Source organism: Paramisgurnus dabryanus, chromosome 13 (genome assembly GCF_030506205.2).
Source record: "Paramisgurnus dabryanus chromosome 13, PD_genome_1.1, whole genome shotgun sequence".
In the NCBI taxonomy this organism is placed as follows: Eukaryota; Metazoa; Chordata; class Actinopteri; order Cypriniformes; family Cobitidae; genus Paramisgurnus; species Paramisgurnus dabryanus.
In genome coordinates, this window is record NC_133349.1 from 11,482,113 (window position 1) to 11,611,206 (window position 129,094).

Below are 129,094 nucleotides of genomic sequence, written 5' to 3' on the forward strand. Positions count from 1 at the left end.
TAACCTCCTAAGACCATTTTTTTGTTGTTTGCACTATTATACTTAATTCTGTGTAACTGGAAACTGTTATTCACAAACATGGACAATTACACTGCTTCATGTTCAGAGAAAATTTTTTGGTTATTATATTTATTGGCGTCTTCTAACCCCAACATAGCTAGATGAAATCTGAAAAAAGACAAACCAAAGTTCGGGTTTTAGGAGGATAATCTTGATATGAATAACCTTCTAACCAAAATACATTTGAATTTGGTTATATTTCGGGGTGTTTTTATTAGGTGTTTGGTTTCATTTATTTATTTATTTATTTTTGGGCTATGGTTACACGTCTATAAAATTTTCACTGACAGCCCACTGACAATTTTTTAATGCAAATTTACTTGCTGGGATTAGATCAACCAATGGCGTGCCCTCGGAGCAGGATTTTCCATCTGACCAATGGAAGACGAGCAATAGAAACAACGTGACAGAAACAGTATTTTAGTTTTTCCAGTCCAATCAAATTTAGCCCACAATAGTCTCCATCCATTGGAACGCACACCACCTGTTTTTTTTTAAACATTTAACACAAATGCTTTGATAATATGAATAATGCCTAGTCACTAATTGGTCCCTGAGCAATCAATCCAATCTAGGCATGACCCCTACCTTCATCTGAAAGCAATCCAGGCATCACATTAGACATGCATTACTCACCGGCAAGGCACTTCACAGGCAATGAGAGACTTCACAGTGTTCACCATTTGGTGTTTGCTGGTTTATGAGCTCTTCAGTTTGACCAAACACGCTTTCCCCAAAGGCAAACATTTAAATACAGACAGACATCCTGGAGTAGTGTACATATAAGGCAAATAAACACAAAGCTTTCATGCTTTTTCTAATTTGATGTATTGTATAATATATATGACTATAACACAGCCGCATATGTTTAGCACCATGTAAACAATCTTCCACACAGTACATTTTTTTGCACTATCAAGAATGATGCAAGCATGGAGCACAGGCTCACAAACACCTGGTCTCACTGGATGTCCAGATGTGCATTAAGTAATTGTGTGTGGGCTTGACAAAGTTAACATATGTTTATAGTACAATCTTTTAACCAAGGCCAAATACTCATATAGTTTCTATAGCTTCAGCCCTTCAGCCTGTTCTGTCTCACTGTCTTATCAATGTACTTTGTGTGCTTTATCCGTTCTAGCGGATAGGTTGTTCCAGCAGTCTAGATAATGAAAAAGTATCCAAAAACAGATTGATGTAGTTCATCTAACTGATAAAACTACACAAGGCATTTAAGTAATACATCTGTTTTTAAACATAAACATTGCAAGTACTTCAAGGTTTGGGTAAGGCTTTCAGGTAAACCAAAATTCAAAGTTCTAACTTGCCTCTCTAACCCTATTTATACATTAAATTAGTTATATTTATAGTGTTGTTATTTATATACATTTATTTATAACTTACTAATTTATTTATACATAAATAATTTATACATTATAACTTTTATTTTACACCACTGTCTAGATGGAATTTAATTATAGATGAAATCTAAATGAAGACAGCTTTAGTCTTGTGCCTAAGGAACTGCTGTTTGCAATAATGCTTCATTTCCTCTCATTTTTAAATCAAACTTCGATCTGTTTCAGTTTGGCAATGTTGTTTGCAGGCCTTCAGGAAATTCTTTGTTTAGTTTGTCTGGAAACTATTCAAATATAGAGAAATGGATAGGGATGTTTTAGATTAACCAAATGCTTACACTAGACACAAATGTGTTGAATATGAACATGTCAATTAAAGACTTATCAGTTATAGGTATATTTAACAGAGAACATCTGGTTTTGGTTTGTATTTGGTATGTTGACAAAAATCTATTTCTCTGTCAAGACGAGGAAGGGGATTGTTAATTCCAGAAGCTAACAGGTGAGTGAATAACTGTCTATTTTTCACCTACTTTTAGTAACTTCCTCTATTCATTTCTTCACAGCTTTCCCTATCTATACTTTTTACTCATTCTAAAAAAAGTTTTTAAGCTTTGCGTCGTTTAAGAAATATCTGCGTCCACCGAACCACTGAAACTGACTCGGTAGTATACATGCGAGACCAGTATGTGGCGCTGTAATCCTGGCTGCCACAGAGATACACTAAAAGTGTATGTAGTTGTGCATAATTATTTTGTTGCCATTATAGCATTATAGCAAACGAGCAGAAGATTTTTTTTCGTAAAGCTTATAGGCTCACTACCTTCTGCAGCACAAAAACAAGCATGTAGTCCGACACTGTTCTTGTTGAAGATATGTGACGAAGTGGTGTCTGAATAGGGTCTATATGGGGTGATGACAACATTGGATCACGAAACGCATGGATTGGCTGTACACACTAAACCACAAGGGTATCATGTTAAGATTTATCCACTCCGGGATGGGTTTAAAAATACAGGTTTCAGGCTCCCAAAAAATTCACATATTCCCATTCCCCAGATTATTGTCATTTAATACTTTTTTTAAATAGATTATGTAGCAATCTAGATGATTCTAAGCAGATACATGCATCACATACTGTACATGTGATGAGGTAGCCAGGTCCTCTTCTTTAGAAGACGTGATGTAATCCCTCAAAGATGAATTGCTTTTTCAAACTTTTCCTGAGAAAACGGACCGACCCCTCAAATTATAAATCATTATTAAAAACTAACTTAAAGGAATAGTCAATTTTCTTTAAAAAAATCCAGATAATTTACTCACCACCATGTCATCCAAAATGTTGATGTCTTTCTTTGTTCAGTCGAGAAGAAATTTTGTTCTTTTTGGAAAACATTTTAATGGACTTTAATAGAGCCCAACACTTAATACTTAACTCAACACTTAACATTTTTTTTCAACGGAGTTTCAAAGGACTATAAACGATCCCAAACGACGCATAAGGGTCTTATTTAGTGAAACGATTGTCATTTTTGACAAGAAAAATACAAAATATTTTAAACCACAACTTCTCGTCTAGGTCCGGTCGTGATGCCCCAGCGTGACCCCACGCAATAAGTCATGACGTCAAAAGGTCACAGAGGACGACCGCGAAACTACGCCCCAGTTTTTACAAGTGTTGAGAAAGAGGACCCTTCCGACTTTGTTGTATGTGGAATGATACTAATTAATGTCTTTGTGTCAGTTTATTGTTTACAATGGTCCGCAAATGTGCGTTTCATATATGTAACACGTGACCTCTCTACGTCACTACGCATTTACGTTAGGTCACGCTGAGTATCACAGGACCGGACCTAGACGAGAAGTTATGGTTTAAAAGTGCATATTTTTTATTTTTCTTGTCAAAAATGACAATCGTTTTGCTAGATAAGACCCTTATGCCTGGTTTGGGATAGTTTAGAGTCCTTAGAAACTCCGTTGAAAAAACTGTTAAGTGTTAAGTATTAATTGTTGGTGTCTATTAAAGTCCATTAAAATGAGAAAAATCCTGCAATGTTTTCCTCAAAAAACATAATTTCTTCTCGACTGAACAAAGAAAGACATCAACATTTTGGATGACATGGTGGTGAGTAAATTATCTGGATTTTTCTTTTAAGAAAATGGAATATTCCTTTAACTTAAATCAGGTTAAGGAGATAATTTTGAACACAGATTTTTTTCTGCTTACTTAGTAACTGATTTTTGTTCATTTTTAACCAATATAATGTTACAGATTGCAGCTTTAACATTAGCATCACTAAAACCCTCGCTCTGGCAATGAGTTGAGGGAAATCATGAATTTGCTGTCTGTCTGGGTAAGAATACTCATTTCAACGTACTACGATTTGGGGCATACTAATTCTAAATTCCAATACTATTCAAGAAGACAAATAACCTAGTATGCAAATTGCGATGGAGGGAAAAGACAGTGGTCTTGTCTCCAACCTTTTGTGAGCAAGGGTAGCACAATGGATAAAACAATCTGGAGGGCTACTTTTTGAAATAGTACTCAAAACTTTTTTGTTTTACTTGTTGATTTTATTTGATTTGTTGATATGTTTTAGTATTGTTTTAAAATGTTAACTTACTTAAACCAAGCTAAGCTAATATAAACAATAATAAATTAATAAATATTACCATTGATACTATTAATAGAATGTGCTTTGGCGGGCACCTCACAGACACTGTGCGGGCTACCGTTGGAGACCCCTGGACTAAGGTAAAAAAAAAACGGTTTACATTGTTTAATTTATGAAGGAATTTATAAAAAAATTAATCAAATCACGTCTACCGTTAATATATTTTCCTAATTACAAAATACAATACAACATTAACAATAAACAGGTAAGTGTTACGTTGCTAAAATCAAATTTTTCGCCAATACCTGATTAACGCTGTCAATCCATGGCCGTAGCTACCATTGAGGACACCGAGGTCATGTCCTCGGTAGTTTTTTCTTGAAGTTTCGTTTCATTTTGATGTGAAAATAGCCGACGAGACAATCCTTGCATCTACGGATCATCACGTGCAGTGATGGAAATAACGGCGTTATATATAAACGTCGTTTCCTTACAGCGTTACTGACATTAAAATGCTGCGCATTAGTATAATTAATCTCACTGAAGCGAGTAAACTCTCATCATTAGACAGGCAATGTTTTTTCTCTTGCGTGTGTTGAGGGGTGGGAAACACAGAACTGATTGGGCTGTGTATGTTAGAGGGGGTGGGACAACCACATAATCAATGATGATTGGCTGAATTTCCATCGTTAGCCAACCAGAAGCAGGATTAGCTCATACACTATATACATGCACAGTCCGAGCAGTGTCGTGTTGCCAACTTGTTGATGACTTTGTCGCTAGATTTAGCAACTTAAAAAAGCGAAAAAGGACAAATCTAGCGATCTTTTCTGTCGTGGTTGGAGACTGACGCGAGAAGATGTATCATTCTCTACACTCAACGAGCAGCAGGTGCTGCTAGACAATCACAAGCAGCCCGGTCCTCACGTGCAGTCCGCCAGAGTCCCTCACACCCGCAACGACAGAGCGATGGAAGTACAACAAGCTCAAAGGTAGCGGTCGCAAACACAAAGTATAATAAGCACTGCTTCTATACAAGAATAATATGCAAGAAAGGCAAGAATGTTTGTGTAACATGCAACGTAAGAAAGAGTCTCTCCACGTCTGTAATTCTAATCTAATAAAGCAAATGAAAATGAAAAGGCTGTAACAAACTTAACTATCATTTGGAAAGCCAGCAAAAGATGAGCAGAGAAGAAGGGGAGATGAGAAAGTTAAAGGTTATGCAGCAAATAGCCTACAATATGGGATGCAATACGGCTACCAGTGAGATTAAAACCTACACTACTGCTCAAAAGTTTAAGGTCACTTAACTAAAATGTTAACTATGGTCTTAAAATCATTAAATCTGAAGGCTCATGGTTAAATGCTTGAAATTACATTTGTAGACAAAATATAGCTGTGCCAAACAGATTAATTTTTGTTATTAGAAACCAAAAAATATATTTTTTTAAATAGATGACTTACGCTGAATATTGAAGAAAAAGCAGCCACTAAGAGCCCTTATTATATATAAACTCCTTCTATACTCTTAAAAATTCATCCTAAATTGAAAATTTAAGAAGCTTCTTGAAAAAATGACACAGTTTTGCAGTTTCTAGGCAAAGGGTGACTTGCACTTCAGATGATGAAATGTAACCATTGATTTATTTTTGATGCTTTTAGTCACCAACAAAATTCTCACAGACACAGTTACATTTGTGCTATGTCGTAGTTTGGACATGTTTATTATTATTCTGTAATATGGAAAAAATGTAAATAATAAAAAAATGTCCTCGGTATTTGAAAAATCCTGGCTACGGCCTTGTGTCAATCCATGACAGTTGGCAATCGAAATGTAATCTGCCATCTCCTGCTCAAATCTTGGTCCGATAAACCTTTCTGAACCCTTGAACTGTGAATTTCAACGCACTGGAGATGCAGGGAATTTGAGGGGAAACTTTTCTTATCGCTCTCGCGGTACTTTGATGTCATACACTGATCGATATGCGCAGCACCGCATGAAGTCGATGGCGCAGTCTTCGTCAGACGGTCTCACGGGAACGCGCACAGTCAGTTAAACGATGTAATCAACGTTAAACAATACAACATGATTAATCATTAATATAGTCCTAAACTATCCTGACCTGTGACGTCAGGTACACCAGATTTCTATAAAAAAATCACGGGAAAAACGGTACAAATATTTTGCAATTTGTAAATTTCTTGTCCAAAGAAAATCATTAGAAATCCTAATTACAAATCCCTACAAATGTTTTGCTTATAAAAATGTTTTTTTTTTACTGAAATGTTCTTTACTATTTATTTATTTATTTATTGGTTTCTCTTTCTTTGTTACTTTTGGGAAGTAATCAGAAATAGTTTTTATATAATAAACTTTAAATTATTAATACACGTATCTAATTTTTATTCTTGCAGTTATTTATAATACATCTTTACAACACAAACAAACAGACACCCACTCGACCGCCCCACCTCACACTCACCACGACCAAAAACCCCGTCAGTATTGGACCTGATTTTTTGGAAACATATCCGCAACTACGGAAAGCAAATCTGCTCGCATCACTAAACCATCACATTATACGTACATGAACAAATGAGCATAATAAAGTGTGGTAAAAATACCAAACCACACAAAATTATAGCGCAGTGCAGAAGAATGTAGACAATCTACATTCCAGTCAAATTTTCAGATCTCACTTTATAGTTACCACAGCTCATCATGAACTCAAAAGCTAAAACTTAAACGTTCGTAGCCTATATAGATTGCATTGCAAATGCATTAAAAGCAAACTATTTCCAACAACACAAAAAGATGCTTGCATGTGAAAGTGATACTGTACAGCAATGCATCTACATGCAAAAACGATTAACTTGTCACCTAAATCATCTTTGCCAAAGAAATGAATGTGTACTTACATCTGCCGGAGCGCGAGACAAGAAATCCCCTGCACGAGCGCCTCTATGAATTGATAGCTGACCACTCCTCATTCAACTCATTTCACCCCATCCCCCTGCCTTATTTTCACTTTCCCCTCACGAACTTATTCTTTCTTGAATAGAAATATCTCAAATCAAGTTGCTTTTGTACATTAAACGTTTCTGGAAGTTTATCCTTGTTCAACTGAGATATCATATCACGTTCTTATTATTTAATATATAGTTCATTTGATATAAAGAGGAATGAAAGACACATTAAACGTTCAGGTCTGATAGCCAATTTGCACATTTAGTCAGAACAAAACTGTCCTCTAACCAAGATAATAGGTTTGGATGTTTTAGGTTAACTTCTTTTAGTGGTGTGTGTAACCAAATCTTACATGCAATGATGTCAATCAAGTTTTGCGTGCACATTCTTTTCATACTGTATTCTTACATGTTATTGTTTTTATATAATTAAGTTATTTTTTTTCAAACTTTGTAACTTGTTGCACATTGTTACATTATGAATTTGTTGCTTTTATACAACTTACAATGCATTACAAGATTTTTAATCAGTATGTGTGTTCCCTTGGGATCAATGGCTTTTTGCTCCAACACAATGCTATGTCAAATGAGAATTTTTATTGGTTATATGTTCATTAAATGTGCTGTTCGCAATGAAAAACAATCTGTTAAAACACTTCAAAATCGCCGTTGGCATAATCCTCCCCGCAAATGTTGTCTTGTATATGTTATATTGCATGCCTGCAGTCTAAATATTTCTGTAAAGCACAGATGTACATGATTAACAGAAAATCTGGTAAGAGAATAATAAATGAATGCTTGTCACCAGAACACATGGTAAAAAGATGAAAACAGTCTTTTTTTCCACACTACCAATCATTGAGCAATATATCTGGGAAATAAATTTCTTGGGTACTGCAGTACATCACCTTCACCTAGAGATATGACTGGTTCCCATGAACTCCCCAGCCCAGTAATCCTAGTGTGGCAGCCTGTCAGAGTCATATGTGAATTATATCTAAAAGATGCATTATGACATAAATCTACAATGCACAGTTTAATGCGCTCACACATCTCATACCCAAGCAAAATCCAAATTCACCTAATCTGCATTTAGGCAGAAAAACATGGTGTAAACCCACGCAGACAGAGGGAAAACGTGCTAGTTCTATGCAGAACAGTCCAAGCCGGGACTCGAACCAAAAATCTTGTTGCTGCGAGACAACAGTGCTACCCACTGTGTCGCCCCCAAAACAGAAAAACAATATCATTAATCTTTAATCAATTAATGGCATGTTTTACTGACTCTCCATAAGGTTAGAAAACAATCTGGTAACAATCAGTGTTCAGTGTTTCTGCTGGCAAAGAAACACATCTGGGGCAAGTCAACATTAACTTAAATACTCTGAGAGACTTTATGACAGCTTTGCAATACCTTCAAAAGCACAAGAGAAAAACATAGGGGAAAAAACAGGTGTGCTTTTTAAAATTAATGCAATTCACAAATGAATGAAAACTTGCATTTGATATTTATGCTGCGTATTTTACCATAACCTTGTAAACTCTAAAACTCATTTCATCATCTATTACCAATCTACAGTACATCTTCTATGTTGATTCAACGCTTTTCAGATAGCAAGCAGTTAATCTCACACTTCCTTAAAGTTCAAGAGAAATTCTAAGGAATCATAAGTTCCCCCAAACATCTTTAAACTTGCAGGGTGCCTGTTTCCCTAATGTTTTTAAAAATGAAAAATCCTGTTTCCTCTGGCTTCTGCTCATGGATTTTTTTCTCTGTCCAAATGTAACAAGCAGCAGTCAAGCTTCAGTCACAGCTACAGTACATGAAAGGAATGTATTTTAATCCTATAGACTTACTGGCAGGATAAAATTTAGATGTGTGTGAAACATCTCAGATCTAAACAGAACTGAGAAACTATTTTAGATCAACCATAAAAGGTCACATTTTTATTGGCTAAAGCCCCTATGAGAATATTGTTCGTCATTGCGCAAACTATGGACAATGCAATTGTGCCTTACAGCTTTCTCAGCTTTACCATGTTATTTCTGCTAAAAACAACAGTGTTTTACTTTGGATTTATCGTTTTTAAAAATGCATTGTGCTCCTGCATTCAGTTAATATCACATTAGTCCAGATGGTTACTATTTCCCAATATTCCAAAGAAAATTCTAGGGAACTTTAGCTCCTAAGAAGTCTTTGTATTTCTTTTTTGTTGCTGTTGTTAAAATAAACAGGCTCCTATTTTCACTGGCATCTGTTGATGGTTTTTTCTTTCATTCCACTGAAATTAGAAAAAAAATTAATACACTATAGGCTGATAAAGCCATCTGACAAAAGCATTAATGTGGATGCACTAACACTCTTATGAGGACTGTTACACTATTTGCAAAAGCAAAACTTAAGGAACTGAAAAAAACACCCATGTTACTGAAAGATCCTTAAACGTGCTGTGCCAGCTTCGAGAACAAACCCACCATGTTCCTTTTCTCAACTTTTCCAAATATAAACACCTGCATAACTTTTTCTGCGGTTACTAGGTTGCCAGTGATGTGTTTACATCTGTAGTGGACATATGTGCATGTATCCCCATTCTCCAGCTGGTACAAGTTTATGTCAAATGAATGTATACTGGGTGTGCAACTGGCCTTTCTTTAACCACAAAATTACTTTTACTACAATTGTATTACAAGCCATAAGAAAAACAGCCAGATACTCAGCTTAACATTTCTACAAGAAGATGCATTAACATAAACCACATATCTAATAAGTCTATATTATCTATTTAATGTTTTTTGTGGATTAGTTGACAGAGGCCATAATGCTGTGTAAAGACAATTAAGAGGTTATGTCTGTTACAAGATTGTTTTATTTGTCCTGTTTTTTAAGACTGTTGTTGTTGTTTGTGGTATAAAAAGCCTCCAGACAAACTTCCTCAGAGAGCTTTGTGCACTCATTTGCCCTTTCGTTTAATTTAAGTTCAGTTGAATGTGGTTTAAATGAAGACACTTTGATGTTCGATACAGTTATATAATGTAAATGGCTGGGCCAGCAAGCTCTTACAGGAATTCTTTGCAGAGTTGTGTTATCTCACATGGCTTTAAGCAACATCCTAAAACTTGACTTGCAGACGATTTATATTTCTCACTTAGAAAACAAAGTTCCTGCTGTAACTGAGTTACTGATCCTGAAAATCTGTTTCTGCTTTATCAAAAAATGCCAAATGTAATTATAATGAAAATTAGACAGGCACATTTAATATCCTGCTTCATCGTTCCTACTGTGGTCCTATGCATATCATTTTTAAATAGCTTCATGTGTTTTTAGTGTCTGCCATAATCTGTCATAATCTATCACAGTTATTTTTCTCTTTGCAAGAAAAGTCTGGCACGGTTGCCTCATGAGACTAAGTACATGAAGGGTCAGAACTAATACAATTTGAACTGAATAACATATATAGTAAACTTTTTCTTTAACTTTTTGTTCCCTTGTTGTTTAATAGTATTTGTGAACAATATTTATTTGAATTTCAGCGAAACCCACTTTAACTCTCAAGGTTCTTTATACACTATAAATCCTTGTTTGTCTTTTTGGCACCGATGCATAATTTATCGTTTTTGTTCCAAGCCAATGTAATGACCTCATTCTCTAAATAGGATATCGTCTGATAAGAAAACTAGAGTTAATCGTGTTCTCTGGAAATATGCTTCACTCCTTATTGCACCCTGGCTTGGAATGTGCTGTTATTTACTGTAATGTTACAACACTTTGTGGCAATCTTTCATCAGTTTTCCTCGTCTTAAAAGAGATAGTAAGGACTTTCCTCTTAGATGTTGTCCTTAGTGTCATTGCTTTGAAGATGAATTGAGAGAGCTGCATGTCTGTTTATGCTGTAAGTGTTGCAATGTGTATTGGTCTTTAAAAACCATTCCTCTAAAGATAACAGAGATCACAGTTAAGATATGAGTGCTTTCTTGTGTCTCCTCACATAGTGTTACATGAAAACACACAAAAATAGCTTATTTGACAGAAAACTTCATCAAATACAACTCAAAACCAAAATGTTAACATGTCACATATCTTTGGAAAGCTGAAATTCTTGTGATTTGAATGATGTAAACCATTTTAAGATACAATCAACACAGCATGTACAATTTGTGTCCATTTAAGGCATTTTTTAGCCTTTTTTTCAGGAATGCAAAGGGTTAAAAGACTAAACTGCTACCCATCCAAAAGTTTTCGAGCCTCTATTTGTTTTTGTGGGTGTGTCGCAGGAAGACTTGGAAATAGCCACCCACTGTTATTATTTGGTAGCAGTGTTGCATGTGTAAAACATGGGTGCCACCCACGCCCTGAAAAGTGAAGCCAAAACATTTTGATATGTTTTCTAATAGTTTTGGTTTAAAGAGTAACTAAACCCCTGGTCAGAGCCTGACTCCACCCACTGGCAATATTTAAAAAATGCAAGAAAATTGGGCAGAGCCCAACAGAATTAGGCACTGTCCCAAATGGCACACTCCGGACTTGTGGACCCCCTCAGAGTACACACTTTCATGACATCATGTAGTGCAGACCTTAGGGACCCTTTAGGTGAGTCCAAGAGGGTGCACTTGAGTTGTATTTTGGGACAGACTCGAGCGTCACGCCGGAAATAGTTCACTGAAGTTGCCCATCAGTGTGTGAACTCCTCCCTTTCGTCGTCTGATTGGTCTGATCGGTCTTTTGCAAAGACTTCTGGGTTGGTAAAGTGCACGAAGCCTGCTGCATTGCGGGCTCCGCCGAAGACCGCATCATGGGTGCAAAGAGGGCGCTGATGAGCACACTTCGAAGTGTACAAATGACAGATGGGACACCCTAAGGACTCATAGACTAAGCGAGCGCAATTTAAGACCACGAGACCAAAAGTCCACATGAAGTGCGCCATACTGGGGACGAACTGAGCTCGTACCAAGTGTGTGGTGAGATTGTAACAGGGGCGTGGTAAGCTTGAACCTGCTTACGTAGGGTCGTACTGCTTACATCACGCAGTACCGCAACATCCAACAGGAAAATTCAACTGCAGTAGCCACCGTTCAACCTGAAGAGGGCACCACTCAGACGTTTTTACACCATATATTGTAGCATTGAAACACTTTATATTCAAATGTCCAAAAAGTTACTCAAATCAATGAACAGCACTAATAAAGCCCCATTCTTACAGATCATTAACTAAAAAAAGTTGATTTAGGGTTTAGTTACTCTTTAATTGGTTATTAGATGGTATTAAAAAGTGACGACCAACCTGGGTCTTTATGCCAAACTGGGAAATTGGCGGGGCTTTTCACTGTGCCTCCACCATTTTACGATCACCACTGTCCAGACTCTGGCTCCAAATTACGTCATTGGTGTAAGATATCGCAAGCCATTATTGAGATATTTTGGCTTCATTTTTTACAATGGAAGTCTGGAAATGCATTGTTCATTGTTTTTACAGTCTATAATGTAAAAGGTTTCAATGACCCCATCTGTGCATGTGTGGAATTGCACGTTGTAATTATTTTAATAGGTGTGGATTCTCCAGCAGTGATTTTTCACATTACTATGACGCCATAGTGATACACTTTTCAAAACGAGTCATATTCTGACACCTAAAAATTTACGTTTTTCAACTTGAATTTTCTTAAGTGTAAAAACTGGTTAAAAAAAGTTATTAAAAGTTTTTTTAAACTTTTAAAAATGACTTTAATTGGTAACACCTAAAAAAATCTTTTACAACTTAAAATATTCCCTTACTGTAAATTTTTTTAGGCGTTACCAATTGTTTTTATTAATCTGTCCTTCACTTTTTCCAGTGTGGGTGATCTATTGGCGTGCCATCAGAGGCTCAAGCCAATTCTACAGAAAATGATGTGTTTGGCTATATTTAACATTTTGTATCTGGGTTAGAAGTCAGCTGTCATTTTTTTCACATTATTTATGCAGAGAGAACCTGGTGCAGTCTGCCGAAAGGAACGAGAGAAACTATGCTTAAACAAATGTCTCTGCCATTAGTGAAGTTGTTTCTTATCATTGGCCATCTTTAGCTTTCAGACTTTTCTTACACATCTGAGGCGTTCTGACAAAGAACAGTTGGGATGAATCACTGAAGCAAGCAGCAGTGCAGCACACTAAAATCTTGAAAAAGAAACATCTGGCAACCACAATACTGGTTTTGTTTTACAATAAAACATTAAAACAGCAAATCCGGCCACTAATAAATCTTAGTAATACAAAGGAATACCAATGATCCGCTTTCCACTCGAGTGGAAATGAATAATTTGCAACATTTAGAGATCAACGTTTCATTTGTTTTGTAGCAAGTAGAAATGTAAATGTTGCCCTAATGAGAAGTCTCTTAATGAGAAACCCTATGAGAATATTGGGTCTCAAGTTTAAACATGTTTTTCTGTATATATTTCTCTCTTTTTTTTCAGATGATCGGATCACAGCCATTTTATCTCTCTTCAGATGACTATAAAACCTCTTGCACTGCATCCCTTCAATGTTGGAGTTTTTTGGCTCTCTCTCTATCATGCATGGCCTGTGCCTTAGGCAGTCTCTGTTTAATTTCAGTCTGGTTTTCCTTGTGGATAATATACTGACAGTTAGGTCTGAGTTTGTCTTTCCCCTTAGGTTCTCACTGTAAAAATTCCTTGTTGCACTTAAATGTTTAAGTTTAAACAACTTGAATCAATTAGTCATTTAAACGTTTTTGACTAGTTAGAAGTTGCTATAAAGCTGTAAGAACTTGAGCGCATAAGTTAAAAACCACTTGTTAATTCAAGTATATTTTAAACTTAAAAATGTAAATGCAACATTTTACAATGTATTTAAGTTACGGCATGCATATACTGATCCTGATATATATTGTAATATTAAAGGGGTCATATCATTGATTAATATTTTGGAGGTCATTGTAGTTTAAAAACATACTGCAACTTTAAAGAGCACCTATTTCATGCTAAAACGTTATTTTGTGTATTTGTTATATAACAATGTGTTTATGTGGTTTATGTAAAAAAACACATTATTTTCCACATACCATACATTTTTGTAGCTCCAGATTTCACTTTCTTCCTGAAAGGCATGGATTTGAAAAGCTCTGTGTCCCTGATTGGCCAGCTAATCTGTACGTTGTGATTGGCCTGAATACCATATCTATCCCAGCGTTGCAAACAATTGTCCGAATTATACAAAATATTTAGATAAAGTGCAACACAAAGAAGTTTAAAAGCCTGGCAAAAAAATGTGAAGAAAAACGATTAAAATTTGTAGCATTTACCCAGACTTTTTGAAAAGAAAAATAAGTCCTATAAAAGTCCTAAGCTGTCACTGGGGCAGTACCCTTAATAAAGATTCTAATACCGGTATGTACCATTTAGGCATACAGATATGTATACATTTGGTAAATTTTAGGTACAAACATGCACTCTTTAGTGACAATATGTACCTCCGAGGTGCTAACATGAACTCTTTAGGTAAAGGTGTACTTTCTAAATGGTTTCCGGTCCAATGACAGATTTCTCAGACAGTGTAGAATACGCCTACACCCAAACTACACCTCCGTCTGGTGAGCATGGCTGTGGTGATTTTGAAGTTAGTTACTGTAATCATTCAATGCGGAAATGAGTTTCCTTTGTTTACACTCTAACCCAAGGCATAAACACTGAAGAGTTTTAATGGAAACTTCCCATTTAGTGAACAGCAGAATAATGGTTCAAAGTATTAAATCCTTAGTGTTAGTGACCTTTTGTGACCAAGGCTTTAGTGATCTAGCATGATCCAAAAACCATACTGTATAGTAGTGTTTTCTGAATTCCCAAATTGAACACTCAGTTTGTTAAAATAACAAGAGCATCTGTATTCAACAAGATTCTTGAATAATCCCTAAAGCAGCTAATCGGCTTGGCTTTGTATTTAGTTTTTTGGAAATACAGTATTTATTTATTGCCTAATCTCTATTTCTATCTCTGTTGTTCTTTCTCTCCTTTACATACACTGAGACAGTTTATATCATCAGCTTTGCAGCAGCATAAGGAAACACTTGATGAGTTTCACCCAGCCTTTAGCACTATTCGGACGGGATTAGTTTTCCAAACAACGTTTGAGTTTCAACGTGTCCCCCAGGACGTCTGTGATTTTATGTACCGATTCGGACGGGATTCAAATTCTCAGGCTATTCCAGAGATGGGAGTGTCTGGTTCATGCATTTGGCCGTTGTGAAGAGCACGTGCTCTGGATACGCGTGTTTGTAATGTTTAATATTTTGCTTTAAATGTAAAATTATGACAGAACATGTAATTTATTAATTAAATGTTAACAAAAATAAAATATACAAATCCTACTAAAGTAACGTTAGCCTACGTGTTTTATATAACTGTCTGCTTATAATAAACACAAAGAAATGAAGAAATAATGATTAATAACAATTTATTATCTTTATTAATTAACATTACCATTCCGGAGTTGAACAACATTAAACGGAGTTTAATGTAAAGTTAATGATATTACAGTGGCCAGTCTTAACAGTGTTTGATATTCAGCTCGTCTTGATTTAATTATTTTATTTTGCCGAATGCGAAAATCTGAATAAATGGGACTCAGGAAATACAATATACGCGCATTAGTAAGACCTTACGGCAGATCAAGTTGGCCAAAACACGAAATGAACCGCGTTTTCAAAAGATATTGCGGGCAAACACAGACATTTGCATCCGGACGGGATTACATTTCTCAGAGGACCTCTGAGTTCGGCGAAAAACAGTAGGTAAATTGCTCTGGAATTCTTACGGAGGTCGTCAGAGAAAAACACAGACATGGCCGATTCGGACGGGATTAAAAACACAGAGGACCTCTGAGAAGCACGATTTTCTCAGAGGTCCCCCTGTAATACTAATCCCGTCCGAATAGGGCTTTTGAGTGTTGTAGTAAAGAAGCTTGCAGACGACTCTGGGCCGGATCCGCTCCGGATCTGTGCCGAAGTCAACAGCTCTCGCGCTGATCCGGTGCGGATCCGGCCCAGAGTCGTCTGCTGTCTGGGATTGGTGTTAAAATGTTTCCTGCATTCTGCAGTACAACACCAACCTTCAATCCTGTCAATTGACAAATGAAGAAAAGGCATGTAATTATAACAACATTTTTGAAAATGTGAGGATTTTTATTACAAATGTTCAATGTATTATGCATGTATAAGCAATAGATTAAAACAGTACAAGCACCTTCTCTTTGAAGAGAATATACTTCAGGTAATTGCTGCATTCCCAACTGACTTAAATAGAACAAAAGTAAAACACTGACATACACCATTAGTCCTTTGTACCCTTTACAAACAAATACGAAGCTGGTAATTTGTCTCATCATCTGGGTGAGAAGAATAATTAAATCATTATGAAACAAATAAATGTACATTATTTTATGTACTCTGCACTCTTTTCAACACTTTAGTCAGGCCACCCACAGATTGTGTGTTGAATCGATCCAAGCTGTTAAGCATATGGAACAGTTCCCTCATCTGTGCCTTGTTGGGTCACTCGGTCTTTATACCCTTTGAGTTACGGAGTTAATGTGATGTAAACAAATTACATTGCATTTTATGTTCTTGTTTGAAACAAGACAAAAACAAAAATGACACCATAGACAAAAGTTCCAAGAGGAACTTGTATTTTTTGGAACTTTAAACTTATTGCAGTCAAATATTTATTTTAGCTCATGGGATCATAGGAGATTTTCAGAAGTGTTTCATAGGTGTAAACTTAATCTCAGATGTTTCTCTTTAAACTCCTTAAGTGAATTTAAAAAAAAAACAAATGTGACAATGATAAAATACATTATGAGAATAGGAAGTTTTAAAATGCAGATTGTATATAAGTAAAATAATGCAGATTTCAGTAAAATTGATAAGAAATGTTTGATTTTTCTTTTGATTGCAGACTTGAGAAATCTGAACTCAGTTTAACAACTTGGTTTAACACTCTAATGAAGACATTTTTAAGACTTATGGATCCTTTTCTCAAGAGACTAGAGCAAATTTTGGCATTTGGCTCTCCATTTAATCTTAATCTAAAATAATTGAGATATGAACGAGATCTCATCTGTGATCTTTCCTTCTTTTTGGCTGACCTGACTTGACTTGACGTTATGTCATTTGTCTTAAAGTAAACAAGTGTTGCAATGCGAGAGATACAATTAAAAAAAAATTATAAACCTGGTAACAATCAACACAATGAGCCGAGAAATCATGATTGAGAACATAAATCACATACTTGATCTTCCGTAACATGTTTATAATCTTAAGAGGGATCCAGCTTATTGGCTGTATTTAGTGCTGTATAAACTTTGATGTCTTTATGGGCTTGTATTCTATCTGAAACTGAACGTCTGGGGATGTGGGTTTTCTTTTTTCACTAAAATGCTACTTAAAACATAATAATCATGTGATGTTATGTGTATTTTTTAAACACAAAAAAAGTATTGTAATGCACAACAATGTTCTATGTTACATAATATAATAGGCATTGGTCTTAGGTCAAGACTAGTTTTATGTGTTTGAAAAGAATTGTAAAATTTTGATCATTGTATTTCTTTAATAATCACTTCTTCCAAGGTCAGATGAAGCGATAGGAAATGCTTTCAATAGATTATGGAGTCCAGACAGACTTCATATTTTCAACACTAGAGGTCAGTGTTAACAAATTCACCCATTTAACATTTAAATGTCATTTTAATATATGGTTCTTATCTAAAAGAATGTTTAATACGTCAGGAAAATATTTGAAGTAGATGATAATTGGTACTGATTTAAATCTACTTTATGTAGCTTAATACAAACTGAGAATGCAAATACAATATCAAGCAAATATAACATAAACTTAACATAAAATAAAACAACATAAATTGACAAACTAAACATTAAATGCTAGCTAGATATTTGCAATTGCATGTAACTTTATCCAAATGTATTGTGTTAGATCGATTATTTGGAAATCAAAATAAACAATACATAGCATTTGGTTTTATCCACTTTTCAATGACCATGTTTGTATGTTTGAAATACAGTATAGCACACATATATAATGCTTTCATTCATAAATGGTTATGTCACATATACAACAAACGCAATTTCGTCTAACATCTTATGTGCAATTCACGCCCAGGGCAATTTTATTTACGATTTCGAGAATGCTTTCAACGCATTTTCAACACAGCGAAACCAGCGGATTTTCCCACATCACGTTCAGCTACTCGAAATGCGTGTTCGACTACATACGTTGCAGCGCAGACCGAAAACCGTACATCAAAGTACCGCGAGAGTAATTTAAAAACACATCTTTCAAATCGCTCTCGCGGTATTTTGATAGTAAGTCTGCGCATCTCGAACACACAGCAGCAGCTCTTACTGAATGACGTATAATGACGGCAACACGACACGCCCACCATATCCGGAAGTACAGCGGGCTTGCGGGGTTGTTTTGATGTCATCATCACAAGTTGTAGCGTTGGAAGTTAGCGCTTCATTTAGCATCATTAAGTTTGAAAACCTCTTGTAATCGACATAATTCGGTGTTGCTTGACTTCATTTCGGAGATAGACTTCAATAAGTTCACGTAACTAGAAGAACTCAAGATAGTAACTGTTAAGGCGATGAGGAGACTATAATGAAGAATAGACGTAGCATATGCCCCCCTTAATCTAATATCATTGATCAACCTGTAAATAAAAATCATGGACTGTACAGCTCTTGAACTCGATGCTATAACATTTGCCAAATCTGCAGTACAGCACGATCAGAAGGGGAAATACAATGAAGCTGTTTTTTACTATAAGGTAAGCTATAGGTTGGTTTTCTTTATGAAATTAAAACTAAGATTTTTTTATATTTAGCTTGAGATTCAAAACAGACATATTTACTGTAAATGTCAACCCCTTTGTATTTAGCATTACATAAAAAATCAAGTAAGATTTTTATCATCTTCTATAAGCATATTTGGAATAAGCTCAAATTTGTATTATATAGGAGGCTGCACAGGCTCTCATCTATGCAGGCATGGCTGGATCCAAACTGGAAAACATTCAGGACAAAGTGAACGAGTACATGGACAGAGTACAGACCTTACTCAATGCCGGTCAGTTCATCATCAAAAAATCTATTTTTATCTATTGATACACAGTGTATCCGGTTTGTCGTCTACTTGATGAACCTGTTACTTTGATTTGCTAGGGTTGAATATTGTCTGCATTCTTTTTCACTGTGGTCAACAAAAGTGAAACGTTGACTGTGTTGTGTAGAAGGAGGAAGAGGGAAATCATGCTCATTTTTTCCAAGGCCCAGCCTAGACCTAGTTTGAAAGAAGTGTGACATATACAGAATTTAAGAATTTTGGATAAATATTGCTAAAGAGCACATATTTCATTGCTAAAAACAAAGTTTTTTGTGTGTTCACGTGGTTTATGGTTAAAAAAAACTTATTTTTTCCACATACCGTACATTTTTGTAGCTCCAGATTTCACTCTTTTCCTGAAACGCATGGATTTGAGAAGCGCTGTGTCCAGCTGATTGGCCAGCTAATCTGGCCAGCTAATCTGTACGTTGTGATTGGCCTGAATACCTCTGACGTCAGCCGGAAATGTGACGCTCCTGTTTAAATGATTCGGTCACAATGCAATGCTAACAGGAGTTAACTTACAGGCTGAGTCCAAATGGGAGGAATTATGATAATGTTAGTCTTGTCTACATCACCAATCCCAGGAAGTAAACTGTTGCCTACAATCCGTGTGTTTGTTGTAGTCGATGAAAAGAGATTTACATTGGAAACTCACATCATGTTTACTTTGGGTTTGTACCTTTTGCATATCGTTAACATGTAATAATACACACTTACACACCAAAGGAAATTTAAAAAGTAAATCAGACAATAGGTGCTCTTTAAACAAGAGATAATCATGTTTCCTATACCTTCTCACAATTAGATTTTGATCTTCTGTATGCTGCTGTGTGAAATAATCTGATATACATTATACGGGTTGATCTATATAATTGTATGAGTTTCTTTATTCTGTTGAACACAAAAGAAGATATTTTGATAAATTATGGTGACCCCACAGTTGATGATACCCATTGACTTCCATAGTACTATGGAAGTAAGTGGGTGCTGTCAACTGTGTGCTTTCCATCATTTATCAAAATATCTAAAACGAATTCAGTTTTAGAGTAACATAAGGGTGAGTAAATGATGACAGTGAAGTTTTGATGAACTATCCCTTTAACCAAGTTAATTCCATTTTGTACAATATTCCCCATATTTTGATGTTTTGATCAACAACCCTGTTCCTAGAGATCTACTTTCCTGAAGAGTTCACCTGCACCCTCATTCAAACACACCTGAACCTGCTAATCAAGCTTTTCACCGCTATTAAAATTAGAGGCAGGTGTACTAAAGCAGGGTTGGATCTAAAGTATGCAGGAGGCTAGATCAGAGGGTAGATCTCCAAGAACAGGGTTGGTGCTGTCATTAAATGCTAATTTTGTTCAGATATCCCCTCCAGACTCTACTTTTGGCCACTACTGTAGGTTACATCCACTGACCTGGGTGATAATAATAATTAATGTCTGGGCTTTGTGTAGTCTGGGGGACCTTCTTCAGACCAGACTTAAAGGATTAGTCCATTTTCTTAAAAAAAAATCCAGATAATTTACCCACCACCATGTCATCCAAAATGTTGTTGTCTTTCTTTGTTCAGTCGAGAAGCAATTATGTTTTTTTGAGGAAAACATATCAGGATTTTCTCATTTTAATGGACTTTAATGGACCCCAACACTTAACACTTAAAGGTGCTCTAAGCGAATTGAAGCGTTTTAGACCATAAAACATTTTTTGTTACATACCGGAAACATCTCCTCACTATCTGCTTGCTGCCTGTCCGCTGATCAAACTGTAAAAAAACGCGATCTCTGTAGACAGCCCAGGCTTCACAAACGGCAATATCAACAAATGGCCAAACCTAGCATCACAAAACAAAACAAAGTATTCCAGCCAATAAACGACAAGAAGGATTTGGGGGTGGGGGTTGGGCGCGTTCATGAAAGCACGGAAGGGAGGGGGAGGAGTTAGCTACGCTCTGTCTGTTTGAAAACAGTTCAAACATCAACAGGAAGTGACGTCGCACATTATTCGCTTAGAGCGCCTTTAACTCAACAGCTTTTTAAACGGAGTTTTAAAGGACTCTAAATGATCCCAAACGAGGCATAAGGGTTTTATCTAGCGAAACGATTGTCATTTTTGACAAGAAAAATTAAAAATATGATCTTTTAAACCACAACTTCTTGTCTATCTCTGGTCCTGTGATGTGCCAGCTCGTGCTGGCGCATCACAGGACCAGAGATAGACAAGAAGTTGTGGCAATACGTCATCACGTCAAGAGGTCACGGATGACGAATGCGAAACTACGCCCCAGTGTTTACAAGTGTGGAGAAAGAGGACCGTTCCGACGTTGTTGTATGTCGAATGATACAATTTAATGTCTTTGTGTCAGTTTATGGTTTAAAATGGTCTACAAATGTGCGTTTCATATATGTAACACGTGACCTTTCTACGTCACTACGCAATTACGTGAGGTCGCACTGGCGCTTCACAGGACAGGAGATAGACGAGACGTTGTGGTTTAAAAGTGCATATTTTTTATTTTTCTTGTCAAAAATGACAATCGTTTTGCTAGATAAGACCCTTGCCTCGTTTGGGATCATTTAGTGTCCTTTGAAACTCCTTTGAAAAAAACTGCTAAGTGTTGAGTTAAGTATTAAGTGTTGGATTCCATTAAAGTCCATTAAAATGATCAAAGAAAAACATCAACATTTTGGATGACATGGTGGTGAGTAAATAATCTGGATTTTTTTAAAGAAAATTGAATAATCCTTTAAAGCATGGGTCTTCAACAGGGGGTCCGGGGCCCCTTGGGGGTCTGTGGTGGTATTACTGGGGGTCCCCCAAATATTATTTTAATTTATTTTATTTTTTTGAAAAATGAAATTAGGCATTAATCAAAAATGCATTAATAACTAATAACACAAATGATAAAAAAACTTGATTGAAATGAATATTCCCATATATAATATAATACTTTACTAAAATAAAGGTGCCCTGATATGTAGTTATTTAAAATGTAATGTTAAATGCAAATTTAAAAGTATATTAACAGTATGTGAATATCTATACAAAAAAGATAATTTTATATATTTGTAATGTAACCATCAAAACAAAAAATATAAATCCAGTTTTAATTTGATACATTTATTGGGGGTCCTTGGTCTCCTCTCTATCCAATAAGGGGTCCTTAGACTGAAAAAGGTTGAAGACCTCTGCTTTAAAGGGATAGTTCGGCAAAAAATGATATTAAACCCATGATTTACTCACCCCCAAGCTGTCCGAGTTGCATATGTCCATCGTATTTCGACCTTCAAGTTCAAAAAAGTGCGTCCATCCTTCACAAATTAAATCCAAACAGCTCCAGGATGATAAACAAAGGTCTTCTGAGGGTAATCCGCGCGGTGTTGTTGTAGAAATATCCATATTTAAAACTTTATTAACGTAAATAACTAGCTTGCGGTAGCGCCGCCATCTTAGACTCCTCTGTATTCAGGAGAGAGTATTAGCGTAGTGTACGCACTTTTACTTAGTGACGTATGACAAATTCGGAGGGTGGGGGCACAGAGCAGCAGCAGAGTAGCCTCCGGAGGCTGCGTAAGCTCTCATCCTGAATGCGGACAAGAATAAGATGGCGGCGCTACCGGAAGGTAGTTATTTTAGTTTATAAAGTTTTAAATATGGATATTTCTACAACAACACCGTGCGGATCACCCTCAGCAGACCTTTGTTTATCATCCTGGAGCCGTTTGGATTTATTTTGTGAAGGATGGACGCACTTTTTTTGGACTTGTGGGTCGTGGACCCCGTAACGTTACATTTAATCAACTGAAAGATCTAAAACATTTTCTAAAATATCCGAAAACGTGTTTGTCTGAAAAACGATGGACATATGCAACTCGGAGAGCTTGGGGGGTGAGTAAATCGTGGGTTTAATATCATTTTTGGCCGAACTATCCCTTTAAAAAAACACCCACATTTCTGTATAGACCTGTTCAGAGATTTTGGTACACCAAGACCATCCCTTAACAAAATTCTCTGTCACAAATAGTGTAGCATTAATATTTTAATTATATAAACAGCTTATTTGAACCCTCAGCCCACTGATTGACCTCTCTATGATCAGTTAAAGCACAAAGCAGTGAACCCCTGAAGAGCAAGCATCAGCTGGATCTGGAGAGGGCATACTTTCTGGTCACCCAGGCATTTGAAGAGGATGAAAAAGAAAACGCTGATGAAGCTATTGAGCTTTACACTCAAGCTGTGGAGTTGTGCATTCAAACTGTGAGTATATACATGAAGGGATTCTGATTTCATATTGCAATAGGTGGTGGCGTTCAGTTGGGTTGGCCGGTCTAGTTTCATATCTCTTACTGACAGTTATGTGTGCTCCTATGGTAATCTGAAACAGACCCACAAGTTACTCTGTAATATTTAGACTCTTCCTCTCTCCCATACAGTCCAATGAGACATCAGATCAGGTGTTGCAGGGAAAATTGAAGCAGCTTGCACGGCAGGCACTGGACAGGTGCTTTACTGTTTAAGTTAAATGAATATATTGGTTAAATACAACATAATGTTTAGCTCTGCCGCGGAAATATTTCACCCACCATGCCTGTTTTGCCATTTCAGGGCAGAGGGACTGAAAGAGTCCCTTAATAAACCTGTGAACCATGACAAGTCTGTCCCATCCGTAACCAAAGCCTCAGCTCAGGTGAGGCAGTTCTTCCCGTTAGGCCCAGACTTTTCGCTCCACGACAGATCTCAGCCGGTTCGAGCGGTGCAGTCCTGCGAGCCGCAGGGTCAACGCTACACAGCAGAGGAGATAGAGGTGCTCAGGTAGGCTTAAAGCATAAATATGAGCAAAGAATTGCCACTTTGATGCTACGGCTATGACAGAAATAAAGCATACCAAGTGTTGCTAACTATTTTCAATGTAAAGTAGCTGAAGCTTGCTTTGAAAGTCGCTAAATGTCGCTAGATTACATCATTAGCATAACAGTGACGTCATCACGTCGTATTTGCATTCTTACTACAGTGCAAAAAATGACTTCGTGAGAAGTGAGAACACGTGAACTAGCTGAAACTGACAAGGAGATCAGTGATTACATAACGGCTACCGTAGTGCAACACACATTTGGAAAAGCGAGGCGCTAGAGAGCACTATTCGTTTGAATGCAAAATACAATTTCACCACTAGATGGGGGTAAATCCTACTTATTGTCCCTTTAAAGAGGACAGACCTTTATTATGTTTTTGTCTTTCAATAGGAAATTAGTCAGTTTAGAAAAAAATCTGCTTACACTTTGCACAATTGTTCTTTATGTGTTGAATGCATTAAGTTATAAATTTGATCTGATTCGTTTCTGCCCCTCTGTCTGTTTTCTCTTGTGTTTTGTTTTTTAGGAAAACCTCCAAAATAAATGGAATTGAATATGTTCCATTTATGAGCGTTGACCTAAGGGAACGTTTTGCCTTTCCTGTTCCATTCTCGTGAGTGTTCAGTTTTTTTGGGACTTATTTATGAATCACAGCTGTCTCACAGCTGTATTTTGCATTGGCCTGATTGAGAACTGCAGTCCTGTGACACTCGTAAAAAAAATCACGCAGTCAAAGACCTGCATGTCATGGATGTGTTTACCCGCAGGGACAAATGTGGGAAACTGGCTCTGTCACCGAAGCAGAAAGCCATATTCTCACGCTGGGTTCGACCCGATGACATCAGCAACAACCCCATCATGATCTACACTGTGTCCAGCTTCAGCATCAAACAGGTTACAGGCATTTTCATACTTTACACATTTTTAACTTTACTAATGATAGTTCTGTCTACAATCGTGATCTAGAAACTCATCAAAGGTGTATGTTTGCAGACGGTTGTGTCAGACTGCTCTTTTGTGGCTTCCTTGGCCATCAGCGCTGCATATGAGAGACGCTACAACAAAAAGTTAATCACAAGGTATGGTGGGTGTGTCCGGCTGAGATGTGCGTGTGAGTTTGACTAAAGCTTTACTCAGAAGCCGGGTATGACTTATGCAGCCACCACCTTGATTTCACACAGGATGAGATCAGTGACTCATGGGATTGTTGTTGGTTATAGATACATATATAATGTGGCAGGTGTCCAGGGGCAGAAATGTGATAAGTTCAGATCTCTAGATATAGCCTTTTTTTATTGTTAGTCTGTGACACTTTTGTTATGGCGTTTTAATCAAGTCCAAGTAAAGAGCTCAGATGCAAAACCCTCTAAGTGCGTTTCACATGTTTTCTTGTAAATTAGCAATATTTAATCAGACTCTTAATAGATTTTTGCCAACAAAACTGTATTTCTGAATGGCCTGAAGCTGGGATTAAGTGGATTTGAAGATAAATTATTTATATATAAAATCATTATAAAATTTTTGATGGAAATATCATTTAACGGCTTTTGCATCTAAGCACTTCAACTGTTTATGTGGCAAAACATTTCCAATTATTCAATTCAGTAATCCAAAATACTCTAAGCAATAGTTATAGTGATGTGTGTCTTAGCAAACATCACAAATTATTTATATTATAAATCTTAATTGTATTTTAATTAGGGCAGCAAAAGATTAATCGTGATTAATTGCATACAAAATAAAAGTGTTTTGTGTGTGCACTGTGTATAATAATTTATATATATATATAATACACCTTAATGTTTGTATTTAAGAAACATTTAAATGTGTATATATGCACATGCACATACACACACACACGTATATTATGAAAACGCAAACTTTTATTTTGTATGTGATTAATCTCAATTAATCTTTTGACAGTCCTAATTATAATTATTTAATATAATATGCATTATAGTAGTGATTTTCAATTTGGCAATTAGACATGTTGGCCAGACTTTTGCACATTAATGAATGCTTGATTTTTTTTTTAGCATCATTTACCCACAAAACAGGAAAGGAGAGCCTGAGTATAACCCCTGCGGAAAGTACATGGTAAAGCTACATATCAATGGAGTACCGAGAAAGGTATTTTCCTCTCTAAGCCCCGCCTCTTCTTATTACGATTATGATTTTATTATAGTTTGCAGATAAATTGGTTCAGATGTGTTTTTTATCAGGTGATCATCGATGACTTCCTTCCTGTGGACCACAATGGTGAGCTACTTTGCTCCTACTCCAGTAACAGAAATGAGCTCTGGGTGTCGCTCATCGAGAAGGCCTACATGAAGGTCATGGGAGGATACGATTTCCCAGGCTCTAACTCTGTGGGTGTCACTATTTTATCTTTCTATTTGAGGCTGTTCTGTGATCTGGATTTATGGTGTCCTATGTTTTTGTATTTGTAGAATATTGATTTGCACGCACTTACCGGCTGGATCCCAGAACGTATCGCTATGCACTCAGACAATCAGGCCTTTAACAAAGACGACACTTTCCGCATGCTATACCAGAGGTGAGCACGCATTTATAGTACACGTGAAGTGGTGTTGTCACATTACCAAATTTTGACTTTGATAGTTTACCCGTGTAAAGTATGTCAATACTGATCAATTCCATGGCAAAAAAACTAAACAACTGGAAAAGTAATTCACGAATATTTGGAACTTAAAATGCTTTGTTTTTATTAAAAACCTGAAAACACATTTTTTTTTATTATTTGGATATTAATGTTGTGTGTGCTTGTAATGTATTGTTGAAGGTTTCACAGAGGAGATGTTCTAATCACCACGGCAACAGGGGTCATGACTGAGGAGGAGGGTGAGAGATGGGGTTTGGTGCCCACTCATGCTTATGCTGTCTTGGACATCAGGGAACACAAGGTGAACTTCATGACTACATTGTCAACCTGTTGCTTAGCGATACCTGTAGTTACCGAGGGGCAACCTCCTGATCTCTCTGATGAAGCCAATACGGAAGTGACTTAAACTGCAATTCATCGAACTGGCCGCTTGAGGGGAGTCAATTCCTATACACCCCCATGTTAAAATGCCCAAATTTACAGTAGGAAATAATATGTCTACAGCCTGGCACAAAGGGCCCTATTTTAACGATCTGAAACGCAAGTGCGAAGCGCAATGCGCAAGGGACTTTGTGGGCGGATCTTGGGCGCTGTTGCTATTTTCCCGGCGGGAGAAATAACTCTTGCGCCAGGCGCAAATCAATAAGGGGTTGGTCTGAAGTAGGTTCATTATTCATAGGTGTGGTTTGGGCGTAACGTCAAATAAACCAATCAGAACGCTATCCAACATTCCCTTTAAATGCAAGGGCGCAAGTTCCATGGCGGGTTGCTATTATTATGACGGATTTACCAGGCGCACGCCAGGAGCGGTTCACAGCCGAGGACGTTCGACAGACGTTCTTGTAAGAGTAGTCAAAAACAGAGAAGTTGTTTTGTATAGGGATAGGAGAAACCCGCCCAAATCAGCGTCGGTTAAACAGGCGTGAGAGGAAATAGCCACAGTCTCATCAGCTGGCATCCCCATCGTTGCACCAAGCGCTACAATGATGTCAGGAGACGGGGGAATCCAAAGCTTGCCAGCATAAATCGGGCACGCCGTGTAACGGGAGGTGGATCTGCCTCTACACAGGACCTGACGCCAGTAGAGGACATCGCTGCCTCCACCCTCACCGCTGAAAGGGTTTGGGGGCTTTGGAATTGGACCCAAGAAACGCAAGCAATGTCCAACCCCAAAGAACACTTACAAATCAAGTTCATATACATTAAGGTTTCTTTTGAAAACATTTTAATTATTATTTACATAAAATAAACGTAATACAGCCACACAACAAATTTATGAAAATATTTTAATCGTTATTTGCATGAGAATTTTTTAACGCAGCCACACAATAAATAAAAACTATCACCACAATGCTCACCACTATGATTCCCCTTATCTCATGTGTTAATATTTTTTATTGTAACAATTTATGATTTGCAAAAATAACTGTTGAATCTGTGTAGATTAGATAAGCAAATTGTGTGCGCGTTGTGCACGCTATACATTATGGTCAAGCATGCTCCCTTAAAATAGCATAATGAACCACGCGCAACGCGTCACTGACTTTAGACTGGTTTTTTTTTGGTCAGTGGCGCAATTGTTTTTTGAAACTGCAAAATAGCATCAGGGATGGTTTGCGCCGGAACACGCCTCCTTTTTTGCACTGAACCGCCCAGGGAGCGCAAGTTCATTCCCAAGTTTACCAACGTGCGTCTGTGGAGGGAAAAACCCGCTGTGCACCCGTGCAAAATACAAATGATACATGCGTCACTGACAAAGTCAATTGCGCTGGGTGAAAGATAGGGCCCAAAGTGTTTTCGGTCTGTATAGCTAATTTTGCCCTTCATGACAACTGTGAGGGGGTGATTTTTTTGGGTAAATCACCCATTTAAATTATATTATGCCTTAAAATTCTGCATAATTAAGTGCGTGGTCAGTTGAGTGACAGGTGAACACCCACTGCTGTCACTAGAATCGAGCTAGGCGGACATGGTTTCAGTTATCTGATGTTATTATTTTCGGTTATCTGCGAGTGATGCACGGCCAAGATGGCAACGGCAGGCACAGACTACTTTAAGATCAAAAACAATCTTCAGAACCAATGGGTGACATCACAGACATTACGTCCATATTTTTTTTACAGTCTATGGTATTTACTTGATGAATAAATATAATAATTCATAAGATTCACCACACAGGAATAGATCAAATAGGTTATGATTGTTTGAAATTTAGTACCTGGACCTCTTCCACTATGTGGTATGACTAGGCTTGGCACGATTGGGCTCGCTTTACTTTGGCTTGGTTTGCGTTTGCAGTGCAGTTTAGTACTGCTTCCAAGTGGGTGGGATTATAGACTTCTAGATCGTTATAGTGGCACCACCTCTGCTGCTGTGACATCATCAAAAAAAGTGTCACAAAAACACACAACACAGGAGCAATGAAGCATATTGTTCTTGATCCTCAGCATGTGAATGTTTTTCACTGCTAAAATTCACTGCTTGGTTTGCTCGATGGCACACACGGGTAAGCTAATCTTGCATTTAGCAGTGATGCTGGTCGTGATAATCCTCTCTGACCAATCAATGATCTGCAGTTTTTCCTCAATAACATTATAGTATCTGCACGGCTCACTTGGAACCTCAATCGACTTGGTGGTACTACAAAAAGTACTAGGTACACAGTGGAAAGTCTTGTGCTTGTTTATGACAATGCAACATTATCTCTTTGTTTGCTCAGGGTAAACGCTTCCTCCAGCTGAAGAACCCATGGAGTCATCTCAGGTGGAAAGGCCGATATAGCGAACGCGACAAAAAGAACTGGACACCAGATCTTCTCAAATACCTCAATTTCGACCCCAAAACGGCACAGAAGTTTGATAACGGTAATGGTGAACATAAACTGTATTTAAATGAAGTGTTTCTGATGCTCAACAGATTAGTGTTAAATAAGCAGTGCAAAGGCTCTGGGTTCAATTCCCAGTAAACATACATACTCATAAATAATATGTAGCTTGAGTGCACTGTAGTCGTTTTGAATAAAAGCATCTGCCAAATGCTTAAATGTACTGTTTATGTAAAGTGTAGTGTCTGTATTCATGTGTTTTTCTTAAAGGTGTATTTTGGATCATCTGGGAAGATCTGTGCCAGTATTATGATGTCATCTACCTGAGCTGGAATCCTAGTCTATTTAAAGAATCATCATGTATACACAGGTTTGTCTCATTTATTATTTCATCTTCGTAATTTGTTATTACAACCTCATGGTCACTTATCAGACAAAATAAAATTGATGTTGGTTGTGGTTTGGTATTGTAGTAGCTGGGATGGAAAACAGGGCCCGGTGAAGGATGTCTACAGCTTGGCCAATAACCCTCAGTATAAACTGGAGGTGAATTGTCCACAAGGGGGCGCTGCTGTATGGGTACTACTCACCAGACACATTACTGACAAGGTAAAGTGACAGAACAGAATGTGAATCCTTTAATGAAGTACAATCAGATTGAGGGTACTAGTTTCCTATAAGGCAAAAAATATATATGTAAGTATTCTTCAGATGCGATGTGAATATCAATGCTTTGCAATTTATTTAATTTTAAATATGTATTTCAAAATATACAAAAATGGCCAAAAGATATACAGTACTGTACAAAAGTCTTAGGCCACCACCACCACCAGACTTGTTGTTTTAGAAGTTTTAATGTCCATCTATATTTATTTTTCAAACTATGTTATTAAGGTACAAATAGAAAATACAGGAAATATGTACAAAAAAATAAAACATTTAATTTTCAGGACTAAATGTCTTCTTTAGGTATCGTCTGTGTTTAGTGTGACCTCTTTTGGCACTAAACACATCTTTAATGTTTTTGAGCAGAATGAAGTAAAAAGACGAATTTCTTTAAAATGAGAAATTAGGAGATCCTGTAATTTTCTGCTATTGCTCAAGTGGATGGGGGGTTTACCCTAAATACTTGACACTTCAGTTTACACTTTTATACTGTTTTTAATACTATATACACATTTCCTGTATTTACTGGATGTATTCTATTAAAAAGACTGACAAAAAATTATAAATGATCACTATAACATTGCTAAAAAAACAAATCTAATTGTAGCATGGTGGCCTAAGACTTTTACACAGTACTGGACATAAAATAAAATATACTTTGAAATATATTTACAAAAATGTATTTTCACCAATATATTTTTTGGTTATTTGTGTATATTTTGAAATTAAATATATATCGAAGCATTTATATTCACTTCGCATTGAAAGAAAAACTTTGTATGTTACAAACCTGTAAACATATTAGGTTTGAAAAGATTAAAATTAAATATATTTTTAATTGCAAAAATATACTTATAATTTTATATTTTATACATACATACACATTTTATACTTTGAATATTTATATTTTATACATTTATATTTTAGCCAAGAAAGATATATTTTTTGCTGTATGGATCGTAAAATTAGAAATGTATTTTTGGCCCCTGAAATACATTTTGAAATATACATTAATATATTTAGTTTTAAAAAGTGCTGGGCTAAGATTAATCGCATACAAAATAAAAGTGTTTTTTTTTTTGCATAATATATGAGTGTGTTCTGTGTGTAATTATTATGTATATATAAATACACACACATATATATACATTTCTGAAATGAATAAATATGTGTGTTATATTATGCAAAAAATAACTTTTATTTTGTATGCGATTAATCGCAATTAATCTTAGTCCAGCACTATTTAAAACTAAATATATTTTCAAATAAAAAAAAATTATTAAGCTTTACCTTCTTTCTACAAAATGTATTTAGCATATATTTTGTCCAAATAATTTTTTTTTTGCTGTATTGGTTGTAAGCAACACAGATGGTTTAGTCAAAATAATGTATCTGTTCTTGTTTTCTCCTTCGTACTCAAGGATGACTTTGCTCAAAACCGAGAGTTTATTACCTTAGTAGTTTACAAGTCCAGTGGAAAGAAAGTTTATTATCCAGGTAAATAACCACATGATGATGTATCTTTACATTAAAGTGTTACATCTGATGCTTTTGTAATTCATTATTTACGTATTTTAATATATTTTCAGTGGATCCTCCTCCTTTCATCGATGGCATCCGAATCAACAGTCCTCACTATCTTACCAAGATAAAACTCACGGGTCCTGGTACTCACACCTTTACTCTTGTGGTGTCTCAATATGAGAAGCAGAACACCATCAACTACACACTGAGGGTAACACAAAGTCTTTTGTATCGATTTTATTTGTATAATTAAGCTGTGAACCTTGAATCATATTAACTGTTTTTCACGACTGAACCCATTCTAGGTCTACTCGGTGTGCAAGTTTAATTTCTCAAAAATTCCCACACCTTTCACCCAAACCAAAAGAGTGAGTTCACACCTGTATTTTTACATTTATAGTCTGGTTATAATTGTTTATGTTTTCAGGTGAATTAATGTCTCTCTCTCTTTACTGTGTTGTAGATTAATGGCCAGTGGAAGGGACCCACTGCAGGTGGTTGTGGGAACTATAAAGATAGCTACAAAAACAACCCCATATACCAGTTTAACATGGAGAAAGCAGGCCCCCTGCTCATCGAACTCCGTGGCTCCAGGTAGGACTGGTTGTTATTTTACATCACGCCACCAGAGGGTGGTGGAGAATTGGATTTAAAGACTTTTATTAAGTTTTTTTTTCACTCTAAAATGGCTAGGTTGTTTCAAACCATGGTTGGGTCAAATATGGACAAACCAACGTTTGGGTTTGCTTTGTGTGATATTGACTACTTACCTACTGAAAGCTGGTACTTGGGTGGTATATATTCTGCTTTATGAACTACATCTGTGCCATTGTTTGGTTGCCAAGTTCGCTCCTTGCTCTAGGCTGGGGGTGGTCATAATGTAATGGCTTATCCGTGAATATTATGTATACGCATACAGTGTATAATGTAATTTAAAATGTGAATATGTTGAGTCTTTAAAGTAGTGGGATTTCACAAGACGTAGGATTCCCCCTGATAACAGGAGTAATGTGGGCAGGAGCGTCCTGTGCCAACTACACATATAAGGATCTCTTCCCCATCCAGTGTGATGTCTGTGAATATAAATGAGTTTGTCTTCTTCTCTGCAGGCAGTATAGTGTGGGCTTTGAGGTGGTGACAGTATCTGCTGTTGGGGATTCAGGGTCTTCCAGTTCTCAAAAGAAAGGCAGCGGTGACTACAGGTAAAACAATACAGAATCTAATGTTGAATTCATATTAAGTGCTAAAAAGAAATAGTGTCTGAACCCTATTTCCACTTTGTGAAGAACAATCAGATTGACAGTTCAGAATGAAATACTAGTACTGCTTACTACACGCTCGGATAAGGGTATAAAAACTGTCACTAGGGTGATACACTTTCACCACACCGTCTGTCATTACCAAAGGTTACCATCCTTCTAGTGACAGCTTCTTGAAAATATGCTAATTTTCCAACTCCCCTAGAGATAAACATTTGATTTTTACCGTTTTGGAATCCATTCAGCCGATCTCCAGGTCTGGCAGTACCACCTTTAGCATAGCTTAGCACAATCTATTGAATCTGATTGGACCATTAGCATCACGCTAAAAAAAATAACCAAAGAGTTTTGATATTTTTCCTATTTAAAACTTGACTCTTCTGTAGTTATATCGTGTACTAAGGCCGACTGAAAATTTTAAATTGCAATTTTCTAGGCAGATATGGCTAGAAACTATACTCTCATTTCGGCGTAATAATCAAGGACTTTGCTGCTGTAACATGGCTGCAGCAGGCGCAATGATATTACGCAGTGCCTAAAAATAGTCCACTTGGTAACTTTCAATAGCAGGGGACTATTTTCAGGCGCTGCGTAATATTATTGCGCCTCCTGCAGCCACGTTACAGCAGCAAAGTCCTTGATTATTACGCCAGAATGAGAGTATAGTTCCTAGCCATATCTGTCTAGAAAATCGCAACTTTTAATTTTCTGTCAGTCTTAGTACACAATGTAACTACAGAAGAGTCAAGTTTTAAATAGGAAAAATATCCAAACTCTTTGGTTATTTTTTAGCGCGATGCTAATGGTCTAATCAGATTCAATGGATTATGGTAAGCTATGCGAAAAGTGGTACCGCCAGACCCGGATAACAGCTGAATGGATTCCAAAACGTTTTTTGTCAGTTTGCACACTGCCAGTGCATACCACAGTAGTATGCTACTGTAACAGCTATTATCTTACTATACTAGTACACTAGCAGCCAGCTGGCTTGTGTATATCAGAGATTTACAAGAAAAAAAAAATTTCTTTGTTCGTAGATGTGGTTTCTGTTACATGGAAGTCGAACAGTTCCCCGCCGGCATTTACAATGTTATCCCCACCACCTTCCTGCCCAAACAAGAAGGCCCGTTCTTCCTGGACTTCAACAGTACCAGTCCACTGCGGGTATCTCAGCTGCAGTAAAGACACATTGCGGTGGAAAGTCATCGACACACCCTCGCTGAAAATGCTTATGACGGCATTCATTATTTCCCACGGCAAGGGCATGCTTGTTTAACAAACAAATAAGCACCACCCACAGATGGTACCTGACATAGTGCCATATTCATCATGTTTGATGTGATCAGTGGCGTATGGCTGCTGACTCTTCTGCTATGTGGTGCTCGGACTGAGGGAGTGTGTTCAATCAGTTAATAAAACACACTCCTGAAAGAGCCACGATCCCAAATTGCAATCAAAATGGTGTGTTTGCACCTGACCTGAAAGACCGGTTATTCACTCAGGAGACTGCAATAAAACATGAACTCTGTGTTAGATTAGATTTTTGTGTTCTTCTCATACTAAGGGCTTTTCCTCGGGTCTGATCAGCGATGTCCACATAGAAAGACTTTTAGTTGTGAGGCTTCTTTCAGTTTAGACAATATGCCAAATTATTTTTGCTATTTAAACGTTTCCCTCATCAATATGTGATTGTCCGAATGTAAGCTTGTCACTATATCTACCAGCACAGAACTGTATGTTTACAGGTTATCAAAGAATTGAATGTTTTGGTCACAAATGTGAAACGATTGTTGAAGTTCCTTTTAGGGATTGTGCAAAGCCTGAAGTTCCTCTTTTTCGCATGTTATTGTGCTCAAATGTATTTATTTGCGGAGATTCAAATTTAAGTGTATGCTTTAACAGACATTACAGTATCACAGATATTTAACCATTTTAAGTTTAACAGAAACACAATTAAGAACTTTCTAGCATGATATAACGAACGTATGGGTAGCAAACAATTCCCAAGACATTAGATTTGTCGTAATGTGTTATAAAAGATCATGACTTGAGTGTAAGAATTAATTTTCACTGAATATAAATTTACATCAAAATATATTTCGGAATCCAAAGACACTGTTGTTTTTTGTTTTATCACCATACAAATTAAAAATGGTCATCTAAGAATTTGAAGTACCTTAGTTTATACCAGAAAGAAAAGTACAGAAATACACTTACAAAGGGACTTCACGCCACTGCGCCCAACTTTGCAACACCTTCGGGCAATTATTTTAGTCATGCAAGACTAAAGTTTTGAAGTTATCTACTTGAATGGGGAAAGACGGATATCTATAAAATCTTGTGCTAAAGTACCAATTAAACAACAAGTTGCCAAACAACAATTAAACCGGACATCAACTGTATCGTAATTTTTGTTACTTAAAGGGACACTCCACTTTTTTGAAAATAGGCTTATTTTCCAGCTCCCCTAGAGTTGATTTTAACTGTTTTGAAATCCATTCAGCCCATCTGCTGCTCTCTCTGTACCACTTTTAGCATAGCTTAGCATGATCCATTGAATCTGATTAGACCATTAGCATCGCGCAAAAAAATAACCAAAGAGTTTCAATATTTTTCCTATTTAAAACTCGACTCTTCTGTAGTTACATCGTGTACTAAGACAGATGGTAAATTAAAAGTTGTGATTTTCTAGGCCGATATGGCTAGGAACTATACTCGCATTCTGGCGTAATAATCAAGGACTTTGCTGCCGTAACATGGCTGCACCTGGCGTAATTATATTATGTAGCGCCTGAAAATAGTCCCCTTGGTTACTTTCAATAGCAGAGGACTATTTTCGGGCACTGCGTAATATCATTGCGCCTGCTGCAGCCATGTTACGGCAGCAAAGTCCTTGATTATTACGCCAGAATGCAAGTATAGTTCCTAGCCATATCGGCCTAGAAAATCACAACTTTTAATTTTCTGTCGCTCTTAGTACACGATGTAACTACAGAAGAAATAAATAGGACAAATATCAAAACGCTTTGGTTATTTTTAGCGCGATGCTAATGGTCCAATCAGATTCAAGGGATTGTGCTAAGCTATTCTAAAAGTGCTAGCGCTAGACCCGTAGATGGGCTGAATGGATTCCAAAACCGTAAGAATCAAATGTTTAACTCTAGAGGAGCTGGAAAATGAGCATATTTTCAAAAAAAGTGGAGTGTCCCTTTAAAGTTATCACAAAAGTTTATGACGCTTACACATTTGTACAACAAGTGAACACAACTTTTATGATGTTACTTACAACAGTGATTATTCTACTTAATTGTGTAACAATACATATTTTATTTATTTTTGAAAACAACTTTCCCAGCTTTGTAAACAACAAAAAGACTAAACTGGTACTGGTATGAGGTTTCTTTTATATCCTTAGCGACAGACTAAAGAACAGAACATTCAGGAGAGACAGTACAAGACCATCTGAAAAGACAAAGAAAAACGACACAAGGTCATACAAAAACACCAATTTATCTTCTACCTAGACCTGTGAAATCCAGCAGCTACTGTACCCTAACAGCTTGATAACACATACAACACTTATCATCCTGATCTGTACAGGAAATCTTAACTATAAACCCTCAATCCCCTTTATAACAGTGCAGGTACAGTAAATCTTGTCAGCCGGAAGACAGAGTGAGTCTGCATATATTGCTTCAATTCATTAGATATGGACTAGGTCTTTTACATACAAGAAGAGAAACAGGGTAGCATGCACAATGTCCAGCCTTGTAAGAGACTTTGAGGTGGTGACCCATGATGCGGCTTGTTGGCTTCTTTTCCTGCTGCAGCAAAGAAGCAAATGTTTCTTGCATTATTTTCATCTTTTAGATATGTGGGTGCATGTGACGATCTCCAGGCTACAGCGACCTATACATGCACAAGTGTCCTAGCTACACATTAACTCGAACAGTAAGATTATACACACAAATGGTTCTGTATAATTACCGTCCCGTGAAACTGTTATACATTACAGACGAAAGTGCACAGATCTACAGTATATTAAAACATAAAGCTCTCCAGTAAGAAGACAAGTGCTAACTACAGGAATGTCTGTAGACAAAATCATCACTTTTTAAAAGTTATATTGTAGACTATGAAATGTGAGATGTTGTAATAGTGTTCACAATAAATAATAACATTTGCATGATCTTCTGACTCGTTTTCAAAGCGTATACTTTTAAGAGTGCTTTAAGTCAGTTCTCCAAAAGATTGATTTTTCTCTTCGGCACATCGTGTCACAGTCTTTCCTAATACTCGTGAGATCGAGTAAAAGTTGGCAGGACATTCTGGACAGTGAGAGAAAAAGGACCGAAGTGACGCTGCCAAAGAAGCTGATGGGTGGCATAAGCACGCACGATATGAAGATGGATACATCGGTGTCCGCTACTGCTGTCAAACCCCGTCGAGCACGACTGTGGTTGGGGAGGAATGCTGGGTAAGACTGAGAGGGTCAGCGTTTTTTTTGCTTTCTGTTCGGCTAAGTTTTAGTGTCAGCAGGCGAAAACGACTATTTAGACCAAAGGTCGTTTTGGTGCTGCTGTTGTTGTTGACACTGTTGTCCAGCACAGCTTCAGCGCCCTCAGCTCGGTCACCTGTACAAAAAACAAGCAGAGGAGGAATAAATTAAATAGCAGATTATAGAAAATAAATCTGTTTTATTAGTGACCAAACACGATTTGTCAATTGATCATATCTATTAAAAAATAATCCCATATATCAACATGTGCTAAGGAAAAAATACATTTGGGTGATTCTCACGAAATCCAGATTTAGAAGGTGTCCAGCTTCAGAATTTTTAAAAAGCCCCTGAAGCCAATTTTTTTTTGCACATATAAGATTAAGGTCTGAACTTACCATAATCATTAATTTTAGAGGATTTAAAAAATATTTCCTATAGAATTATTGAAATTTTTTAGATTATCATTATCAAAAATGATCATTACCGCAACATGATATTACATTAAATATATGCATTTACAAACTCATGTTTCGGTAATGAGAACTAAAAAGTTGTCTAGGTACTATGACAAACAAAATTTTAACTTTTATCTTAAGAGAAAAAATAAGAACTGCTTACCTGATAGCCATCTTATGTGTAACAGTCAATTATGTCCCTTACAACATTTTTTTTTTTGAAAATGTTAGTTCATTGAGGGCTTAAACAATGATTGAAAATTGTTGCGGAGGATGAGAAATTTGTCTTGGACACATTTATATTCCTTATTATTGTCTCTACATTTACCAATGATCATCAAATACCACATGCTTCTTATGTAAATGTTTATAGTATAACATGCACTGAAGCTTTTATTTTTTTATTATAAATATTTCCATGTCAAAGAACCCAAATCCAGTCATGGACACGTTGCAGTAATGAACATTTTCCCCTTAAATGTGAAAAAACCCCAAAATTGGTTTGTATGATGTCATTTGAAATCATGTGCAAAATAGTACATGAAGAGATCTTTGTAACTGTATGCTTCTTATTTTGATAGCATTTACTTTTATCAAAATGTTTCATGACACCTCATAAGTCTAATTTCGCAAAATCACCAATTTCCTCTCTTGCAAACCATCGAAGATTAATGATCCCAACCTCTCAAAAGGGCACAGGTGCAAGCAAGCAAGAGACCATAAAACCGAAAAATTGTCTCACAGGAGAAACTAGGGCATGCCTGAATACAAACTTGCATATGCCGCATTTGGGTATCATCCATCACTGCAAATGCTTCTCACCTCTCTCCAGATCGCATTCGGGGGAGGAGGCCCCGCTGCATTCGCTGCGAGGGCCCAGGATGGGAGACATCAGACTGAAGTCAGACAGTGAGACGGTGCCGGGCAGATCGAGGCTGCAGGGACGAGAGGAGGGGGCGGGGGACGAGGAGGACGGAGAGACAGATGACGAGGAAGACGAGGAAGAGAAGGGACAGGGCAAATCCAGAGGGCTGATCATCCCTAAGCTGAAGCTGCCGGTGGACTGAGTCTCAGAGTCTTCCTCAGACATAGCCCTGGAGCTGCAGTTTTCATCCTCATAGGACCCAGATGCCACTGTGGGAAGTCAGAGAAATATCAGTCAAGGAGACACGAGAACAAGGATATAAAATGTACACTTTTAAATACATATAAAGAAGAAATATACGTTATAACTACCAGTTTTAGACACACCTCATCATCAATACAGTAAAAATAATGTGAAAACTATCAAATAGTATACATGAGACTAAATGCGTTATAACATTTGTGAAGTAAATTGTATATGAATATTTGTTTGTTATGTTGAGTTAATGTTTAGCTCCAATAAGTCTTTCTACTGCATGTAAAGCATTCCTGTGGCTGCCCTTTGAATAACACTAGGCACATAAATGCTGATCCTATCATTTTCTCTACTTTACTGCTTTAGTCATATCTTAAAAATCACATGCATCCATCCTTTCCAGGGTCAGTGATCACCACATGAAGAAAGATCACGTGCCATCAAATAGAACCACAATACTGACCGATTTCCTGAACCTGCATTTTCCATTGGTTGATCAAACAAATAGTACCACTGCCTACTGTTTTTCGAATAATTAGATTTTTTGTTCATACTACTCGACTTGCCTACTAATTTTAGCCTACTATATAGTATGAAAGTAGGTGATTTCGGATGCAACGTGAGAAAATTACTTTGCGGTTTAGTTTTATTAAAGGCACAATATGTAATTTTCGCAGCTAGGGGGCGCTAGACAACAACATTAGTGTAGCTTGATAACGCTGTGAAAGAATGTTGAACGATGGGAGTTGTAGTCTGCACCTTCACTGACGATAGGAATCGAGCAAACGTTACTCACAAATAAAGGTCCATAGATGAGGTAATGAATAGGGGTGTCACGATTCTCCAAATCCTTGTTTCGATAAAATTTTTGATTCTTCTAAGGTCACGGTTCAGTTTATTTTTGAAGGAAGCGGTTACTATTCCATTTTTAGACTAGACTTTTATGAAATATAATATCTAACCTTGAACCCGGAGATGCCCTGACATGTTAGTCGTGCTTCCAGTGGAAAAATATAGTACACGCACATACCTGATAAAAGGAAACTTCCTGTCAGCTGAACAATCCTGTCAGTGTTTTGCATCTTAAAAACACGCTTTTATTACCGTCAGACGATATTGTGAGACTATACCCCAATATGTGCGGTTTAAATGCTGTTTTCATAACTCTTAAGCAACTGAAATAAGGTGTTGTGAAACTTAAACGGATCTCAGTTCACAGACGCCACGTTTTTTTGTTTCCCATGTAAAGAGCAGCTTGCGTGGTGTCTCCTGAATCTGCATGCTATCTTTTTACTGGCTGTAGCTGGCGAAGTTAACGATTTTTTCCGCTTGGCAAGCCGACTGGACGTGACACGGGGCCGTGGCAGCATCGACGATTCCATTTTTTTATTTGAAGTTCGAGTTTGTGACTTAATTTCGATCAAATAAAAATCGAAATCGTGACACCCTTAGTAATGAAATAAAGTTTTATAACTGTTAAATTTTTACATTTGCCTTGACACATTGTGGCTTGACAGAAACAACAACAGTTTGGTGTGCTAGATGCTACAGCTACCAGATCGACTGTCGTTTGACATCAATTTAGCACGAAAAGTACTGCTTTTGACTCGCTCTTGCAATACTGTGATGTCATATGCCGATTGGTCTGTGCAATGCCACCTGAAGTCAAACACATCTATGATTTCTATGGCTGGCAAAAGCAGAAACTGAGGGTAACCTGGACATCAAGCCATTGACAACCGACCCTATGAAGCAAAACGCTGCTTAAAACTGAATTCAAACACTGTTGAAAACATCTGGGACACATGTGAACAAAATATAATACTCCTGAGCTAGTGATTTTTTGATATTTTAATGCAAAAATCTTACATATTGTGCCTACAGGCTGAAAGGGAAAAGTATAAGCCTATTTTAACCTTGTACTGCACATTTAAAATTACAAACCTCACCTTCAAAAATGTGGCAATTAAAGTTAAACTGCCTGGAAAAGCAATAAAAACTGTATGTCCGATTTGATCAAAAACATAAAATCTTTAACAGAAGTGATAACAAACTTAAGAGCTTAAGATAAGAAGATAAGAACCAAATGAGTGTCAGACATCATTAACAACTATGTAGAAACCTCCATTAGAAAAACATCAATTGCACCGCATCTCTGCAGTACAGTAGAGCGGAGAGACATTAAAATCAGTCTTCTCTCACTACTGCAGTAGATACATTTAATGTGCCGGTTAAGGAACATTCACACTAGGGACGATAATGATAACTATAAAGATAACTCCATTAGCCTTCACATCAGCCGATGATAAAAATAATGTTGTTAATTCTATACTCGTCCTGCAGTGTTACAGACATTAAGATTACAGACAAACACGTCATTGTCTGAGAAAAAACATGCTCTATAGAACAGTTTGTCCCTTTAGGGCTACTGTAGTAACAAAGCGGCACGAAATTGTGACTTTTTTTATGTAAGGGTACCCATGGTATGTATAGATAAAAACTGCTCATTGTAGGAACATGTACAATATGGGTTTTTAGCGGCATATAGTGGTGAGATTGAGAATTGCAACAAACCTCAATTTCGAAACACAATGAGAAGCTACGGTAGCTGCTACAGGACAAACATGTCATCTGTGGTAACAAAGTGGCGCGAAATTGTGACTTTCATGTAAGGGAACCCATGGTATGTGTAGATAAAAACCGAGTGTGCCGCACAAGCCCTGAAAAGTGATGCCAAAACGTCTTGATCGCCCCCCAGTGACTGGTCCTAGTATAGGTCATAAACCCTGCATTCCCTATGTTATTCAATGGGACTTGAGACCAACTAAACAATTTAATTACACTTCAATTACCTTTTTTTCGAAGCTAGTTTCTGTCATTTACTGTAGTTTTTATCATGTTGGTGTAAATTCAGGGGTTTGTTTTTAAAATAAGTTTGTTTTTAGTTAGTTATTTACTGCTATAAAAATGGTGATGTCACGTCATGATTGACAGCTGTGATATGCACATTCTGTGAGAGCAAGGGCGGGGCCTTGATTTTCGTGGTTTTATTTCCTGCTCACTACTTCGCAGGACTGGTCCCGAAATCGCTACTGCGCAGACTAAAGACCCAAGATTCTTGGGCCAAGATGTCAGCTCCGTATCGGGACACTGCCGGCTTCACTTTTCACCAATGGAAGAGAGCAAACGGGCGTTGTCCATCTTCTTTTTTTACAGTCTATGATAAAAACAGCTAATTTTAAAGGTACAGTATGGGTTTTTAGCGGCATATAGTGGTGAGATTGAGAATTGCATCCAACCTCAATTTCGAAACACAATGAGAAGCTACGTTAGCTGTTACAGGACAAACATGTCATCGTCTGAGACAACGTAGGGACGAAACTCGCTTAATAACGTGATGGGGCTTCCATGTAAGGAGACGCAATGTATGTAGATAAAAACTGCTTATTCTAAGGTAATAAAAACAATACAGTTCATTATGTAAGGTCTTTACACACCACTGATAATATAGTTATGTATATTATATTGTATTATTGTCAAGAGATCCTTATAAAAATTACAAAATACACCTTTAAGGGAGGTGTCAACTTTTGGAGACGTTTTATTTATGCATGCAAGTCGATATCAGTTTCAAAGCATGGCCAAACAATATTCAGGAATCCGATCAGGAATCGAGAGTGATCCCAATGATATCGTTTTTTTGTATCTTTATTTCTATAGTTCTTGAGTTCACTATTCTTTGAAGTTGAGAATGATTTAAAAAAATAAAAATAAAATAGGAATCATTATCGACCATAATGCCCCTACACAGAGACTTAATTCAATTCTACACAGACGGGTCAGTCTAAGAAAATAAGATGTGTTCTGCTTGAAAACACCCAACTTGATTATTCGATATATTCAATCTATTTTATTTCACCTCCAAATCCAATTCTGCTGAGGTCAGGAAAAGTCAAAAGCCTTTTTAGTGAACAAAGGCAGTTTGGTAATACACCTAAATGGGTTCTTATAAATCAAAGACGACAGATAATTTATAAGAAAATACACCTAGTACAGAAAAACAAAAATGTGCCATGCCTCAATCACAATGTTAATCGAAATATATTCTATTCATTACGTGTTACATAATAAAATAACGTTTAGTATCTACCACCGAAAGCAGCATTTAAAAGGTACTGTAGATTTAAATGGTAAATCATAATTTTTTTTTGCAATGGCCACTAGTATATTTCCCATCAGCTCTTAACCTCCTGCGTGATGGATTTGAAACACTCTACATTAATGGTCTCTCATGCATGAAACACAAACAATGCTTAGGAAGCACACAAGGGGCTTGTCTAGATCTCGAATGACTGCCATTGAGTCTGACACTGCTATTTTGCCAGGTAGGCAGCTCAACAAAATTTTGCGTGCAGTCAATATGTGACCCTGGACCATAAAACCAGTCATAAGTCGCACAGGTATTTTTGTAGCAATAGCCAACAATACATAAATTATTGATTTCTTTTATGCCAAAATCATTAGGATATTATGTGAAGAAGATCATGTTTCATGAAGATATTTTGTACATTTCCTAATGTAAATATATAAAACTTAATTTTTAGAAAATTTTTGGACAATTTAAAGGTTATTTTCTCAATATTTAGATTTTTCTTGGACACCAGATACCAGATTTTCAAATAGTTGTATCTATAGCAAAATTTGGCTATTTAACAAACCATACATCAACGAAAAACTTATTTATTCCTAAATATGTATATTTAGAAATCTCAATTTCAAAAAAAAATTATGACCCTTATGACTAGTTTTTTGTTCCAGACTCACATGTGTTACAAAGCTCTGCTTGATGACTCACTTGATATTCCGTCAGACTCCATTTTAAAGCCGGAGAGATCTTCAGCGATGACACCATCGCCCTCTGAACCAACGCCTCTTTCCCGTGGGCCCATGCCTGATGAACGTCTGCGCTCGTGGATCTCATCGGAGATCATCTCCAGGTTCCTCAGGGCTGATTTATAATCCCCTTTGGCTTGCGTGAGCTTGGCCTGCAGGTCATCCACGTTCTTCTTTAGTTGCTAAAGAGAGGACAGAAAATATGAAGCTGACATGAAACAAATTATGAAAAAATAACTGTGTAGTTACTATCATTTATCAAAATATCTTCTTTTGAAGAAGAAAGAAACTCATACAGGTTTAGAACAACATGAGGGTGAGTAAATTATTTTTTAGTGAACTATAAAGGGACACTCCTCTAGCTGCCTTAGAGTTAAACATTTGATTTTTACCATTTTGGAATCCATTCAACTGATATCCGGGTCTGGCTGTACCACTTTTATCATAGCTTAGCATAATCCATTAAATCTGATTAGACCATTAGCATCGCTGTAAAAGATAACCAAAGAGTTTCGATATTTTTCAGATTAAAAACTTGACTCTTCTGATATTACGCACTGCTCGAAAATAGTCCCCTTGGTAACTTTCAATAGCAGGGGACTATTTTCAGGTGCTGCGCAATATCACTACGCCTGCTGTAGCAATGTTACAGCAGCAAAGTCCTTGATTATTATGCCAGAATGAGAGTATAGTTCCTAGCCATATCGGCCTAGAAAATCACAACTTTTAATTTTCCGTCAGTCTTAGTACATGATGTAACTACAGAAGAGTCAAGTTTTAAATTGGAAAAATATCGAGACTATTTGGTTAATTTTAGCGCGATGCTAATGGTCTAATCAGATTCAATGGATTATGCTAAGCTATGCTAAAAGTGCTAACGCCAGATCAGAAGATCAGCTGAATGGATTCCAAAACGGTAAAAATCTAAGGTTTAACTTTAGGGTAGCTGGAAAATGAGCATATTATTTTTAAAGTGGCGTGTCCCTTTAAGGTACGTACAAAGATAAAGTGCTGTACCAATTAAAATGATTCTCTCAATCCGTTTGAATCTTTGTTTAGTTCTAAAATCCTAAAGAGATGCATTTACTTGTGATGTATAATTGTCTAGGTCAGGGGTCTCCAACCGTTTTGTGAGCAAGGGCTACCACAACGGATAAAACAATCTGGAGGGCTACTTTTTTGATATAGTCTACTCAAAACGTTTTTATTTTACTTTTTGATATGTTTTATCATTTTTTTTTAAATGTTAACATAAAAAGCCAAGCTAATATAAAAATATGTAATAATAAGTAAATATTAAAATGTATAGAATGTGCTCTCACAGACTCCATGCGGGCAACCTAGTGCTGCGGGCACGGTGTTGGAGACCACTGGTCTGGTTATTACATTTTTATACATTAACATTATTCATATAGCAGACACTTTTATTCAAAGTGATTTACAAATGCGAGAGCATTTTTTCTAAGTCGCCAACAACAAGCATAGTCTTCAATATTAAAAAGTGTATTAAAAGAAAAGATTTTAAATGAACTTTTCCATGCATTAGTTCCATGCAAATTAATCTTTATAAAAGATTAACAATATAAAAAATGTAATTAATTTGTATAAATGCTTCTCTACAGCAGAATTACATATGTTTAGCATGATCAGTGTGCAACAATACCTCAAGCTGCAGGTAATATTTTGCCTTCATTTCAAAGTAGGGCCTGGGGAAAAAGAGGAAGAGCGATTAGACTTTCTCTAAAAACCTTAAAATAGCACTGTTTGTGTTACTATGGCAAGGGTTCTCCGTATGCTGACACATTGGGCAAATCCTGAGTGAGAGGATTAGAGGGATACAGACAGAAAAATGCGTACCTCTGTAGACATAATATGAGAAACACATCCTCCCCTTAAATACCCATCTGATTCGCTTTGCACCTTTTTCTGACAAAAAAAATGCTTACCTAAACAGGAAGAGTCGTTTTTTGGAGTCAGCCAATAATTATTCTCTCACAATAAAATCTGACTTCCAAAAATTGTTTACAAGTCATCCATTTAGATTTGAACTGTGATTTATTGTATGCAATATGTATCTGCCATTCTTCCTCACATTTGCACAGAAGAAACCATTGCCATCATATTAATATTGGCCACATATAGATTCTTACTGGAATGTGGTGCACAGACGCCACTGAAACAATTGCATACTCATTCATTGCATACTTAGACTTGTTGATGGTGCGTTTAAACTTCTTCTCCAGCTGTTTCATACGGCCCATGGCGGCATTGTACTTGGCCGCCGTCTCTTTGTGCTGCAGCTCACTGCGTGATTTGATCTGCTCTGCTTCCATCACCTGCTCATTTAAAAAGGATTTTGAGTATTGTGTAAAATACAAAATTTTATCATCCAGTCAGAGCAGATCTTTGTGCCACTTACTCGCTGTGTGGCGTGGTTGAGCATCTCCTGCCAGGCCGAGTCGAACTGCCGCTTGTCGTCCTCCAGGAGCCTCTGTTCTGCCAGGGCGATAGTCTCCTTGGCCGCACGCAGCACCTCGGTGGCCCTCTGGAAGTCCTGCGTGGACCTTTGTGCTTCCAATTGAGCCTGAAGAGTACGCAGAAAGCAAATCTGTAAGCAATCAGTCGCCATGGTCGACAGCCAATTCTCCAACACTATTAAACATTCAGAAAGACAATGTTGGCAGATTTTGATCGCCCCCACTCTGTACCAGCTGGATGAAGATCATAAGTCTTATCTTGCCTCCTTCCATCAAACTTACTGTGCATAATAAGAGGAGCCTTTAGTGAATCATTGTTATATTCAATGATGCAATATATAAGCAATTCACACTTACAGTGCCATAGTAAAAAACAAAGTTGAATAGATTTCAGATTTAGCAAACAGTTTATAAGATGGGGAAACTTTAAATGTGCTCTACATGTGTGATGACATATTTAACTATATAGTCATAATCCTTTCTTATTCTTTCACCTGAAAACTTTGCATCTATTTTGGCGGAAGCAAATACCTTTATAGGTAAAGAGCGTACAAAACTATGCTAATGCAGGACTGTCAGTCAATGGCCGTGGGTGGGGCTTTATCAATGTGACATCACATTAACAAGAGAATCAAAACAGGATGTCTAATGAGAGTGCTTTGGTTTAAAGAGGATTAAAAAAGAAAAAGTGGATTTTTTTCACTGTAGCGTGGTTGTGTTCACACACTGCCAACACACATTTATGTCCAAAATTATGTGGATTTTGCATAACAGGTGCCATTTAAAGCAACTTACTGCCAGTGACTGCCTGCCAGAGTACGAACTCAAAACTTTAGTGAAAATTAAGCATTATTAAAGAAACTCATCGTCCCAATGAACCCATATATTTTGCATAGCAAGTCAGGAATATTAATGCTGCGTTTACACCAGCTGCAGTAGAGGCGGCAAGCACGGGTGATTTACATGTTAAGTCAATGCAAAGACGCGATTAGGCATCCTGTGATGCGGAATGTGCAGCGCGGATGAAAATCTGAACTTCTGCGGATTTCCACGCCACGTTAACCAATCAGGACCTTGCTGTAGTAGCGACGTGATTACAGCAAGCGAGCGGAGTCTCAGCGGAGTCGCAGAAGCCCCTCCCTTGACGCGGATTTCCGCGTGAATTTCTCGAATGACTCGAATTTTACGCACAAATGAAGGGAGTGAACTTAAATGTTCAAGCGTTCAACTATGCGCAAATAGCGCGTTTTTGTCGCCTCTAACGCGGCTGGTGTAAACGCAGCATAAGTTATATACAGCCTGTGGAAAAGGTAAAAATCGGTCAGGTCACTTTTCATCTCACTTTGTGCAAAGAAAAACTAGTTTACTTACATCTTACCATATTTTATGCATGTAGCGTATTTTATGCTTCAGCAGGACTAACAACAACAAAAACAAAAACAACTAATATTACTGCATTACTTCTTGGTTTGTTAGGCCAAAAATCCTGTTTCAGGTTCTGCTGTTATCACTTGGCTGTACAAAAAGTGATCCAGTATTAGCAAAGCATATAGGTGACCATGGAGAACAAAACCAGTCATACGTCACACGGGTATGTTTGAAGCAACATCCAAAAATACATATGTATGGCTCAAAATGATCTATTTATATGCCAAAAATCATAAGGTTATTAAGTAAAGATCATGTTCCATAAAAAAATATACATTTCCTGTAATGTATTTATTAAAAATGCATTTATCATTAGTAATGCATGTTGCTAAAGACTTCATTTGGACTACTTTAAAGGCGAATTTCTCAATAGTTTGATTTTTTTGCACCCTCAGGTTCCAGATTTTCAGTTGTATCTCAGGCAAATATTGTCCTATCCCAGAGGTTCCCAACATTTTCAACTTTAAAGCCCCTAGTTGCTCTTTTTCCAAATAAAATTAACTAGAACTTGGAAGGACTAGACAGATGTATATTCGCTACTAAAATGCCCCCCAAAATAATAAACATCTAGATTTTGCTTGTTTTAGCTTATTTTAATGCTTGTTTTGTCTAATTTTTAATAATTTCAAGTAGGGCTGCACGATTTGGGTAATTTTTCCCATTGCGGTTATTGATGCTAAAATTGCGATGTGCGATTGCGATTATACTAAATGGTATCATGAGTCAACTTGATGGGTTTTAAAGAAAATCCACACACAGTTTAGCTAAAATTTGTATTTGTAAAATTAGAAATGTTTTCGTATTGCCACGTGATGTAGCAACTGCTCAGTGTCAGTAATCCTAAATCCAAAATACCGCCATACAACAGACATAGAGTTTTTTTTAGCTACCAGATCACTGTCAACCTCCCCTGCATCCATCTTCGCTCTAGTATAAGTGACGAAGCACACCACACACGTGCACTGCCGTTTTTGTTCATTTTTCTTTCTTTTTTTTAAACAGCAAGGAAAATCATCAAACTGTTATCAGAAAGTTTGTGTTAACAAGTCCACACATTTATTTATTTAATATAATTGCAACATTTTGCTGTCATATAATTGCACAGGCTTACATCGCGATTGCGATTGCGATGCGATTAATTGTGCAGCACTAATTTCAAGTCATCTTGAGGCCCCCTTGGAAATCTGCTGGGGCCCCCTGTGGGCCCTGCTGTGAAACACTGTCCTACACTCTAAAAACAAACGGTGCTATATAGCACCAAAAGTGGTTCTTTGCTCGTAATCATAGAAGAACCGTTTTTAGTGCCATATAGCACCGGTGAAGCACCTGTGTAGAACCACATAGTGCTATGTAGAACCATATGTGGTGCTATAGTGGTGCTATTTGGCCCCCATATGGTTCTTCACTGGTGCTTCCACGGTTCTTCTATGATTACGAGCAAAGAACCACTTTTGGTGCTAAATAGCACCGTTTTTTTTAGAGTGTATCCTATATTTATTCTGCTTTCAGATGATGTATAAATCTCAATTTCAAAAACTTGATCCTATGACTCGTTTTGTGGTCCAGGGTCACATACGTCTTGTGACAGAATAACTTTAACTGCATTATAAAACCTATTACTCTATCATCTATCAGCCAGTGAATGATACACCCTTTTCTACTATAAAACCAGACCCAGGCAGACTCTGAACATTTACAGGTATCAACACTTTAAATGGCAGTCACATGGATGTGTAGGGATAATCCTGCACTTGCACTTCGTCTCTTTTCCTACAGTCTAACACATAAGCTATTTTTAGCTCAGGCTTCAAAGTTGATGTGATGCGGCATTGCTGAGGAAAGCTGACAGCAGGGGATCAGTGCAGATCCACAACGCAAAGGACACAGGGTGATGGGAGAGGTGTATCACAACAATACAAGATGATCAGTAAAGATCAATATTTGCACAAACACTAGGAATTATTGTCAACCCAAAGACAAAGAAGTAAGAGATAATGTGCAGCCAGCTGGTAATTTTATACTTGTTTTCTCACCCTATAAGACTTTATTTGATACTTTTTAAACATTATTTCACTGATAGGTGCCTAGCAAATTAAATTGACTGATACCAGCAGCACAGTCAGATATAGACAACAACAAAATGCTATTATTGACCAATCAGAATTAGGTTATTCAGAAAACAGCAGAGAAGAGCTGGATCTCAGAGAGAAGAGAGATAAAACACAACATCATTTTTTATATTTTACAGTAAAGTCTTCTGTGAGCAATACTTACTTTAAAACATTCAGTAGTACACTAAATATACAAAACTTTGTAAGGTTCATAGGAAGTTCATGGGAGGAGATGAGCTGAGCTCTGAGGGCAAAAATCATTTCCTGAGGAGTCACGTGTAGTCACTCCAGTTCAGAAGTCCTTCACACAGCTAAACTGAGCTGATTATTACATAAATTGAGATTAAACAAAAACTTAAAACCCAGAAAAAGAGCCGTTTGTATACAGACAAAAACTGTGTCTACAGTCCATTTTTACTTTTTTCACTACATCTTTTGATCCTTCTAATCTAATTCTGCCAAAAACTGCAGTGGAGGCTGTTAAAAATGTTTAGTGACCTAGTTGAGATGCTGTTTTGATGTTACGTTTCCAGACTCTGGGATAGAAATAATGACGTGACATGGAAAACAAGATAATTGTAATGCATTCTGTATCTCAGACTTAACCTTGAGATTATCTTTTTAAAGACAATGCTTCTGTGCACACATCCTGTCAATTAGGACATCCTGCTTATCTCTAAGATTTATTATTTTATTAAGAACAAAAAAATTAACTAGCCCTAGACTAAATCAAATCTATAAAAATCCAAGTTGCTTTCCTGCATTTTCAAATCATTCGTAGCTTTATGATAAATATAGCCATAATAAAATTTTCACTGGTTAAAGATTAGTGACTTAAGATAGGGGCATCAGAGGTGTTATGACTCATAAAAAGCTTTGGTGAAAGTCCCAAACTGTAATATAAAACAGAGCAATTTGTACAAATAGCTACCAAAAAGTAGACATTCCCAAACCAGCACATCTAAAGGGATAAAGCCAGATTCCCATTAAAAGAGATCAAGAGGGGTTCTGCTAACAGAGTCTTTATCAGTTATCTGTTGTTTATTTAATTTCCTCTCAGCACTTCTGAGGATGGGCACATGGGTAAGATGACAAGCAATGAGAGATTGACATGCAGGTTATTTATGAGATAAAGGAATTTGGAGACGTCTGTTGCAAGTCAATCAGATATGCTTCCCTCCAGATCCACAGCCAAACACTGAGGAACATTATCTGTGAGATTTTGTCGTAGTGAATCATTACTCACAATGCTTGAGTGCCAAAATAGCGTAATCACGCAGACAAAACCATTTATCCCACTCAGACCCAGAAGAATACTACAGAGATTATTTTTCATATTTTCGGTGTTGAGTTTCAGAAAAAAATAACAGAATTGATCAATATATGGGGACATTCGATGCAAAAACTGCTAAATGCCACCTCTGTCAAATATGGGATATTAAAGTGCACCTATGTAATTGCTAAAAACAATGTTATTTTGCTTATTTTGTATAATACAATGTGTATCACATTATTTACAACATTTACAGAATTCACTCTCTTCCTAAAATGCACAGATTTTGTACAAAACACATCGATTTGAAAAGCTCTGTGTCCCTGATAGGCCAGCTAATCTGTACGTTGTGATTGGTCTGAATGCCCCTGACGTCAGCCGAAAATGTGACACTCCTTACCATGTTTGAAAGATTCGGTCACAATGCAATGCTGACAGGAGTTAATTTACAGGCTGTAAGTCCGAAGCGGAGGAATTATGATAATGTCGGTCTTGTCTACATCACCAATCCCAGGAAGTAAACTGTTGCCTACAATCCGTGTGTTTGTTGTAGTCCAAGAAAAGAGATTCACGTTGAAGACGATAACTCGCATCATCGTTTACTTTGAGGTTTGTACCTTTTGCATATCGTTAACATGTACTAATACACACTTACACACCAAAATAAAAAGGATGTAAAATCCTGAATCGGATCATAGGGGCTCTTTAATGCTCTTTGCATGTATTATATGTTTAAATGCGCTTAATCCCAGACTAAGGCCAATTAGAAATCCCACTTTGTTGGATAAAAAAATGCTAATTTACAAGAAAACATGTCAAATGCACTAAGAGGGTTTTGCATCTGAGCTCTTCATATGATAAACGTATGTTAAACACTATGCTTAAGCCAAAATATTCAACACAATGAGTAAAAAAAAAACGTGTAGAGCTCTCTTCAGTCTTAACAGGCCTCATTTACTCAAGTAGGCTTACTATGGTAAGTGGGTGGTCTGATGAAAGTCCCTGCATAGATGCATTAAAATTCATTATCATGATGTTTTGCAACAGCCAGAAAAGCATATTTTATTTGCCACAGTTCTTACGAAATACCACCAAAATAGTAGACCAAAAACATTATCTGGAACATAGAGGGAAACAAAGTTTTAAACTCAAGTGACCCTGCCTTTGAAAACCAAGCTAATTTCTTATTCTACTTTCTAAATAAAATCCTCCTACATAATGTAAAGACCATTATGTGAAAGTATATTCTTCATTCCTAAAAAAAAAATCAAATAATACACAATTCTGACTGTTATAGTTTCCTGCATTTATAACACCTCATCACTGATTCTATCCAAACCCAAGCTGACAACCACTGCAGAAGCACTACAATCCATTTGTTATCATTTTAAAAAGCTTTTGTATAAATGTGTCATTTCAAACACATCAGTATGTGTATAAGGTCATTTGGACTTTTGAGTACTGAAGATCTTTTTATTGTGCTTTAAAGAAGAAATTGATCTTGATATGGCCTCTTTAAAATGAGAAAATGAGAAGTCTTTATACTGAGATAAACTTTGCAATGTTTATATGCCACCACAATAACTGATCTCTGATAACCGTCTGACAAAGCCACATGCACATCTATATATAGCACAAAGTCTTAGAATAAAATAGATGGTTTGTCTTTGCAGAAGTGAGATCAAACCGAAAGCCAACTTTAGAAGGCAAATTTGAACTTAATACGTTTACATTTGAATTAGAGGGGATTTTTATTACACTATGGCAAAAGAGCAGCTATACAAAGGGGGAAATAAAAAGTCACAGCCACACATACAGACTGTGCAGAGATAAAACAAACTGCAGAGATGGAAAGCGGTTAACTTACAGCATCACTGCAGTCAAGTGTTTACTGCAGAGAGACGGCACAGAGAAAACCAAGATACCGAAATGGTGTGAAAGATATTTATCATTTACTCACCCTAATGTTGTTTAAACCTATATGAGTTTCTTTATTTTGTTGAACACAAAGGAATATATTTTGAAAAATAATGGTAAGCACACAATTGACAGAACCCACTGACTTCCATAGTAGGAAAACAAATACTATGGAAGTCAATGGGTACTGCCACCTGTGTGCTTACCATCTATGATAAAAATATCTTTTTCACTTCGTATTTTTCCTACTTAAAACCTTAGACAACCCAGAAGACTGTTTCTGAAGTCAGGGTTTGTCCCTAAGGAAAAGAAAATTCTTTTAAAAACCCCTGTGCTGTGTCAGTGATTTAAATAGGCCACTTTCGATTCTTTCTTCATGGAGTAGAAAACTTCTCTGCCCCATTTTCACAGTAGGTCAACACTCCCATTGTAGCTGATTCAGTCAATTAAAGTTCACCAAGTGTTGTATAAAACCAGGAACTTTGCTGCCAAAAGGAAGCCAAAGCAACAGAGACATTTTACACCCTTTTTATACAACCACCAAACGCAGCTGCAATACTCCAACTGAAGAAAACAGATAATCCCTTTTCAAAATAACACCAACTTTTAAGAAAAGGGAACTGAGATTTGAACATTCAAAATTTCAATATATAATTTTTAGGCCTTGCTGAATAGAACCAACCACCTGTGACAGATCTACAGTTAATGCTACAATACAGTCCATGACATACCAGATATCAGGCAGATTTCACAGTAAACACTAAAGAGGAAATATAAATTGAAGAAGTGAATTGATAACTATAGGGGAAACTAGTGTTGTGTGATATGCCACATAGTGAGATTGCCGATACATGATAGTGTCGGGGAGGGGGGGCGATAGTTTACTCATTTATTTATTTGTTTATTTTTTACTCATTTATGACAAGCAACAAGCAATTGGTGGACTAATAAACAGAAGCTGTTTCACCATAATGGGTCGTATACACCAAATGCGGATTCAACAATTTGCGCAAGTAGATTACATACAGAGTCAATGCAAAGATCTGAATATACGCAAACTCACACCGGGCGATCCGAAAACATGCGCTATTCGCCTACACGAATCTTCGCGCAATGAAAATATTCAACTAAAGAGTAAAATTCACTTGACACAAAGTTAAATCCTGCTAGTAATCTAGAGCAAGGAACGAGATCCTTCGCATTTGGTGTGTACGAAGCATCGCGTTCCTCGCTCTAGATTACTTGCAGGATTTAACTGTGTGTCATGCTAATTTTTCGCTTATACGTTTGGCAAATACACCAAACGCGAATTCAACGTTTTGCGCAAGTAGGTCAATGAAAAGAAGCGAATATACTAGTGATGCACCGATGTATCGGCCGCGGATATTTATCGGCCGATTTTTGATGAATTTGAAACCATCGGCATATCGGCAATAGCACGAGAAAGGGCGATACCGATTTTTTATTAATTAACTGCATAAAGAAATCCATTATATGTAAAAAATGATTTAATGTCGTTAATAAAATACACGCTGAATAGCAAAAACCACCTTTGAAGGTTGTCATGTTGTCTTATTATATTTGTTTTAGCTTAATTTGTGCCTCTCTTATTATGTTGGTCAGTTGAATGTTAATTAGATCCAATCCATGTGCAGTAAAAAATAATTTGATGCAGAAATAAACTAGCTAATAGACCAACTGTATACAAGTGTTTAATATCGGTATCGGCATCGGCCAGAAGTTGTCTGTTTAAATCGGTATCGGCCCAAAAAAAATCCTATCGGTGCATCCCTAGAATATACGCAAACTTGCGATGCGGGCGATGCGAATACACACGCTATTCACCTCACATGGGTCTTCGCGCAATGAAAATATTTAACTGTAGAGTAAAATTCGCTTGACACAGTTATATCCTGTGAGTCATCTACAGCAAGGAACAAGATCCTTCGCATTTGGTGTGTACACTGAGTTCCTCACTCTAGATTACTCGCAGGATTAACTTTGTGTGTCATGCTAATTTTTTGCTTGAGTTGAATATTTTTTTAAACTTGGAAAAAGACGCGTTTGAGGATATAGCACGCGTTTTCGCCCAATACGTGTCTTTCGCTTTGGCCCAAGTGTGTTCAGATCTATTCGCGTCTTTGCATTAACTTTGTATGTAATCTACTTGCTGCAATTGTTGATTTCGTGTTTGGTATGTACGCCCCATTAAACATCATGCCACTAATCCGTTCACGTCATTGATGCCCAAGCGCTCTAAATTTTCTTGAAAGCCAGGGCTTACCACTGGTTTATAACCCCTGCGTGCATAACAACCTCTCTAGTGCAAGTAAATGCCAGAGCCGCACGCATTACAAGCTCGGGTGTACGAGCTTCGATAGTATTGCCTATTGGCACAAATCTAGGGGAAACGTTCCTTGTTTTGATTTTGTTGGCTCACCTGTCGCGCTACCCGCCGGGCCTCCCAATATGGTTTTGATTCCTCCACCGCTTTGCCGATCTTCTTCAGCAGCTCATCCAGTTTTATTGTAGCTTCAACCAGCACGGAGCGAAACTTCTGCCTGGCATCCTAGGGATGAACCAAATGTGAATGATCAGTATGGATATGTTTAGATTGTTAGTTAAAACATCTCACTGCATACTGCTTCAAATCAACTTAATCCCGGCCTCAGGCAATTCAGAATAAACGGTTTTCTGGCAGAATCCATTAAGAGTCTGATTTGAAATGTTCATTTCCAAGAAAATGTCAGACACACTTAGCGGGTTTTGCCTCTGAGCTCTTCGGTTTTAGTTTACAACAAACATGAAGGATTTTATGTAACAACATTAAGCACATTAAAAAGGAGTAAAATCAGTTAAGCTTTAATCAGATTTGCAGGAAGACATGTAAGGAACTTTTGAACAACAAGCGAATGTTTTTCTGTGTTATAAAGAAGCTTTTTGTACAATAAATTAGATTCTTTATCTCTATTAGTAAAACTTTCTAAGGAAAAGTAACAAGATTAAGCCCCTTTCGTCAAAACACATATTATTACAACAGACATCCCAATGTAAAAAATACATACGATTAACAGTTCTCAAGTCTCTCTTAAAGGGCAATAGGGACAATGACGCAAAAGCAGTGCTAATTTGTCAAATAGTCTACGCGGCATGAGGTTTTCAAAACAAGCATCTGTGTATAAGGGTCAAGGAAGTCAACACATTTACACACCCAAATAACACATTGTGCCCTGTTTCAATGTCAAACAGTAATGTTTGATGTTTTTTGTACACACAGTAGGAGCTTGTTTTGTCATTGACCCATATGGTCCAAGCTGGTGAGATTGAGTAGAGGAGGGCGCTTATTTGCATATTCATAAATCCACGAATATACTTAATAAGGACAGACTGTAGAATTACATTCAAGCTTTTTTAAAGCAGGGGGACTTTAACAGAGGATTACATTTGGACATATGTGTACTATTAAAACTAAGACTATGTATATCTATTAAACCACACATATAAACTAAAAAGCTCCTGTATATCTAGCACAAGTCTCCCACTTTACTCCTTTCATTTGCAAAAATGAAGAAAGGTAGATGTTCACTCTATCTGTTTCCCTGTGTTGACGCAAATACCCAAGACAAAAGTCAACATGACACCCTTCATTACCATTCTTTATCCTTGATAGTTGCCTGTTCTAACATAGACTAGATAAGATATATTCACTGATGTACACTATGTGTTTGCAGTGTAGTACTCTGCAATATTTAAATATGAAGGACACAGTTAGTCCTGTTTAAGACCTGTGAACAATAAAGCTTCAGCATAAGGAAATAAACAGTAACACAATAATTGAATTACTGTGATTGCTGTAGAAATCACCAAATAGGAGAGAAATTCTGTTTTGACTCTTGTTTTTGACCCATGGACTACAGAATAGCTAATTCATCTTATTAAGTTATTACATTAGGAGGGCAGGCCCAAACAATGAACTAAGGAATAGCAAAAATAATGTATGAATGCATAAAGGTTACACACAATATTCTTTGTCCCGGGTTTGAGACAACACAAACCAAACAGTTTGGTATGATATTTTACAACCAGATTCAATTAACTAGCAAATTGATCTTTTGCATAATAATAATAAAATAATAATACTCCATTTACATTTATGCATTTGGCAAAAAGTCTGAAAATGTCATTTATATAGAAAACTGAAAACTAAAGAATATATCGAGGGCAAACTTTTGGATGTCAGATACATTCATACCTCAAGCTCAGTTTCACATCGATTGATGTCATCTGTGGACTGGTTAAGTTTTTCAAGCTCTCTCTATAAAGGAAGGTCAGGGGATTTGTTAGGAAATATTTAACAAAATACATTTATATTTAAACAGTATTTATGCATATTGCACCTATCTTTGCTCCCCCTGCTGGTGAACTGAAATGAATTAAATTTGGGTTTTTGAAATATTCATTTTTGTCTTTCCAATTTTATCTCTTCAATATGAGATAATGATAAACAAATAAAGTGAAAAACGAAAGCACTTTTTGCATGTATTATTAATTTCCAAACGGATACTGATGGACGTAATTCACACGAAATCAATAATAAACATGTTGCTGCGAATTAATCAATAACACAGGAGTCATTATCCAACACCATATGCAAAACGTAATGAAACAAATCAAATTAAGTAAAAAACACAAAGTCTAAATTATATTATTGTCTCTAAAATTAACCTTCATTTCATGCCATTTGTTTTTATATTAAAATCAAAGACAAATGCACACGTATCAATGGCAAATTGTACCTGGATTCTTGGATCCACTTCCTCTTCCTCGGGTGATTCAAATTCCTCGTCCGAATTGTTCTCCTTATCCATGCTGTCCATTTAATTTTGTTGTATTTTGATGCAGAAAATGCTGAACAAAGAGATTCCTCCTGAAGACCTATGGTTTCTTTACGTCTACAGGCTCCCAGAAGCGTCGTTTAGAGACGAATCATTCATGAATGGCAAATAACATTCCTTCACATTAAATTGATTTTTGACTAAGAATATAAATGAAGAGATTTTCGCGTCTCAGCTGTGTATGCTGAGCGAATGCCGCACACACGCACCGTTGTGCCGTTTGGGAGAAGTGAACAGTCTGTCGGTCCCGCCCCCTTGCTGAGACTTTAGTAAGTAGGTGTGTTCGACTTCATGCGGAGCTGCGTACAACGTATGACATTAAAATATCGCGAGAACAAGTTAAAAGCGGGTTTTTTAACGTTGTGCTCGCGATACTTGCGACAAACGGTATGCGCACCGCAGTATGAAGTCAAGCGCACAATTTCTTGTCGCCAAAGAATGATAAAAGAACCCCGTAAAAGCTGATAAGGGTACAGATCAACGTATTTTAAAGAAAATGTTCCAAAAACATACATTATCTGCATCATATCTGTTTTAAAATATTCTCAAGGCTGCCTGGCCAAAAAAAAATGCACATTTTACATCAAGGTGATGTTATCTTTAACTCTTTGCAAAACATTTCTAAAGAAATACAAAGGATGGGAGGATGGATGGACGGCCAGGCAGACAGACCCTACGAATTGACCGAAAGGTTCATCCATTTCACACAATCATTGAGTTACTCGATTGCTTGACCTTGCGCAGCATGTTTCTCTGCGGTTGTTTACTAATGTCTGATTGAAGATGGCGATGCACATGATCTGAGGGGGTAAATGTGTTTTACAAGATCATATGCATAAGGACATTCTTGTTTTTAAACAAAATGGTCTTAAAAAACATTTTCCGAACCGCGTCCTTTGGTTTACGAACATGGAGTTCATTTTCAAGTGTGAAGCAGGGCAGTAATGCTTTACCCGTATTCAAACAGGCTCAATGGCGCTCAACGTTAGCACCTAACATTAACTATAAAGGTAAGAATTTGTGATATTAAAGCTCTTTACGAGTAATATCAGCAATGCTTTAACTTAATTTTGCTTATAGATCCATCAACGTCTGCGGTCTAAAAGTGGTTGATGCTGTAATGAAACAACATCCTCTTTTTTATTTTTAACTAGACACAATGACACAGTTTCTAACACTGAAAGGTGGTGTTTTCTTTATATTACTCTAAATTGTTTTGTGTTTGAGCAAGTTTGTTTAGAACTGTTTTGCTTAGTTTACCGTTTATTCATATTTAAATGGTCAGTATGTGCAGATACATTATTGACATCTAGATGGCTCCAAAACCTAAAGCTCTTCAAAATACGAGCCGAGTCAAATCTTTTTTTTTTTTTTGGTCATGTCTACATATATTTTATTACTTAAATCAATTACCTGGAACCATTTACTATTTGTTATTTTTTACCCATTCATCGTTTACAGTGATGGATTATGCTAACAAATAAATAATAGATTTAGTATGTATATGATTAGTGGATTTAACTGTTACTATCATGCATTTTAAAATCTAATCTAACATCTAATGAGAATAAAGGAGGTATAATGTCTCTACTTTAGTTTCGTTTTACAAAAACATAATCATGTGTAAACTTACTTACTAAATACGCATATGAGTTCTTCACAAGCATGTAAAAATACTAATTAAAATAAGTTAAGGTGATTTTTTTTTACATTTTCAATAAAATAAAATAAACAAATGCTTGTGGAGTAAATGTGCTAAAAACTTAATACAAGAAACATTAGTCACAAGACAAGGCAAGAGAGTTGAACAGAGGAGCAAAAGTTCTTGTCACCTTTATGTGAGTGTTTTGTGATATGACTAAGTGTGACTTGTCATGTTTTAGCAATGTGAGAAAATTAACAAATGTGGTCCAAATTTGGCGTTTCAGGCTGGTAAGGGGGGCTGGTGTTAATTTGTTGTCAATTTGATGTCTTGCTAGAATCTTCCCAGCAGTATTATAATAACAATATGATAAGAGTTTGCTTCACATTAATAATAAATAAACAAGATATATTTGAGGTGTACTTTGATATACATGATTCTCTAGTAATGACTCACTCTGCCCAAATGTCATGGGTTTGATCCCTAGGGAACACACATTCTGATATAATGTAGCCTATATATAACTTGAATGCAAGTCCCTTTGGATAAAAGTGTCTGAGAAATGCAGAAATGTAAATGTAATGTTCTTATTTTACACTGCAGGCCAGGGAAAGTCCCTCTGTTTTGATATTTTTCACAGTATATAGTATGTGTTGTTAGTACACTCTAAACATGGGTTATTTTCGATTCGACCAAGCGTTAGGTCTGTAAGAGACAAACCCAGGCTTTGGCTTAATTATAATATTTGACCCAACAACGGATTAAAGCAAACCGACTGGGTTCGTTCCGACCCAATGCTATGTTAAAAATAACCCAGCAATTATTTATTTATTTAATTAATTGTATCAGCTCCTCCAAGATCTAAAATGGTGGTCGTGTAAGTTATTTGCCCTAAGAAAACATTTATCATAATATCATATCCTTATGATTTGTGAAGGCAGACATTGTGGCTTTTTACACCGGGTTCCCACGGGTCCCTGAAATCCTTGAAAGTTTGTGAATATGGGGGAAATAATTCAAGGCCCTGGGAAGTTTTTGAAAATAAACATACATTGATACAGGTCATTGAAAGTACTTAAATCTAATTTATTCAAGAAGTTTTATGGGAAAAAATCCATATTATTGCCTGTGTAGTGTTGGATAATATCATAAAATGTCTAGCCATTTAGGCACACTTGCTAAACTGTTTGCTTTAAATGCTTATATCTTCTGTATGCAAATGTTGATTCATACCAAAATGCTTTTTCGCATTGTTGTGTTTGACACAAGAAGACGTCTCGGGTTGCGTATGTAACTGTTGTTCCCTGAAAAGGGAACGAGACGCTGCGTCTCCCTTGCCATACTTCCTGCGTCCCTGTAACGCTGTCTTTGGCAATATTTCAGATAGCAATATACTTTCTTTGTTGTTAAGCCTCACCATTGGTTGAATTTGTTATACACATTCAGACACACTTACCCCTGGAAAGTGTCACCGAATGACACAGCACGAGTTCCCTCAAAAGGGAACTGCAACAATGTATCTTAAAAGGTAACACGATGTAACCTTTCTCTCACTTGAAATGTGTCCCCACATTTAGTCCTTGAATTTGAGGCTATTGGACCTGGAAAGTCCTTGAAAGGTCCTTGAATTTTAAGTTAACTAAGGTGTGGGAACCCTGTTTACATGAATAAATGTCATGATTCAGAATAACTCCCATTATTTCACGGCAGCAGATGTCTTAAACAATGAACCTGAAAATGCTTACAAGTGTTATTTTAAATGTCAGAAAGTCTTTTTCTTAGTAATCATCAGAGCTAACTAGGTTACTGGTTTAGCCTTTTTTGACATTACTAATTTCCTTCAGTAAGCAGTGCAAATTCAATACTTAAAACTCTGGTTTAAATGATGTGTGTGACCTTCTGGTGTAGAAATGTAAAAGTTATTTTATAGGGTGATTTACCGATAATTGTGCCGTGAACTGCCACCCTGTGTCAAACATATTTTGAGCCATCTGAACATCTCCTTGCTTGTTGTTGTTATTATTAGCTTATTACAGGTATGCTAAATATATTCATTATATGGCAATCATTATTTTTATCATTATGATCAACTGAAATGTAAGATATGTGATGGTGGAGTGAACAAACCTAAAAATGTCTTGGCAGTATATCATATCATTGAAATAAGTTTTTTAAAGTAGACGTGTGGTTGAGACTAATCTGTCTACCCACCTACGAATTTATGACGCTCTATGGTCAAGATCATTTCCTGTGATCAAAACCATCTCTGGATGCAAAAGCGTAGTTTTACCACTAGGGGTAAGAATAAAAACTAAAAGATATATATGAAGTTTATTCAATTTGTAAACTACCAAGCCTGTAAATAAAAAAGGGTTTTCCCTCGATGATACTCAGAGCATCTTAAAATACCTCTGAATGTATGACATTTGAGAGGATCTGATTGAAAGATACAATAGCTTTTACCATAAAGATTGTATGTTTTTATTTACAGTAATTGGCAGAAAAACACATCAAAAAGTCAAGTTTCCACACTCCTCTAATATATCCTGGTTTTGTTGATTGCTGTCTGTTTGCACGGATGGCATTATGACAGACTTGTCTTTTCTTTGAGTGGGTGTGTGGGCAGGATGTGGCCGACCAGATCACTGCCTCCCCCCACACCCTTAATGATACTTTATCACCAGTAATGTGTCTCACGTTGTTTTGTTTTTTTTAGCTGCAGTGCTGAAATACTTTAAGGACTGTAATATACACATACAAATATATGCACACTTATTTTACATATTGTGGCTTTAGCAATTGCAGTCTGGTCCATAAACACTACAATGGCTCACAATGAAACATTGCTGTTATATATGGCTTTTATATGTGTGTTGTTTTTTTTTTTTTTTTAAAGGAATCTAATTCACAGGGCTTAAGTGATACAGTTTATGCAATTATATGTCTATTATTATTTTAGTGGAAGTTGACTTGGGTATGTGACTATAATATCTGTCTATTTTAGGTAATCACGCCTTTTCAAGCCAACAAGTGAGACCGTATGCACGGGCAGTTATAAAGAAACAAGGTAAGAAAAATAAATAAACAGGTGCATACTGTCAAGCACACACAGCCATGCAATTTCTCTATAGTCAATAATTTAAAGTAAATTGGCAACTAAACCAGCTTTTATGTTTTTGTATACATTGTAAGGTGTTTAAAGAAAGGGTTTAGTCGTTTGGTGTGATAATCTGAAACCTGTCAACGCCTTTGCTGTTGAATAAATTGAACCGCTGACTGTAAACCAGGCCCTGTAAGTCAGTGCCTACACTCTAAAAGATGCTAGGTTATTTTCAAATCAGCATTGGGCTAAAAAGGAAAACCCAACCATTGGGTTAAATTAACCCAGAAAATGTTAATATTTGACCAAACAATAGGTTTAATTAACCCAGCATGGTTAAATTGCAACCCAACAGGCTGGGTTTCCTTTTTGACCCCACACTGGGTTGAAAATAACCTAGTAGTTTTAAATAGTACATATTTTCAACGTGCCATATGTAACATCTGAATTTGAGACATTTCGGACTTTATCACTGGATTGTTTTTACATTTGATTAACTTAAAGGGACACTTCACTTTTTTTTGAAAATATGCTTGTTTTCCAGCTCCCCTAGAGTTAAACATTTAATTTTTACGGTTTGGGATCCATTCAGCTGATCTCCAGGTCTGGCGCTAGCACTTTTAGCATAGCTTAGCATAATTCATTGAATCTGATTAGACCATTAGCATCGAGCTCAAAAATAACCAAAGAGTTTCAATATTTTTCCTATTTAAAACTTGACTCTTCTGTAGTTACATTGTGTACTAAGACAGATGGAAAAATTAAAGTTGTGATTTTCTAGGCAGATATGGCTAGGAACTATACTTTCATGGCTGGCAGCAGGATGCTAGGGGTGTGTGACGGATCACAAAACTCACGGTTCGGATCACATTACGTTTTTTGAAGCACGGATTGGATCATTTTTCGGATCAGCAAAAAATAGGGTGGGAAAAATCTAATAACAAATAAAGAAATCATAAAACATTTATTAAAAGAAGAAAGTGCACATTAAGTAAGGTCTACAATTAGCATTAGGTACAAAAATGAATAAGAACAGTGTCTTTATTGTATGAATTAAATATGATTATTATTATTTTTAGAGCTACAGAAGGGATTTCTCGTTGTCTTGGGTTATTTGATTAACATTAATAACACAGACTTAAGTAGGTTAATTGAGGTTACTGAAAATATTCCCCTTAGTATCTTTCAATAGCAGGGGACTATTTTCAGGCACTACATAATCATTGCGCCTCCTGCAGCCATGTTACGACAGCAAAGTCCTTGATTATTACGCCAGAATGAGAGTATAGTTCCTAGCCATATCTGCCTAGAAAATCGCAACTTTTAATTTTCCGTCGGTCTTAGTACACAAGAGTCAAGTTTTAAATAGGAAAAATATCTGAACTCTTTGTTTTTTTTTAGCTTGATGCTAATGGTCTAATCAGATTCAATGGATTATGCTAAGCTATGCTAAAAGTGCTAGCACCAGACCTGCTGATCATCTGAATGGATTCCAAAACGGTAAGAATCAAATGTTTAACTCTAGGGGAGCTGGAAAATGAGCATATTTTCATAAAGAGAGGAGTGTCCCTTTAACAGGCTACCAATGTGTGATGACCTGTTTGCTTTATTTTGTTCTTCATTTCTTTGCAGAATTCCCAAGTCAGCTCCAGGACTTGTCTCCGTCTATGCTGAAGCTTGAATATGCATCCGTCCCGCTTGCACAGTCGTATGTTCCCACCCTCTTTCCTCATCATACCCGCACATAACCATTATGAGACCAGCTAACTTCTTCATAAACAGGATTTAGGAAGAACATTATTTCTTCAAACTTCCTTATATTGCTCATGCAAAATGTTAACAATATTACATCATTATTTTGCAGGGTTGACAGTGTTGTGAAGAAACTGCTTACACTGGAGTTTGCAAATCATGTACGGGTTTGCATTTCCTTTCTTGCTCTTTATCAGATTTTCATGGTTCCTCTTAAGTCTATCTGTACATCTATCCTTGTATCTATCTAGATGCTTTTGTCTAATCACTAATTTGTAAAAGTGTCTAAAAATCTTGCTAAAGCGTTACAATGTCTTTCCTCAGGGTGAAAAACTGCGTATGAAAGAGGAAGAGCTTATTGCAAAGGTGCGGAGAGACGAGAATGACCGCACCTCAACAGAAGTCAAGGGTAAGTTCCTGTTTTGAACACTTGAGAAAGTCATTGCTTTAACCATTCTGGAATCTCAGAACATGACTCAATAATGGGGAACATCCTTGCTTGCTTTACAGTGGCTATTTTGACAGCGCGAATTCGCAACTTTCAGGAGCACTTGCACAAACACCCGAAGGTAAACCCTGCAGTGAGCAGAGTAATGTTTTTTCTGCCATCAGTAAAGGTGTCAAAACATATAAAAACTCCCCACTCCATTTGATAGCACAAAAATACAGAATGTCCTGTAGTCACATTGTTGTGCAAATACTGTGACTACAAAAAAGTCAAGATAAAAATCAAACTAAGTGATTATATACTGCTCAAAATAGATATATGTATAAGTATTGGATACTTTCTTAATGTGTTAATGTGATGAATTGCTATATGAGAAACTTACGTGAACTTAAAGGGTACTTCATCTAACAATTACAATAACCTTGGGACCAGTCAGTTAAAACTGTTACCAGATGGCTGTGATGTAAGTTTTTAGATAACATCTAGAAAAATTTGTTTGCAGATCACTTGGTGTGATTTTGCATCCAGTGAAATGCAACTGTGGTTTAGGTGTTTAAATACTTTCTGGGGCTTGTATATGAATGTCTTAAAGACATTTATGTAATAAAGCATATCATTCATTTTGTTATTCGAGAGGATGTTGTTAAATTACTGTATAAAAGCATTAAAGCCATCTTTCTTGTGTTAAACCAGGATAAAGCTAACAAAAGATGGATGCTTATGAGCATTGACAGAAGGAAGAAACAGCTCAAGTTTCTGAGAAGGACCCGCTATGATGCATTTGAGAAAGTGTGTCAGGAACTCAATATCACATATTCATTCCCCCCTGAATACTATCGACGCGTCACCCGCCGCTGGCTGGCCAAAAAGGCCTTTTGCAATAAGGTAACACTTAGAAGCACTGCTTTGTTTCAAAGGATTTAACATACTGCTTTTTTGTTCAGTCATATTTTACAAAATCTCAGATTGTTAAACTTTAGTTATTATAACTTAATTATTTACATATTCACAAGAAAAAGGTCAAATTCTAGCTTAGCCTAATTTCTAAAATACATTGATAATACTTAAGCTGTTAGTGCTTCTGTTTTTCTCCAAAAATAATTCAACCTCTGAAATTGTGACCTTTGTTAGTAAAAGGGAAATTGCACAAGATTAAGCGAAAGGTATTTTGCGGTCATGGGAAACTGCCTTAAGCTTTGGTGTTTGGATCAGCAATTTTGTTTTGATAATCTATCAAATAACTGAAGGACACAGTAATATTTCAGTAGTGAAATGAGATTTATTGGATTAACAGAAAATTTGCAATATGCATCAAAACGAAATTAGACGGGTAAATTTGGGCACCCAAACAGAAAAATCACATCAATCTTTAGCAGAAATAACAGGCTCTAGATGCTTCCTATAGCCTGTAATGAGTGTCTGGATTCTGAAATGAATGTATTTTGGACCATTGCTCCTTACAAAACATCTCCAGTTCAGTTAGGTTTGATGGTTGCTGAGTATGGAAATCCCGCTTCAAATCACCCCACAGATGTTTAATGATATTCAGGTCTGTGGACTGGGATGGGCATAGAGACAGAGTGAGCGTGTCATAACCTGAAAACCACGCCCACCGGGGGGGGGGGGACAATCCAACCGTCTCCATTGACTTTGTATTGCGAGAGGCTGCCTCCTTGTCATTTCCGGCTTATAACAAAAAACAGAATAATGCCTAAAAGCTGCTATGTGACTGACAATATGTACAGCTAACAAGCCAAAGAACCCAGAAATAAGTTTTTATAAGCTGTCGAGCCGTAAATCCCAGCTTTTAAGGAGAAAAAAGTGGATCGCCGACTACGTTTCCCCCTAGTGGACGCAGTTCTACTAATAGGAGTACTATAAAAAGTTTCCACTTTTGTGTCTTTAAACGCTCGTTTTTTGGGGTCGACAGCTTATAAAAACGTATTTACAGATTAAACCTAAAAAAAAGAATAATACTTAACTCTTTCACCGCCAGCGTTTTTAAAAAAAGTTGCCAGCCAGCGCCAGCGTTTTTCATGATTTTCACTAAAGTTTAATGCCTTCCAGAAAATGTTCTTCTTTAAATATATAAACATACAATATACCAAATGAAAGAACAGACCCTCTGCTTTCAAACAAAAAAATCCGTTTCACCCTACCTTCAGTGGTTCTTTTGCAATCAGCTTTTGAATATGGGTAGGTTTCTGCAAAAAGAAGATAATTCCATTTTTGTGACGGACTTTTCATAGAGATTCCATTCAGAGCGATCTTTAAAACAGACACGGACATGCAGCCGCTTGCCATAGGGCAATACTTCCGGGTTTAAAAAGTGGATAATAGCGGTATTGCGGAGAGACGGAAAATCTCGTCATTGGCGGGGAAGCGTTTTCTCTTAATTGACGAGATATCTCGTCAATGGCGGGGAAAGAGTTAAAAGCTGCTGTGTGACAATGTGTACAGCTAACAAGCCAAAAAAACCCACAGTAAGATGGAACCTCCACCAAATTTGCCTGTGGGTAGCCAGTGTTTTTTTTGGAACGTTGTGTTCTTTTGTCACCGTGCATAATGCCCCTTGTTATGTCCAAATAACTCAATCTTTGTTTCATCAGTCCACCGCACCTTATTCCAAAATGAAGCCGGCTTGTCCAAATATGCGTTTGCATACCATTCTCACCATCCTTATTTTACGTGGTCTTTGTTTTCAGGTCATTTGAGAGTTGTTTTATGGCCTCCATGTTGCCACTCGTCAGGGAAGAGTCAAAGGTGGCTATTTTCATAAACGGACATTTCAACCTCTCCGGTTTCAAAATAACTTCGAGCACACACGCCAGTTTTCAGAAAAGCGTTAATTGACATGTTCCCGTGTATATATGCCATCAAGAGCATGCCAAACCTCTAGGTAGCGGTGTAACGAGAACTTCAAGCCCATGTAAGCCAATCAAAATCCCGAAAACAGCAACAAATCACTTCTTGTTCCTCTTTTGAATAAGGTCGCACTTTTGGCGTAGGTGCGAGCTCTGTCGCATACTGTCATAGATATATACACTAGATGTCGCCTTGGCTATGGCAGTTCATTGGACAGAATGTGTCAAATTGAGCCGCCATCTTGAAACAGGGGAACCTTGCATCAGCGTCATTGTAGGCAATGGTGCAACGAAAATAAAATCACCATAAATCGTCATGAATGCGATTTTCTTGGTTTTCTTTTGGTTTGGTTCAACAGTCAGACATGTATTTAGCATTGAGTCCAGAAAATGTTTTAAGTTTGGATATTATGAAAATCTACTTTTTCTAACTATAATGCAGAGTACTAGTAGGCCTAACATCCATACGCAGCACAAAAATCCGGCATCATCCATGAATTCGAAGTACAGGCGGAGATGGCAGTTTTACCGAGCTGCTCCCTATCATAAGACCCCTGTTCCAAGATGGTGGCGGTTTTGACGCATGCTTAGAACCCCAAGGCAACATCTAGTGTATATATCTATGGAATACTGTGACATTGGCTGCCTATACATCCGTTTGTCTCAGTTTATATGCATACGTGCAACCAAAGATTTTCAAAATCTCCACTCGGTCCGGAGAATCAGTTTCAGGGGCGAGTTCTCCATTTGCATGTAAACGAAGGGCGCATAGGAAGGGAAATGTCTCAGACTTTCAAAATAACCATGTTTCTCAATATGCGTTTTTCAGCGATCTTGCGTCCTTGTGTCCTCGCTCTACGTCATCATTAACAGTCGAAGTTCAATTCCAATTCTCAAGAACACAAGTACAGAGGATGCATGAAAATACCAGAGCCGTTTCTGAATACCAAGTACGCCAAACTCGGACTTGTGTCCTTCGTAGTTCGAACTTGCAAGTTCAGACTCGGAAGAACGAACTCGTGACGCAAAATGCATTCTGGGAAACTTCGCTGTCATAAGTCCACACAAGTCTCCTCTGATGCATCCTCGATAAAATGGGCGGATCAAGAACACATCCGGGGATTTTATGTAATCTTGGGGTTGATGCGAACTTTGAATTGGAACAGTACTTGGGCCGCGACTGATGACGTTTCACAAGTCCACAAGAACACAAGTACAGACAAGAACGCATATTGAGAAACGGCTCCGGATGAGTTCTTGATATCGAGGATGCATCGAGTGCAGACTTCCGCGCTGAAATCTGGGGAGGTCACGTGACCAGCAGGAAGATCGCACACATCTCAATTCTCACAGGTGCGTTCTGTGTTCTCGCGACCTTCTGAGTTCATTCTTCCGAGGTCGCCTTGCAAGACCAGTCTCCACGAGAACACAAGTCCGTTCTTTGCGTTCTTGGAATTGAGAAACAGCCAAAGAGAACAACAACTTGCAATTGGCCATCTTAAAAACCCTTTTCTCATGATTGGATGCACCTGACGTTCGACGCTTAATAAGCCACCAAACCAGGGCTGTTTCTCACTATGCGTTCTTCAGCGATCTTGCATCCTTGTGTTCTCGCGCTACGTCATCATTAACTGTCGAAGTTAATTTCCAATTCTCAAGAACACAAGTACAGAGGACGCATGAAAATACCCGGATGTGTTCTTAATATCGACGATGCATTGAGTGCAGACTTGCGCACTGAAATCTGGGGAGGTCAGGTGACCAACAGGAAGATCGCACACATCTCAATTCTCACAAGTGCGTTCTGTGTTGTCGCGACCTTCTAAGTTCGTTCTCCAAGGTCGCCTGGCAAGACCAGTCTTCAAGAGAATCAAGTCGGTTCTTTGCGTTTTCTAATTAATCAGTTCTAAGTAGATATTCAAATCAACAAAATGACGGGTTTATGCACCTGTCTAATTTCATGTTAATACATATTGCACATTTTCTGTTAATCCAATAAACCTCATTTCACTACTGAAATATTACTGTGTCCTTCAGTTATTTGATGGATCAAAATTAAAATGCTGATGCAAACACCCAAATATTTATAAACGAAAATCATGGAAATTGTCAGGGGTGCACAACCTTCGCATACGACTGTACATATAACCAAATGGTGATATATAAAAAAAGATTTTAATGTTGCTTCAGTGTGTTGCATAACGGTAATTAACTTTTACACCTGATGTTTATGTTGTGTGTTTTTCTCTCAGGTCTTTAAAGAAGTCCAGAAACAAAAGGCAGAGCAAAAAGCGAAACAAAGAGCAACTGCTGCTAAAGAAGAACAGACAACATCTTCTGCAGGGTCAACAGAAGCAAAGGAAACTTAAGTGTAAACAACAAGAAAATGAAACCTGTGACTAACAGTGTGCTAACCATCTGGATCTAACACATCAGATGTTTTTCCAAGCAATCCAGATGTTCTTATTTGATTTATATGTAAAATATAAACAGAAAAACAGAAATGGAAACATACAGGTAAACATTAAATAATCTGTGACTGCAATGTTTTTATGTTGTCATTACTTGCTTATAGTGAATTTCCTTCTTGTTTTTTGCTGGGGCAGCAAATAAAAGGTGAACTTAAAGCTTTTTGGTTGTCTTTTTTTTTCTTCAAAATACTGCTAATTATATCAAAATGACTTCCTAGAAAACCTTTGATAAAATATTTGGTTAGAAATTTCACACACTCAGAAGTTTTGGATCTGCAGCTCATGAAGACCCATATCATAAGACTGAAACATTGTGGTTCTGTGGCAAGAGCAAATGGTTTGCTCTCAAATTCTTTGAACTCGTGTTTTATTAGAAATGCATGACAATCAGGTGAATGTTCTAAGGTCGAAGTATCGTTTTTTTACTGACGTGAGATTATACATTGATTGTTGAGAACTCAGGTTGGTCACATTTCCTATTACAATGAAAAAACTCGACCCCACCATGACGTGTTTTGTGTGAAGCTTATATGTGTGAATCGGAAACATTGCACACGATAGTAGCAAACACGTTGGTGTGTCACAACTTCCTTTTCAGCTGCAAAACTCAGATCAAGAAGCTCAGGAGGACACGAGGTGCGTTTTGCAGTCTGTTATTTACTGTATTTATATAGTAGGTACTAAATAAATGTATCCTTTTTTTAAGTTTTCTCTCTAGTCTTTAGGTAATGGCATGGTTTCTAGCATATAAAGTGCCAACTTAATGATTTCTTATTGATCAGATATAGATAAGAAAATATCTGCTTTTTTAACTGGTTTTAAAATGTCAAAACAGATTGGTTTTCAAGCTTCTAAAGCCAGCAATTCTTTAAAAAATGTATGTATACTTAAAAGTTAATAAGGAATTTTATTATTATAATCTACCTAAAACCCAATGCAATATATTGTCAAACAAAGCTTTGTCTCTGAAGTGATTATATGTAAAATAATTAGGATGTGTTTTTTGTTCAAATGTTGTCAGAATAAGAAATAAATTCTTTCACTTGTTCTCAGATCATCAAGGAAGATTGTAATTTTTCTGCTTTGCTGGACTGCTCATTTGATTGACATGTCAAACCCAGTCATCACTCAGCCTGGTGCGGTTTCTTATGGTACAAATGTGCAGACAGGAGAATGGAGCACTGGTCTGTGTTCGTGCTGCAGTGACCTACTTGTTTGTAAGTTCTGACAGCAATCAACAAATGATACTACTATATTGTTGCATTTCAGTTTTGGTTTGTACAAACATGACTGCTTTTAATGGGCAGTGTTAGATCTATGGCTGTCTGAGGCACATTGCAGAGTTTATTATAATATGCATGATCTAAAAGCATTTTTTTATATCCTTCCATTGTTGTCTAGGTGCTCTTGGCTGTATTTGTCCAATAGCTCTTGGCTGTTACGCAGCAAACAAGTATGGAGAGAATGCATGCCTTGCATGTGTACCTGGAGGAATGGCTGCCATGCGAACACATATGCGACTGACTTATGGAATACAAGTAAGATTCAAAATATTTAGGTCTCTTTTGTGGAGGACTCAAATTCTAATGGTTTCAGTTACAATACCATTACGAAAATCAGCTGTTTAAACCAAAACAAAGTTCCTTTATGTAGTGTGTTTTCGGCCTTGTTTCAGCAGGATTTTATTGTGTTTGCTGGTTTCCATCCCATCAAAAAACACATTACCAGTAGAGACCTACAGAAACCATAATTTTTTAACAATTGTTTTTATTTGACCAAATTTATCAGTACAATCCGTACAGTTCCCATTTTAACTGTTAATCCATTAGAATGTCTGTGATGTTAATATTGTTTGTTTTTTTTTAGAAGGGCCCTTATTGTATACATACATTTTACAGAGACATGTTAATTTTTTGTTTACACTTGTTTATTTTTTTTTGTTGTTGTTTTTTTGCAGGGCACAATATGCAATGACGCTTTGATGACCTGTTGCTGTGGGTTATTTGAAACATGTCGAATGGCCAGAGAAATTCGTGTCAGGAATGGAGAGGCATAATTACTGTGTTTACTATACTAATATTAGTATAAATAACATTTGAAAATCGAAACTATTTTGTATATTACAGACTGCATAACCCCATACATTCCAATAATATAATGTTACAAAAATATAAAAGATATATTTATGAATCACCAATGCACATACAATAAAATTAAACAAAACACACAATAAAAGTGTTTTTTTTCTGATTTTTTTGTTATTGTCGGTTCTTGATTTATATTTTTGTTTAATTTTATCAGTCAATTTCTATTTTAAATTATTTTTATTTTTATTTATTATAACTTTATATCTATTTCAACATGATTTTTTTTATTGAAAAACATAAAGAATATACATAAATTCAGGGAAATAGAAGACAAGTTACAGACTTGATGGTCAAAACGTATCAAAAAGTTATACGTCACATCCACTCTGCAGTATGAACGTCTCTGATTGGCTGTTGTTGGCGGTGACCTGGCAACCGATAGTGAGTTACAGACGCTTATGCGCGATCTTTCTACTGTAGACGCACAAATCAAGTCTTTTCGTTGTGATTTTGGGGTTTTACCAACAGTAGTTGCTGTTTTCCACATCCAGAGAAAATGTCGACGAGAACGCTACCTCTGCTGTTTATTAATCTGGGTGGTGAAATGCTGTACATCCTGGATCAGCGTTTGCGGGCTCAGAATATCCCAACAGATAAAGCCAAGAAAGGTAGATAGCAGCTAAATGCAAGTGCGTTGATAGGCGGAGTTAAAGCAAATCTGACCTATTTATCTACAGCGTAATGTGTATATGAACAGTCACGGTATAATTCACATTTATATCTAAGGGATTTTTTAGATGAGCCGTTGTATCTTCTGTTAAAATGTGCAAAATTAGCCAGGTGACGTTAGCCTGTGTGTTGATGTAGCAGTAAACAGTCATTACATTGTTCTTTTATAATTTTCAGTTTATTTGTATGTTTTGCTTTTATAACGACCCCATTTAAACTGCAGAAACGCAAAAGGGTAAAACATAAGGCAGTTCAAGCTGCCTATATTACTTATTAATGGGAAATGAATAGCCTAGTTCATCCCAAAATGAAAATTCAGGCATTCTGCATGTTTTGGGAGATACTGGCTTTGTTCATAATAAATAAGTGAGTATCAAAGGCACAGGGTATTCATCACTTTTATTTCTGCTACATGCAGCCATCATGGTTTCCTGTCTTTATGTATCTTCCTGTATCATGGTTTCCTGGGTCCTTCTTGATTTGCAAATTACTAATTGTGATCATGCTAATTTATAAAAAAAATACTTTGTGTCAGATGCTGCAGGTTTCACAGACATAGTGAAGACGTTGCTCTTTTGCAACTGTGATGTTTACAGATTATTTAGTACAATTTAGGTGACATCCTCTTAGGAACATTTTCAATAAGTCCTTTATGATTTGTATATTTGTAGCCACTGTAACAGATTGGCTAGAGGAGGACAGAAGAAGAGGTATTGTTATATTCTGTTTGCTTTGCTGCTGGTCTTAGAATAAAGTAGTGTGCATGTGTACATGCCAGCTATCATAGGCAACAGCTGTGGAGGTGGAGATGGGATTTCTATGCAATTTTCTATTGTATTTGTCATATTTTAATTTTGCGTACAAATAAGCTAGTGTAGAATATGAACCACTGAAAGTGCAGCTTCTTAAAGGGGACATTTCACGAGACTTTTTTGAAGATGTCAAATAAATCTTTGGTGTCCCCAGAGTACGTACGTGAAGTCCTAGCTCAAAATACCATATAGATAATTTATTATAGCATGTTAAAATTGTCCCTTTGTGGTGTGAACAAAAATGTGCAATTTTTGGGTGTGTCCTTTTAAATGCAGGTGAGCTGATCTCTGCACTAAAAAAATGGCAGTGCCATGGTTGGTGCAGATTAAGGGGCGGTATTATTATAATAAAAGCTAAATTTCAATAACCTATTTTTCCACATTCTTGCAGAAAATCGTTTACCAAAACTAAGTTACTGGGTTGTCCTTTTTCACATTTTCTAGGTAGATGGAAGCAATGGGAACCCAATAATAGCACCTAAACATGGAAAAAGTCAGATTTTCATGATATGTCCCCTTTAGAGCTTTTTTGAGTACGGAGATCCTCTATGTGTTTCTAGTGTTTCTTTGGTCCACAATCAACATCTGATGACAATTTTAAGCTTGCTGCAATATGAAAAAATCTGCCAAGACAATAAAGCTGGATTTTTATATTAATTTACATTTCTAGGCAGTAAATTTATAGCTTAATACACATTGCATTCTGCTTGCTCGGTTTATGCTTTTGCATAGGCACATATTTGCTTTTGGCTCATGGAGTCTGTTTTTGCATTTTGTGTTGTGGTAGTTATGAATGATATCATCACCACTATGTTCAACAAGAAGTTCCTGGAGGAGCTGTTTAAGCCCCAAGAGCTGTACTCCAAAAAGGCCCTAAGAACCGTGTTTGATCGACTTGCCCACGCCTCTATCATGAGACTTAACCAAGCCAGTATGGACAAAGTAAGGTTTAGCCATTTTCTTTAACAAGTACTTTGCTATTTTCAGTGTAATCCTTATACATCTTGTTAGTATGAAGAACCCTTGTTCATCAAAACTTGATCTTAATCAAAAAAATTGGGGATTCTGTCAAAAGATTAATTGCGATTAATTGCATACAAAATAAAAGTTTGTTTTTTCATAATATGTGTGTGTGTGTGTGTGTGTGTGTGTGTGTGCCCTTTGTGTAAATATTTTGTTTATATAAATACACACACACACACGCATGTATTAAATAAACATTTATGTGTATGTATATATACATATATATTTAGATTTATTTTATCTGATTTATAAATATATATATATATATATATATCATTTTATATAAATAATTTTCATACATTTGTACATGTATTTGTAAATTTTTATATAAATAATTACACACAATACACACGCTAAATTTTATGCAAACACAAACCTTTATTTTGTATGTGATTCATCTTTTGACAGCCCTAAAACAAAAACATTATCAGATTTAGTTTTTTTGTGTGTGTTTTAAAACTCACAAGAGATGGTAAATTTCCATTAAAAGACAACTCTTATTTTGTTCTTTAATTTATAATTACTCCTATTTCATACCGTTTCATAAAAACATCAAATAGCTTTTGCTAATTGGCTCCCTCTGGTGTGTAATGTGAATTATGATGTAAACACATTTGTGTTTATTTTCCTGCACAGCTCTATGACCTGATGACCATGGCCTTCAAGTATCAGGTCCTGCTATGTCCTCGCCCTAAAGATATCCTTCTTGTGTCCTTCAACCACATGGATGCCATCAGGGACTTTGTGAAGGACACACCCAGCATCCTCAGCCAAGTGGATGAAACTAATAAACAACTCATAGAGGTAACAGGGCACCAACAGCACTACTAAGTACTTGTGGGTCAAATATTTGCAATAAGTGTTTTCTTTAATTCGATTAATTGTTAGTTTTGGTGAATTGTAGGTTAAAATTATATATCTGTGACCACTTTTTAAAGTTTTAATTTTTTATGGATCTTTAGATATATACCCCTTTATCCGGTGGCGAGTTTCAACTGATTAGACAAACACTGCTCATCTTCTTTCAAGATATGCACATAAGAGTAAGTTTGTACTTAAACATACAGAATGCTTAGTATAATCTATATGTAAATTAAAGTGCCAACAGCATTGATGTAATGTGTATGTATTCGTATTTTGTTAGGGAAGTGTTGGGTTTGGCAAAAAAAAAAAAAAAAATGCAAGTGTTATATTCATTTTTTAATGTTTTAAGGTATCAATTTTCCTGAAAGACAAGGTGCAGAACTCCAACGGACGATTTGTTCTGCCTACATCAGGTCCTGTTCCATATGGGACACACACCCCAGGACTTATCAGGTTAGATGGAGAGGTTTCTCTTACTATTTTTATTGCATCAGTAGCAAAAATACATATTTATATTATTACAGTATTTTTGTAACCAATATGATGCGTAAGAGTGTCTAGAGTTTAACAATAAGGGTAGCTTTTGCGCATGAAGGAAGCTCCAAGAAACTGATTCAGACAGGCTTCATAAGCAGCATACTGAAATTATATTTTAATTATATATAGAAAACATCTTTACAATAACCAATCACATAATCATAACCAACAGAAATGCAAACTTAAACTTAAAACTTAAATTTATACTGTACTCCAACCAGTCACCTCAGTCACTCCATTATAACTGAATCTGACAGTGAAGGTTTATTATTAATTGCATTAGCAAGAGACTTTGACATGTAAGACAGCTTTTGTCATTAGAGCAGTCTGAGATAGACAGCAGTTATCTTAAAAGTGTTTAGACAATGTAAATTGTGGAAAATATTTTACATTTATTAAAAGTTTCAACAAATTTTCTTTGTGTCTAATGCTGGTTTAATAACTGTAATTATTGATTAATAATTCATGTTGTTATTAATTATTAATTTTATGCTGTTTCATTTATATTCTCATTTATTGAAATGTGTTTAATTCTCAGGATGTTTAGTTGTGGTGGAGAGGAGGTGAAAAGGTTGCAGTTCCCTGATGGTGGCAATTACAATGCGGCTCTGCGTGAAGGTTCCTTTGAAATGTATGGTGATCGCGTCATTAAACTGGGCACCAACATGTAAGCATCATCCACATCACAATCATGCTTTTTACAAAGACTTTCTAATAGACTTAATCTTTAAATACAGCAACCCATGATATAATTGGTTTTATTCCATCACGTAATGTTTCTCTGATTTGTGAATAATTGCGATGTTAACGTGAGACAGATAGCCTTTCACTGGAGCGTCCTGTTTGCTTCTTCAGGTACAGCGTGAGCCGGCCAGTTGAAACACACATGTCTGGAACCTCCAAAAACTCCTCACAGCATACCAAGGTATAAATTACACTTCGATTTTATTTATTCTGCTTTGAAATAAACACCTGGTTGACATAGTTATTTTCCTGCTATTCATAAATCATTTTCACTTTAGCCCTGAATGTTGGTTCATTATGTATATCATAAACATTAATAATAAAAAATTAATAATTCTATGTTATGCAATCTAATAAGCATCTATTGTGTGCTGTGTACTGCATAAAGGTCAACACAACTCCAAATCCTCTGGCTAAAGAAGAACTGAACATGCTTGCTAGATTAATGGGAGGTTTGGAGGTTCAGAAACCAGCCAGTGTTGACTCCGGCTTCCGGGTCAATCTCTTCGCCACAGATGAGGAAGAAGAGTGAGTTTAGTAGTTTTGTTAAAGATAACTTTGACTAGACTACCACCTGAACTGGATTGCATTTACCACATAATCAAACAATAATAGCAAAAAAATGTACCATTCCTGTATTGTGATTTTTAATCCTTATTATTCTCATTTATATTTTCCTAAATAACAAAGAAAACCAGTTATGAACAAAGGACAGAAGCTGTCACTAAGACAGTACCTTTTAAAAAGTTCCTAATATATACCATTTAGGTACAGATATGCACCTTTAAGGTACCAATATGTAATTTTGAGGTGCTAATATGGATCCTTTAGGTACAATCTTGTAAGGTACCAACCCAGTGAGAGCTTTTGTTCCTTTGTTTATTTATGAATACTTTGCAAAAGGAATAATATATCATTTTTATATTATATTATAATAATAAGAATGAGATTCTATTTTTTTCAAAATAGAATTTTTTTTTTTTTTTTATTGTGACCTGGACATTTTGCACAATTCACTTACACTTTCTAAAGCTTAAAATAGATTGAAGTAGATTTGAATGTTAAAGGGACATTCCACTTTTTTTGAAAATATGCTCATTTTCCAGCTCCCCTAGAGTTAAACATTAGATTTTTAAAGTTGTTAACTTTCAATAGCAGGGGACTATTTTCAGGCACTACGTAATATCATTGCACCTCCTGCCAGTGGCGGATCTAGACCATTTCAACTGGGGGGGCCAATCTGTGGCCAGTTGTACTGTTAGAGGGGCCAGTTGCACTAAGACTTTATTCTTGTCATATTATTTTCTGCATTGCACTGCAAAAAATTATTTTCAAGACAAAAAAAAACTTAGTATTTTTGTCTTGTTTTCAGTAAGAATATCTAAAAATTAAGTCTAGTAATATGTCTAGTTTTTAGACTAAATGTATCAAATGTAAGTTATTTTGTGCATAAAACAAGCAAAAAATCTGCCAATGGGGTAAGAAAAAAATCTTAAAATTTTTTCTTAAACCCTAAATACATGTTTTGTGCATAGAATCACTTAAATCTAAAAACTAGACTTATTTTCTTGGGTCGTTTTGCTCATCAAGAAAAAGCTATTTAATTTAAGATTTTTTTGATATTTTTACTGAAAACAAGACAAAAATACTAAGATTTTTTTTTCTTGAAAATCATTTTTTGCAGTGTGCACTAAAGACATTAACAGGCCAAATACCATGTTTATGCTACTGTCTAATTACGGATGTAAAAAACAACGATCGCAAAAAATGTGTAAAAATAATTTCACACCCCACATTTAGGGGGGCCACAAGGGGGTCCAAGCTTGTTGTCACAGGGGCACTGGCCCCCGCTGGCCCCTCCCTAGAACCGCCACTGCCTCCTGCAGCCATGGTACGGCAGCAAAGTCCTTGATTATTACGCCAGAATGAGAGTATAGTTCTTAGCCATATCGGCCTAGAAAATCGCAACTTTAAATTTTCCGTCTGTCTTAGTACATGATGCTACTACAGAAGAGTCTAGTTTTAAATATGAAAAATATCAAAACTCTTTGGTTATTTTTTAACGCAAAGCTAATGGTCTAATCAGATTCAATGGATTGTGCGAAGCTATGCTAAACGTGGTAACGCCAGACCCGGAGATCGGCTGAATGGATTCCAAAATGATAAAAATCAAATGTTTAACTCTAGGGGAGCTGGAAAATGAGCATATTTCCCAAAAAAGTGGAGTGTCCCTTTAAGGAAATTGATGACGTTTTATTTTGATTGATTTCAAATATTATTAAAAGTGTTTTTTTTTTGTGCCATAGGGAAGCTTTAATATCAAGACCAGATGAGCTCTCCTATGATGTTATCAATATCCAAGCAACAAAGGTAATGTTTGATGTATACATGTACAGTGATACACAGCTTGTTTATTTGCTGTTGATGTACTTGAACCTAGAGCTCAAATACATGATGTCTAAATACCCATGCTCTCATCTTTCCTAATTGATTCATGACAAGCTAAAGATTATCAGGTTTGAGTTAACTTTAAACTAGATGAGCTAACAAGAGGACCACAGGGGTAATAAAACACCTCTCACCAGGTCACTTTCCTCGTTTTTAGGACAAACACACTAATGCCGAGTTGGCTAAGATCATGGGGGAGTTTGGGGAGGCAGGGGAGCCCACCCCCAGCTCCAGCAGTAAGGGTGACGACCTACTGGCAATGATGGACGGTCTGTGACTTAAACTCTGTGTGGAAAAGTGATTGAGTGGTTAATAAGGATCAAGACCTGCGATCTGCGCTGTCTCACTTCTCAAGACGTCTTTTGCCTGGAGCTGCAGTGACAACCTTGTTTAAATTTAGATTGACAGCTAAGCTCGGGGATTCTGTTTGTGAATTTCATGCCACCTGCTACAACGCAAGAAACACAAAAGTAGCGAGTGTAGAGATTTAATATTTGTCTTGCTGTGGGACCGTAGTCACTTTCCATAAACAGTTCGTGGAGTTAGTGTGAACCTACTGAGGTAACGTGTCATTACATAATGGTGGTTTAATTTTAAACTTCACAGAGGTGTCTGCCGCAACGTGAGTCCCCCTGTGATGCTTTGATGCCACAGACACTCCTGTGGCATTTAGATCAATGCACAGAATCATATGCCTTTACTGGATTATCTCAAAGGACAATCCACACACATGGAATTCATTTAATGTTGAACCGAGAGGTGCTGGTATGTGACTCGATTATATGTGCAGTGTATTCACACAACAAGCACTGCTTAAGACAGGGTAACAGAGGAAACCGAAGTGCACTTGCCGTAAATATTTAGCACAGATCCCAAAACTGGTTTACAGGAAGCCACAGGACAATTGATGTGTATTTGTTTTGTCATTATAAATAGGGAGGTAAATAAAATGCAAACAAGTCAGGTCTTTCAGTGTCAACAATGTCACTATATAAAATAAAATGTTATTGTTCTTGAATGTGCAATTATTGCATTATGTAAAGGGCAATTGCAAGTGAAATATATATGAAAGAAACCTTCTATGGAAAGAACAAAGCAATGCAATATTTACGGTGAATTAAATGTTTATATTTTTCACAAGCATAATAAAACATATTTATTTAAGTTAATGTACTGTATTTGAAAGTTAATTTGTGTCTGTTTACTGTTGTTATATTGAAATATTAGATTGGAATAAATAAAGGAGATCTTTTTTTCAAATAAAAATTTTCAGTATAGTGTTTTTTTTTTGTATAATGTTTGGTTATGACAAGCCTCAAGTTAGTGTTTCATAAACCTCTTCGACACTAGATGGCACAATAGAACAACACAACATTAGTCACACTGTAAAATAAAAAGATCACATTTTAACCAAAATGTGTATTTGTCGGTTTAAATGATAAATTAAATGTATGTATTTGTGTAATCTGTCTTTCAACATACTTTTCTGATAATTGAATGTTTATGAAGTTTTTTTTTTTTTAGCACCCAGCACAATATTTAAAAAGAACTTTTAATAAAAAGGAACTAGTTGTAAATGTAAAGAAGCTACAGATTTACCCTATAATGTTTTTCATTGTATACTGTTTAAGCACTTGATCTGTTGCGACTTTCCCAGATAAGCAATAATGAAAACGTCTGTGTTCATTTAAATAGTCGTGGGAGACTGCTCTCTCTCACCCACACAGTTACAAATGAATTGCTGTCACATTCTACCTCCATGGGAAAGAGCTTCTGATTTTCATTGCCATGTGCTTTTTTTACCCTAACAGCACAAAATATATTGACATTATGCGACACTGCTGCATAGTTTCTTTAGGGCATTGCATCATAATAATTTCCATGTCTTGCTTTTTTTCTAAAGATATAAGATTGATGTAGACCAGTCAAACCAAAATAAGAATTGAAATAGACCTCAGTAATTGTTCTTAATCAAATTTTGGAAAGTTTGACCTGAATAAAACATTTACATTATTGATTTAAATTAACATTTGCTTCTTGGCTTTTAAGAAATAAAACTAAGACACTACTTAAATAATGGGGAAAAGCTTATGTATAGATTACTCTTTTCTTAAAGTTTCTGCATCTGTTTTAAATTAATTTTTGTCTTCCTTAGTTAATTTTGAATAATTATGAATAATTCTTGCAAATACTATTGCATGTAGTCTTTCGAGTACTATTAGCTGCATGCATAATACACTATTTTTTTTACAAAGCTATAGATTGTTGCATATTAACTACCTACAAATATTTAATTTTAACTACACACATATTGTTATTTTAGTATGACATTTAATTACAAGAACAAGTTTTGAAAAGGAAAGAAATTAAAGCATGCATTCAGATGTAATATTATGGTGTGTGCTTACGAAATTTTCCTTGCAGGTTTTTAATTCGCATCTCTACATCTTTATCAGGCATGGGCACTAGTAAAGTATGATTCACAGTTTCCACCCCACACACCGTGGGTTGGCCAATGTTTACCACAGGCTTATAAAAGTGTTTCATGTGGTTCAAGGCAAAGGCCATGCTGAGTCAAGACAGGAAGACAGCACAGCCTGAAATCAGTTACTGCCCTTTAAAATATTCTCTGTTTGACATGCTGCCTTATACCAGCCCACTAAATTGAAACTTGCACGCGTGGGTGAATTGTTTAGTTTGGGGGATCTAAAATTGGATCTCGAGGGTCTTGTGCATGCACGCAACCCAAGACATTTGCTGTGTTTACATGAAAGCAGGTTGACTTTTAATTTATTTATTAGATAAAATCCATATTTTTATGCATTGTCACTTAAATCTTTATATTCACCGAGAGTCAATATATATATATATATATATATATATATATATATATATATATATATATATATATATATATATATATATATATATATATATATATATATATATATATATATATATACGTAGAGAATCTTTTTTTTTTACATTTATTTCATTTAGCATATAGTTTTATTCAAAGCGACCTATTCAATTTATACTTTTTTATCTGTATACGTATTCGTGCTCCCTAGGTGTTGAACCCATGACCTTTGTGTTGATAACGCAAAATGCTCTACCAATTAGGCTACAGAAGTAAATGTTTACTAAAAATATAAAGCAAATTGCCCTAAAACTTCAAATTATTATAATCCACAAAACTGTGGCTTTAACGATACTTGACCAAACAGTACACAGTAGTACTACAGTACACTACGGCTCATTTGCATGTGTATTCAAGCTCAAAGAATGCCAGTCTCGTACGTATAAGGGGGCGGGAGCTCAATACGCATTTTCTATTGGCCGCCCCGCTCTGTCACTCACTGCATGTGCGTCATTTCCGTTGTCAGGTGGTGCTGCTATGGAAAGATGTGATCAGTTGTCCTAAGAAGGCTTTTCCCTCAAAACCCCTTTCGGTAATCGTGAAATTCTCCGGTTCGCTTGAAGCAGACCGCCCTGCGGTGGAGTATAGATGTCAATGCACACCTGGTGAACATATAATCGTCCAGAAATGAGCAGGAATTAATGTACGACAGAGGATTCCCTCGGCGGTTTTGGTAAGTTGTTAAATGGCCCGTCTGTCGGCTGAGGAGATTTTCGCAGTCCGTTAAAGGGACACGGTGAACTTACTCGCTTTGCTGTCTATCTTTTCCCTTCAAAACTCGGATAAACTCGCGTTTGCAACGGTGGTTTATTTAAATCTTTTGATATATCAGCTATAAAATCAAGAATACGTATCGAAATAAGCAAGTTTCGCTTGCAGATGCTTGGAGTAGGCTCGTGGCGTTACGAGAAGACGAGCTTTGTTAAGACCCACTTATTAAGTCAGTTATAGTGATGGGTTTTATCGTTTCAAATGAACCGATTTAATGATATGTTTGCATTTCACTGACATCGTTATTTTATTAAGCGTACACCGTGCACTTTGTACTGATCGTGTTGCAGTAGTCCCGTTTCAATTTTCTCGGCTGTCGTTTACCTATAAATGGAAACATTACTCACTTGTTTTTATACAGGACACATGCAGACATACACATCAAACAAAACGTACAAACACACTTGATATACAGCCGGTGCACGGACGTTGCCAAGTTTGCATGCAGTGACAGCTAGTATATTTAGACCTAGTAAAACATTGAAATGGTTGATATTTCACTTCCTTATGAGATGTGTGCATCTATTCAGTCTATAGAGCAGTTGTGAATAGAGTATGAGAGAGACTGGAGTATGAGTAATCCCTCAGATAACATTATTTCATCATGACGGATAGAGATTACATTGGCTGTAAACATGTATCTTTCAATGAAAGGGCTGATTGAAGGGTAATCTGTAATGGTTTTCCCCTTTCTTAGTCTGAAATGTTTTGTATAGGGGTGCCACCTAAAATCAATTGACTAAATCTGAATGAGAGTCTTTGTATGTATGCACATTTTTTAGTGCCAATGTGAGAATTTGACTAAACGATTGTTTGGTGTGACCTACAATTGCTACAGATGGTTTGATACCAGTCAGTTCTTTCTATTCCATTCAGATGGCAGATGTCCACATGCAGGTTAATTTCATGCCTCTCCTTGCAACATGCCGTGCTTTTAAAGCTGTCTAATAATCCAATAATGCATGTCAAAAGAGTTGATGAGAAAGCAATTACGTCTCTCACCTCCGTCTGTCACGTTGTCAACAGTCTGCGTCCAGAAAGACAAAAAGCTGTAAACGTGTGAAGTGATAAATGCCAACTGCGCTCCCTCCTGCAGCCTTGAGACAGGCTGTGTGATCTGTCGGAGAATAACGGCAAATATTTGGATGCCGTTCCTATCGTTCAAAATGACATAACCAAGCCTATAGCTAAGATATGAATCACAACCATCTGTATGAGAGTTAACTACCAAATGTATAATGCAGTTTAAAATGTGAATGTCTGTTCAGTTCTGCTTTCCTTTTATTCTTTGTTAGAGCAGATTGGTTGCCTTGGATTTCATGGCTAGTCTCTGTATGGTCCCTTAATTTGAATGGAGTTGAGATTGATTTAAAAGAGCCATGGGGTGCTGAACCGGCTGCAGTGCTAAATGTGCTCTGCTATTGCATCGTGATATGATGTCTGGAGGCTGCGTGTGTCACGCCACCGTTGGTGTCAAGCAGCAGTCTTTCATATTTCTGAGAAATCGCTACCAGTGTGGACCCCAGGCCCTGTGTGAATCATGCTGGTTCCTTCAACAGAACCAGAGAAATGTTTGCAAGATTATACAGGAACCCTTTGTGTAACAAAACAAGCAGACACCCTTTGCATTAACAACCGTTGGGTGTTTTGCAGCAATGTTTGAATTATGTTTTTACAATAATTGATGATTATATAGTTTTGCTTTTGAAATGGTCTGACGTTCGTGATAAAAGCACTGCAGATTAATCAGATGAGATTTGCAAAGAAACCCGTGCAGATTAAGGAACCGGAGGATTAAGAGCGCAGGAAGGGCTCTTAATCCTGAATTGCAAGATTTTGGGGTTACTTTAGTTGACTTATTCTTTCATTTAGCTATCCGCGCTCAATGTTTGCCTTTCTCAGTCGGGTTGCGGTCAACGGCGCCATTTGCGAACGGCCCTCTGTTGTTTTTCAGAGAAGTCGTATCCACCGAGTTTGCACCTGCTGCTAATCTTTACTCATGCAAACGCTAATGGACCTAATGGGTTGTCATTTAAAAAAGGGCAGAGCTGTTAATGGTGACTGTTTGGAAGTGTTGGGGAGGGAATGACTTTTGCTAGATCCCCTTCCCCCGTATTTGTTTTCCCACTTTACAACTCACACTTTGTTTCCAGTATGCTGGAAGACCTCAGGTGGGCTGGATTTGCTTTGGTCCTCCAGGGCAACAATGCATTGAGCTAATGTCCCATGGTTGCATTGTTTGGGTACATGGAGCTTTGCATACATTGATAAGAGAGGACTCATGTCTTTCTAGTTGCTTCATTTCAGTAAATTTTCCTTTTTTTCTTTGACTTGCTTTTGCAGATCAGAATGTCCAAACGCCGTGCTTCAGAACGAGGGGCTGGAGAATCATCCAGCAGACCCAGCAAGCTCCTCTGTACTGGGATATCTGGCAACAATGCTAAGAGAGCCGGTCCCTTTGTTTTAGGTGAGCCACATGATTAATGCAGTCGTCACAATACTAGCATTATCTCCATACCAATTATGATATCACTGCTAAAACAAATAGGCTTACTGACTAAGGTAAACATCAAGTTCAGAAGCACGTATATTCAAAACAGGCAAATAGTCAGTATTAAAATGATCAATTACTACAAGGACTTGTTTTGGGCAATTTTTGCTTTTTATGTTATAAACAGTATTTAAGGGGATAACAGGAAAGTACAGGGCGGAGAGAGGGGGTATGGGATTGGCAAAGGACCTTGGAGCTGGAATTTGAACTCGGGTCACCAGAAGTGCGTTTGCACCATATGTTGGAGCACTGTCCACTACACCATCGGCTCCGACAACATTTGTCATCATTGCAGTCTAATGCACAGATTTGTTATTTTTTGCACCCACTGTCATTTACTAGCGCTGTTTACAGTACATGTGGGCATAGAACGTAGCCATCTGTCAGGCAAGTAGCCATCTGCACAGGTACCAAATGAAGGAGACATGTACACCAATGCAAGTTTTCCTGTGGCCGGCGTAAGTTTTCAGTTGTTTGCAACGGAAGTGCCCCACTTTTGAAAGTTAAACGGTTCACGATTGGGTGATACGCTCAGCTCGTCAATGTCACTTTTCACTTAGCCATTCAATTACAGTAAAGGAGAGGCGGGATAAATACCAAACCAACCAACCGGTGCATTGTGCAATGACTGATAAACAAAACAAAAGTATCACTTTTAGTGTTTAGCTGAAGAAAGGCTGGCAAGCGTGCACAGTTGGCCTCCGACTGGCACTTTCAGCCGTATTTTAACTATTTGGTGTACATGCCCCCCCAGTCCTAAAGTACTGGTGTTATGTCTGTTTAAGTATTGACTTAGTACTAGAGTACCTTTACCTTTTCCTCAAATACCAGAGCCCTCTTTTGTGTTTATATGCAAGGTGGAGGTCTTCATTCGGAGGCCTCTGTTTTAAAAAGAATTCCAGGAATGTTTTGGATTGACTGCAATCTGAAGGTCTCTCCCTGTGTGCCACTATTATGCTGCCGTCTTGCCTTTGAAATGCAGCCGTCACAGATGAAAGCATCAGCGTGACGTAGTAATGCAGAGTGCTGCGATAAGACTGTTTATGATTGTGCTCAAGGAGACTTGCTGTGCTTTGAACTGATTGTATCTTTTGTATCTGTCCTCCATTTCTTCTCACCTTTCCAGGCCCACGGCTCGGAAACTCTCCCGTTCAGAGCATAGTGCAATGTTTAGCCAGAAAAGATGGGACGGATGATTTCTACCAGCTAAAAGTGAGTGCTCATTTTGGTCCTGCTTTTTCATTTCTTTTACTGGCATTTAGCGCTGTCCAGTTGGGATCACACCACCTTAATCTTGATACTATCACGAATACCCTCTCATGTGATTTTTGAAAACATCCTGACTAGGGCCGTGAGGCAGCTTGTGACAAACAAAAGGCTCTTTGTGTCTTACTGTTTGCATGAACCTTTGACCTGCCTCAATAAACCTCCACAATACTTCAATTACACTACTTTACAATACTGGTCCATATTCATGGCCGAGTCTGGTTCAGGGAAGAACATTAAACTCAAGCACGGCGCCACTAGCAATTCTAGGCCCTTTGAAAGAATGAGGTTGGGCCATCTACAACACAAATGTTATTACTACTAAAAATAATCTTTGGGGGCCCTTATAGTGTGTGCGTGTGGGCCCTTAGAATTGTCCTACCTTCCCTCCCCCCTTTAGTGACATCCCTTAACCCAAGGATCTATTTATGGACCAGCCTGTTGTTGGATGGGCTTGACTCAAATATGCTAGTCAACCTGGAGTTAGACCTTTTGACCCCTCTCTTTTGTGCCCCCAAGTCTAGTGTACCTCAGATTCAGATCTCCTGTATAGACTTGCCGAATGACATGTCAGAGACTTATCTTCACCCCCTCGGTAGATAAAGGCCCTAATGGGTCCTCTATATGGCCTCAAGATCGTTGATGGCTTGGTGTGCCATCACAGGAGATAAGGCGCTCAAAGGGTGGTTTAGAATAGGATGCATGTTATCGCAGCATTGAGGTCGTGTCCTCTTACCTTTTCCTTTTGTTGTAGATTCTGACCCTTGAAGAGCGTGGGGACACAGCAGGAGAGACGCAAGAGGAAAGACAGGGCAAAATGCTTTTGCACACAGAGTATTCCCTACTGTCACTGCTTTCCAACCAGGAGGGAGTGGTGCACCATCACGGCCTCTTCCAGGTAAGACAAATTATACTTGGCAGTCGATCATGTATAAACAAATGCATACTTATTTAGGAATTTACCTTGCATAGCAACCTTCGATGTTTTTTAACCTCAGCATTTCAGTGCTAGTTATGACTATTTGCCTAGAATACTTGGATTTGATTGGATAGCTGTGGCATATAGACTGTCCCAGGCAACAGAGGCTGTAGTTTTTATTTGTTAGTGTTATTCCTTCAGTTGTTTTTATTTTTATCGCAGAGTGCTTAGGGTGACTCACCACAGTCTCTTTGAGCAAGATGCTTTCTTGCTTTCTGTCTCTTCCTCCCTGATGAAATCGGCCTCGGAACAACTTGTACCGGCTGTCGAGGCCGTTCATTGAAGCTTGCAGTATTGATTGGTTTATTATAGCTCCTCTCTAGAGTGGGCCGGTTAATTATGGATCGCTTTTGTGTTCGGAGGCACCGTCATCACAAACAAACCGCACTGCGGATCGATTCACGGCCCTCGCTTGACCCTGGTCTCAGGTGACAGAGGGAGGGCTTTCATCATTCAAGCTGTTCCACATGGTGAAGCATTGAGGAAATAGGAGAACTCCTTTGTGTCCCAACAGTCCATTAGCATCGTTTTATTCTTAAAAGGCTGCGTTTTCTTCTGTGCTCCATTCAGAGTTTAATGGTGTAGTTGTCGGTCATACAGTGTTTAATGAACTTCTAGGTTGTTTGAGGTACAGACTTGAATGCTTTGTCTGTTCTTATTTCTTACGTACCTCTCCTACTCCATCTCAGGACCGTTCTTGTGAGATCGTGGAAGACGTGGATGCCAACAAAGTGCGGAAGATGAAGAGGCGAATCTGCCTGGTGCTTGACTGTCTCTGCGCTCACGACTTCAGCGACAAGACGGCCGACCTCATTAACCTGCAGCATTATGTCATTAAAGAGAAACGACTGAGCGAGCGCGAGGCCATTGTTATTTTCTACGACGTGGTGAGAGTTGTGGAGGCTTTGCATAAGGTGAGCTTAAATGTTAAACTAGTTATTCTAGTCAACATTATTGTGCACAATTACTCGCCTTTATTGTTTCATACATTTTAGGGCTGCAAAATTACAGTTGTGACTGCAATTATTCATGTAAATTGAATTGCTAATATGCCTATTTTATTTGTGCCATATGTACGCTGTGTTGTTTGTAGGCTCATGGAGCACTAAATGACTTGTTGTTGAGTCACATTGGCCCTTTTAGTAACACAACTTACTTTAATCTCTGCATAAATTATACAGAAAAGCTAGTAACGCAGCAATACTCGAATTATAAGTGTGCCACATGTAGCTCTTATCATTTTATATGCTTTCCACTAAAAACGTTTCAACCTTTGCAGAAGAACATTGTGCATCGAGACTTGAAGCTTGGAAACATGGTGCTTAATAAGAGGTAAGACATTTTTAGCATCCCTTTTCTTCTCTACCTGCAGAGCCGTGGTTTTCTGCAAGCCCAGTGCACTCAGCACTCCGTTACATTGGCACCGTCTGGCCTCATTGACCTCCCTCCTCTCAAGCTTTCAGTGAGAGCGTGACTCATCGCCACAGGCAGGGAAAGGGGGGGAATCTGGCAGCGGGAAACCTTCCCAGTTAAAACTAGTCAGCCAGGAACGTGCCCGATTTGTTCCTTGGAAAAAAGCAGAGTGAGCCTAGGGAAAGACAAAGCCACACATGCTGGCTAGAATGCATCTGAGGTTAGGCATTGCTGATGCGGATAGGCCCGACGGATTTCACCCTTTTCTCTCAGCCTCAAAGCCCTCTCTGAAAAGTATATGGCCGGTGTGTGTGTCTTCTGTGGGAATTCTAACCACAGTTATTTCAAATGTCCCAAAGGAACGTGAGACTCGCTGATTAATTAAAAATCCTCAGTTCGGTCTGTCACATTTGCCAGCATGTGCCTCTCACTGTGGAGTTCTCGCATAGTGCAGTTTGGTCACATTATAGCACAGCTTGTCTAATTACGAAACCCGTAACACCATGTAAGCTAAGTGGCGTGTGTAGTGAGATTAGCGGGGCTTGTTTCTTTCACATTTTCCCTCTTTTCTGTGATTCGGTTTGTTGAATCAAAGATATGCACAATGTTACTTTGCCAACTTACTTTGGTAACTGCAGGCTTTGGTTGGGTTGCACACATGTCCTGTACCTGCTATAAAATCTTAATGGGTGATCTGACCACAAGTGGTTATCCAAAGACACTACAATTTGCACCTAGTTAACATGCCTTTCAGGTGTGATCAAATGATCTGTTTCCTGATAACTGTACTTAGGATGATGTCTTGTCTTCATGTCAGCCAGTCTAAATCTTGTGCGCATATATGGGATTGTTGTTTTCAGTTTCACATTTCAAATTTAAACCTGAGTTTGAGTCTGCATCTTAACACCCCCTTTCCTTCCTCTTCTACCCATCATTTCCTGTGATTTCTCCACTTTCCTGTCAAAAAATGGCATACAGTTAGAGCCAAACAAAATGAAAAACGATCCGTGGTGCATTTAACCGTGGTTTTGTGCCTGGAGTAATTCTCAGTATAAGAGAACTTTTTATCTTAACATTCAGCATGTGCGTTTATTAGTTCCAGGTTTTTGCACACGAGTACATGCACAAACCAGTACATGGCTTAGTGAAAAAGTAAAAAAAAACGTGCATTCGTCACTAAACCTGCCGTGATGAAACGGGGCAGTGTGGTCTGTCTGCTTCATTTCAGCCATAGAGCAGAACATTGTGTCCCAGCTGGAGATAATACAGCCCACCGCCAATGGATCCATAGCTGAGAGCTGAGTCATACGTACACGTAACACTGCCTCTCTCACGCTCGCTCTCTTCTGATCATACTCGCTGTGTGACCCTGCCCAGCTTGCAGACTGTTGGCTTTGGGTGGAATGGAAAGCACTTGCTATTAGTCATACGTAGCCTTTGTGACATGTGGGCTCTTTTTTTGCTTAGGTTTTTAAAAATGGCTGTTGAATCTATACTGTGATATTGCAACACTGTGTCCTGTTGTCTCTGTTCTCATTTCATTGCCTTGAATCATTATCTTATTTTAGTTGCAAAGAAAGATGTTCCTGCATAGAGTATACAAGTGTCAGTAAAAGTACACTTGCTGATTTAGTATAGTTCCTTGGCTGAGAAAGAAATGCAGGTTGTACTAGTTTGAGTGCAGTTATGTAACCATAACTATAGTAACTATATTTCACGAGTTTGCATAACATGTAATCAAATATGAAATAAAGCATATTTGGCGTGCTGTCCAAAAGGAGGGCTCGGAATATTAGCCACAACCCAGAGTACATCCCAATCCCAATAGATGTACCAGCGGAGAGTGAGGTGATGGGGTGGAGGAGGGATACTGCAAAAATCTGTCATGGGACAGAGGTGACGGATGGCCATATATTTATATCGACCTATTTGTGCTGATTGGTTGGATTACCTGACCATGCTCCTCTTGAAGTAATTCTTCTGATTTTATTAGTTTGACACAGTATTTAAATTTACTCTATGTCCGAATTTTACATTTCACAGACTTACGGTCACTTAGTCCTGCGTGTTGTATAGGGCATTCAGGTTTCTTTAAGCTTTCTTTTCTCCTTTTACTATTTAGGGTGCAGCATATGTCAACCGTCAAACATTTTCCTGACAAATACGCTATGAGTTCAGTATGACTAGGATCTTACGCATGCAGATTTGCTTTCACTATTTGCTTTGTTCCTCTTTCAGCACATATTGCTCAAGCAGAGGAACTTCAGTACCAAGCCATTGCATCAAAATCCCACATTAACTTCACTTAGCTGAGGCAGTTCTGACCGGATTTCAGCATCAAGACTTCCTCTTGCGATCAAACCATTAAACTTTTCCCATCAACACGGGCTAATTTTAGCGGCTGAAAGGGTTCGGGAGACTTCTGGTCTCTTTGCACGAGCAGGAAGTGGAAGCTGAGCGTAGAGAACATCCTGAGGAGAAAAACTCACTGACTCTTTAGCACAGAAACCGAAGAGATTGTGAGACGTGATGCTTGCAGACAAAGCAAGCTTTGCAGTTAGATTTTGCTCTTGTAAGTGCTTCTGCTAACAACAAAATGAAAATGCAATATTTAACTAGAATAACCCCTTGGGCAAATGCAGTATAGAATGGAAAATATCATGTTTTCAGTAAAGTCATTCATGACTAATCCAGCCTCTATTTTCTCATCTAATAGTCTAGTTTAATCACAACCCTCCTTTTTCTAAACTGAAGATTGACAGGCTTGAATTAATGAGAAGCTCTGCTGGGAAAAACCTCAGCTCTGGAATGGAGCTGTTTGTAGCAGTAAGAGGCGTGAATGTGACAGTCTCTCAGGGTGTGAAAGCGAGAGTAACTGGGGAAGCATGGGGGAAAAAAAGAGGATGTAACCGTCAGAGAGCGGTGGGGTTTTTTGTGACAGGAGATCACAGCTGTGACTGCGTGACATCACATCGGAGGACCCATCAGCAATGGTTTCGCTTGATCAGAACGTGTGCATTTTTACACAGCGACCCCGTTGAAGAATACGGGCGTGCATGTGCGCTTGTTGTCAATGCATGCTTCCTGCTTAAAAGGGCCCAGTTGTTTCCTTTTCAAGATGCGAGGATTAGTCATCGTTGATCTTGTGAGAAGCCACAGGTGACTCACTTGTTTTTCAAAAGTGCAGTCGTGGTGTTCTGTCATGTTAGGTTCTGCTTTCTGGAAAGACGGAATGGCTCCTCGCCACGCACTAGATTTAATGACATGGACACAAGCATCAGAGGCATGTTTGCACAGATCAAAACACGGCCTGCCTGACAACACTCAGGTTTCGTTTTGATATATACAGTACATACAGACATATAAGGCTCGGATTCCGATCCTTTATCACTTTATTATCCAAACAGTAAGACTGTGTACGGGAATTCACGATGGGTCTTTGACGTCATCTGTGCTTTGTTTATGTGCAGGACTCATCGGATCACCATCACAAACTTTTGCCTCGGAAAGCATTTGGTGAGTGAGGAAGATCTGTTGAAGGACCAGAGAGGAAGTCCAGCATACATCAGCCCAGATGTCCTAAGTGGTGAGAATACTGTTTCTCTCTTTTTTTTCTCTCTCTCTCTCTCTCTCTGTGTGTGTTTATGAGACCATGACTCACTTTTCCAAGTCACCAGTGTAATCAAAACTCACAAAGCCAACCACCTACACTGCCCTTACCAGGACAGCATTAACAAACTGTCAGCATGGGTGAGGAATGGTTATGATTATTGATGTCATTATTTGTGTGATGTGTGCCATAACATCTTTGTGTGTGTGTTTGTGTCTGTTGGCTCGTCAATGACTCCGATACCGAAACTCTTCCTTAAGTGTGTTGTCATGGCCTCAGGGAAATTTCAGCAATGCAACATATCATATTAACAGTGCTTGTGTCACGCTAAGTCTTTCCAGAAAATCTCCCTTTCTGTGCCGAACTGAAATTGTGATGCAATTGTGACGCAATTTCAGTGACACTTGCTGTTTGTATTGCATCTACAATAGAGTGTTATTTTGTTTTTGGGTTTATTCCGGGTTCACTTGTACCTTAGTCTGTAAATATGTGTAAAGAAAATCTCATAGGGTTGTTGTCTGTCAGACAACCATTGTATGAACAGTGTAGCACCTTTTTGGTAATCGGCAGCAGCCCCCTAAAATGTACGAATAGTACGAAAGTTTTTTTTTATTTTTGAGTATCTTTAACTTGTATTTTACCTGGAAATTTTTTAAATCTCGCTCTCTTAATTGACACATTTAATGAAAGCTTTCTGAAGCTTTTGCATGCCTGTGGGGTTTTCAAGGAAATCTGTGGATGTAGGCGCGTGTTCTGAGCATTCGCATTAAAGAGAAGCGCAGTTGTGCTTTTATTTGAGATCTCCATTCACATCAAACAGACAGAGAGAAGCCCGGGGTAATTCAGCTGAATATGACAACAGAACAAAGAAAAGCTACTTTAGTGAGTCATCACAATGAGTCATACAGAGAGGAACTACTCTACTGTTGTTTCTCACTCGTTCTCTCTCTTTCTCTTGCTTTCTCGCTCGCTCTCATTCACGTGTAGGGTAAGGTGATGATAATGTGTACCTTACAGAAAAATATACAAGCTGTTTACCAAACAGAAAGTTATCCAATTAACATTAGTCTTTATAAATCGAGCTGTCGTGACTCATTGGTACTCTTCTGGCACAAAGTGTTCTGTTGCCCATTTATGGTGGTAAACAACGCAGTTCGGTGAGCGCGAACAGGTTTTGGGGACTGTAAAAGATGGTGACGGTACAATAGGCATATGTTCCTTTTTCTAAATACGGTATATGAAGCAAACATATAAGCTATGATATAATGGCGTTAAATAACAAGTTGACTAATTGCTTACAAGGCAAGTTCCTTTTATTAATCTTATCAGGACTGATGCTATCTTTGTGGGTGTTGAGTCAGTGGTGCACTTATAGATTTGCACAAACAACAAATGTGCTTAAAAATAAAGCTAAGCTTGGATACGGTTATTGTGCGTAATCACCACTGACGTCTTTATAGCTAGCTAACTAGATGATAATAAATGTCCAGTTTAATAGCACATACAGTTCAAGCTTACAGCGCAACAATGGTACTCACAAGTATCGCAGATTTTCGTGTGTTCTGTTAAGCCTGGACTATAGTTTTTTTACGTGTATGCGAACGCATAGCCTTGCAAAGTGTAGTTTATTTGACACAGACGTTCGACGCGTTTGCATTGGGACTAAATGCAATGCATCTGATTGCATGCGTGATCTACTTACAAAGAACGATTACAAAAATCTGGCGGTGCGTGTACAGAGAGAGCGGGTCACAACCTAACACTTTTTGCTCAATCATTCAAAAATATTTAAGTTTGATTTTTAATTATATTTTTAAACAAGCAACACACACATATCTGCTACAAATGAACATTTGAAGTTTGTTTCTAGTACTTACCGTTCTTGGACAATTACACCAAACGTGACAGAAGTGCAAACGTTACAACTTACCCCATAGGTGGGGTTATTTGTAACAGGCAGGGGGTTAGTTGCAACACTTGCTAAAAATTAAGTTTGCAGGCAAATATTTCAATACTATTTTGTCTATATACTTGAAGTGGATATTGTTTATATATCTGTCTATAATAGACAGGGATCCACACTGTATTCATTCATCCAGCCCTTTTCTAACAATAGTTCAATTATAAATGGATAGAAATGTCTAAATATGTGAGAAACCGCAGCACAATCATGACAAAAATTTTTTTTATATGTGACCCAGTCTGTAAAAACCATATTAAAGTCTCAAAATCTAATTCTGAGATGATGAGCATCAAAGTTTGATTTTAGACATTCATTTCATTATGATTTCAATTTTTTACGTGACCTTATTCAATCAATATTAAAGATATGAACAAAAATAAATTTGACACATGATTTTTGATAAGACAGGCACATTTCTTTTATTGGCAGCCAGCAATCATTCGTGTGTAGCCTATTTAAAACAACGGCAAGAATTACACCAACGTTAGTGGTTTTTATATCCTAAGTGCTGAGGCGTTAGTTGTAACACAGCGTTACAATTAACCCCGCTGGGTCAAAATATTTTCAAGCCCACCAAAAAAGTTGCTAAGAGCTGCAGACATATTTCAAAACGATGTTATGTCAACAAGACTGTGATTAATTTGACATAGCATTGGATTTGGAAACTTACACACCCAACTTAGAACCCCCAAAAAAAACATATGATGAAAAAATTTACTTATCTGCCACCAAAACACTCATCAATAACTCTCTGGAAAAACTTTATACATTTCCAATAATTTGCGGGAGATCGTCTTTTGGCAGCATGAAAAATAACAGGAAAAACAAAATGCTCAACCTTGTGCAACAATGTAAACAGTCCGTGTTACATCTAACCCCGCGTTAGTTTTTGCCCCGCGCACCCCTACTATTCTAATGACAAAATTTCCCTCACATGCACTGTATAAATAAAAACACGGAAACTATACTTCTAGCTTCATGCGTTGGCCAAGCATTTAAATGCTTTTTTTATTGCACATTGAGCCTGTATGTTTAAAGTGTACTGCTTTTCCACACAGGTCGGCCATACCGTGGTAAGCCAAGTGATATGTGGGCACTTGGCGTGGTGCTGTTCACCATGCTCTACGGCCAGTTCCCATTCTACGACAGCATACCTCAAGAGCTCTTCCGCAAGATCAAAGCAGCGGAGTACTCTATCCCTGAGTAAGTGTCACAATGCTATCCAGAATTCACAAAAAAGTGTTTTATGTACTTAAAAATGAAGTAAACTAAAATATTGATGACTTAGTCTACATTAATGGGTGTGTAATTAAACTAAAATGTTCTTGATAATATGAATGTCTCACCCCTTGGCTTTTCTTTTACAGGGACGGACGAGTATCTGAAAGTACGGTCTGTTTGATCAGGAAGCTTTTGGTGCTCGACCCACAGCAGAGGCTTACTGCCACCGAGGTGCTGGAGTCTCTGAGCGGCATCATTGCTTCCTGGTGCGTCCCAGTTTTTATCTCCGCTGACCTTTATAAAAGTCATGCCATAGTAACTAACAATTTGTGCGATAGTGTGATGTCACTTTAGGTCAGACCAAAGTCGTCTTGTTACATTTTTGGAAATCCAGTTTAGATTGTGCTGCTCAGTCATGCGTATGAAGGTTTTTAGCTTGCTGTAGATTCGAAAAGTCCTGTTTGTTATTAACTCATTTTGTTTATTTCCACAGGCAAACGGTGTCCTCCCTAAGCGGTCCTCTGCAGGTGGTACCAGACATAGATGATCAGCTCAACCACCCTGAACATCTTCAGGAGGTCAGTACCACCGGTTGATTCAATTGTGTTGGATGATCACATTAATATGCAGATGATGTTTGTATGTTCTGTGCTTCAACAACTTAAATGTAAAAAATTATTACCAGATGGTCCTGCCCTAAACTGACGCTGATTGTTAAGCCAGTGTCACTTACTTATCACCCCAGCTGAGCAATATTTTGGCCAGACTCATTCCTAACAGTGAATAATCTGCAACCGTCTGTGCTGCTTAAACTGGGATAGGAAAAAGTTAAGATCATTTAATGTATTTGTTTTTCTTAACCCCAGGCTAAAGTCACAGAGGAGTCATCTCAGTACGAATTTGAGAACTACATGAGGCAGCAGCTGTTGTTGGCGGAGGAGAAGAACACTATTCACGAGACCAAGAACTTTCTCAGCAAGAGGCATTTCAGTAACGTACCTCCAGTGAGGCGTCTCGGCCACGATGCTCAACCAATCAGCCCACTGGATGCCGCAATACTGGCCCAGCGCTTTCTCCGCAAGTAACCCTACGGGCAGGGTCACCGGGAGTGGCCGAGCCATGGAACTAGGCGCACGTTTTTTCATATGTGTGTGAGAGTACGCATGTGTGTGTCTGGCAAATGCACACAGGCCAAGGAACAGCTTGTGACATTTATCGGCCCAGGACGTGGCACACAGAACTAACAAGACTTTTGATTACCGACGTCACCTCCAACATGCCAATCCTTGCCCAAATCTCTTACATACAAACACACACACGCGCAAACATTTTCAGCAATACCCAAACAGAATCATGTAGCAATCCACACACAACCCTCCTCCACTCGTATCCCTCAGCACTTTCTATGTGAAACGCCTCGGATCACAGGATCATCCTTCTCGTCTGCCCCCCTCCCGTATCGCTCTCATCTGTATCTAAAACTCCAAATCTACCTCTTACTGTCTCTTTTTCCTTCTTTCAGTTCTTTTAAAGCAAGACTCATTACGTTGGGGGTTTGTACACAAGCACAGGCTCAAAAGCATTAGCGTTGTGGTTGTGTAACTTTTTTTGTGCATCAAAACCAGGGGTTTTCCTCTATATAAATAAGCTTTTTCTCCTATTCTACTAAAATGGTAGCATTTTACATACTTTTTTCATTGAAGACGGTAACTATTACAGTTGAGCAAGCTACAACCTCATATTACAGAATTTCAACAAGCATGTTGTTTTAGTCCTCTATTTGAATGGGTTTCTGTTGGCAGCTAGCATCTAGCATATTATTCTGTGTATGGATGCCTACAAACAAAAGCATAGCTTTACATCCAAACCGGTCGATATGGTACGTTACGGTACGTGCTTTCGTTTGATCGAAAAGCAGCAACGCTTGACGGGGCCCGTTGTGACGAGAAATTTTTTTTCTTGCTTTCATAAGATCAAAAGGCAGCAAGAACTCAAAGCCGCAGTTTCTTTTGTGTTCAACCAATCGCAAACTGTTGTGAATGTTTTAGCATGTGATGTGCTGCCACAGCGGTACACGTAAGGACTAGTCATCTCAGGACCGAACAGCTGGTGATGGGATGAAACTGTCAGGAAGCAGAGCGGCTGAGCCGGCAGTCATGCGGAAGTCTAAGCTAAGATAAGCCCCGTAAGCACATCCCTTAAGCCCTCCTTTTCCTTTGTGTTTGCTGTCGAGAGCGCTCGCCCTCTGATAACACATCATCAGAGCACATCTTCTGCCACGTCCTGTATCTTCGGTGCATTCGTTCCCAACACAGAATACGGCTGCAGCTCAGGGATAGAGATTTGGCCACTTGGGAACATTTTCGGCCACATCGATATACAAGGAAACCCATTGCATAGAGGACTGTTTTTTATGTTTCCCCCACTCTCCTTTATACATTTATTAAAATGTTCATAATAATCAGGAAGGAAATGCCATCAAACTCGCCGAATGTGTTTCATGCATTTCTCTTTGATTTGAGAATATTGCATAGGTAACAGATTCTTAATCTCGCTTGACTGTTTTCCAATCCCGTTTTAAGCTAACCATGTGTATAATAAGCATAACTTTGGGATATCATGCCTTAGGTTGTCTACAGATGCTCAGTTAAATGGACAGTAAATGGTGAATATGTACTTTTGATGCTAGATTATATCTTCGTATACTAGGTGGTTGGCTTGCATCGACCCGTGGCTTGCATGCCCGGCACCACTCGTAACATTAGATAGAAAGGCCATTTAGTACTGTAGGTCTCCGAGTTCACGAATTGCAGCTTGGCTGGGCCTTTATCAAAGAAGTAAACCCTGATAGTACTTCCCTTTCTGAGACCTCTGTTCTTCCTTTTTAATTTATTAGCTGTTTATAATTCATCAAGTTGTCTTATTCCTAGCTCAATTGCCATGGTTAATGTGGAGATGGATCCTATATCACTCAAAAGCATTGCTGTGATCTCTCTCGATTTGTATTTCTTCTGTCTTCAGTGAAGGTTTTTTTTCTTGGCCTTTATTTTCTTGAATAATTGTTGCAACAATCCTGTTGGTATATTAAGCTACACTAATACGGAGACTGACTGCATAGCTCTATTTTTAAGTCGACTAAATTATCGTGCACATTAGCATGACATGTAGAATCAATGTAGAGTTTATCTCGTGAGGTTTATCACGTGCACTGACCTGTGTGAATAACATCTTTATGGCTGATAACGTCAGTAGTGCAAAACCCAGTACAGGGTATTATTCTTATTATTATTATTTTGAAGAATCACATCAATGTTTCCACACGTGACACATTAGTACTTAAAGTGATGTTGCCTGCCACCATTGAAAGCATTAGTCTATTCCCACCTCAATGTGAATATATTTGGTTGTAAGCAGTATTGTAGTGAATGATATGTGTGATCTTCTCTCAAATGTAAAAGGTGAGTGCCTCAAGGCTATATCCTCGGGCCACGTAGAGTTTTCAAAAAAGCCATTATCTCATAAGAAATCTGTACGATTGCAATACGACTGCTGTTCACGTGGTTGCGTAGTCTTGACTTAAAACCCTAGCTGAAAGAGATTAGTTTAGAATGTCAGTTTCCCCTTGCATAGGCCGTTTTGTGATGTTCAGGTTCTGTCTGCAGCATGAAAAGTATATGTCGTCGCATTTACAGGCAAATAGTGCATGATTCCGATTAGAAAGACATGCCACGATGCAGCAGAAACCGGAACGGTTGTCGGTGTTTAAAAAAAAAAAAGATTTTCTTTACTTTGTTGGCCAGATATTTGATAAATTGGGAAATTCTCTTTTGAATTGTTACTTAAGTTGCATCTTTTACTAAAACTGGAACGTTTAGAAGATCTGGTGTTAATGAAACATGATTCTAGTCGATAGCTTGAACGTTTAATGTAAGCTGCTTGGTTAGAAAGGTGTCAAAAAAACTGGGTAATTGTACAGAAATGAAAAACAAATTTGTATAAAAGACATATTTTTGTACCTCATCAAATCTCTACATGCATGTCAGCAATAAACTTTGATATGGAAAACTCTTGTGTCTTTTGTGTAGCTAATGTATTAAAAAGGTAAGAATTTTAACCTACTGTAAATAAATGCATTTTTTCACCTTTTATTATAGTTATTACAGCAACACACTTCCAGTAAATAACTCTTTTATGGTCTATTATTATTATTATTATTTATTTATTATTATTAGCAAATCTTCTGACCAGCCCTTTGTTTGAGGTGTTTCAATAGATTTGCCTGTGTGTGTGGGATCAACAACGTATCATACATATTAAGTATAGTTCTGCCCTCTAGTGGTAGACCAGTTGAATGTCAATGATATACTAAAGCTGTGATTAAACAGCCAACAAGGACACCCACAGAAGAGCTCCTTCATGGTAAGGAAAGTTTCCTCAGATTATTTTTTTGCAGTTTGCTCCTGATCTTCATCAGTTGATCATCTAGCAGTATCTCTGTACATGTATGTGTTTGTAGGAGTGAACAGCTGTGTGGCACTTAAAGTATGAGGCATTAGTTCTGTAAAGGGGATTAAAGCTCCCGTTCTTTCTGTGTTTTTGAAGCTTTGATTGTGTTTACTGTGCGCAATATAACATGTGTTCATGTTTCCCGTTTAAAAAACACGGTATTTTCACACAATTTACTTATCTGTTTAGCGCTGTTTTTACTGTCCTCAAAACAAGCTGATGTCTGTCTTGTTCTATGAAGTCCCTCATTTAGAAATGTGTCGAGTCTCTGATTGTGTAGTTTGTTTAGTGTGTTGTGATTTGATAGCAGCTTGCTGTTAGCTTAGCTGGTGACTGACGTATTCCTGTGGGCGGAGTTTAGTCAAAAAACTGTTCTACTGACATCATTAAAGCAGGAAGTAGAGAGCTGTAGTCCAAACCGGTGTCATGAGCAATCCAGTCCCCCCGAGCAATTCTGCCCCCCTAGGACCCCGCGTAATTCCATTGGCTGAAAAAACTCCTCATGGGTAGCCTTTGTAGCGCCTTATTACAATTCCTTCAAAATTTCGTGATGATTTATATCGTTAGAATGTTGTTAAAATTACAATTGGTCTATTTTAAATTATCCGTTTAATATAGTAGTATATAACTGATGCTCTAGGTGGTGAGATCTACCAAATCTCGTTCTTAGATTTTTTTTAATTAGCTTAACGTGACGTACCAGCTTAGCATACAGCTATCGGGTAAAATAGCTTAACACAAACACCAGTTGCACTCACCGTAATAACGTAATGTCATTTTTTTTAATCCTGAGGTTTAAAAAAATATGTTTCACGTTCAGATAACTTAGTAATCAATAACATAAAATTGAAATGTGTTTTTGTTGTGTAAGGCAATTAATTGGGTTTTTAGGCGATTACGTGTGTCATTACGTGCTGCTCACGTGTTTGCAACATGAATATTAGTTCATTAATTATATTATTTTTGTAAGCTTTTATTTTAAAAATATTTTGTATGCTTCTATTTTGTAAAAAGTACCTAGCTTGCTACACCACTAACGCAGCTTCGATTAGCCATTAGCATCAAGATATCGCGATGACAAGTTTTTGACCAGGCATTACTGCTAGGTACCAATTGGGGTCCTAGGGGGGCAGAATTGCTCGGGGGGACTGGATTGCTCACGACACCGGCCGTTCGCTGTAGGCTTTGAAAGGGGACTTCTGTCAAAGAAAATAAATTGCCTGGCAGTGAACTTTGAGCTTTATCATTTTACAGGTATTATTTATGCTATCATAGCAACATTATTACACACTTACTATGGTTTATAAAATGGCATCAGGAAGAAAATATGAAGAGTTTCGTGTCAAAACGAGATAACTCTGTTTTTTTATTTTTTTTATTTTTCAGAAATCTCGTTTTTTGGTTGTGCGTTCCAATTAATATCAATTCAACTACAGCTGGTTTGTTTTGATTTAAACCTTTATCACTTAAAAAATACAGCTAAGTAGCACCATAAAACAAAATAATAACTTGATAACATAATAATTTACATGTTTAGACAAAAAATTAAAAACTGAGTTATCTCGTTTTGCAACGAAACTTCATATATCACCAGTGAATTTTAAGCTTTATCATTTTACAGGTATTTTTATGCTATTATAGCAACATTACACACTAACTAGGGTTAGTACCCACAAAATAAAACGTGGCGCTTTTCAAAGCGGGTTAAAAAGGGTAACTATAGGGCGGAATAGCACTTTTGGGAGTACTTCGACTCGGCGCAGTAAAACTCGCCGGCTGCGTCCGAAACCGCATACTGTATAGTAGGTACTGAATTAGATGAAGTACCTACTTACTTGGCGTTAAAACAGTAGGTACTCTATAGTATGAATCCGGGTAGTATGAATGAGATTCGGACGTACTACATCCGCCATGTTTCTACATCACGTGACATACGTCGTCATCACGTCATGTCATTTCAGAGCGAAAACAGCTGCGTGCCTCTTCTTCTTCGTTGGATAACTCCTCTCCGGGGGCATCATGGGATAGTGAAGCGTCCATCGTATGCACGCTGCAAAATCTAACCGGAAGTAGTAGGTCATCCGGGTACTTTTCGCATACTGTTTTTCGAATACTATGTATTCGGACATACTACTCGCCTCGCCTACTGCTTTTCGTGTACTATAAGAGGCCAGAAAATGTACATTTACATATAAGGAACAGATGAAGGACCAATTTGCAACTTATTAGGTCAATTGCCAACATGATTGGGATAAAAAGAGCCTCTAAGAATGGCAGTGTCTGTCACAGGTCAAGATGGGCAGAGAATCACCAATTCCCCCAATGCTGCAGCTAAAAATTGTTTTCTGAGTTTCTCAGAGAAAAATTGCAAAGAGTTTGAAGTTATCATCATCTACAGTGCATAATATCATCCAAAGATTCAGAGAATCTGGAACAATCTCTGTGCGTAAGGGTCAAGTCTGGAAAACCATACTGGATGCCCGTGATCTTCGGGCCCTTAGACGGCACTGCATCACATACAGGAATGCTACTGTAATGGTAATCACAACATGGGGTCAGGAATACTTCCAGAAAACATGGTCAGTAAACACAATCCACCGTGTCATTCGCTGTTGCCAGCTAAAACTCTATAGGTCAAAAAAGAAGCCATATCCAAAACATGATCCAGAAGCACAGGCGTTTTCCCTGGGCAAGGCTCATTTAAAATGGACTGTGGCAAAGTGAAAAACTGTTCTGTGGTCCAATGAATCAAAATTTGAAGTTCTTTTTGGAAAACTGGGACGGCATTTCATCCGGACTAAAGAGGACAATGACAACCCAAGTTGTTATTAGCGCTCAGTTCAGAAGCCTGCATCTCTGATGGTTTGGGGTTGCATTGAGTGCTTGTGGCATAGTCAGCGTACACAACTGGAAAGGCACCATCAATGCTGAAAGGTTTATTCAAGTTCTAGATCCATATGATCCCATTCAGACGTCTTCTCTTTCAGGGAAGACCTTGCATTTTCCAACATGACAATGCCAGACCACATACTGCATCAATTACAACGTCAAGACTGCGTAGAAGAAGGATCTGAGTACTGAAATGGCCAGCCTGCAGTCCAGATCTGTCACCCACAGAATACATTCGGCGCATCATAAAGAGGAAGATGCGACAAAGAAGACCTAAGACATTTAAGCAACTAGAAGTCTGTATTAGACAAGAATAGGACAACATTCCTATTCCTAAACATTGGTCCTCCTCCAGCTGTTCCTTATATGTACATTTAACTTTTCCGGCCTCTTATTGCTACCTGTCCCAACTTTTTTTGGAATGTGTAGCTCTCATGACATCCAAAATGAGCTAATATTTGGCATGAAATTTCAAAATGTATCACTTTCAACATTTGAAATCTTATCTATGGAGTCTAGAGATCTTCTGGTGCTTGTCAAGCAAAGAGAGTAGAAGTAGGTTTATCGGTTATCTTTTATCCAACATGTCTTTTTGTCTCTTGCTCTGGTGTTGGTTTCTTGTACAACTACCCTGTACCAGATCCAAATTACTTATGACTTAATATGAAATATTCCTTTCATTTTTAATGGTCTGTCTTGGACCCAGTACCCCATATGTGATAAATAAACATATATTTATCCATTAATGTTATCTATTCAGTTTTGCCTGTCTGTTAACATATGGGCTATAACCATTATTATGGTTTATTTTAACTATCAACAGCACGTTCTATTCTTTGAAGAATCATGTAGTAGAATACAAGTAAGAGCTCTTCAATGTTTGTTGACAAGTCAGTCTGTCTCACTTGTGGATGAATTACTCTTTCGCATACTTTGTAGACTGTGTTTTTCTTCTGGTGCTGTGTTTATCTCAATTTCAAGTTTGCAACATATTTTGTCTTTAGGATCTTGTAGGATGATCTCTCCTCGCTTTTCTAGGATAGCTGCATGTTCATCAGGTGAGATTATCTTCTGCGCTGTGTTAATATCTTATGCTGCGTTCCAGGCAGGTTTTTAAACCCTTGAGTTACGACTTCAAAACCACGACTCACGACCTTATGCGTTCCAGGCAGCCTGTAACTCGTGTTTTTACATCCTTCTACCGGTGAAAGTGCACTGGAACGGCAGTCAAACCCGTGACTCCCCACCCGTGAACTCGTACTAGATCGATGTACTCCCAGTTCAGAGTCGTGAGTCGTGGTTTTGAAGTCGTGAGTTACGGGTTACAGGTTGCCTGGAACGCAGCAGTCTCACAGTTCTTCTGCTGGGCTTTATCCAATATGATGGCCTCAAGAATTTGTTGCGAGAGTGTATTACATGTGCACATCCACTATCTACTAACTGTTGTTATGAGATGTATAGTATGTTGGGGGTAACACAATACAAGTAACGTGCATTACGTTAATAATATTACTTTTCTGAAGTTACAAATAAAGTAACGCATAACTTTTTTAATGTACACATTTATATTTGAGTTACTTTTTCAAAAAAGTAATGCAAGTTACTTTTTTAGTTTAATTAATTCATAGTAATACTGTATGTCCTTTGTCCAAATTCACGAACTCTGACAGGGGGCACTGCATTAGATCTACCTACCTGATGATTAAGAAGTAGATGTACCTGAAGTATGCATACTTTGCAGACATACTATAGTACATCTGGCATGTATGCATTTACATTTATGCATTTGGCAAATGCTTCTATCCAATGGGACTTACAGTGTAAGGTTTTACATTAGATTTTATCAATGTGTGGGTTCCCTGGGAATATTTGGAGGCTTATGGTATGGAAAAGTGCACATCTATTATATACTTTTTTCACATACTTGACATAATCAGTGTATCCATTTTTTTTTTTTTTTGCACCATCTGCCACTCCTCGCATCTTTCTAGCAAATCTTGATTCCTGAAAAAAAAATTAACAATTATCTGTATAAATGTGAAACAGTGGCATGGTTTCTCTCTAATGGCCTATATCCGAGTGTTTGCATCCTCAGCTGTTCTGCACGTTTCTGTTATTTTGTAAAGACCGTTTCTCTCACTAACATTTCTTTCATACCAGGGCCTTCATGATGAAAACTGTTTTGTCTCGGATCACATCATTCGCAGCTGCCCCCAATACACTTTGTTTACACTTCCGGCACAGTTCTGTGACAAATCCGCCAATTCCAATTAATCTTGACATGTTATGTGTCCAGATCTGGTGCCATCAGTTCACCACATGTCTGAATAACACCCCTTGTTTTCTCCCACACAGAATTTGCTGAATGTATGGTGTTATGTATACCTCTGTTTGACCCCCGTCTCAAGCACAGTCTCTCTTTATCTCCGTCTGCAAGGCAGCTGAATTGCAAAACCATATAGTTTACAAGAAACTTCTGTTGGAAATGCCCATTTTGACAGAATTAACTCCCTTGAAATACTTCATGCATGACATACGTCCCATTTTATCTTTTAGAGATAAAAAAATTTGTTGTAAAGAAAGAAACATTTCCTTAGTGCACACAAGGCATCCATATGAGCCTTTAAATTAAACTGTGCACTTGGAAGAAAATTCCCAGCTGTTTTTTTTAAAGCATTTTGTTGTTTATGTCCATAAAATGGGATTTTATATAAAACATCTCCGGGGCATGTTTTTGACAGCCTTTATTTATTATTCATGCTCAGAAAGAGAAAGGTTTAAAGACGTTTTTAAGCATTCAGCCTTAGTTCATACTGTATAGCAGATTTGAATGCTTTAATAAATTATGTTACAGCCCTCGGGTTCAGTATTAGTTTTATGACTTACAATCACCCGCATCCAATGTGTGAACCGCTACCCCTCACAGCGTTACCCACAATAAAGGCAGAGAGGCACACTAAAGCGATGTTACTAAATCACAACATGGAGCTTAAATGGGAACATTTGTAGCACTGCTGTTGTGGGTTATAAAGATGTTGTGTCTTCATAAATTAGCTTTTAATCCCATGACAACATTTACAGTCAAGAATTTTTTTTTAGTTGGCACAGGGTTACGTATTCTTCATTTGAATGTACTTGGCCAAAAATAATAGATGGATAATAACAAGATGTGGCACTGCGGTTACTGTGAATGGGGGACCATGCAACGCTCAATATGGCTGCTCTAGCAACAAGAGTAAAAAGAGCCAATCATCAAGATTGACTAATTCAATCTATTCATTTTTATCTGTATTTGTATCCCTTGGGATCAAACCCATGACCTTTGCTTTGCTAATTCAATGCTCTACCAGAATCTACAAGGATTCTTCAACCAATACAAGTACACTGTAGAAATTACAGTATTACTCTCAGCTGTTTGCCAGTAACTTCCTGTAGATTTATATCATATGCATTATGCATTATGTTATTTACTGGCAACAGTTTGTTCAAAGTTAAATTTAACATAAAACATGAACAAGTCTTTGTCTTTACTGAAAAACAGCCTCATGCAAAGCATTATGGGAACCAAAATCTGAAGGAAAAAACTGAGAAAGGGATTTTTTGATTGGGATTTCTGGTTTCCAGAATGCTTTGCAAGAGGCTGTTATTAAAGACAAAGACTTTTCTGTAAAGTCTAATGCTTTATATAAGATATCTTAGCTAGTCAGAAGTGCCAAGATACTGCAGTATTGGTATTAAACACACCTGATTTGTCAAGTTGAAAAGTTCACCAGGACTGAAGGAAGAATTTCAAGGAGACACTGAATCACATTTCTCCAACTTTTTTATCGGAAACATGGTGTTTTGCAAAGATAAAATCCACATGAACTGCTTGGACACCAATTTTATTTGTGAATTTGTCATGATTTGTTTCCTTTCTTTACCTGAGCACGTCGCTTTGACAGGGTGTAAAGGTGTTACATTTATTTCTCATCTGAAAACAAGCAGCGGAGCATCTTGCGTTACACAGAAAATAGGAGTCTATCTTAGTGATCTCTTGGGGTTTTAAAGTATGACATCCAAAGGTCTTCCTGATCTCTATCAGGGCACGGCTTTCTGTACCATTTTACACCCAATTAATCACGTATGATGACATGTTGATACATGGTGTGTAGCTCCACTAATCTCTAATTTTAAATTGAAATTGAGGAAGCACGCCTCCAGTCACTGTTTATTCGGCTCAGTTGAATTAAGAAGGTCGCCAAGCTGTAACTAAAGTCCCTTTAATCTTTTATACAACCTTGATCGTCTTTTGTCGTCTGTTCCACTCTCTTTTTCCCCAGTACCCCATTCTGAGGCCGAATCCTCTATCCAACCCCAGATCCCCATTGATTCCATTAAGCGTTGAATGAGATCCAGACTCAGTCAAATAAAGCATGCTGTTTGAGTGTGGTATGTGCTGTAACCTGCTGTGTGTCTTTCGCAGAGGTCCTTCTATCCTTGACCTTGAGCGAATGAGATGTGACAGCTCTCTCTGCTTTCTGAAAAGCCTTACACTGATTTATCTTCCTCCCTGCTGTGGCTGAATGTGTACGTGTGCATATGTGCTGGACCCTCATTGGCTCGGGGTTTCTTATTTGTACGTGTTTGTTGCTATATTAAATTGAGGAATCCAGACTTAACTTTCAATAACCTTATGTTTAAAGTCTGAGGGGTTTTGATGACAGTGAACCCTATATGCATTTTTCTCCTTAATTAAGATGACTTTGTTGGAAGAAGCACAACTTACCGGTTTTGTTTTATGGCTGTAAATCATGTGAAGCAAAATAACTAAATGATTTAAGTAAGGCGTTGTTCTCGTATTAAATCGATTAGATGAAAGCTATCAGACTTCTGGCCTTCCAGTCTGTTATTGCTTACTCTACTAAGAACTCTACATCTGTATCATGTTTATGTGAGTTGTGTCCATGAATGGGCTAAATGGTTTACCGTTATTTTTGTGCATTTAATGTAAAAATCCTGTTTTCTTTAACAAATGGCTTGTGCCCGGGAGGACAAACTAAATATTATTTTTACACTAGGTTTCTGATTTTTTCTGTTACAGATTTTGGGACTTATCTGAATATTTAAAACCATGATTAGTGTTTTCATTATTATTTTTAATTTTAGAGAAAATGGGTTAAAATATGGTGCAAGATGAAATATGGTCTCCATTTAAAAAGGTCCTAATATGTACACTGTCAAAAATTAGAGTTTCCCTTTAACTAATAAACATTAAATAAATTATAAAATGAAATGGATAACAATCATTTTATAATTGATAATTGCCTTCATTTAATATCTATTAGTTCTCGCAACTAAATCATCTTTAAACGTTTAAGCCCCTCATTTACACACTATTCATATAAAATTCCACATCTCTACAAAATCACTGTTCTGGATTCCTCCCACCTTTTCCTGTGGTTTTTCATGTCATGACTGCTTATTTGAGTCGTTTCTGTATATTTGAGAAATTGAAACCGGAGTGTGAGTGAGACTGTCTTTCTGCACTTGCCTGCTAACTGTGAACATCTGGATTTAGGTAGATTGACCTCCTCAATGGGAGCTCTTGTCTCCTCTGTCAACACTGAGAGGTGCCAAAGCTGAGAGACAGGCAGGGGATTCCTATATGACTCCATATGTATATGTATATGTCCGAGTGAATGGCCTGTGTGGTCAGTACCCTCAACATTCCCTTCACAACATTTGAATTAATTTCACTAAAGACCCAATAGGGATTTCTTTCTTTCTAAAGTGTTTTCTTGGGCAATCTCAGAATCCTTTACTCAGCAGATGTGTTTCATAAATGCCTGTAATCAACAGACACCATACAAACTTTGTTTCAGAGACCCCAGTGTAAGACTTGCGTTTTAAAAAGCAATATTAAATATTAACAAACATGACCCTCTCTGTGAAATCAAGGTCTCATTATCTAATCTGTGACCTTACAGATATTAAAGATATTAAGATTGTATTTTCACATAATGTTATTTACATTATAGGATGATTTTAGGTAGAAAATAAGAAAAATCTGAAAAAATTATATATTGTTAATAATATGATCCTTTGAAGACTTCTGAAACAGAATAATCCAAAATAAATAAATAAATAAATACATACATTATTTGAATGTCTTGCATAACTTGTATAATTATTTTGCATTATCCTATGTCTGAACTCTCCAAAGGATCATATGGCCAAATCAAAATCTCTTTACCTCACATAAGTTTTTGCTTATAGAACCTCATTGAAACCCCCCAGAGGTTACAAAGCAGCCAAAACTGGCATATATGTGTGCAAATCTCTCCCTAGAAAGTGAATGAATGTTTATGATCATACCAGCTGTCCTCTCTTATACAGACTCAGAGGAAACACTAAGTGCAGCTTCCAAGCAAACTGGAAAATCAGTAGGAGAAGAAACATCAGGAAAGGTATGTTGAGCTTCATGCTGGATCAATCCTTCATCTCTGGGAGCTGTAACAAACTAATGCGTTGGCAAAAAACAACACATGAAGATTTTCTTTTTAAACTGAATGCAGGCAAAAGCTCTTTGGTAGTGTGCAGTCATGTCGTTGTCATGAGATATGTTAAAAACAATGTTCATACCCCCCATGCCATTTTTGTATTCTGGATACCATCAGCTTTTTGTCCTGGTGCTTTCATTGTTTTTGGCTCCTTTGCAAAGATCTAAACAGAATGAGATTCACTGAAGGAGGATCACATTTGGTAAAGCTATTACACGTTTGAAATTGTATTTTATCTAACAGGACTTGATTTTTCCATTTATATTTTATTAGTTTCACAGGTTTCCAAGGAAGTATTTTTATTTTGGGCTAAAATTACGACCCTAGTATAGGCCTACTAGTGATGAATTTATAAAACATTTCTCAAGAATGACATTTTTGGTGAGATTTTCTTTGCAGACTTAAAAATAATGTTTTTGAGTTGATTATTTCTGAAACACATATGTGAGATTACATCCTGTTTCCTTGGAGATTAACTGAAGAAGTCGCTTTGTTCAATGTCCATGCTGTCTAGGATAAATAATTGAGATATTAAAGGTACAATGTGTAACTTTTAGAAGGATCTCTTGACAGAAATGCCATATAATATACATAACTATATTATCAGTGGCTTATAAAGACCTTACATACTGAACTCTATTGTCTTTATTACCTTAGAATGAGCCGTTTTTATCGACATACATTGCGAGTTCCCTTACATGGAAGTCGCCAGCATGTTTCTACAGTAGCCCTTTATGGACAAACTGTTTAACAGAGCGCGTTTCATCACTACGTTGTCTCAGACGACAACAACATGTTTGTCGCGTTGTAGCAACTGCAATTTCTCTATGCTTTTCGAAATTAAGGGGTGAGCCAAAGCTATCTCATGGCAATTTGTACGTATTTCACGAGGTGACTAATTCGTATTAATTCATACAAACACATACGTAAATTTTTGTACGATTTGCCTTGACCCCTGCGTTGGGGTTAGGTTTTATTATTGTTTTTTTTAATGATAATCTTACGCTTTTGCGCGATTAACTTTGTATGAATCCATACGAATTAGCCAATATGTACAAATATGTACGAATTCTCGTGAGATCAGGCTGGGTGAGCTGTGGACTGAGCTGTTGGTAGTCGCAAACTTACTACTACATGCCGCTAAAAAACCCACACTGGCCCTTTAAAGGTAGGGTTTCACATTTTGAAAAATGCTAACGGTAGCCGCCTAGCAATGAAATCACGATCTCACCCTCTAGTCAAATCGCCATTCAAAGTCACGCCTCTTTCAAAACACATGAACACGCACAGATCAGACGGTCACATCTCATGTCACATTCACCAGTGAGAAAACTTTGCAGTACAAAGTGAATAACATTTCCAAAATAACCAACACAAACAACTGGTTTACATCAGAATTAGTTAAAGCACACTTTCGGTTGTGTAGACGTAGTATTTATATCGTTACGCTAATCCGTAAACGAACACAAATTTCATAAGCAACTCAATGTTTCATCAAAGTAGAATTTCTGAATCCATCTCAATACAAACATATCGCGTACCTACCTTACCAAAATAAACAGTGCAACGACCCTTTCAGACTCCTTTGCATCTCGTGGTAAAGCAGTTAAGTTACCGATGATAATTTGGGTTTTTGCCCTTTGCTGATCCAGGCAGTTTTTGCTGTTGTTGTTATAAAAGATGTCTTTCGTTTAGTGGCTCCTGTACAGGTTGTCAATTCAGCAGAAAAGTTTGCCATTCTTGCTGTTTACAGACAGGAGGTGAGCGCACGTAAACGCGCCGATGACGTATGGTGTCTGCGTGGACTAGCTGCGGGGTGGGCATTCAAATTACGCATACATATTAGGGACAAAAAAGGCAACGTCCGTTCGGACCGAAATCTATGATTGGTTGAACATTTTTTGGTCCTACGCCTTTCACAGAGGACATAAATTTCTACAAATACATTTAAACAACTTAACATAGTGATTGCTATCAGGTTGTGAGGAGACTTTTAACCAGCATAACTAAAAATGTTTCAGGAACAAATGTGTTACCCTACCTTTAAGACGCCGCCTTTGTGATTTCCTAGAGCAAGTTGAGATGTTGTAGATGTTACGTTTGATGCCATTAATATCCTGGCACAAACAAACAGTAAGACTAAGAATTTCCAGTTTTACATTTTTCCACACGCTAGCATCTTGTCTTGAGACACAAGTAGCCATTATTTAATTTCCCTCCATATCTAAATTAAACTTTGGTGTGAATGCCTGGAAAATCATCCCTCAAGGGCAGAATAAGTGTTGAGAACTTGCAGAAGTTGACAAAGGTATAGTGTTTGTCTATGTGTTTCCTCTGAAATACTACAGAGTAAGTCATTGTGTTTCCAGTACATGCGAGCACTGTGTTACAAACAACCATTTTAATCTATAAGAACAACCAAAGTTCCTTTAGGGCAGTGGTTCTCAACTGGTGGGCACAAGATGGTGCCAGGGGCCTGTTTTATGACATTTTATAAAATACATTAATTTACCATAAATTCTGTGTAAATAAGGCATCTAACCAGCAGCAACACATTATGTTTTTAATATGTTTAGTTTAATTTAAATTCTAAGTTTGAGATTGTTTCTTGAATGTCATGAATTGTGTTTTTTTTGGGGGGGGCAAAGGAATGCACCCTACAAAGGGGGGCAGAGGGGTGGACACCAAAAGGTTTAAGAAACACTGCTTTAGGGAAGTCGTGCAACTAGGTGCCATGTTTGCAATGCCTCGGGGCAGTTAAATCACACAGTTATATTACTTGAATGGGGAAAGACATATATCTCTAATTTATGTCGTAATGTAGATGTTTTTATTATAGTAATGCAGTTGAAGTAAAACCGATAAATGTTTGAATTAAAACATGACATTTGAGTAAGCTCTAAATAGAGTTGTTGTTTGAATGTTTATTGGCTCTCATGGATTGTGTGATGGCAAGCATGACTCCCCCTTTCTTGGAAATCTTTTTGTTTTGCTCTGCAAAAAAGAGAGAATGTGTGACACACACCAGCCTCAAGGGGAAAGCAATGCTAGCTTTGCGCTAAGCAGCTATTTTTACTCGCCTCTTACTTTCTGGCCTCTTTGTAAATAAACTGCCACATGCTCATCATTGGCTTTTGTGGGAAACGTTAAATAGCGACGGGAGCGGTCTGGGTTTGGCCGTGTCTCATAGAGTGACAGTGCAGTTGTCTTTTTCCCACCCTCATTGAAACCAGAGGTGGAGCACCAGTGGCCTCTTTTGTCAAGCTGTGGTTTTATGGCCAGCTTGCCAGTCTGACTTTGTTTTGCAAACCACCAAGAAGGTACATTTAGTGTCCTATGTAGCTGTCGTCTGTTGAGGCTGAGTATCCATAGCCGTTGAATTAAAAACAGCACAAAATGTATGGTGCTTGCCTTTGCAAAACTCACCGCCTCAATGTGGTGTGTTACTTGTCATGCAATCACAGAGTAAATATTCTGAGTGGTTGCTAAGTGCTTACTTACTGGCCCAAGTCAAAAGTTGACATTCCTGAGTCTCTATGCCTCTATGCATATACATTTTCATCTTGGCACTTATTTACATTTAGTCATTTTGCAGATGCTTACAAAGCGGAACATTGAAAAAATCTACTTAATAATGGAGTATGCAATAAACTTGTTTTTTTTTAACTATGCTTCGAGCTCAGATGCAAAAGCCGCTAAACTCCACTTTTGTCATAATGAGATATTAGCTGAATGCTCGTCACATTATATCGCTTCAATTCCACTTAATCCCGTCCTCAGGCCATTCAGAAATACTGTTTTGTTGGCACAATGATTTTTCTGCAAAGTCCTCTAAGTGCATGAAGAGTTGGATGAACAGCAATATGTGTACGACATAGTGCAAGTTTTTTACCTGGTGAAAGGACATTTACCTTTATGTAGTAAGGACAGTGAAGACTTGGAGACCTTTCATTGCCATTAAAGTGAAATTACTAAACCTAAGAGCCTGATTTGAAAATGCAAGAAAACACGCAGACACACTTGCATCTGAGCTCTTCTTATATTCAACAAATTGTTTTTTTCTGTTTAAAGCATAATGCTCACTAAGTTTTGTAGAAGTTCTTAAGAATTTCCAAAAGTTAAACAGGAAGTTGTTTTTAGATAGGATAAGAGACAGTGAAAAATGGCTGAACTTAGTTCAGGTTCTTTCACCGAAGGAAAAATAAAAATATAAAACCTTTGGGGAAAGAACCTGTACTACACATACAGTGAGGAAAATACGTATTTGAACACCCTGCTTTTTTGCAAAGTCTCCCACTTAGAAATCATGGAGGGGTCTGAAATTGTCATCATAGGTGCAGTAGTTGGTACAGTAGCTTTTGTTTGCAATCACAGAGGTCAAACGTTTCCTGTATTTTTTCACCAGGTTTGAACACAGTGCAGGAGGGATTTTGGCCCACTCCTTTACACAGATCTTCTCTAGATCAGTCAGGTTTCCGGCCTGTCGCTGAGAAACACAGAGTTTGAGCTCGCTCCAAAGATTCTCTATTGGGTTTAGGTCTGAAGACTGGCTAGGCCACACAAGAACCTTGATATGGTTCTTACAGAGGTTGTTCCCCAAAATCTCGCAATACATGGCCCCAGTCATCCTCTCCTTAATACAGTGCAGTCGCTCTGTCCCATGTGCAGAAAATCACCCCCAAAGCATGATACTACCACCCCCATGCTTCACAGTAGGGATGGTGTTCTAGGGATGGTACTCATCATTCTTTTTCCTCCAAACACGTTTAGTGGAATTATGACCAAAAACTTCAATTTTGGTCTCATCTGACCACATGACTTTCTCCCATGACTCCTCTGGATCATCCAAATGGTCATTGGCAAACTTAAGACGGGCCTGGACATGTGCTGATTTAAGCAGGGGAACCTTCCGTGCCATGCATGATTTCAAACCGTGACGTCTTAGTGTATTACCCACAGTAACCTTGGAAACAGTGGTCCCAGCTCTTTTCAGGTCATTGACCAGCTCCTCCCGTGTAGTTCTGGGCTGATCATTGAGACCCCATGAGGTGAGATCTTGCACGGAGCCCCAGTCCGAGGGAGATTGACAGTCATGTTTAGCTTCTTCCATTTTCTAATGATTGCTCCAACAGTGGACCTTTTTCCACCAAGCTGCATGGTAATTTCCCCGTAGCCCTTTCAAGCCTTGTGGAGGTGTACAATTTTGTCTCTAGTGTCTTTGGACAGCTCTTTGGTCTTGGCCATGTTAGTAGTTGGATTTTTACTGATTCTATGGGGTGGACAGGTGTCTTCATGCAGCTAACAACCTCAAACAGATGCATCTAATTTAGGATAATAAATGGAGTGGAGGCAGACATTTTAAAGGCAGACTACCAGGTCTTTGAGGGTCAGAATTCCAGCTGATAGACAGGTGTTCAAATACTTATTTGCAGCTGTATCATACAAATAAATAGTTTAAAAAATCATACATTGTGATTTCTGGATTTTTTTATTATTTATTTATTATGTCTCTGACAGTGGACATGCACATACGATGACAATTTCAGACACCTTCCTTATTTCCAAGTGGGAGAACTTGCAAAACAGCAGGGTGTTCAAATACTTATTTCCTCACTGTGTATTATATATGTTATATATATGTGTAGTATACTTATAAATAATATATTTGTATGTGCTCCCATGTAATGTGAGAGTGTGGGAGAGCGGCCAGAATTGTTCTCTGGGTGCGATATATGAAACACCAGAAACCATCTGTTGAAAAGCTTGATTTAGATTTTACAGTATAATATTATGGGCTGTAAAAATAACTCTGGTGGGAAGTAACAATGCATTACAGGATTGATAAGTGACTGTCCATACCACTTTCTACTCTCTAATTCACTCAGTATATCCCACAAAATCTTCCCTTTCATTTTTAAAAGCTTTCTTTCATTAAACTGGAATGCTTGTTCCTTTCCTCCGTTTTAGTGATGTCACTGTCTATGGGGTATTAGGAAATCATTCAGTAATCCCGTGAAATCAATAACAATGAAATCTACTTCTTATGACGAAATATCAGAAAGCATGCTTAACAAAATAAGATTTTAAGTCTCCCTGCATTCAGAGAGTTTTAATGTGTATCTTAATCACTTTTCCTATGGGACCACGATCATCTGCTCTGAGTCACTTCGAAGATTTCTAACAGATGATGTTTTGGACCATGGAAACTGCAACTCTCTATTTATTTTCTTTAAGGTACTCAAATGGCCCCAATATGTTTAAACTATTAAAAATTCATTATGTACTTGTTCTTTTTAAGTGGGCCAACATATTGCTAGTATAATAATTTATAGAAATATGAAGAGCTCAGATGCATAAAAGTGCATCCCAGCTGACAGAGTCGAAAGTAACAATTCACTACTTATGTTCAAAGTGAAATTATACTGAAGTCGCACACATTTCACCTTTAAATATAGAAATATGCTGTAGCAAAGAAACCGTAAAATAAAATGTAACCAGAAAATGAAAGTAAAGTCTGCAGTTTTACGTTGTAGACATGAATACACATCTGTATGCCTGCTGGGTCCCAATGGCACAGTCGATAATCCAGCCCTACCACAGTAAAAGGTTTTTGGAGTTTCACAGAGCCTGACTTGAAGCCAAAGTTTTTCTTTCTTTCTTTTTGACAGCAGGGAGTGCTTATTTGTTAGCTTCTTCAGAAAGGGATAAAATGCAATATTCCTGTTGATGCATCCTTTATATTTTGTACAGAATGCATCAAAGGAAATAGAGGAGTTCTGTATAAAATTGAGTATGGATATCTGTTGTAAAACAAATCTGTATGGAAGCGTTGAAGATCCTTAGAATATTAAGATGTCTGAAATAACAGGAAAATACAGAAAATAAAAACAATGCTTCAGAAGCCTGTAATATTTACTTGACAGCATCTTCATAAGTGTTAATTCATTTCAGCTTCCAAAACAGGGAGAGTGTTTTGGACTGCCGTGAACCGCAAGGCGCTTTTTAAAATATTTAGTTTGGATTGGATGAAGCATTAAATAGAGTTCAGAGTTAAACTATTTCAAGCATGAACATGTGATTGATAGATAAGATGGACCAAACACGCAAAAATGTAAGCCAGCTTTAAAAAAAACTGATGAAAACACATTCTAAGAAAGTGCTAAGAAAGGCAATGAACCCTTCACATTCATTAGAGACACATTATTTTAACTTCTCCTCTATTGTAATGTGTTTCTAACTTGGTTCCAGCCCTGAATTTGCATTTGGTGCTAAAAAGGAGGATTGCTGTGAAGGATGAAAAATATGCAAAATATGTATAACATACATCTTACACTCTAAAAAATGCTGGGTTATTTTTAAAGAATTTTTTATTATTATTTTAAAAAGGGACGCTGGGTTGAAATAACCTAAAAAAAATGTTTATATTTGACCCAACAATGGGTTTAAAACAACCCAGCATAGGTTAAAGGAAAACACCACCGTTTTTCAATATTTTACTATGTTCTTACCTCATCTTAGACAAATTAATAAATACCAATTTTTTTCAAAGCGTGCACTTAATCTTTGTACAGCGCGTTGTGAATGTGTTAGCATTTAGCCTAGCCCCATTCATTCCTTAGGATCCAAACAGGGATGAATTTAGATGCCACCAAACACTTCCATGTTTTCCCTTTTTCAAATACTGGTACATGAGAAGGCAGGGTTTATCCCTTTTTATGACTTTTTAAGAGTGTATATCATTTTATAGTTGTTGTTTAACAACTTTTTTGATGGAAAGTACTAAAGTGTCAACAACAGATCGGAAGAGTTTTGGGGAAGTTTGACTGTTGTTTCATTAACTTCAAAACCATTTCAGCTTTTGAATCTTTGCCATACGTATTGGACTGTATTTGTTTGTTTGAATGTGTTTGTGTGTTTGAGAGCCTCTCTGATGATTTCAGATGAGTTTGTTTACTGCTGTCTCTCAGTCAATAGAGCCCGAGCAGGTGATAGGAAGTCTCGTTTTTTTTCTCCTCAGCATGAGCTGTGTTTACAGTTGAGATTGGGCCACACATCCATCTAGAGGAAAACACGTGAGGAGAAAATGTACACTGTAAAAAAAATCCTTGTTGCACTTAAGTTTTATAGTTATATGTATGTATATTTTATATTTTTTACTTTTAAATAGTCAAAAAAGTTGAAATTACTTTTTTTGAGTTGTTTAAACTTAAACATTTAAGTGCAACAAGGAATTTTTACAGTGTAAAAATCATGGACCAGGATTTAAGGTGCTGTGATAATGAATTTGATATTATTTATTCATTAGCTTTATTTAAGTTAAGAAATAGTTACAAATTAGAGTATTTAACATTTTATCTAAATGCACCAATGAAGTGGATTTGTTTTAAATAACTCAAAACACAATAGAACGACTTAAATTAGCTCTTTTCCTCCTATTTTTCACTGAATCAATCATGCCGAAATTATTGATGGATCATTAACGGGTAATAGTTACTTGGAAAACACTGTCACGATGACGTGAAACAGCAGATTGAATCTGGCTGCTCCATGCGGAATAGGAGCTGGACCATCTGCTTTACTGCATAGTGTGAGAAGGAAAGCTGGGGTCCATCATGGGTTTGTGTGATCCTTCTAACCTCTGAACCACAGCTGTGTGACTGGAACAAACTCAGAAAGAAGACATGTCTGTCACGTTTTGAGCAACTTGACATGGTTGTTATTACCCTTAAAAACATTAACTTTTTTTTTTGGTGAGCTTGTTTTCCCTTACATACTGTAGTGCAAGTTTCTACATGATACAATGTAAAATGCATGGTGCAGTTGTTGGCAAGCAATGTGGGAATATTGGAAATCTGGATTAAGTTTGAAATGGTGTTGTATATGCGTTTTGATATACTGCATCAGTTTTTAGTATTAAAGTGTGGTAGTTATTTGGATGTACTACATTGTCAAAAAATGGTCCCATGCTGTCAGTGGTGGAGTACCCATTGAAAAGGTCTCAATATATTTACCATTAAGGTACAGTTGTATCAAAATGAACTCTTTAAATGCTAAAAGTGTACTTTTTTAAAAGCGTACAGCCACAGTAACAGCTAGGGACCTTTTTTTTGGACGTGTACAGTTTAGCCGTATAGGAGGTTCAGTTTTCAGTACTGGTGTGGTATTGTATGTCCAATTCACCACACTTACTACAGTCCTGGAAGCATAAGTGTGTTCATTATAGTATATTGAACGCACGACTACAGAAGTTATTTGTTACTGTTCAATCAGATTTGTTGAACGACCCTAGCATCTTTTCTTTGGCACGGTACATGACCATAGAAAGCAAACACAGTATGCAGTGACGGAAAAACCTAGGGGAGACTTTTACTGTTGATTTATGGTATGTTGGAGGATTTTTTTCTCTGCAGGATAGCAATGTAAACAGCCTGACAAAGTGAACACAGATTACAAGCCAAGCATTTAAGTAAATGCAGGAGCTGAAATCCACTTTTCATATTTCTGCATTCCACTGAAACTAAAGTGTTACTGTACAGTACTAACTGTTTTGTAAGCACATTAATGTATAAGCCTGTGTTGATATCACACTTGTTTGTGATAAAGGGATTTCTACAGCATAATAGGCTTTAAATAGAACTGAATTCCACATCTTGTTTCTTGTTAACTTTGGCTTATATATAGTTTCTCTATAAATTAAGCTGGGATAGGAGTAAGTATTTATGACAATCAATTTTGCAGACATATAAATAGCTTTGAATGTGATTATCTGAATCACTAATGCTTATATAATTTAAACAGTCAGTTTTCTTTGTTTGGACACAGTTTAAATTCCTTGAATGTGTTTTTGTAAAGGTGACAAGCTTCAAATCAACACTGAAGCCTAGACTAAACCTAATGCTGTGGAAAATCAGATGAGTGCTGAGCGAGTTTGTTCTTGCTAAAAAGTCATTTTGGTTAGAGGGGAACAAAAAAATTAGTCTTTTATCATTACAGTGATGGTTAAGATGTCTTCACCTGTGAAAAATGTTGGTGAAAGGAAAAACAGAATTCACATCTTAGACAGATGGAACTCTTTCAAAGGAATGCAAAACTCACAGACAACAGCTGCACCATAATGAGCATACTTCATTTAGGAATCTCATTTAAAGTGTACTTGATGTAATAAATATAGTAAGTAATGTAAATACATTTTGATGCCTTACATTTTTTGTTTAATCAAGTCAGATTTAAACTTACTATTACTTATTTTGACATGAGATGAGTTGCTACAACTTAAAAAGTGAGCTTGACATATTTAAACTATATTTTACAAGTTATAACAACTCACCTTTAGTCAAGATAAATAATAGTAAGTTGAAATGATTTTAGCTAAATCATTCAAACAATATTCTAGTTAGTTAAATTAATCATAGTTTGACACAAGCAACACACATATCTCTGCCACAAATGAACACTTGAAGTTTGTTTCTAAAAAATCAGAATAGTGCTATGTTTTAGGTATCAAGACCGTGAGGTAGCCTAATATAAGGTTGGATTTGGCGACTTACACACCCAACTCAAAAATCGAAAAAAGCATACAATGAAAAAAATTTATTTTATGTTTCCAAAACACTCTAAACTTTTCATAAATTTAAAGGAGATCTCTTTCTGACAGTAAGAGAAAAAGACCAAAAGCACACAAATTAACCTTGTGCTAGCTTGTGTAGCAAATGATGGCTATGACATCATCCTAATGCTATTGGCTATTGAAGTGGCCCATATGTCCCAACCCGACTTCCTGTTTCGGTAGGAAATGCTTCAACACAGGAAAGAAATAGCACTCATCAAGGCGTTTTATTTTATGAGGCTGCTGTGTAAATGTGCACTGGTTGTGACTTTACAAAACCAAAACAGCACACAGAAGCTAAAACTTTCCAGTGCAGCTCATTTTGGGATTTTTCCCTTTATCCAAAAGTAGATAAATCAGCTGAAAAAGGCGTTTAAGAGAGACAGTGCTTTAATTTTATTAAATAGAAACTCATGGGCAAATCTAACCACATGATAGTTAACTGTAAGGGGCTAATGGCCTTAGGTTTAGTCTGTGGTTACATCAATCCCCAAGTGCTGTGGTCCGGCTCTAAGAGGATGTTTTAATGAATGGTGAGTCAGTTGTAAGGAAGTAGGGGACATGTTTGGAAAAAAGGGAGAAAAGATGACAGAAAAACAAAACGAATATCGGATTTTGCGTAAAATTAAGAATTAACTTTTTAATACTGACCTGATACAATACTGATTTTGGCTGTAACTTTTTTATCGCGTTTTGGAACAAAACTCTTCATTTATTAACATTAGTAAATAAATGCATTAGCTACCATAAACTAGCAATGAGCAATATCATTTTTCAACATTTATTAATCTTTAATGTTAGTTAATGTCAAAACAATGTTTCATGTTACACTGTCAGATTTTTTTTTAAATATGCACTTTAGCTGTCATCGGGGTGGTACCCTTTTAAAAAAGAGTTCATACCTCAGAGGTACATATAAGTATACAAATATTTCCCTAATGGTACATATTTAGGACCGTTTTAAAGGGTACTGCACTGATGACAGCTGCGGCCCGGGGTATTTTTTTAACATTTTTTCTAACAGTGTAGTCAACGATGTGCATCAACTAGTGTTAATACATACAGTCTTTTCAAGCAAGAGACTTTTGTTTTTGTCTTCTGCTGCTCAGTCACCAGTCATCTCACTTGTGTCTCCTTCAGAGTTTCAGAATAGATCCCAAAAATGTCTCAATCTGCACTCAGGCTTGCAAAGATACATAGTAAAGACATTTTAGAGAAACATCTAGAAATGCATGCATTTAGACACCCAATAGTGCGTAATATATTTTTTGGATTGACATATAAAATGTCAAAATATAATGGGATGCACTTTATTTGATCATTTTGTAACTGTTAGTGAAGCATAGGAACTATACTAATAAAGAAGTTTAGAGATGTTAGATTCTGGGTGGCGGAAGACCCAATAATGTAATGATGATTGTCGAAACATTCATGCACTTATGAGTTAAATTTCACAAGCTATGAAAGAAAAAAACTCTGAGCAGTAACATAGCTTCCTTGGTGGTGCACAGGTGTAGAAAGTAATATCTTATTAGTTTTAATATCTTATCTAATATCTTAATAGTTTGAGTTGTGTAAGAGTTTGGGTATGTTTTCCCCTTAGGGAGAGAGAGCAGCTCTAACCTAACGCTAACCTGCAGTAAAGATGCCAATCTCTCTAAACTTGCCTCATCAGAGCCCCTCCGAAGCCCAAAGGAAAATCATCCACCGTCCCAAGTTCACCCTCCTGACCCGTAAATCTACGGCCCTGCTTTCCGCTTCATCTTCTGCTTGAAATGAGACTAAACATGCCACACATCTAAAACAGACATGCAGGGCCTAAAACACATTCTGTTCCCTTCATAAGTTCCCCTTCCTGTTAAAACTCTAATTTCCTGTACTGCTTATTTGAGCAATGAATCTTTGTCACAAAATAAAAGGTTTCCTGAATCCACAGGCTATAGTTTAGCTCAGCTTATATTGTGTGCTGCAGAGGTCAAGTTAAATCAATCAGACTCTCCATTTATAAACCGAAATCAAATTTAAAGTCACACAGTGTACACACTGCAATGCAATCCTTCCACTTGCAGTCCAGTTTACCCACATCATAAATGTGCTAAAATCAATTTTTATGTAGTTACTGTTATTCCTCCAGTGCGTCCTTTCTTTACATTAGCCAAGTTTAAATTGTGTCTTTTCGTGCCAGCTTCACTTACTGTTGCCTTAAATGGAAATGCACTGTCAGCATTTTGATTTGATGTAGGGAGCAATAGCCACAACTTTCATGTCTAAACTCAAAATACCTTCTTTGCTCCAAGAATATGTCTTCATGTCATGAAAAATAAGAATAAATGAAAGAGAATGAACCTGCCAGGTATATAATTACATTTTGCATCTGTAGAAATGCTCATTGGGAGACAGTCAGTCTCCTTCTTTGTATATGTGGAGTACATGGGACTATAGGACAAAGGAAATGACTGTATGTTTTCACAGTGTGGATGTCTGTGAGGTCAAGAATCCTAAGGGAGGCTGAGGAACCTGGAAGCAGAGCATCAGAGCAGTGAAGCATTCAGGTTGCGGGTGAACTTCTGCAGGACTGCATCCCATGGGGTCAATAGTATCTTTAACACAGTAATTCCAGTAAATTACCACGAATTTGCCAGAATGAATGCGCCAGTATGAATTTACTAGTAAATAGAAAAAAAATGTGCTGTTCAGTCACACACGCAGTGACGACGTTCCGGTTTTTTACCAGTAAGACATCATTCACACATTAGCATCAAAATACCGCTAAATTCGGTGAGAAAGCGGAAGTTACCTGTGGCGCGCGGCGAGCTCAAGTGTTGTATTTGTAAACAATCCACTTCCTTCATATCCACGGTCCGTATTTTGTTGTTTTCACGTCTGTGGAAAACGCTGATGGTCGCGAAATTGCTCGTGACCAAACAACATTGCATCGGAAAGACGGTAAACTGTTTTAAACAACTTTGGTGAAGAAATGTGGACGTAAACTTCAGGTATGCTCGACTTTCAAGCAGCAGGGTAAACGCGTCATCTGTATTAAAACGTTATGATTGGCCCGAAGCTGTCAGCGCGGTCTGACGTCGTCCACTCTAAACGGCGGTAATCTATATTTTTGTTCACACATAGCGATTACCGGTAAACTACTGCTAATTTTACAACCTTTCTTACTGGTAAATTGGCAGCACTGATTTACCGGAAAGGTTCTGTTCACACATTAACTGCAATGTACCAGTAAATTACCTGCAAAGACTGCATGTGTGTAAGGGACTCATGTCAAGATTTGGGGCGTCTGTTCACAATGAAGCAATGTAAAAATGAAAACATTTGATATCTTTAATATTGCCTGAGTATGGTCATATCATTTTTTTTTAAATCAATGTGAAATCAATTATAAAAATAAAATTTTAATGCTCCCAAATTGGATTAGTCTATGCCTAGATTGGATTAGATTGAACACCTCGGTTGACCAGTAATGTTTAGTGGCCTTTAGTATTCCAGTAGCATTTTGAAGTACAATGATTCAAACAATATTTTTCTGAAAATTGTCAGGTACAAATGTCACTGTTTCCTGACATTAAGCCTTATAATGAAACATATTAAGCTGCTATACAAATCCAACAATACATCCTAATGAGTTTGCGCAGTGAAAAAGGTCTGATAAAGCTAAAGGCTTATAAACGGGAATGTCAGTCTAGATCACAGACTGAAAATCACTTCCTCTAGGTAGCTTTTTTAACTATATCGATTTCAAACAGATTTGAAATAGTTTTTTGGCAGGCTGACTTGTTTACTCTTTAACTAAATTACAGTTCGGAATGCCACAGGGCGTCCACATTATGGCCGGTGTTTCCTTCTGAGAAGAGACTTAGTGACTCCCAGCTGTGGCATTTTGGGAAAGGTTCAGTCTGGGTTTTGTACCTAACAGGGCAGAGTATCATAGACAGGTCAACGGATCAACTGGTCTCCAGATCTACACAACAATAAAATGTGTCCTTGGGCTCGTAACAGAGCACTCTATGGGAGCATTGTGTTTGTTGTTGATTGTATTTAAGTTGTTTTGATGCAAATATGGTCTTCTGGTAGATATTTTTGCACAAATGTGTTTGTGTTTTACTGAGTTTTCTTTACATGTTTCAGATTAAGAACTTTATTGGATTTTATCTTCTGTTTGCATGGCTGAAGCTGTTTGCCTTGCCTTTCGATATAATTTGATCCAAGATTAGACCTAAACACTATAGAAAGCATCCAGATGAACATATGCTCACTATTGCCTGAAAAGCATTTTTTTCAGATCTGAGATTAGACCAGATGGATTTGTATTTGTTGGATAAATAGCTATACATGTGTGTAAAATAGAGGCTCTTGCACGAAGACCATATGAACCATATGTTCCTGAGAAAGTTTTTGAATTTAATCTTTTGAGTATTATGAAGAAAAAGCAAAAATGGTTGTTGGCATGTCCTAAAACCAAAAAGAGATGCAGTTCTGCTTGACTGTGTGTTTTTCTGGACATTTGGGTACTATTAGACCGGCATACAGTATGAACAATTAGAAAATAAAACATTTTAACATATGATTTTATTAGAGATACACAGAAATATCAGCCTACACTCTTAGAAAAAAAGGTACAAAAGTTGTGTCTGGCACAGCACCTTGTACTTGGGTACCAATGTGTACCTTTGAGGTACCAATATGCACCTTTTAGGTTAAAAAGTGTACTTTTTGAAAAGGTACCGCTCCAGTGCAACTTTTTTACCTTCTTGTACCTTTTTTCTTCCTGAAAGTATGTAATCAGTACTGTGTGATTATTTTGAATTAGATGACAATAAGAACCAAACTGCAGTTTGTACGCTCTGCACTTCTAGGATTTTATGAAATGTTTTATGAGTAACAAGCAAAATTATTGGTATCTATCGGTATCGGTAGATGTCATTCTAAGTAATCGAATATCGGTATCAGCATAGAAATTTTATATTGGTGGCGCATCCATAAATTTTATATTTTAAAAATCATGTTTAGCGACAATTTTCAGAGTAAATGGCAAAAATGGATTAAAGTTTTAGAAGTTCATTTTTTTATTTTCTTAAAAAGTTTGCAAAGTTATCTGGTATATTTTATTGTTAACCATTCTGACATCATCAGATTCCTTCTTCAAAATCCCAGATTTGTGTATTTTAAAGAGCACCTATTGTCCAATTCACGTTTTTCCATTTCCTTTGGTGTGTAAGTGTGTATTAGTACATGTTTACGATATGCAAAAGGTACAAATCCCAAAGTAAACGATGATGCGAGTTATCATCTCCAACGTAAATCTCTTTTATTGGACTACAACAAACACATGGGTTGTAGGCAACAGTTTACTTCCTGGGATTGGTGATGTAGACAAGAACGAAATTATCATAGTTCCTTTCGCTTGCAATCACAGGATGTAAGTTAACTCCTGTTAGCATTGCATTGTGAGTCAATCTTTTAAACATGGTAAAGAGCGTCACATTTCCGGCTGACATGAGAGGTACTCAGACCACTCACAACGTACAGATTAGCTGGCCAATCAGGAACACACACAGCGCTTTTCAAATCAGTGCGTTTCAGGAAGAGACTGAAATCTGGGGCTGCAAAAATGCACTGTGTGTGGAAAATAATGTTTTTTTAGCCATAAACCAAGCAAACACGTTGTATTATATGAAATACACAAAATAACGTTGTTTTTTATTAATGAAATAGGTGCTCTAAACAGGCAGCTCTTTTAAAGCAGCTCTTTAGAAATAAATTTAGCTAAACTGTCACAAGAACTTTTTTTGACAGAAAGACGGCTTTGTTAGCAGGTCATCATGTCACCAGCCTCTGGCTTCTCACAAGATTTTCAGAGAAAGTCAGACTGGTTACAGATATAATCACATGGCCTGCCTTTGAAAGCTAATATATCAATTAGCTCTCTGTCTCATGAGGCTAACAAAGTTAATATATTGTGTCAACATTAATTTTAATGAAGTACAGACAGAAACATAGTTGCCCGTTGTACCCACCATGTCTCACACAGAAAAAGAAACATTAATGAAATCTTGCAACAGCCTGAATCATACAAGCGTTTTTGGGAACATTTAGTGAGATGTTGAACAGTGCCCGGAAAAACACGATAGATGTAAATGAGTCACTCCTTAAGACTGCAGTCTCTCAAATACCTCTTAAACAGCTTTTTACCTCACTGCTGGCATAATAACAGTTTTAGCCTTGTGAGTTTGTGACACCAGAGCCCCATTAAGTGCTGATAATCACAGTCCCAGCATTCCATAGGGGTTGAGCTACAGCTGGAACCTCAAGGTTGACTGGAGAACAGGCCCAAAACTCACATCCTCTCTACATAACTGTACGTGCAAAGCGTGTGTTCTTTGTCTAGTCAAGTGTTTTATTAGACTGCCAACATTTATCCTTATAAAAACACAACTTGGGGTAGACTAATTGGAATTTCCTTATCTACACTCTCAGTTTTGTTGTTTCTGTGTATGCGGTTTGTATTGTGTGGGTTGCATTTAAGGCAAGCATCTTGCCTTGAGATTTGAAGCTGTGTTAATAAACTTTGGCACACACATCGTATACACCATTTGTGTTTGGGACATATGTTTTAATCTGGTAGATGACAAGATAAATAGAAAATTATAGAGACTCACACGCTCACATTTTTCATAAAGTATATATGCCAATACAGTACACATAATTACCGAACAGGAAGTAATTACATTTCTTACAAGTTACATTTCTCCAGCTTCAAATATTAAGAATGTTTTTCAAACCAACATATCTCCACAATCAGAAAAGAAGGAAACAACTGAGATATTTTAAAGGTGGCAAAGAATGCGTTGAAATAATATGTTAAATTGTTCTCTGATACCTACATAGAAGGTATGTGGCTTTATTCAGTGCAAAAATGATATAGAGATGGTTTTACATGTCCATTTACAACCCTAGGATTTGCCCTTAGACTGGTAAATGGTCTATTATTACCCTATTTGAAAGGGTAATGATGTTGAGCTCTGCTCTGATTGGCTGTTTCTCAGAGCTGCTCATTTCAGTAGCTCTGTCTGTTTGCAAACAGACCTTATATGTTTGAGCCTGTATCAGACGAAGATACAGATTTTGAGGAATAATTAATTATTTGGAGATTAGAAATGGATGTGATGTGAGTGGTTTGTGTTATTTCAGTAGAACTTCAGCATAAACGCTAGCATATAGCATTAATATAGCGTAGCCTATAGTGCTTACTCAGCAGTCAAAACTGGGTGATTCTCGCAAAATTTGACTTATGAGGTGTCATGAAATATTTTGATAAAAAAGTAAATGCAAATGTAAAAGTAAGAGTATCAAAATAAGAAGCATACAGTTACAAACATCTCTTCATGTACTATTATGCACATGATTACAAATGACATTATACAAACCAATTTAGTTGTTTTTTCCACATTTAAGGGGACATTTTTCATTACCGCAATGTGTCCATGACTGGATTTGGGTTCTTTGACATGGAAATATTTATAATTAAAAAATTAAAAGCTTCAGTGCATGTTATACTATAAACATTTACAGTAAAGAAACATGTGGTATTTGGTGATCATTGGTAAATGTAGAGACAATCAATAAGGAATATAAATGTGTCCAAGACCAATTTTCTCATCCTCCGCAACAATTTTAAATAATTGTTTAAGCCCTCAAGGAACTAACATTAAAAAAAAAATAGTTGGAAGGAACATAATTGACTGTGACACTCAAGATGGCTACCAGGTAAGCAGTTCTTATTTTTTCTCTCCAGATAAAAGTTAAAATTTTGTTTGTCATAGTATCTAGACAACTTTGTAGTTCTCATTACCGAAACATGAGTTTGTAAATGCATATATTTAATGTAATATCATGTTGCGGTAATGATAATTTTTGATAGTGATAATCTAAAGAATATAATTCTATAGGAAAAAAAATAATAAAAATAATTCTATAGGAAATATTTTTAAAATCCTCTAAAAATAATGGTTATAGTAAGTTCATACCTTAATCTTATATGTGCAAAAAAAAGGTTTTTTCAAAAAATCTGCTGGACACCTTCTAAGTCTGGATTTCGTGAGAATCACCCAACTTTGTTTTTAGCATTGTAACAACATTGCAATTAATTTAATGTGTACTTTAATGTTGGGGATATACATCGCGACTGTAACGTCAGTGTTATGTTGAGATTGACCTGTTTTTCAGTGGCCTTTTGCATGCACAAGGTTTACATAACAATAGTGTTTGAGGCTCACGATATGTCATTACCATGTACAAAGCTCTTATTATTCATCTATG

The 129,094-nt window shown here is 37.3% G+C and overlaps 6 protein-coding genes across 6 annotated transcripts; 5 read left to right on the top strand and 1 right to left on the bottom strand.

The window, feature by feature from the left end:
* Positions 1–18,459: 18,459 nt before the first annotated feature.
* capn7 (calpain 7) lies at positions 18,460–35,453 on the top strand. Its single transcript, XM_065298478.2, has 21 exons — positions 18,460–18,845; positions 19,036–19,144; positions 23,286–23,443; positions 23,620–23,687; positions 23,792–23,998; positions 24,566–24,652; positions 24,807–24,933; positions 25,033–25,118; positions 26,076–26,169; positions 26,262–26,408; positions 26,490–26,596; positions 26,843–26,963; positions 29,382–29,526; positions 29,757–29,856; positions 29,960–30,095; positions 31,574–31,649; positions 31,742–31,887; positions 31,982–32,044; positions 32,140–32,270; positions 32,786–32,878; positions 33,973–35,453. The coding sequence occupies exons 1-21, from the start codon at positions 18,744–18,746 to the stop codon at positions 34,115–34,117; spliced, it is 2,448 nt and encodes an 815-aa protein (XP_065154550.1). The 5' UTR covers positions 18,460–18,743; the 3' UTR covers positions 34,118–35,453.
* A 789-nt stretch (positions 35,454–36,242) lies between these two features.
* Positions 36,243–58,381, bottom strand: sh3bp5b (SH3-domain binding protein 5b (BTK-associated)). The gene is made up of 9 exons (XM_065298475.2): positions 57,907–58,381; positions 57,363–57,425; positions 55,551–55,679; positions 46,324–46,488; positions 46,110–46,240; positions 45,568–45,610; positions 43,867–44,086; positions 38,714–39,025; positions 36,243–37,569 (listed from the first exon to the last, which is right to left on the bottom strand). Exons 1-9 carry the CDS (start codon positions 57,985–57,987, stop codon positions 37,370–37,372), a joined length of 1,344 nt encoding a protein of 447 aa, XP_065154547.1. The 5' UTR covers positions 57,988–58,381; the 3' UTR covers positions 36,243–37,369.
* Positions 58,382–58,753: 372 nt separating this feature from the next.
* On the top strand, positions 58,754–70,444 carry mrps15 (mitochondrial ribosomal protein S15). The gene is made up of 8 exons (XM_065298476.2): positions 58,754–59,015; positions 62,652–62,714; positions 64,380–64,455; positions 64,612–64,660; positions 64,824–64,908; positions 65,010–65,068; positions 65,641–65,832; positions 70,064–70,444. The coding sequence occupies exons 1-8, from the start codon at positions 58,868–58,870 to the stop codon at positions 70,178–70,180; spliced, it is 789 nt and encodes a 262-aa protein (XP_065154548.1). The 5' UTR covers positions 58,754–58,867; the 3' UTR covers positions 70,181–70,444.
* Positions 70,445–70,817: 373 nt separating this feature from the next.
* LOC135788956 (cornifelin-like) lies at positions 70,818–72,500 on the top strand. The gene is made up of 4 exons (XM_065298477.2): positions 70,818–70,918; positions 71,336–71,499; positions 71,684–71,820; positions 72,240–72,500. The coding sequence occupies exons 2-4, from the start codon at positions 71,391–71,393 to the stop codon at positions 72,336–72,338; spliced, it is 345 nt and encodes a 114-aa protein (XP_065154549.1). The 5' UTR covers positions 70,818–70,918; positions 71,336–71,390; the 3' UTR covers positions 72,339–72,500.
* A 95-nt stretch (positions 72,501–72,595) lies between these two features.
* On the top strand, positions 72,596–80,800 carry oscp1b (organic solute carrier partner 1b). The gene is made up of 10 exons (XM_065298474.2): positions 72,596–73,037; positions 74,698–74,852; positions 75,570–75,737; positions 75,896–75,976; positions 76,147–76,250; positions 76,873–77,001; positions 77,190–77,259; positions 77,467–77,606; positions 79,385–79,448; positions 79,684–80,800. Exons 1-10 carry the CDS (start codon positions 72,926–72,928, stop codon positions 79,801–79,803), a joined length of 1,143 nt encoding a protein of 380 aa, XP_065154546.1. The 5' UTR covers positions 72,596–72,925; the 3' UTR covers positions 79,804–80,800.
* A 2,101-nt stretch (positions 80,801–82,901) lies between these two features.
* On the top strand, positions 82,902–100,285 carry stk40 (serine/threonine kinase 40). Its single transcript, XM_065298473.2, has 11 exons — positions 82,902–83,119; positions 85,561–85,684; positions 86,895–86,980; positions 87,789–87,932; positions 88,703–88,927; positions 89,293–89,345; positions 92,897–93,012; positions 96,058–96,202; positions 96,367–96,486; positions 96,714–96,798; positions 97,087–100,285. Exons 2-11 carry the CDS (start codon positions 85,567–85,569, stop codon positions 97,303–97,305), a joined length of 1,311 nt encoding a protein of 436 aa, XP_065154545.1. The 5' UTR covers positions 82,902–83,119; positions 85,561–85,566; the 3' UTR covers positions 97,306–100,285.
* The last annotated feature ends 28,809 nt before the right edge of the window (positions 100,286–129,094 follow it).

Excerpts from the sequence above, each read along its gene's own strand:
- capn7 (XM_065298478.2), top strand. The coding sequence starts at position 18,744 with ATGGACTGTACAGCTCTTGAACTCGATGCTATAACATTTGCCAAATCT. Across the intron at positions 18,846-19,035 it reads AAGCTGTTTTTTACTATAAG|GAGGCTGCACAGGCTCTCAT; the intron begins GTAAGCTATAGG and ends TGTATTATATAG. Across the intron at positions 26,964-29,381 it reads TGGACATCAGGGAACACAAG|GGTAAACGCTTCCTCCAGCT; the intron begins GTGAACTTCATG and ends TTGTTTGCTCAG.
- sh3bp5b (XM_065298475.2), bottom strand. The coding sequence starts at position 57,987 with ATGGACAGCATGGATAAGGAGAACAATTCGGACGAGGAATTTGAATCA. Across the intron at positions 55,680-57,362 it reads GATGTGAAACTGAGCTTGAG|GATGCCAGGCAGAAGTTTCG; the intron begins GTATGAATGTAT and ends GTTCATCCCTAG. Across the intron at positions 39,026-43,866 it reads GGAGTCTGACGGAATATCAA|TGGCATCTGGGTCCTATGAG; the intron begins GTGAGTCATCAA and ends GACTTCCCACAG.
- mrps15 (XM_065298476.2), top strand. The coding sequence starts at position 58,868 with ATGGTCTTAAAAAACATTTTCCGAACCGCGTCCTTTGGTTTACGAACA. Across the intron at positions 59,016-62,651 it reads ACCTAACATTAACTATAAAG|GTAATCACGCCTTTTCAAGC; the intron begins GTAAGAATTTGT and ends TGTCTATTTTAG. Across the intron at positions 65,069-65,640 it reads ACTTGCACAAACACCCGAAG|GATAAAGCTAACAAAAGATG; the intron begins GTAAACCCTGCA and ends GTGTTAAACCAG.
- LOC135788956 (XM_065298477.2), top strand. The coding sequence starts at position 71,391 with ATGTCAAACCCAGTCATCACTCAGCCTGGTGCGGTTTCTTATGGTACA. Across the intron at positions 71,500-71,683 it reads CTGCAGTGACCTACTTGTTT|GTGCTCTTGGCTGTATTTGT; the intron begins GTAAGTTCTGAC and ends ATTGTTGTCTAG. Across the intron at positions 71,821-72,239 it reads GACTGACTTATGGAATACAA|GGCACAATATGCAATGACGC; the intron begins GTAAGATTCAAA and ends GTTTTTTTGCAG.
- oscp1b (XM_065298474.2), top strand. The coding sequence starts at position 72,926 with ATGTCGACGAGAACGCTACCTCTGCTGTTTATTAATCTGGGTGGTGAA. Across the intron at positions 74,853-75,569 it reads ACCAAGCCAGTATGGACAAA|CTCTATGACCTGATGACCAT; the intron begins GTAAGGTTTAGC and ends TTTCCTGCACAG. Across the intron at positions 79,449-79,683 it reads TCAATATCCAAGCAACAAAG|GACAAACACACTAATGCCGA; the intron begins GTAATGTTTGAT and ends CCTCGTTTTTAG.
- stk40 (XM_065298473.2), top strand. The coding sequence starts at position 85,567 with ATGTCCAAACGCCGTGCTTCAGAACGAGGGGCTGGAGAATCATCCAGC. Across the intron at positions 86,981-87,788 it reads ATGATTTCTACCAGCTAAAA|ATTCTGACCCTTGAAGAGCG; the intron begins GTGAGTGCTCAT and ends CTTTTGTTGTAG. Across the intron at positions 89,346-92,896 it reads AACATGGTGCTTAATAAGAG|GACTCATCGGATCACCATCA; the intron begins GTAAGACATTTT and ends GTTTATGTGCAG.